Source organism: Hylobates moloch, unplaced genomic scaffold, assembly GCF_009828535.3.
Source record: "Hylobates moloch isolate HMO894 unplaced genomic scaffold, HMol_V3 SCAFFOLD_15, whole genome shotgun sequence".
Lineage (NCBI taxonomy): Eukaryota > Metazoa > Chordata > Mammalia > Primates > Hylobatidae > Hylobates > Hylobates moloch.
The window spans coordinates 29,214,165-29,335,555 of NW_026652290.1; the positions used below are offsets into that span (position 1 = coordinate 29,214,165).

The window sequence follows — 121,391 nt, forward strand, 5'->3', positions numbered from 1 at the left end:
GGGTGACAGAGTGAGATCTTGTCTCAAAAATAAAAAATAAATTAAAAGTAGGCCAGGCATGTGTGGCTCACACCTGTAATTCTAGCACTTTGGGAGGCCGAGGTGTTTGAATCACCTGAGGTCAAGAGTTCGAGACCAACCTGGCCAAACATGGTGAAATCCCGTCTCTACTAAAAATACAAAAATTAGCCATGTGTGGTGGCACATGCCTATAGTCCCAGCAGGCAGAGGCAGGAGAATCGCTTGAACCCAGGAGGCAGAGGTTGTAGTGAGCCGAGATCGAGTCCCTGCACTCCAGCCTGGGCGACAGAGTGAGACTCTGTCTCAAAAATATATAAATAAATAAATAAAAATAAATTTTTAAAAATCAAAGAAGCTTAAAAATGCTTTCCCTCACAAGGAAAGAACATCTGCCTGACATAAGTAACCCTCTCTAACCTCAGCATTTGGCGGCTCTTCTGAAATGGGTGGTCCATACTCATGGTGATCTGGTGCTAGGGATGCAGGAAGCAAAGATGTTCCCCAGTACTTGCCAAGCTCAATGGTTCCCTTAGGATTTGGGGCAAGTTTATTCAAGATGGATACATTTGGTTCCACAAGGTGGATTCTTTGGGGTTCACAAGGATGGGGGCCACAGCTCACCAGGGCAGAACTTGAGCCCCCTATGACTTGGGGGGTTGGTGGTGGCAGAGAAGTCTCTGCTGGGTGTGTGGGAGGATCCCTCTGTGGGAGGGAGGAATCTGGTAAAAGTGGTAAAGATCCACTCATTGGGACCTGTGCTTCTTGCCTATGATTTTCAGGATCCATGGGCCAATCAGCTTCTGTGAGGTTGTAGTATTGCTGTGGTATCCTGCAGGCATCGGGGGACAAGGATTCCTGATATACCTTCCCCTTGAGGTCTTGCAAAAAGAAAAACAAGAGAGTCTCAATACATGCATCAAGTCAAGGTGTTGGTTACTTATTAAGTAATGACTGATTTTTTCTGTGACTCAGTCGAGTCAGATGTTGTGTCAAATTCAACACAGAAAGAGCCAGGCATACAGCACTTGATAGGCCTAGGGTTACCACAGGATCCAACCACATTTGATTCAGGATCTCAAAGCCAGAAAACTCTGTTTCTGTTTCTTCTGATTTCTTCTCAGAAAGAGGAAACCACACACAGAGAATTACCTGCTCAGTTATTCCCCAAAGTTAATCTCATTTGGGAAAGCAGGGAAGGGTTTTATCCTTCCCTCTTGGGCATCACTGTCAATTTTATTGCCATGGTTAATCAAGGTGAATTTCAATAGTGTCTGACCTGCAAATTAGTTTTCTGCCATCTGGAATCAAGGATGTATGGGTCGATAGCTGCAGGAGACTTCAGAGACATCCCCATGCTTTAAAAATTTCTCTTAGGAGAGTGGTAAGGTAGGGTGGCTATTGTCATCACAGGTTGGAAGACAAGACGGTCACAAATGTTAGAGAATTTATTCTGATGGAAACTTCTCCTCTGGGGTACGTTATAATGGACATGAAGACTCAACTTCAGGAAGATGTCAGTTTTCCCCAGTTAATCTACAGATCCAGTGCATTCAAAATGCCAACTAGATTTTCCTCACAAGCTGATTATCAAATTCATATGGAAGTATAAAGGGCCAAAAATAGCTGAACAATTTTGCTGAAGGGTAAGAGGGGGACCCATTATTCCACATATCATGATTTATAAACTCTAGTAATTTAAACACGAATAGAACAATGAAAGAGAGTAGGGGGCCTAGAAAATACAGATGTGAACATGTTGGAGATGGCTGGGCACTCCCGTGGGTAAAGGATTCGATCACTGGTGCTGTGACATTGGCTTCTCGTGTGGGAAAAGCGTAAAACTTGAACTCTATCTCAAACCATTCACAAACACACAGTCCAGATAGAATAAATATGAAAAGCAAAGTTTCAAAACTTTTTTTAAAAATGTGTTTTTAAGACATGATAAGGAACAGAATTTCTTGGTCAAAATATAAAAGCACAAGCCATAAAAGTGTGATGTTACCATTCAAACATTTGTTTAAAGTATGCAGGGCAAAAACCAATACAAAGTTAAAGGATGAGTCTCAAATTAGTAGAAGATATTTGCAGTGCATAAAAGCAACAGAAGATCTTTATCCATAACATATCAGACTCTCACAAAGTAATAAGTTAAAGACAGCAGAATTAAAAATGGGCAAAGTACGTGACCAAGCCAATATCCAAATAAAAAGATGCCAAACCTTAATTGAATCAGTGAGATGCAAATGAAAACAACCGATATCATTTTATACTCAAATTAGCAAAATGAACAAGACCAATAACATCAAGCATGAGGGAGAATATGGCCAAATAACTGTTATGCAATGCTGATGGGGATGTAAATTGTTACAACTGCCGTGGAGATAATTTGGGATATCTAGTAAAAATATCTATTAAAAATGGAGATGCTCTGGCCCCAGAACTTCCACTTCCAGGTTCATTGCTCAGAGAAGCTTTGATGTACAAGAGTGTTCACAGAGGCACAAACAACAGAAATTGGAAAATTGTAATAATAATTACAAACTAATATCTAATAAAGGGGAATTAATAAAATTGTAATACATTAATAAAATATGACACAATAAATGAACTAGATCCACAGGCATCAACACAGGTAAATCTCAAAAATATGTTGAACGAAATAAGCAAATTTTAAAAGTGCATATACAGTCTGACATTATTTATAAAAAATAAAAGCACATGCCATATATTATTCATTATTATGTCATTGTTTATAGATACTTACATAATAGGAGAATCACAAGTATAAAAAAAGCCTGAAGGCAGAGCCCACAAATTTCAAGATAGGGTATGCAGTATGGAGGATGGAATGGGGGTGAAGAAGGGGTCTCAACACAAACATTTTATTGCCTAAAATAAAAGACTGAAGCAAATTTGGCAAAAGTTAAATTTGCTAAATCTGACAGATTTATTTAGCAAATCTGCTAATTTGCTAAATAAACTTGAAGCTAGTATATTACCTTCAGTAGTTTTCTTTATATTTGGTATAATTCATAATTCATGGGAGGAGGTAATTACATATTAAAAATATATATTCACTGGCTGGGTGCAGTGGCTCATGCCTGTAATCCCAGCACTTTGGGAGGCCAAGACGGGTAGATAATCTGAGTTCAGGAGTTCGAGACCAGCCTGGCCAACATGGTGAAACCCCGTTTCTACGAAAAATATAAAAATTAGCTGGGCGTGGTGGCAGGCACCTGTGGTCCCAGCTACTCAGGAGGCTGAGGCAGGAGAATTGCTTGTACCTGGGAGATGGAGGTTGCTGTGAGCTGAGACCGTACCATTGCACTTCAGTCTGGGTGACAGAGCCAGACTCCATCTCAAAATAAATAAAAAAATAAAAATAAATTTAAAAAGTATATATTCATAATTAACAGAATAACTGTATGTGATGAGTCTCTGCTGTGTTCCAGGCACTGTTTGAAGTATACGCATACCTCAGTTTATTGCACTTTATTTTTTATTGCGCTGCACAGATGTTGTATTTTTAGCAAATTGAAAGTTTATGGCAACCCTGCATGGAGCAAATCTATCAATGCCATTTTTCAATAGCATGTGTTGACTTTGTGCCTCTGTGTCACCTTTTAACAATTCTTGCAATACTTCAAACTTTTTCATTATTATTGTATCTGTTCTGGTGACTGTAATCAGTTATTTTTGATGTTACTATTTTAATTGTTTTAGGGCACCATGAACCATGCCCATGTAAGGCAGTGAACTTCATCCATAAATGTTGGATGTGTTCTGGCTGCTCCACAACCAGCCATTCTGTTTCTCTTTCTCCTTAGGCCTCCCTATGCCCTGAGCCACAAAAATATTAAAATTAGGCCAATTAATAACCCTACAATGGCTTCTAAGCGTTCAAGGGAAAGGAAGAATTGCACATCTCTCACTTTAAATCAAAAGCTAGAACTGATTAAATTTAGTGAGGAAGGGATGTTGAAAGTGGAGATAGGCTGAAAGCTAGGTCTCTTGTGTCAAATAATTAGTCAAGTTGAGAAGGTAGAGAAAAAGTTCTTGAAGGAAATTAAAAGTACTAATCCAGTGAGCACATGAATGATAAGAAAACGAAATAGCCCTATTGCTGATATGGAGAGAGTTTTAGTGATCTCGATAAATCGGAACAGCCACAAAATTCCCTTAAGCGAAAGCCTAATCCAGAGCAAAGTCCCAACTCTCTTAAATTTTATGAAAGCCGAAGTGGTGAGGAAGCTGCAGAGGAAAAGTTTGAAGCTAGGAGAGGTTGGTTGATTCAAGTGGTTTAAGGGAAGATACCATCTTAACATCAAAATGCAACGTGAAGAAGCAAGTGCTAATATAGAAACTAATAGGTGCTGCAGCACTGCAAGTTATCCAAAAGATCTTTCTGAGATTATTGACAAAGGTGGCTACGCTAAACAACAGATTTTCAATGTAGACAAAACAGCCTTATATTGGAAGAAGATGCTACTGGGTCTTTCATAGCTAGAGAGAAGTTAATGCCTGGCTTCAAAGGACAGCCTCCCTCTCTTGTTAGGGGCTAATGCAGCTGGTGACTTTAAGTTGAAGCCAATGCTCATTTACCATCCTAAAAACCCTAAGGCCCTTAAGAATTATGCTAAATCTGCTCTCCTTATACTCTATAAATGGAATAGCAAAGCCTGGATGACAGCACATCTGTTTAGAGCATGGTTTACTGAATATTTAAAGCCCACTGTTGAGACTTGCTCAGGAAAAAAGATTCCTTTCAAAATATTACTGCTCACTGAAAATGTACCTGGTCACCCAAGGGATCTGATGGAGATGTACAAGGAGATTAATATGGTTTTTCATGACTGGTAAAACAACATTGATTTTACATGGACCAAGGAGTAATTTTGACTTTCAATTCTTATTATTTAAGAAATACATTTTGTAAGGCTAGAGTTGCCACAGATGATGATTCCTCTGATAGATCTGGGCGAAACCTTCTGGAAAGGATTCACCATTCTAGATGCAACAAAGAACATTTGTGATTCATGGGAGGAGGTAAAAATACCAACATTAAGAGGAGTTTGGAAGCAGGTGATTCCAATTCTCCTGGATGAGTTGGAGGAGTTCAAGGCTTCAGTGGAGGAAGTTACTGCAAGTATGGTAGAAATAGCAAGAGAACTAGAATTAGAAGTGGAGTCTGAAGATGTGGCTGAATTGTCGCAATCCCGTGATCAAACTTGAACACATGAGGAGTTTATTCTCTCTGATGAGCAAAGATTCCATTTCAAGAGAAATGGAATCTACTCCTGGTGAAGATGGTGTGAACATTGTTGAAATGACAACAAAAGATGGAGAATGTTACATAAACTTAGTTGATAAAGAGGTGTCAGTATTTGAGAAGAGTGACTCCAATTTTGAATGCTGTTCTACTGTAGGTAAAATGCTATCAAACAGCATCACATACTACAGATAAATCTTTTGTGAAAGGAAGAGTCAATCAATGTGGCAAGATTTGTCGTTGTCTTATTTTATGAAATTGGCACAGCCACGCCAGCCTTTGGCAACCACCATTCTGATCAGTCAGCGCCCATTGACATCAAGGCAAGATGCCCTCCATCAGCAAAAAAATTATGACTCACTGAAAGCTCAGGTGATTTTAGCATGTATTTGGTAATAAATTACTTTTTGATTAAGACATGTACATTGGTTTTTTCAGACATAATGTCTTTGTACACTTAGTAGACTACCTTATAGGGTAAACATAACTTTTATGTACACTGGGAAACCAAAAAGTATATGTAACTGGCTTTATTGTGATATTTGCTTTATCGTGGTGATCTGGAACTGAACCTGAGATATCTCTGAGGTTTGCCTGTACTGGAATTTCCAAGGTTAGTGAAACATCCTTTCTGCAGCCTGAGTGGTGAGATTTAGGCTAGTCTCAAAAATATCAAAAATGACTAGAATATAATGTAATAACAGTGATCATTAAGATAACAACGCTAGCAGCTACCATTAACTGAGTACTATGTGCCATGCACTCTACAAGCACTATTTTATTAATGCTCGTGTGTGAGGTAGATATTATCATTATTCTTGTTTTATATTCAAGGTTCAGAGAGGTTAATTCACTTGCTCAGAGTCACACAGGTAGCCCAGATCTGCTATGTGCCAGCCCTAATTACTGAGCCATCCTGTCTGTCCGATCTTTTCTGACCCAACTCTCCGCTTCTCCTGAACCACGGGCCATGTAGCTGGCTTTGAATATAGGTGCTCCTTTTATATAGGTACTCTTGAAAGGATCAACTTTTTTTTTTTTTTCAAATAATCCAATAACTTTGACTTTTTATTAGGTTACACTGGCCTTCTCCCAAGTTTTTCATCAAACTCATGAAGCCTGCTGCTCCTTAAATTCTCAAGGCGTTGGAGTCAGGCCGCCCGCGGTGAATCCTAGCTTTCAGATTTATCAAATGCGGTGTGATTTCTAGGATGCCATTGAGCCCTGCTAAAGGAGTTGCTAATATCCACCTCGTTCTGCCGTTAAGAAAGCAACGAGAAAAAGAACACACAACTCCCAGCACAGTTCTGGCGCCTGTGAGGCACCCAGCAGATGGGAGCTTTGTTCTTAGTTGTATTGTGGTGGGGAAGCAACATGGGGCCTTGTCCTGCGGGCACACTTGAGTTAAGATCACACTGGGGCTCCTTCAGGCCCTGGGCCGAGTTGGGGCACAGGCCGAGTTCGGGTGTTGCTGCAGCCTCAGAACCACCCAGAGTTGACTGAAGACACTCGGGGGCCTCCATAACTGAGAGCAGGCAGAGGCATTGTTTTTAACCCAGTGTGGACCCCCAAATGGAACATTTTCCTTACTAGGTGAACGCCTTCAGAACCCTCCGAAAATCACAGTTTCACTTTTAGCAAAGCCCCGCTGCAGCAGGGGAAAGCCCCCACAAACCCTGTCCTCTCCAAAGGGAGTGTTCTGAGCCCCCTGCTTCCTCCACCCTTCTCTTCCCCCTGGTTAATTCCTTCGCTCCAGCTCGTTCTGCCTTCTTTCTTTCTTTTCCTTTTCGAGGCCCGCTCTTCTCTGATTTTGAAGGGCTGGCGCAGGCTTGGGCACTTCTTTCAGGTTCTGTATTGTCTGTCTGCCTTGTGGCTTCTCCTTCTGCAACTCCGAGCAACTCAGTGCTTGGATTGCAGCTCCCAATAGTCCTGCCCTGGCTTGCCCCAGACACAGGGCAGAGATGAACCAGGGACTGTACCCAGTGTTTTGAGTTCCTGCCATGTTTATAGCATCAACTCTCCTTTAGCTCTTGGGAAAAAGAGTTTTAAAGTGCTGCAGTCTTCTAACACAAAATTATATCCATGCTGAAAATATGTTTTCCACTTATACCCCAGCAGGAAAAAAAAAAAGATGTTATCTGTTTCAGTTGAGAGTCATGATGACCTCAGAAAGCAATATCAGAAGCTATCAAAATGTTTATACCTGTATGTTCAGTAATCCAATCTGGAACATTTCTCCAGTGGTTGTAATCTTAGTCTTGGCACAATAGAGTATGAACAGAGGTGTTAAATGTTAAAAGCAATGGAAATGTTCAGAAATAAAGCAATATTTAAGTAAACAATGATAATGCCTTCAATATAATTTTAGGCATTAACATGATGATGTTTTAGAATTACGAAAACTATGGAAAGGTTGACAAGGAAAACACAGACAGCATGCTTGATATAAACACACATTCAGCCTGATTATAACTATGCAAAATGTAACAAATGTTTTTAAAACATTAGAAGAAAATACACCAAGATGCGTTTCCCTTGCTGTTGTTTCTAGTGGCTAATTTTTGCCATGTGTATTACTGCAGTTATATCACCTTTACAAATGGAAAGCTTAAAAATAACTCACTTCCCTTCCCAGAGAGCAATGCTCAGTGCAAAGCCACACTCCACTCCAGAGATGGCCTTCAGCACTGGACTTTTTGGGGGCCAGAATCAAGCAGTATGTGCCACTTCTTGTCTCATGTTGTTGGTGCCACTTATTCATATGTTGTCTCATAATTCTGCAGTTGTTTAATGTGTTTATATTTCTCTACAACCATTTTTAAAAGCTATTTTTAAAATTGTGGCAAAACATATGCATAACATAAATTTACCATTTTAGTCATTTCTAAGTATACACTCCAGTGGCATTAAGTATATTTATATTTTTGTGCAATCATTACCACCATGCATCCACAGAACTTTTTCATTTTCCTAAACTAAAACTCTGTATCAATTAAGCACCAACTCCCCATTCCCCCTCCCCCAGTTCCAGGTAACCGCTATGCTATTTTCAGTTTCTCTGACAAATTCAGAGACACTACTCTTGGTACCTCCTACATGTAGAATCATACTGTATTTACCTTTTTGCACAATCATTTTTTAAAACTTAAAAAAAATTTAATTGATTTTTTTGAGACAGTCTCACTCTGTCATCCAGGCTGGTTGGTGTTTGCTGTGGCACGGTCATGGCTCACTGTAGCCTTGACCTCCTGGGCTCAAGTGATCCTCACATCTCAGACTCCTGAGTATTTGGGACTACAGGTACCCACCACGGTGCCCGGCTAATTTTTTAATTTTTTGTAGAGATGAAGTCTCACTATGTTGCCCAGGCTGGTCTCAAACTCCTAGGCTCAAGGAATCCTCCTACTTCAGTCTTTCAAAATGCAAAGATTACAGAGTGAGCCACCAGGCTCGGCCTGCACAATCATTTTAAAAAGCTCTCTGAGGATAAGGACCAAGGCCCTGATTTGTTTTCATTGTAAGCATAATGTTCATTTCCTCATTGATTTGATATTGACTGTGCACCTACACATGTGTGCCGGGCACTGTTCGAGGCAGGTTTAAGCAACGCTCAAGAAGCACATGTGATCTCTCAAGGGGACGGTGTAGTGGACAGAGATAACAAAGAAAAACACAGAGAAGAAAGAATGACGGAGAGTGAGAAGTGCTGGAAGTGCAGTGACAGAGACCGCCCCGGGGCTTCCTGGACAGGCTGCATGTTTGTAGGATGATGGGAAGTGGTCCTGGAGAAGACTGAGGAGGAGCCCTAGAGGGTCCAGGCAGAGAGAGGAGGGGGACAGAGCTAGAGGAGGAAAGGGGCTTTGTACAGTGTGCGTGTGTGTGTGTGTGTGTGTGTGTGTGTGTGTGTGCTGGGGGACATGCAGGGAGATGGCAGGCCTCAGCACTGGGGAGAGCTGGAGTGCATTCTAGATGCAGCGGGGAGCTGGAGCAGGGACCCTCTTCTCCCTGCCCGGCCTGAGAGCAGGGAAGGAGGCCCTGGGCTGTGGCTGATTGCAGTCAACACTGAGGAACAAGTGCCAATGCTTCGTGCAGGGCACAACCTCTGCCACACTTTTACCTATGTGACCTTCTGGGCCAGGTGCTGTGAGGTGCTCCATTTCTCAGATAGCAAGGCTGAGGCTCAGATCAATGCTGCCTTGCACACAGCTGGAAGTGGCCAAATCAGCCCGAAACCCCCACTTTGTTCTGTGTCTTTGTGCAGAGCCGGGTGGCTGTGTGTGCAGTGTCTGTTGTGCTGGACATACAACAGGAAAGCAATTGTTACCTCTAATTTTTAGGAGGCCAAAGTACAAGAAGCTACGTGCTCCAGGCCAAAGAGCAACTAAGGGAATGAAGAGTAAATCTGTGATTGAATGAATGAGCAGATGAAAAGAGAAAAAGCCTCCCCCTGCACAAACCCACAACCCATTCCCTTCCCGGGGTCCTGGGGGGAGGGGGCTTTTCATCACTGCCCCGGGTCAGGGAAGAGAGAGGGAGGCCTTGTGGTGGAGGGGAGGGGAGGAGAGCTAACCATCAGAGGTGTAAAGAAGGTTCTAGTCCCTCCAGAGCACACTCAGGGATGCTTTCTTGTGCTTCTGTCCCAAGGCCTTGTCTCGACCTTGCTTACTATAAACACAGTGCTACGTCCTGCTTTTCCTTTACTTCATTATATAAACCTTCCCTGAATCGCTAACAGAATCTTTGGAACCACTGTTTTTAAGGTTTGAATACTTGTGTACCAAGTAAATGACCACAGCTTATTGAAACTCCTCTTTATAGTCAGCCACTTAGGTTGTTCTGTTGTTAGTTCTAGAACACATAACTAATGCCAATAAATAATGATGATGGCACAGATTAGTATCTCCTGAGGATGGATCTCTTGCGTGGGTTCCAAAGCTCTAAGCAATTTATATGGGCCCTGGAGTTTCCTCCACAGCTCCTAAGGTGGCTCTGGCATATGAGGAGGCTGGGAAAAGAGCAGGGGTGATGGGCGCATCTGCCTTGGTAAGTGAACTTGTTGGTTCTGTCCCACGCAGCTTGGGTGTTGGTGTAGGGGGTGTGCTGCTGGGGTTGGAGAGGGGCCGCCCTACATAACGTCCCCACATAAAAGGGGCAGGTGTGCAGGTGGTCCCGGGGACGGCAGCAGCTCTGTCTGACTCCCCGCTACTAGGGGGCTATAGGGGCTGTGGGAGTGGAGGGTGCGGATCACCCTCCTCCACGGTCCCCCAACCCCTCCTTGGCTATTCCCTTTGACTTCCTTGGGAAAGAGTCCAGGCTTCAGAAGATTCTTTGCCCATTTCAATCTGACCCCATTTGAATCCCCAACGGTCGCAGTAAACCCCAGGCACACAAAGACAGAGGCTTGTGGCTGGCTTGCGGTTGCTGTGATCACGCTGGAATCAGACAACGGCTGCCCTGGCAGGCAGCACCCAGGCACCCCTCAGGTGAGAAAAGACTGAGCCAGGTGAATGTCCTGGAGCTGCAGCTGGCTCAGGCTCCTATGGGTGATAACTGCACTAGACACCTCTCGGAAGAAGTCGACAGAAAGCGTATGCAGCGGCAACATGAGCAAAGATAAGTGCTGGGACCCGTTCTTCGCTGCCACCTCCAAGTCTGAACAGCAGGCTCTAAGGGGGGCATGGGAGGCCCTCAGGAAGGGCCACTGCCCGTGCCTCACCTCCTGCCCGCCACTCCACTCTTTATTGTCCTACCTGACTGTAACAGGCTGCATGCTCAGCATGGTGTCATCTGCTCCAGAGAGCACCAGGAGGAGACAGGGGTGCCATTCGGACATGAACAGGAGCTCCTACCTGAATGTGTAGACCTCCGCCACTGGAGCTCTCAGGGGAAACATCCATGACAGCCTCCCTGAGCCTTGAAACATTTGCAGACCAAGCAGGCTCAGGTTGCCCGTGTTTGCAGGCGGTTTTTTAGAACGTGTCATTTGTCTTATATTGATGTACCCTTCAAAGCCCGGGAGGAAGTGTGGTCTTGTGGGGAGCTCTGTGCAGGCAACATGAGAGTCTGTATCGTCTTCCTAGCTCTGCCCCGGTTGTCAGAGGAGTCCATCTGGGCCACAGGGGTGAGGAGCCGTCACCCCTGCCTTTTGTTTAGCCAGCGACACCTCCCCAGTTGTGTGGTGGGTGATGCAGCAATAATGCCCACGAGCTCCTCTCAACGATCAAAACAAAACAGAGAGCCACTCTAAAACAGTGGCTTTCTTGCAAATGGAATATGTGAGAATCTGTGACATGTACAGGTCGGTAAGTGAGAAGGAAACAGGAACCACCAATTGATTCTGACAATGTGGAAAGAAGTGGAGGTTTGGGGCCAGGAGAACAAAAGACCTATGGGAGACGAGGTGACCCAGGAAGGGTGGCCACAGACTTGGGTGAATCACCTGAGCCCTGTCACTTGGAAAGAACCCTAACGACCATCTTAATCCTGCCTGCATAGATACCTTACTGTGCTGCTGCTGGGTGTGAAGCGTGGCTACTAAAAATGTTCACTTCATTTTTAAAAAGTAGAACAGGTTCAAGGTTATTCCTGTAGAAGACAGTGTCGCTCTCGCCCAAGTGCATTGTGGGAGGCTTCCTTAGCAGGATCGAAAGGGGTGGAATTACAGTGGGCACTGGAATTGGCTGTGGTTCACACATGTAGACGTGACTGTGAATTTCTTGTTTTTTTTTGTTTGTTTGTTTGTTTGTTTTTTGAGATGGGGTCTTACTCTGTCACCCAGGCTGGAGTGCAGTGGCACGATCTCGGCTCACTGCAACCTCTGCCTCTTGGGTTCAAGCGATCCTCCTGCTTCAGTCTCCTGAGTAGCTGGGATTATAGGCACCCGCCACCACACCCAGCAATTTTTGTATTTTTAGTAGAGACAGGGTTTCACCATGTTGGTCAGGCTGGTCTCCAACTCCTGACCTCAGGTGATCCACCCGCCTTGGCCTCCCAAAGTGTGAGGATTACAGGCATGAGCCACCGTGCCTGGCTGACTGTGGATTTTGTGGCAGCGAAGAGTTCATCTTGGTTCATCAGCTAAGACTGTGGTCAAGTGTAAGCCACTGAGTAGACTTGTTTTTGAGTGACTCTTGGAAGCTTGCAAGGACTTCTTTTGAGTAAAAAAAAAAAAACTTTCTGGTAGAGTTAAACATGAATTGGCTTGCCCTGAGAGTTCGGGTTTTATGTCACGAGAGGTAGTTAAATGTGGGTTGGGGGCCTGGCGTGGTGGCTAATGCCTGTAATCCCAACACATGGGTAGACTGAGGTGGGTGGATTGCTTGAGCCCAGATTGAGACCAGCCTGGCCAACATGGTGAAACCCCATCTCTACAAAAATTCAAAAAATTAGCCAGGCATGGTGGCATGTGCCTGTGGTCCCAGCTACTCAGAAGGCTAAGTGGGAAGATCACTGGAGCCCAGGAGGCAGAGGTTGCAGTGAGCCGAGAAGGCACCACTGCACTCCAGCCTGGGTCACAGAGCAAGATCCTACCTCGAAAAAAAAAAAAAAATGTGGCGTAGACAAATATGGGGCAGCGTTGCTGTAAAGGGTGTTCACGTTTTATTTTGGAAGCTGAATTAGCTAGACGTTAAATTCTTTTTGCAACATAGAGATCTACAGCTCTAGACTAATCATATTTTGCTAGTTGCAAAGATTTTTGCATTTTAATTGCAGTTTGTTGCTGTTTCACCCACCACAAAAGTAGAGGAAGAACTCATAGCTTATATGCAGTGATCATGAACTCCGGGGCTTTATAGATCAGACTAGGAAAACTTGTGCAGGACCTGAAGTTGAACTGCCTTGGCTCTTGTTCCCATGTGACGGGGGATGGGGCAAAGACATCTCACCAGGTGTCAGTGGGTGGTATACACTATTTGAGTAAAGTCCTATCCTTATAGTGTTGCTTTCCTGCCTGGTGACTTGACTGAGTTTAGGCTTAGTAACCTGCTTATAAAATGGCAAGAGTATGTACGTGCATAAGCAGTTAATTGACATAATGCAGGTAAATGGAACAGTACCAAACGCATAACAAATGCTTAATAAATGAAGATGGTGGCCGGCCAGTGGGGGTGAATGTCAATAAACAACATGTAAAGATATGGATCATCTGGTCACTTTAAACTTTTAGTGAGATCAACTGTGGGCAAAACTTTTCTAAAAATAACTAGAATTGTGTGTGTGTGTGTGTGCGTGTGTGTGTGTGTGTGTGTGTGTGTGTGTGTGTCTGGACCCATAGAGAAGTTTTTAACGTAGATATATAAAGTAGATAATCTCATTTATATTTTGGAAAATTTTAATTTTTGAAAATTTTTGTTATTTGATGATGATGATTTGTTTCCCGTTCAGAGGAGGTTTTTCAACTCTAGGAGATGCTGTTGACAATCTCACTTCTGAAGTTAAGGGGACTTTCGAGTGGCTCTGGCCACTGAGAAGTGAAACCCTGGAAGCAGCTAGAGACGGCCAGCCTGTGATATTCACAGCCAATGTGTTAAGTGTGAAGTTCTGTGCAAGTAGGTTTTAAATAGGTACAGCTTAAAATACATAATTTTCTTATTATCAAAATCATGTGCCTTTTTAAGGAAAAATCTAAGAAACACAGAAAAGCAAAGAGAAGAGGAAAATAAAGTATTCATATGGGCCTACTTCCAAAGATGCAACCCGTAACCTCTACTTTATTATCTTCTGGATTCCTTTACTCTCTTAAAAATGGGTTCCTACTCTAGTTGCTCTAATAACACTTCATCACCTTTTAAAAACAGTAATTTGTTTCTTGTCATTATATCTTCTCCATATATACATACACACGCTTTTTTTTTTCAAAACAGAGATTGCATTGTTGTTTTGCCTGGTGGTCAGTGTAATACACAGATGGAAGTACTGCACATGAATAAACAAGACGATAAAGATCACTTGTAATCTGCCCCGCACCAATCCCTGCCACAATCAGAGTTACCATTTTGGCATGTGCTCTTTCTTTACTTTTTTTTTTTTTTTTGAGATGGAGTCTTGCACTGTTGCCCAGGCTGGAGTGCGGTGGCACTATCTCGGCTCACTGCAACCTCCGCCTCCTGTGTTCAAGCAATTTCCCCCACCTCAGCCTCAGCCTCCTGAGTAGCTGGGACTACAGGTGAACGCCACCATGCCCGGCTAATTTTTGTATTTTAGTAGAGACAGGGTTTCACCATGTTGGCGAGGATGGTCTTGATCTCCTGACCTCGTAATCCACCTGCCTCAGCCTCCCAAAGTGTTGGAATTACAGGCGTGAGCCACTGCGCCCGGCTGGCATATGCTCTTTCTGAATATTTTGTTTACTGTGGATTCCTAATTAGGGAAAAAGGAGTCAGGCTGGTGGGAGTCAGGCGGGTGGGAGCAAGGGAAAGTAAAAAGAGAAAGCAGATAAGCAACAAGTCTGCCTTTCTTTATGGTCCAGGACACACAGCCCTCCCGAGTAAGTAACTCTCGCCAGACAGCTGCAAGTTAGCTCACTGAAACCTTGGTGTTATTAATACTACACAAAGCCCTCTTCAACAGATGGCATAAACACTACCCTGTAAAATCGCCAGCAAGCCTTTGTCTCCTTGCAGTCAGTTTCTCTCTGCTGCCTGCCCGTTGTCCCTCTGGCAACATATTTTCTAATAAATCTTCTGCCTTCCTTTACCTGCAACTATTTCAGTAAATCTTTTACCTCCACACCACCGGCTGTCATTCCCCCACGACATTTAACACATGTTTCTCACACACAGATAATTCCTCTTCTCTTCTGCCCAGGGCTGGGTTCATAGAATAACATTTGATAATCTGCTTTTTAAATTTAATAATGCATTGTGAATATCTTTCCACTTATTAAACATTCTTGCACAGCATTATTTTAATGTCATTTATTACCTTACATGGATGTATTCTCATTTATTTTACTGGTAGATACGTAGGTTTTTAGCATGTTTTTCTTTTTTTCGAGACAAGGTCTCGCTCTGTCACCTAGGCTGGAGTGCGGTGGTACGATCCTGGCACACTGCAGCCTCAGCCTCCTGGGCTCAAGTGATCCTCCCACCTCAGCCTCCTAAAGTGCTGAGATTATAGGCATGAGCCACAGCGCCCAGCCAGTTTTTAGCATATTTTCAATATGCTCACAATACTCTGATGCATGTCTTTGCCACTAATAATTCTTGTGGGGCCGGGCATGGTGGCTCACACCTGTAATCACAGCACTTTGGCGAGTCACTTGAGGCCAGCAGTTCGAGACCACCCTAGCTAACATGGCGAAACCCTATCTCTACTAAAAATACAAAATTTAGCCAGGTGTGGTATCATATGCCTGTAATCCCAGCTACTCGGGGGGCTGAGGCATGAGAATTGCTTGAACCTGGGAGGCGGAAGTTTCAGTGAGCCGAGATTGTGCCACTGCACTCCAGCCCAGGGGACAGAGTGAGACTCTGTCTCAAAAAAAAAAATATTATTATTATTATTGTGCATAACCAATAATATCATGAATATTTTCATGATATATTCATAGAAGTGAAATTGCTGGTTCAAAAAAAATACGCAAAGTTGAGGCTCTAGATATGTGTTGCCACATTGCCCCTAGAATGGTGGGACCAGCCTGGACTCCCAGCAGTGGATTATGAATGGGCCCATTTATCAGCACTCTCATCCATCTGAAATGTTATATTATGGTACAATCTGGTAAAATCCATTAAAAAATGCATTCCTTTTGTTTATTATTTTAATAATTCCAATTTATATTAGAAACCAGTTTGCATTAAATTTTATTAGATTTTATTATTAATTAAATTACTAAATTTCTGGTTTCTGTCCTTTTAAGAAACGTTATTTATTTAAATCATTTAGAATTTCCTTTGGTGTCAGATATGAAGGGCTAAAACTCCATTTTTTCCAAATAGTTAACCAATTGTCTCAGCACTTTTCGTTATAATCTATGATTTTTGTTTGTTTTTGAGACGGAGTCTTGCTCTGTTGTCTAGGCTGGAGTGCAGTGGTGCGATCTTGGCTCACTGCAACCTCCACCTCTTGGGTTCAAGAGATTCTCCTGCCTCAGACTTCATGCCCGGCTAATTTTTGTGTTTTTGTAGAGACGGGTTTCACCATGTTAGCCAGGCTGGTCTTGAACTCCTGATCTCAGGTTATCTGCCTGCCTCGACCTCCCGAAGTGCTAGGATTACAGGCATGAGCCACCATGCCCGGCTTCTATAATCTATTCTTTCCCCATGTATGTGAATGCTACATTTGTCATGTAATCCACATGTTCAAATGGAGTCTATTCATGCATCACTTCAATTATTGAAATCAGCAATTTAAAATTGATCAGCAAATATCTAGCAGCTGATAATCCCATGAGGAGAGAGAAACTTTTGCCTTTGAGAAAGAAAATGTTTTCCTTGTGATTCTAAAAGAATAGGTGAGTTGCATTCCTCTATCTCTGCAATTTTTCCCTCTGCTAGGGCCCACAGATGGGGAAAATGAGACATCTGATGAGGCAACAGAAACCCAGAAGCCAGAACACGGCTAACCAGTAACGAAGCTGTGGGATCACTGAAGCTCCCCTGCCCCAGGGAGACACGGGTGGTCAAAGTAGAAACTGAAGATCAGCCTCAGAGACTCCCAGACTGAGGAGTCAGCCTAGTTTTCTGATAAGAAATTAAAGACTAGGGGCTGGGGGAGTGAGAGAAGTATTATTCTCAAACTTTTAGGAAAAAAACCAAAATGAAAACAGTGAAAAGAATGATCAGGAAGTCAGTAACTTCATTGTGCCTGTGCTTGCAATGCCATCTTTTTAACTGTAGGAATTAGCCATTATAATAACAAATTCCACTGCTGTAAGGAAGGTATAAGTGAGTGGGAAAGGGTCTTAATTGTGCTGTCTCATCTCACAAGCTTGAGTGTTCACACCATACAGCCACAGCCAGAGCAGCACACTCTATCTGGGGTGGTGAATTGTAATTTTAGGCAAATATCAGAGGAGAAAATAAATTACCATGAGTGATTATAAAACTAAAAATAGTAAGAAAAGGACAGGTGCAGTGGCTCACGCCTATAATTCCAGCACTTTGGGAGGCTGAGGAGGGTGGATCACCTGAGGTTGGGAGTTCAAGACCAGCCTGGCCAACATGGTGAAACCCCATCTCTACTAAAAATACAAAATTAGCCAGACATGGTGGTGTGTGCCTGTAATCCCAGCTACTCAGGAGGCTGAGGTGGGAGAATTGCATGAACCCGGGAAGCAGAGGCTTCAGTGAGCCAAGATCATGCCACTGCACTCCAGCCTGGGCGACAGAGACTCGATCTCAAAAAAATTAAAAAAAAAAAAAGAGATATCATATCAAATAAGAGGAAGGGCACCGTCACATGAGGTTTTTATGCAGCACCAAATAACCTGCTTGAGTGGGGAATAAATGCTGACACTTCAGGTTGTGAGCCACTATGATGCCCACTTTTCCTGCCCCCACTCTCCCTTCTGTTGTTGGTTTGCCGCCTAATTTAATGCTCCCTGTGTGTGTTGAGCTTTGTAAGCTGCCCCAAATCCTTTTTGGGAATTAGGCAATGCAAGGATAAATAAAAACATTGATTCTTAGGAGCTTTTCAATGTATTATAAAATTGAATTTTAATAGACAGGTTAATAAAAATAAAAAGAGGAATACTTTTGTTTTGATCTCTTGTTATTTAAATGAAAGGAATCCCTTTTCCAGGGGAAAGTTTTTGTTTTAACACTCATGGTCAGCGCTGGCCTCCTCTCCTCTCCTCTCCTCCCCTCTCCTCCCCTCCCCTCCCCTTCCCTTCCCTTCCCTCTTCTCCCCTCCCCTCCCCTCCCCTTCCCTTCCCTTCCCTCTTCTCTCCTCTCCTCTTCTCTCTCTCCCTCCTTCTCTCTCTCACCCTTTCCCCTCCACTCTTCCTCTTGCTGCAGCCTCCTCACAGGGTCATAGGCACAGGCACACAGCTACAGACATGAAGATGCTTTCCTGCGTTACAAAAAAGGATAGTTTAAATACTTCCCTGCATCCTGCTTTTCCTCCTTAATAGTACACTCTGGCAGTGTTGTCAAGTTAATCTACTTTTTTTTTTTTTTGAGATGGAGCCTCACTCTGTTGCCCAGGCTGGAGTGCAGTGGCATGATCTTGGCTCACTGCAACCTCTGCCTCCCAGGTTCAAGTGATTCTCTGCCTCAGCCTCCCGAGTAGCTGGGATTACATGCCTGGCTAATTTTTGTATTTTTAGTAGAGGCAGAATTTTGCCATGTTGGCCAGGCTGATCTCAAGCTCATGACCTCAGGTGATGGCCCACCTCGGCCTCCCAAAGTGCTGAAATTACAGGTGTGAGGCACCACACCCGGCCCTCTCCTCTCCCCTCCCCTCCCCTCCCCTCCTCTAGTCTCCTCTCCCCTCCTCACCCTCCCTTCCCCTCCCCTCTCTCTCCCTCCCTTTCTGTCTCACCTTTTCCCCTCCGCCCATTTCTCCCTCTTTTTCCCTCCCTCCCTCCCTTCCTTCCTTCCATCCTTCCTTCCTTCCTTCTTTCCTTCCTTTTCTTGGGGAGCAATGGGGACAGAGCCTTGCTCTGTTGCCCTGGCTAGAGTGCAGTGGCTTGCTGTAACCTCAAACTTCTGGACTAAAGTGACCCTCTTGCCTCAGCCTTCCAAGTAACTGGGACTATAGGCATGCACCACCATGCCTGGCTAATTTTTGTATTTTTAATAGAGATGGGGTTTCACCATCTTGGCCAGGCTGGTCTTAAACTCCTGACCTCGTGATCCGCCCCCTCAGCCTCCCAAAGTGCTGGGGTTACAGGTGTGAGCCACCGTGCCCGGCCAAATCATTCTTTTTAAGTCATTGTTTTGATGGCTACAAGATATTTTTGGGTATAGATAGACAGCAACTTACTAAATGATTCCCTATTGATTAACTTGGGGTTGTTTCCCATTTTTATTTTGTCCAAACAATATTGATAGAATCATCTTTGTATATTTATTCTGATGCAATGATGCTTCTACTTTCCCGGGGACCTATTCCCAGGAGTGCTGAGTGACAGTCCCTGATTCATATTAAACACTACTAGATGGTACCCACCTGTTTTCCACAAGGCTGTAGCGCTCGCTTATCACAGTATCAGCAACACCTGTGTGCACTTGGCCACAAGCTTTCCAGCAGTGAGCAGCATCACTGTTTTACATTTTTACTCACTCAGTGACATTTGTATGCAAATGACAGATTATTATTTTTCTGGAAAATGTATGCTTAACCATGCCAGGGTCATAACTCATGCTGTGAAAAAGATTTTGGTGTAGAGGTCATGGCAGAAGAAATGAGAACGTGTGAATCAGCCTTCTTCTCTTAGACGCAGACACGGACAAAGGTCTTAACTGAGCTTGGATATTAAAGGCAGTGCGGGGGAGAGGGTTGGGAGGTTTGGAGTTACCATCAGGAGCATCTGACCAGGCTCAAACGTGGGATAGCTGTCCATTGAACAGCCCTGTATGTCACAATGACTAGGAAAAATGTATAAGACAAATGTTCCAGGCTGGGCACAGTGGCTCACACCTGAAATCTCAGCACTTTGGGAGGCCGAGGCAGGAGGATCATGAGGTCAGGAGTTCGAGACCAGCCTGACCAACATGGTGAAACCCCGTCTCTACTAAAAAATACAAAAATTAGCTGGGCATGATGGTGCGTGCCTGTAATCCCAGCTACTAGGGACGCTGAGGCAGGAGAATCGCTTGAACCCTGGAGGCGGAGGTTGCAGTGAGCCGAGATCATGCCACTGCACTCCAGCCTGAGCAACAGAGCGAGACTGTCTCAAAAAAAAAAAAAAAGAAAGAAAGACAAACGTTCCCCTGCACCCGCCCCACCAAATCGCCTGCCACACACAGAAGCACACACAGGCGCACTCTGAAATTACAGAGATAAAAGGCCGACAGTATTACTCCTTCTCCCATTGATAAGCTCCTTTCTGTGCTGGGTGGGGCTGGTGGACTTCCTGACGGAGGAAGCTGGAACTGCCAGAGTGAGCACTGGCTCTGGTCTGAGCCACTGTGAGCCTTTCTTCTCTCCTCCCTCATCCCCTACACCACAAGATAGACCACCCAACATGGCTTTCTGAGTTTCTAGGGAGCTGGGCTTTGAGCAGGGCCCAAAAAAGGACTTCAACCAAAGCCTGCTTGTCTTGTGGAAGCCGCCCTACCTCCCTGTTTCCAAACCAGCAGCATCAGTGTGGCTGCAGGATAGGTACTCGGATAGAAGGGGGGATGACCCAAACTTCATCTTCTGCCCTGGCCCAGCTAGAGCCTTCGTGATCTGAAGGCAGGCCTACCTTTTGTGCTGATCACATCTACTGTTGCTCTCCCCTCCCCATGTCCCCCAAACTTGGCTGAGGCTGAGGTGAGGGTGGAGGGGTGGGAGTCATGGCCTCCCTTTTGCCTGGCCTGGTCTTGCCCAGACAGCAGGCCTAGCCCAGCAGGCAGCTTCACACTCGCAGGATGCTGAAGGGGTGCTGGGGGGCGGGGGTGTGTGGGGAAGAGGGGCCTCCACCCCTCCGCCAACACCACCTCACATCTTCCCCTCATAACTTTGCCCTCACCCAACCGCAGAGACCTCCACAAAATCTGTGAGAGGCTGTGAACTCCACTCCCAGCAAAATACAACTTTTTTGAGAAGGCAATCCATGCCCTCTGCTTGTGTTGGCATCACCCAGGTCTTTCTCTTGTCTGTCTGGGGCTGGCACGAGGCTGCAGCCAGTGAGGCACTGAGGCCACTCACTCTTGGAGCCATGCAAGTGCCAGCCTTGGGCCTGTGTCCCCCCAGCCGTGAGAATGAAAGCCATGGGGTTAGGGACATCTTCTGAGCCAAATCTTTAGTGCCTGAAACACATGCCTGATTGAGATCTGAGTTGTTGAACTCGGTTCTCTAAGGGGATTGTCCATTGTACTTGGCAAAGTAAACATCCCAAGTGGTCCTCACAGCCTTGAGGAGCACAGAAAGGTGGGTGGGTGGGCGGGGGAGCCAGCAGGGGAGGTGCTGGGAGGGGCAGCAGAGAGGGAGGGCTGTGCTCCCAGCTTGTGGGGGCCTAAGGACCTTCTATCAGAGCCTTTTGCTTTGTTCATTCATTCATTTCAATTCTGGCCTCAGGCTTAGGAGTGATTTGTACAGGTGGCAGGAAAGAGCCAGAGGACCCCCACAGGCCTTGGCCCTGGGCTAGTAGAGAGGGAACTGAGGCCGAGAGGCTGTGAGCAAGAGCCCTGGGGGCCCAACTATGTCTATCCTGGCCATGCCACACCCCTAGTCCCAGCACAGGGCTGTCTGGGCACACAGAAGTTTCCCCAAATAGACACATTTGAACTGGCATCAAGAAACTTAAGGGATTGGGCATGGTGGCTCATGCCTGTAATCCCAACACTTCGGGAGGCTAAGGTGGGAGGATCACTTGAGCTCAGGAGTTTGAGACCAGCATGGGCAACAAACATAGTGAGACCTCATCTCTACTAAAAATAAAAAAAATTAGCTGGGCATGCTGGTGCACGCCTGTAGTCCCAGCTACTCGCTTGAGTCAGGGAGGTCAAGGCTGCAGTGAGCCCTGATGGCACCACTGCACACTAGCCTGGGCAACAGAGCACTGTACACACACACACACACCCCCCACAAGGAAGAGGAGAATTGAGTGCAGAGTTGTGGGTATTAGTTCAGTCATAAATGGGGACAGGAGTGGAAATGGTCTACAATTAAAAATGCATGAAAAGGCCAGGTGCTGTGGCTCATTCCTGTAATCTCATTGGGAGGCCGAGGCGGATGGATTGCTTGAGCCCAGGAGTTCAAGACCAGCCTGGGTGACATGGGGAAACACCATCTCTATGAGAAATATAAAAAAATGAGCGAGGTGTGGTAGTGCATGCCTATAGTCCCAGATACTCAGGAGACTGAGGTGGGAGGATCGCTTGAGCCCAGGAGACAGAGGTTGCAGTGAGCCATGAGTGCGCCGCTGCACTCCACCCTGGGTGACAGAGCAACGCCCTGTCTCAAACAACAACAAAATTACATAAAGGAATGGACATGGTTTCCTTTCAAATTTAGAAGTCTAAGCAAAGCTCTTAAAAAGGTACTCGCATGTGAAAGGCAGTAAACTAATGGGAAAAGCAGGATCCAGGAGAGCCAACAGTACTGTGCAGGATATAAGTGCCTTTTTCAGCACCTCTGCTTTCAGCTTTACAGGAATCACACGTGTCGTGCATATTTCTGTGAATCTCAAACCGATGCAGGGCTGGGGAATATGGTTTCCTTCTGTTTGAATTATGTAACTGGGAGGACTCCAGGAACCAGTGACTCACGGTTCCTCGGGAGTGTCAGTGACGCATTGAAGGAGGTTTCCCAAGAAGCGACAGAGGAAATATCTTTTGCCCTCCACAACCTTGGAAGGCCTCTGAAGACAGGGCTCTTTCTATCTTTCCCTTTGACTAGGTGGTAGATTCGGATCAGCTTTGCAGCCCACGCGGGGTCGGGGATCACTTTCTGAAAACAAGTTGCCCACTTCCTACAGGTAGAGACACAAGCTGCGGGGCGGGGGCGGGGATGAGTAAGGATGAAAGGGAGGGGGTGGTGTAGGACCCCCCTTCTTCTTTTGAACAGGCCCGGGTGGGCTCCACACCTGCAGGCTACTTCCCACTGAGAGGAAGGGGGCTGGGGGAGAGGGGAATACCAGTGCTGCTCCTAGACCCATTAAGGTCCACAGAAAAACACAGAAAGGGAAGTACTATAGATGTTCTCCTTCAGGGCAGAGAACCCAGGCTCACCTAAGGTTGCTGGAGTGCAGACCACCCCTGCCGCTAGCCCAGCCCCATGTGAACTTCCAGACAAGTAAATGCAATTGCAAATGTAGCTCACCCAAAGTCTACAGCTGGTAAAGACCCAGGCTGTGCTGTCTGGCCACCTCAGACCTGTCTCACCATGGTTTCCATGGTTCAGATTTTTTTAACTTATGAATGAATCTTTCATTTGTGGATATTTTTATTGATTCCAATTTCTTATTATAACAATGGTCAGAGGTTCTTTTTTTCCAAACTTTTAATTGCTTTTTCCCCAACTACAAAATTAATACATGATGTAAAAATTCACACAAGGAACTGTACAAAGCAGAAGTGGAAATTCCCCAGAGTAACTGCCATTAACAGCTAAAAGTAAATCCTTACAGACCTTTTCCTGTACATATACAAACAAATATACCCAGAGGCCTTGATTTATTATTAGAGAAAAAAGATCAAATTTGCAGAACAATATTAGAAGATTTAATTTTCTATATTCTCTATTTTATGTATTATATTCTCGAGATTTCAATTTTATGTTTTAAAAAATATGGGAAGAAAAAAACCAAGAAAGTTTTTTTGGAAAAAATTTATTTTTGAGACAAGGTCTCGCTCTGTTGCCCAGGCTGGAGTGCAGTGGCGTGATCACAGCTCACTGCAGTCTCAAACTCCTGGGCTCAGGAGATCCTCCCACCTCATCCTCCCTAATAGCTGGGACTACAGGCAAGCACCACCGTGCCCAGAAAAAATTTAAAAACTTTTTGTAGAGTCGAGGTCTTCCTATGTTGCCTAGGCTGCTCTCAAACTCCTGAGCTCAAGTGATCATTCTGTGTGGGCCTCCCAAAGTACTGAGATTACAGGCGTGATCTGTGATCCCACGTGCTGGCTGAAGAAACTTCTAAATACCAATTTTACACATTTCTACAATATTCTGTACTTGGATTTTAAAAAATCTCTTTCTTGAAGTATAATTTACATCTATATCCATAGCTATAAAGTCAGTATATCTGAGTGTACAGCTTGATGACTTTTACTAATGAAACACACTCATATAAGTGATTCCCAGATTGAGAAGCAGAAACGCTCACATTCAAACCTCACGCTCCCTCCTAATGACCACCACTGGACCAAGGGTAACTGTATCCTAACTTCTAACAACATATATTTGTTTTGCTTGTTTTCTTCTGTGCTTGAATTTTAACAGTGACCACGTATTGCGCCATATATTGTATTAAGAATAATCTATACAGATGTTTTAAAAATACATGCATTTATAACCATCATTTGATATCAGCATATATGGATCTAGCTCATTCCTTAGCAGCCGCCTAAACCCCCTATTAGACTGTATCTGAATTTATCTGACCAGTCCCTTTTGATGGACATTTTGATTATTTCCCATTTTTAGCTAGTAAGCAGCACTAGGAGGAACAATCTGATGCGTATTTCTTTGTGCATGCCACTTTTTGGTGTGTTTCTTTCAGATAAATGCCAACAAGTAGAATTGCTAGTCAAAAGATAGCTGGATGGAGTTTGGGGGGCATATTTCATCATAACAGCCCTATAGAATGTAGTAGCAGCTCAGTTCCTTCTTCAAACAAAAGTCAGGTGCTGGGTGCAGACCTTCTCACCGCAGCCCCCACCATTGGCAGCCCAGCCTGCTCCAGCTCCCTGGGCGGCCGGAGCTGAGCCTGCCTCGGCAGGTGCCTGCTGCACAGAAAACTGACGGAGGAGAGCAAACCACCCCTGCCCCCAGCCCAACCCCATGAGAACTTGCAAACAAGTACATGCAATTGCAAAGACAGCAGCAGGGAGACGGTCAAATTTCAAAGCCTGCAGTGGGACAAGGGGCCTTGCGGCCTATTCTTACTTCCGCTGCGCACTGGGTGTGAGCCTTCAAGGAGGGCAGACTGTGTGCACTGCAGGCCTTAATCTCTTATTTGTTTGTGATGGCCCAGGTGAGGGGCCCACCTGAAACATGAACCCTAGAGGAGTCTGGTCCAGCTGACCCCAATTCTTTCACCCCTCCCCTCAGCCTTGGAAGGCAGCCTGTCCCTTGTCCTCAGAGCTGATGGGCAGAGCTTTTCTTTCTTTAGAACACCTCTTGCTGAGGCAGGAGACTAGAGTCTAGGGGCAGGGAATCTAAGGCCAATTCGTGCTGAATCAAGGAGAAACACCTAGGTCTGGGGGCAGGGAATCTGAGGCCAATTTGTGCTGACTTCTCAAAGCTGGATCAAACAGAAAACACCTGGGTCTGGGGGCAGGCCATCTAAGGCCAATTAACGTAAACCAAAAGGAAAAACCCCATCTCCCCAAACTGAGTAACCAAGGATCAAAGGCTACTCTCCCTACAACCCTCCCCCTTCCACTTCGTCTCAGATGGAAAGGGAGACTGCCCTGGATTGACCACAGGCCAAGCACGGGCCATCCCTTCATCCACATAGGGCGTCAATTCACCTCAGCCTTTCATTAGCCACGGACCAAATCCTTCACCCAGATGAGGGGTAGCCAACAGGGACCTCAAAAGGGGTACTTAAAACCCAGAAAACTTTGCAATTGGGCCCATGGGCTGTCGGCTTAGGGTCCACTCCCCGCATGTGGAGTGCTTTCTCACTTCAACAAATTCCTCCTTTTGCTGCTTTTATTCCTTTATTACTTTGTGTGTTTTGTTCAATTCTTTGTTCAAAATGCCAAGGACCTGGACAACTTACACTCAAGGCCCTCCTTCCAGTAACACTGCATCTATGCCTTACTAACTCCACCCACCACACCTCATTCTGCTGCGGCCACACCCCAGATGCCAGGAGAAGGTTGCACTGCCCCTTCCCCAGAGTTGTCTTTCCTTTCCTGTTTTTTTGTAACATTTCTTACATTCTGTGGTTGTCACAGGTAACTGAACATAACCTGATTTGTCAATGTCCTTCTTTGAGCTGGCCAGGAAAACCAGGTGAGGCTGGATTCTCCTTGGACCTGGACATGGTGCTTCTGTTAATGCAGCCTCAGGTTGCAGTGTTTTATGGTGCGATAGCTCCTAGGCTGCTAAAGCTCAGGTAGGGGGCGGCTAAGATGGGACTCAGGCACATTTTCAAACCCAGGCACGAGGTCCTGCTCTTCACTCTCCACTCTTGCTTAGCACTTTCTCCCTGCTTTTTCCTTCTCCAACTGTCAAGGCTAAGAATCGACAAGAATATGAAGGGACACGTGACAGAACCCCTCATGCCTCCTACCTTCTCTTTGGTGCATGCCTGACTTGAAGCCAGGGATTCCTACCAGGGTTCAACCCATGGTAGAAATGAACACGTGCTAGTTCAGCTTGGGAGTGGGCTGGGAGATGGGCTTGAGGCACCTGCAGCCTGGCTCTGGGTGCCCTGGGCGCTTCCTAGCCTCCCTAGGACTGTCCACACCTACAACGTCGGGCAAATGAGGATCTCAGGTGCAAAAGGAGGATGTACAAATTTTATCCTTATGGTTTCTGTTCCACTGAGCATTGATATCTTTGCTGTAGATGGGCTTTCGCACGTTTATGTCACAGGAGCCGTTTGTTATCGTTAACCTGGGACTTTATTTGTACAACTAAGACATTTGTATAAAAAGAACAGAAAATGAAAGAAGAATTAAGCCATGGGAGAGTAGAAATGGGAGCTGAGAAACTTACGAGTGGAAGATGAAGCGAACTCCTATCCTCAAACCCGCAATTTCCCGGCCCCAAAGGAAGCCCTCAGAGACTGACATGGCTTCTGGGAACTGGACAGCCCCTCTCAGCAAGCCTCATTCCCGACCTGCACCTGGCCTCTTTGCGAGGAAGGTCAGCCCTAGCCTGGGAAGACCAAGAGGGAGCCAGCCCAGCATCACCCCATGAAAGACCCAGGACCCAATGTTACCCAAAGCAACTTGCAAAGATGGTGGCTAAACGGCCACCACTAAAGGTCCCAGCTCAGGGAAAGCACAGGAGCCAGAAGCGGTGGCATGGGTGGCATTTCTTACTCAGTCCTCCAGCACACTCTGTGAAGTGCCCTGGGGGCAATGAAGCCTTCTCCCTAGTATTCCCGATGACCCACGAACAAGTTGCTCCCATGCACGTCACACACAGAAAGGCCTTGCAGCAGGGAAAAGCACACAGCTTCAGCAGCCATTGAACTCTCCAGGGTCGAATGTGTCCCTTCTCTCATTTTTCCACATCTTGCTCGTTACTGACCGATGTCTTTTTGTAGCAGGACACCAAAACCGTATTCTCTGCTCATTTGTAAAATCTGAAAACAACAGCAAGTTGTGAAACCACTTATTTTCAGGCAAACGATATTGAATTTCCTGTAACAGAGACAAATGGCAAATGAGAAGGCAGAGTTCTACTCCAAGTAGCCTGGGGCCGAGAGTTTTTTGTTAGTATGTTTTTAGGGCCCATCTTAGTCATTAAAAAGATTGTTAAGGCTAAAAAACAAAACAAAACTGCAGCTCAGAGAACTGTAGCTTTGAATTGTGTTACTTCCTGTAGTACCTCTAAGATAATCTAAGAGAATCACAAATTTATATCAAGGGGCCAGAAGAAATTAGCCTGCGGATGGGATGATTTTCTAAGGACAGTTAGAGGCTGGGGAACAACTACCTCAAATCGCAACTCAGATCTGTGAGCACCAAGGGCTATTTCCTCCACGCCTGGAACATGAGAGCAAAACCAGAGGTGGTTTTCAGGCTCTTTTAAAGCCACAAACCCTTTTGTTTAAATGACATGTTACAGGTAAGTGTAAAGCCAGACAATAGAAGAGAGTACATCTGTTCGAAATGAAGAGAGCGTGGAGGGCTCAGGGTCCCCCCATGACCACCCAGAGCCCCTTCCCTGCCTCAAGCTGATCCTGGGCTTGCAAAAGCGTGAGGTCCTGCATCCAGCCTTCCCAAAACTGGCATCAGATCACTGGGGAGCAAGTTAAAATGAAGGGGTGGGGACAGACCTAGACCACAGTTAGTACCAGAGAGGGACTTACTTTCCATGAAAGGTCATCATGGGAGAGATTTTGAATGGAAATTTCTTTTTTTTTTTTGAGATAGAGTTTCACTCTTGTTGCCCAGGCTGCAGCGGAATGGTGTGATCTCTGCTCATTGCAACCTCTGCCTCCTGGGTTCAAGTGATTCTCTTACCTCAGCCTCTCGAGTAGCTGGGATTACATAGGCGCCTGCCACCACGCCCAGTTAATTTTTTGTATTTTTAGTAGAGACAGGGTTTCACCATGTTGGCCAGGCTGGTCTCAAACTCCTGACCTCAGGCGATCTACCTGCCTTGGGCCTCCCAAAATGCTGGGATGACAGGTGTGAACCACTGCACCCGGCCTTGAATGGAACTTTCTAGAGGTCTGGCCTGAGACAGCTACACTCAAGTTATTATCTCTTGGGTAGGGGGAAGCTTCTAAATCCAACACACAAGGTGAAAACTGTACACAATTAAAATATCATTGAAAATTGCCCATAAAATCCAGCAGGCATGTTTAAGCCACTCTCGATATAAATATAATGTGTGCAACAATGCAGAGCATATAATAATATGAATTTATATGGCTATTTACAATTTTAGAGTATTCAAAAATACATTTTGTTTGTCCATTGTTGCACTTACAGAGTTGAATTTACTGAAGTGACTTGAGCTTGTGCTCTGACTTCAGGGGCCTGGGGCCACATGCTTTAAGGATAATACCCCAGTGAGTCCTCACACTGACTGTGAGATTGGCACTGTTAGCTCATTTTACAGACAAGAAATTCGAGGCTTGGAGACCTGAAGTGACTTGCTGGCTGTCACATGGTGATTGGCAGACGGGATTCAAACTCAGCTCTGTCTCCACCTAAAGCTGGAGCTTTTGAGCAAGAGACCCTGTTGCCCTCTTCAATTTAGAGGTGTGTACTTTTGCTCCCCCAAACATTTCTGTATAGAGGGGGTTGTTCTGAGGATCAAATGTAATTAACTGGATAGGCAGATGTGAAACAGTCTCTGTTTTGAGGAACAAAAGTCAAATGCAGGAATGCTGCCCTGGCCCAGGATGGCTTCCAACAGCCTCATGAAAGACCCAGGACCTAATGTCACTGCCCTACCAGGGCAAAGCAACTTGCAAAGGTGGTGACTAAATGGCCACCACTAAAGGTCCCAGCCCAGCCCAGGGAAAGTACAGGCGCTTTCTCAGCTCAGTGGGCCCCAAGAGTGCTATGTGACTCGGCCAACTCCTAGGACCCAGATGGGGTCAAGGGCGGCAGGTGGGACAAAGGCAGCTCCTAGGGAAGGAAAGCAATGGCTGGTGGAAGACACTGGTCTTCAAATACGATTCCAGTAGTCTCTCCACTGATCTGTAAAATGAGGGTGATAACCCCTTATCTCACACAGAACCAAGGGGATGAAATAATAGGTGGGATGAAATAACGGATGGGATGAGTTTGGGATTCCCTGCGGTATTCTGTGCATGCAAAGCCTGATTGCTCTCCTCAGGAGAGCTAAGAATGTTCTTGAAATACATTTAAGTTATTGGTCAGGTTTTTGTTTGTTTGTTTAGGTTATCTCTTAGGTTCCTGAAATCTAAACCCGATCTATTTATACACTCTGTAATTTTTTTTTTAGATAAGGTCTCACTCTGTTGCCCAGGCTGGAGTGCAGTGGTACCGTCATAGCTCACTGCAGCCTTGAACTCCTGGGCTCAAGCGATCCTCCTGCTTCAGCCTCCTGAGTAGCTGGGACTACAGGTGTGCACTACCATGCCCGGCCGAGTCTGTGATCTTTGGAAGATGAGGTCTGACTTTGGCTCCTCGTTGCAGTTAGAGGCTGCAAGCTGCAGCAGGGGCCGAGGAACCCGGGGCCACACCCAGGTTATACACTTACTGTTTCATGAAACGAAGCCGGGCTCTCCTCCGCCGGCCTGGAAGAGGAAAGCAAGGACGCCAGTCAGTGTGGGCTGTGGGTCACCGCGCTGAGCCCCAGAGGCCAAGGAGGATTGTCACAGGGGCAGCTGACACCTCAGCCCACCTCCCTGGTCCCAGACCCTGGCCCAAACACTTTACACATTTTAATCCCCTTAATGCTCACTGAAAACCTGAGTTGGATACTACTTTTAAGATCTCCATTTTATATGTGGGAAACTGAGACACAGAGTGAGTGAGTTACTGGATAACATGCCCAAAGTCATGCAGCTAGTAAATGGGAAAGCCAGAATTCAAACTCAATTAATCAGCTGCAGAGTCTGCGTCCTTAAACACACCTGCTTGCCCTTCACAGCAGGTCAGACATGAAAGGTCCCACAGACAGGCAGTCTCAGGCTAGGGCAATTGCATTCGGAGGGTGAGCGAGATTTCCCACTGGGAGTTAGGAAGAAAATAAAAGCATGTCTATTGGCATTTGTATTTCAGCCTTTATTACTTTTGATTTTCATTTATTTTTTTAGGAATGGGGTCTTACTATGTTGTCTAGGCTAGACTTGAACTCCTGGGCTCAAGTGATCCTCCCTCCTCAGCCTCTCGAGTATGGGCACTTGCCACTACACCCAACTTACTTTTTATTTTGAAGCACATTTAATAACATACATAAAATATTAAATAAGTAAATACAGCCAACTGCTGCATTGACTTTATAATATTCAATTAGCTGTATTTGCTTATTTAATATTTTATGCATGTTATTAAATGTGTTTCAAAATATTTTACCAATGAGGTCCTTCCTTGATTGAGAGAGTTTGCAAACCACTGAAATTTATGGGTTTCTTAGAATGGGGTACATGGACCCCTCTGTGGGTAACAATTATAGGCAAAAGTATGCTCCTGGGTGCATTTCTGTGGGGAGAGGTCCATTATTTTCATCGTATGTTCAAAGGGGCCTGGGACCTACAAAAGTTAAGAGCCACTGATCTAGTTCATGCCCTTGCTGTCCCGCCTGCCCATTTTATAGAAGCGCAGAGAGGGGAAGGGGCTTGCTTGAGGTGGCACAGGTGAGCAGAAGAACCGGGGTAGAGTCTGGGCTCTGGGTTCTAGGGCAGCCATACAGGCCTCCCCTCCGGCTCCCCATCTTTCTTGTGAACCCAGTGCTGTGCAGAGCTTGGGGTGGGGGCCATAGAAGGAGACAGTCCCATCTCTGGGGTGGCTGGGAGCAGCAGTAATTTCTGAGTTTCCCACAGCCTCATCAGTATCGGTGGTGTGGAGAAGATTTCTAGCTTCTAGGAACAACAACACAAACCCCATAGGCAAACTTTTCTGGGCACTGGGCTTTGGTCTCAACTGCTCACGTGAGTTCCCACTTACTGACATGTGCCGGGTGCCAGGCACTTGGGGCAGGAATTTACAAACAGCAACTCTGGGAGGTAGGTAATGTCCTATCCCCATCTCAGGCAGCCGAGGCTCAGAGAGACGAGGGCACTGGATCAGGAAACAGCCACGTTGCACTCAAACCCAGGTTTGCCTGACTCCAGAGACAGGGTGGTCTTTGGTTCTGGCTGTGTAGCCCCAGGCCAAGAACTACCTCCGGAAATACCATAGGTTCTCTGAGGCAAATTCCCACCAGGCTGCCATCTGCTCTACTCCCCTAGAGAAGAAAGTATCCCAGGGACACTTCAAACAGCAAACAGGGACACCCAATGACCCAAGAGGAGACAACTCACAGTACAGGTGGATGGCCACTCCCAGGGAAACCAGCAGAACCAGGACGCCAGCCACCATCAGGCCAAGGGTGATGGGGCTACAAAGTGGGCCTGGAAAACACACATGTGACATGTGTTCAACACTGAACATTTTTCTGCATGAGACACGCAGAAAAATACAAGGAGGGAAAAATTCAACTGGAAGCCCCATCTCCCAGAGAATACCACCATATACCCCTTCCTTTTATTTTTTTATGTATTTTTTTCCCCCTCTTCTCTTTTTTTTTTTTTTTTTTTTGAGACAGAGTCTTGCTCTGTCACCCAGGCTGGAGTGCAGTGGCGCGTTCTCAGCTCACTGCAACATCCGCCTCCTGGGTTCAAGGGATTCTCGTTCTTAGCCTCCCGAGTAGCTGGGATTACAGGCATGTGCCACCATGCCCGGCTAATTTTTGTATCTTTAGTAGAGAAAGGGTTTTATCATGTTGGCCAGGCTGGTCTCAAACTCTTGGCCTCAAGCAATCCGCCCACCTTGGCCTCCCAAAGTGCTGGAATTACAGGCCTGAGCCACCATCTCCGGCCATCGTCTAGCCTTTGCAAGCACTTTAAACATCACTGAAATCATTTTATATATAAAATTTCATGTTCCACATCCAAATTTTTAAGAAGTAGACAATTTTCATGCCTGGTAATGAGTCTTTTACTATTTATTTTTAAAACTTTTAATTTCACAAGAAATAGCTGAATATATTTTCATTGTAAGATATTTAAATATAGGATTAGAGTGCTCCCTGACATCTTTGCTCCTTCACAGAATTAATCGCCATTGATAATTTAGTAACTTTCTCTTTCCATGCCTACGCAATTTTTATAGATACATATAGGGCTTGTTTGTTTGTTTTGACACAGAGTCTCGCTCTGTCGCCCAGGCTAGAGTGCAGTGGTGCAATCTTGGCTCACTGCAACCTCCGCCTTTTGGGTTCGAGCGATTCTCCTGCCTCAGCCTCCTAAGTAGCTGGGATTACAGGCATCCGCCATCATGCCCGGCTAATTTTTGTATTTTTAGTAGAGACTGGGTTTCACCATGTTGGTCAGGATGGTCTCAATCTCCTGGCCTCAAGTGATCCACCCGCCTCGGCCTCCCAAAGTGCTGGGATTACAGGTGTGAGCTACCGTGCCCGGCCTTAAATACATATAGTTTTAAAAAATATATAGAGTGGATTATACTGTACAAATTATTCTTTTGTACCTTTACTTTTTCAATGTGCCTTTTTTCCTTCACTTAGTCAATGTGTTCTTTCTTCCAGCAGAGTAACGTCTGACGGTATGGATGTACCATGAGTTACTTGTCATCAGTGGGCCTTTTGATTGTTTCCTGTGTTTTACTTTTACAAATAACTCTGCAGAAAACAACCTGTATATTTCCTTACTAAGGTGCCTTCCTGAGGTAAATATTGAGAACGGGAACTACTAAACCACAGACTTTGCCCATTTTAAATTGTGACAGATGCTGTCAAATGCCTCCCTAAAAGGCGGCACTGACTTCCGTCCCCACCCGCCAATAGTGCACCCTGCTGACCCTTGATATCATCAAAATGTTTTAGTTTTTGCCAGTCAAGTGGGGGAAAATGTTATTTCACTTAAATTCCCTAATTACTTATAAGCTTTGGCCTATTTTCATATATTGGGAACTTGTATGATTTTTCTTTTATGAGTTGACTATCTGTTCCTTTGTCCATTTTGTGTGCTATTTAAACAGCAGACTTTACACTATCAATGTCCCAAATCCTTCTCTGACACCCTTCAGGCCCCTGTGGCTGGTCCCTTGAGGGGCAGAGCAGGGCCCATGGGTGAAAGGGCAAGGCTGCAGATTTGGGCTTGAGGTTCGGAAAATTGGAAAGCATTGTGGATGTCAAAGAAGAGAGAGAATTTTTACTGAATACATATGTGCTAAGTACATACTAAATGCCAACTCCCATCTTGTGAGGAGGAAAGGTATTGGTATTTTTTAAATTTTTATTTATTTATTTATTTTTGAGATGGAGTTTTGTTGTTGCTGCCCAGGCTGAAGTGCAATGGCGAGATCTGGGCTCACCGCAACCTCCGCCTCCTGGGTTCAAGCGATTCTCCTTTCTCAGCCTCCTTAGTAGCTGGGATTACAGGCGTCTGTCACCACGCCTGGCTGATTTTTGTATTTTTAGTAGAGACGGGTTTTCACCATGTTGGCCAGGCTGGTCTCGAGCTCCTGACCTTACATGATCCGCCTGCCTTGGCCTCCCAAAGTGCTGGGATTACAGGTGTGAGCCACCGTGCCCGGCTTGCCATTATTTTTACCTCTCATTTCACGGTTCAAAAAACAAAAACAACAAGATTCAAAGAGGTTAAATTATATACCCAAGGTCACCCAGCTACTAAAAGGCAGGAACAGGGTGTGGACACAGATCCTCCAAGTTCCAAGACCCTGGGGGTCCCACCTCAGCTGCATGTGGGCATGAGAGGTACGGAAGGGAAGGGAGCAGGCTGCTACATGGGAGGGAGCCCACTGTCACTGGAGGGGAACAAGCCAAGGCTGGATGGCTGGGCTGTGGAGAGGAGATTTACACACTGGGGAGGGAGGCTGGATGAGGGGCCTCTCTGAGATACTGAGGGCATCTGCTGGGCTCCCTCTCACCTCCTATTTGTTCTCCCAACCTGGATGAACCTCAAAACATGGTGCTAAGTGAAAGAAGCCAAGCATGAAAGACCCCATGGTGTGTGATTCCACTTCTATGAAATGCCCCGGAGAGGCAAATCTGCAGAGGCAGACTGTAGATTAGTGGCTGCCAGGGGCTGGGAACAGAGATGAGCTGTGAACAAGCACAAGGAATCTTACTGGGGTGATGGAAACCTTCTAAAACTAGATTACGGTAATGATGGCACAACTTGGTAAATTTACCCAAAATCACTGAATTTGTATGCTTAAAATGGGTGAACTTTGCGGTATGCAAATTATATCTCAACTAAGGTTTTTTGTTTTGTTTTGTTTTGTTTTTTTTTGAGACAGGGTCTTGCTCTGTCGCCCAGGCTGGAGTGCAATGGCGTGATCTCGGCTCACTGCAACCTCTGCCTCCCAGGTTCAAATGATTCTCCTGCCTCAGCCTCCTAAGTCGTTGGGATTACAGGTGCCCACCACAATGCCCAGCTCATTTTTGTATTTTTAGTGGAGACAGGGTTTCACCATGCTTTTTTTTTTTTTTTTTTTTTTTGAGATGGAGTCTCGCTCTGTCGCCCAGGCTGGAGTGCAGTGGCGCAATGTCGGCTCACTGCAAGCTCCGCCTCCCGGGTTCACACCATTCTCCTGCCTCAGCCTCTCCGAGTAGCTGGGACTACAGGCGCCCTCCACCACGCCCGGCTAGTTTTTTGTATTTTTAGTAGAGACAGGGTTTCATCATGGTCTCGATCTCCTGCCCTCGTGATCCACCTGCCTTGGCCTCCCAAAGTGCTGGGATTACAAGCGTGAGCCATCGTGCCCGGCCTAAGTTTTCACCATGTTGATCAGGCTGGTCTCGAACTCCTGACCTCAGGTGATCCGCCAGCTTTGGCCTCCCAAAGTGCTGGGACTATAGGCGTGAGCCACCACGCCCGGCTCAACTAAGTTTTTAAAAACTGTAATGGAGGTGGGTGCAAGTCACAGGGATGTACAGGGCCGCAGGGCTCCTTCCTGAGGAGAGGTTAGGGTTAAGACCACTGTGGAGGCCAGCGATGTAGTTACAGGTCTCCTCTGAAGCACCGTCTCCCATCCAAAATGTGACTCTCCGGGAAAAGCTGCTGCTGCAAATAATGTGCTTGGGTAAGGGGCCATTTGCCAGAGCCACACCAACGACACCCCCGGCCCAGCCTTCCTCATCTTACTGGGGCCTCAGGGTCTCCCGAGCTCTGGATCCGCACTCTGCTCCAGAGTCTGTGGTTTAGAAATGGTCCCCCAGCACCTAAGGGTGTTGTCTTAGGAAGAGCCCTAAGCCTCAGGGGCAGCCCCTTCTCAGTGACCCCATGGGTTTCATTCATGATAACAGGCTTTGAGGTCTGTGTGGATGCCCCACAAGCTCTGAGTGCCTGGTGTATAATAGCATCTCATTTAATCCTGCATCCCCATTTTACAGACAAGGAAACTGAGGTTCATAGAGGCTGAATCACCTATTCAGTGTCTCATAGTACAGGCAGTAGTAGACAGAGATTCAAACCTAGGCCTGACTGACTTGCCACTAGGCTACACTGACCCAGGGCCACTCTCCTCAGTGTAACCTCCACCTACTTTCCTCACACCCATCCCCAGCCTCACTCCACTTGGTCACCTTCATACACATCTGGGTTATTCTTAATAACCTATTAATGTTTGGTTTGCATTTTGCCCTGGGATTTTACTGAGGGTTAGTACAAGAAATGATGCAAGAGGGCAGGCGTAGTGGCTCATGCCTGTAATCCCAGCACTTGGGGAGGCCAAGGCAGGTGGATCACCTGAAGCCAGGAGTTCAAGACCAGCTTGGCCAACATGGTGAAACCCTGCCTCTACTAAAAATACAAAAATTAGCCAAGTGTGGTGGTGGGCACCTGTAGTCCCAGCTACTCTGGAGGCTGAGGCAGGAGAATCACTTGAACCTGGGAGGTGGAGGTTGCAATGAGCTGAGATCACACCACTGCACTCCAGCCTGGGCAACAGAGTGAGACTCTATTTCAAAAAAAAAAAAGAAAGAAAGAAAGAAAAGAAAAGAAATTATGCAAGAAATCTGAAGACCTTTGTTTTTGCCATCATTTATAAAGTATGACTGAGTTCACCGTCATTCAGCTGTCCTTACATGAAGATGAATGGGGCAGATGGCTCCTATAATTTAGCGCTAGGATGAAGGTTTCTTCTTTTGGTGGCAGGTTGTTTCTTTCTATCACTGGGGTTGGGATGCCATACAACTTGGGGTCTTCCCTTTGTTTAAACTGATGTTGCTGTGTTCTCCACAGCCGTAGCACACAACCAGTTCTTGCACCCTCATCTTAGTGGCTCTATTGTGTTTGCATTTTATATCCTTTTTATTGTAGTCTGCCTGAAATCTTTTAGGTGAAGGGGTCAGGGCATGGAACTTTATAAAATAAGGTCACTCTTAAGCTCCTTAATACTTTACTTTTCTGTACATTGGTTCTGATTTTCTTTTTACTGTGACCTCACGTGACGGCAGCTTCCCACCCCAGTCTCCCAGATCCTATTCAGTGCCCTCCTCGATAATTTCTGGTACTTAAAATATTTAAGACAAAGCAAACTGAGCAGTGCGAGGCAGTGCTCCTAGGGCTGCTTGTGGTTTGTTCTTTGGGTAGCAGCAGATGGCACTTTCTGTTTGTCACCAGTGACTTTTGCTGGGCTGAGGTCAGTATTTTTCCAGAAACACGTTTGGGCTGATGGGTTTAAGGAAAGCGTGTGCATGGGCATGTGTGTCTGTGTGTGTGTGTGTGTATGTGCGCACACTCCAGCTGAGGTGTCTGGTGTAGCATACAGAAGCAAATGTGTTCATTTGTAAACAAACATGTATTCATGAACTAGCACATACTGTGTATTAGGTCCTCTGTTAGGTATTAAAACTGGAAACTTTTTTGAGACAGGGTCTGGCTCTATCACCCAGGCTGGAGTGCAGTGGCAGGATCTCAGCTCACTTCAATCTCCACCTCCCAGGCTCAAGGCATCCACCTCAGCCTCCTGAGTAGCTGGGACTACAGGCATGTGCCACCACGCCCAGCTAATTTTTTAATATTTTTGTAGAGACAGAGTTTCACCATGTTGCCCAGGCTGGTCTCTAACTCCTGAGCTCAAGGCGATCCGCCCATCTTGGCCTCCCAAAGTGCTGGGATTACAGATATGAGCCACCACGTCTGGCCAAAACTGGAAAAGTTTAAAGTGCTGGTCCTTTGAGTGGATTTTTTGTTTGTTAACAGCTTTATTGAGTTATAATTTATGTATAAAGTCCCCTTGTTTAAAATGTACAATGTCATGGTTTTTAGTGTATTCATGGAGTTGTGCAACCATTATCATAATGTAATTTTAGAACATTTAAATTCCCTTAAAAAGAAACTTTATACCCATTAGGAATCACTCCCCATTTCTTTCCCAAGCCCCCAGCCTTAGGCAGCCACAAATCTACATTCTGTCTCTGCAGAGGATCATATGCTGGATATTCCATAATCATGGAATCATATATAGGATTTTTGTGACTGGCTCCTTTCATTTTATTCTTTATTATGGCCAAACAATATTCCACGATAATAAATGAACCACATTTTGTTAATCAACTCATTAGTTGGTGGATGTTTGGGTAGTTTCTACTTTTGGCTGGTATGAATAATGAAGCTGTGGACATTTGTGTGCAGGTGTGTGGGTGGAGAGCTCCTCCATTAAGCTTTGTCCAGTAACAATTTATGAGTCTGTCTCCTACGAGACTGTGAGTTGCTGTCACACTCAGCATCCTTTCTGACCCTAGCTTGGGCCAGGAAGATAGGCTCTAGAGTTAACACTTGGAAAGTGCCTGGGGAAGGAAGGAGGGGAGGGAGAGAGGGCAAGGGGATGTCTGCCTTGTTTCTGAGGGTGCAGAGGGATAGGGAACTCACCCTTCTGGGTCTCCGGCCTGGGTAACCGGCACACTCTCTTCTTGGGAGTGGACTTCTTGGTGGGCTGGGCAGTGGTGGGAAGGAAATCAACTACAGAAAGAAAGCAAGACACATATCTTAGCCAGGTGAGCACCAGGTGGACTCAAAGACAAAACTTTGTCTTATGGCCGGGCACGGTGGCTCATGCCTGGAATCCCAACACTTCCGGAGGCCAAGGCAGGAGATCATTTGAGCCCGGGAGGTTGAGACCACCTTGGGCAACATGGTGAAACCCCCTCTCTACAAAAAATAAAAAGTTTAGCCAGGCATGGTGGCACATGCCTATAGTCCCAGCTACCCAGGAGGCTGAGGTGAGAGGATCACCTGAGCTTGGGAAGTCAAGGCTGAAGTGAGCTGTGATCACGCAACTGCACTCCGGCCTGGGCGACAGAGCAAGACTCTGTCTCAAGAACAAATAAATGAACAAATGAACAAAATTTGTCTTACATCCAAGTACTAAAGTCCTTATGACTGTTCCCCAGGCTGCTACAGGGCTTGAAGGTCACAGAGCAATAGAATGTTTGATCTGCTTTCTCAATTCTCAGATGTTGGGAAAGGGGTTGGGGCCTAGGGATGGGGTTCAGCTTGGTGTCCTGGAGAGAGGAAGGCTCTGGAGCCACACGGACCTGAACAGAGCCTACACCCCTGATTTATTTATTTTTATTTATTTTTTTTTTTGAGACGAAGTCTCGCTCTGTAGCCCAGGCTGGAGGGCAGTGGCACGATCTCAGCTCACTGCAACCTTCACCTCCCAGGTTCAAGCAATCCTCCTGCCTCAGCCTCCAGAGTAGCTGGGATTACAGGCACATACCACTGCATTCGTCGTGCCACTGCATTCGTCTAATTTTTGTATTTTTAGTAGAGACGGGGTTTCACCATGTTGGCCAGGCTGGTCTTGAACTCCTGATCTCAGGTAATCCACCCACCTCGGCCTCCAGAAGTGCTAGTATTACAGGCGTGAGCCACCGCGCCCGGCCGACCTACACCCCTGATTAACCACTGTGTGACTTGGGACAAGTCATAGCATTTTTCTGTGCCTTGATTTCCTTATCTGCTGAAATAATGATAACTGCCACCTCCTTCTTGGGATTATTGAGAATTAAAGGGACAGTGTGTCCAAAAAAAGTTTCAGTAGATGTGGCTCCACCTGGCTGAAGACCTTGAGCCCCAGGGCTGGATCGCCCAGCCTTTGGCACAACCAGCCCCTCCGGCCAATTCGGCAATCCCTAAGCACATGGAGGAAGCTCATGGGAGGAGGGGGTGCCCTTTTCTGCATGTACAGTACCACACAGATGTCATATTTGGGGATTTGTTTGCCTTCTCAGATGGCCCTAAAATATATATATAATATCAGAGCTAAGGGAACTTCAGTCTCAAACTTTAATTTCAAAGGTGAACGCCAGAGACTAGGGGAGCTGGCCCCTGCAGCCCCAAGTGGTGAGTGCTGTGTTGGGACCCCAAGCCCCTGTCCTGACTCCTGGATGGGTCACCCCTCTCCTTCATTCTAACCCAGTGACCCCTGCTGAAGTGTTAGGAGAGGCCAGTGGGCCGGCACCTAGAGCAAAGGAAGACAGCTGTGGCTCTGATGCCTACTGGAGATGAAGGGGGCACTGCCGGCCACAGAGTCCGACCCTTGCCTTTGTGGGTTAAGGAAACAGGTCTCTCTGCACTGATTTTCTCCAAAATGGTAGGAGAGGGAGTAAGGAGACACCATGAACCTAAACTCTAGAGTCAGGGGAAAAAAAAGAAAAGAAATATTAAGGCCGGGCTTGGTGACTCACACCTGTAATCCCAGCACTTTGGGAGGCCGAGGCAGGCGGGTCACCTGAGGTCAGGAGTCCAAGACCAGCCTGGCCAACATGGCGAAACCCCGTCTCTACTAAAAATACAAAAATTAGCCAGGCATGGTGGCATGTGCGTATAATCCCAGCTACTCAGGAGGCTGAGGCAGCGGAGTCGTTTGAACCCGCGAGGCAGAAGTTGCAGTCAGCTGAGATCATGCCACTGCACTCCAGCTTGGGTGACAGTGACTCCGTCTCAAAACAAAAAAAGGTGTTGGGGGGTTGGAAGGGGGGACAGGCAGGGAAAGCCCACAGATCAGTCATTTTTGGGCTGGCATCTTCTATATAAAAGTAGACATTTTAGCCCCTCACCTCTCTGAGCCTCCTCTGGAAAGTGGAGAGAACACGATCTATTTGTCTGCTTCAAGACATTGATGGGAGGCCGGGCGCGGTGGCTCACGCTTGTAATCCCAGCACTTTGGGAGGCCGAGGCGGGCGGATCACGAGGTCAGGAGATCGAGACCACGGTGAAACCCCGTCTCTACTAAAAATACAAAAAAAAATTAGCTGGGCGTGGTGGCGGGCGCCTGTAGTCCCAGCTACTCAGAGAGGCTGAGGCAGGAGAATGGCGTGAACCCGGGAGGCGGAGCTTGCAGTGAGCCGAGATTGCGCCACTGCACTCCAGCCTGGACGACAGAGCGAGACTCCGTCTCAAAAAAAAAAAAAAAGACATTGATGGGAAGAAGCACCTAGGATGAATGTGCACTAAGCTCCAACCATGTGCGGGGAGCAGTGCTGAGGCTTTCAGCATAAAAACTGAACACAACAAGTTTTGGGGCAGGCACTGTTGCCCCCATTTTATCCAGGAGGAAGCCTAGGCTCATAGAGCTGAAATAATGTGCCCAAAGTTAGACAGCCACTGGCTGCAGAGCCAGTATCTGCACCAAAAGACCTTGATTCTAGAAGCTGTGCTTCTCGTTCTGCCACACTACCTCATGTGCAAAGGTTTTCTGACAAAAAGTTGAACACTTTAGGTCCACCCAAGGCCCTGGGTCATCAGAGTGCCGAGGGCAACTATTGTAAGAGGAAACTGTCATGAGCAGGGTCTTGGAGAGCATGCAAGGAGCCTGGCCCTCTGCTGGGAGTGTTGCCTCCTTCAGTCCTCATGGCCCTAGAGGTAGTTCTGTTTGACTTATTTTCTACTCAAGGAAGCAGGGACGTCTCTCAGATGGTCAGTGGTGAGCCCAGAGGGGAGCCAACTCTTGGGGCCCTCACTGCCTTGGCTGGGCACCACAGCCTGGGTCTAGTGGGAGACTCAGGTTGGGGGACTGTTCTGTTTTAAATTCTTCTTGCCTAAAGCCAGGTCCCCCTGGACTCCTCCTGAGCCCCCAGTTTAATCTCTCCCTCTCTGTCCTTAAAAGGTATAAAACTTTGAGCCCATGATATACTTAAGGGCCTGAAAAAGGCCCGAAAAAGGCCCTGTCTTTCCCCAAACACTTTCTCAACCATCCCAGCTTTGTCCTCTGAAAGGCCTTTCTTGGGTGAGAAGGTGGGTTTTGGTTCGGAAGAAGGTCTGGTTGCAAGCCCTGGGGAGAAGCAGGTTTGGCTGCAAGCCAGCACTGGAGAGAGGCGTTGACATTCCTGCGGTGCCGGGAGGGGTTTGGTGTTTGGAAACAGAAGTCAGGAGTGAGTGTGGTTGGGGTGGAGGCAGTGGGAAGCTCTGGAAACTAGCTGTGTTTATTCCACCCTCCACCTTCTCAGACTCTGAAATCTCATGAGTGGAAAGGTGTGGGGCTTACAGAGACAAAAACAATAAGCCAAAGCCAAACCCCAAACTCCCAAAGCCCATTTTTCAATACGAAAATCAGTGGACCCCCACGTGAAGGGATGCCTCAGCTTCTTGCCTGCAATATTCCCTCCCAGGCTAGCAAGAGGTGGCGGGGCATCACTTTGGTTTGTGTCTTCCTAATCGTGCTGCGGTCCCCAGCTGCCCCTGTACTTCCTCACGCTGAGTGGTCTACTTTCTGGGTCCCCTTGTGGCTTTCAGTGCCCTCAGGTGAGCAGGAAGCAGGGCAGTGGGAGCCCTGGAAGGGGTTGGCTCCAGCCTTGGGCCAAGCTGGAGGTGGGGCTAGAGCCAGAACCAGGCTGTGAGAGTTACCACCCATAGCTAAATGCCTTCTGTCCAATATGCCACAGGTGCTGCTGAGCATGTGAAATGTGGCCAGTCTGAATCGAGGTGAGCCGTACGTTTTAGGTAAAATGCTCATCGAACATTTACTATGAAAAATGAATGTAAAATATTTCAGCAATACTTTTTATATTGATTATATGTTGAGATGAAAATATAGTTAATAAATTGAGTTAAATATAACATTATTTAAATTAATTTTACTTGCTTCTTTTTGCTTTTTTAAACATGACTTTAAAAATTTAGAATTTCATCTGTGGCTTGAAATGTGCGTCTGCTGGACTTGCTGACTTAAGTCAGAGGTCTGCAGCTTCTCTGGGATTAAGTGGGTCATGGAGGCCATCAGCAGCCCCATGACACAGAAGAGAACACTGAGGCCCAGGGGAGAAAGCACGGCAAGTTTGCAAGCAGAGCTGGGCCTGGCTCAGTCTCCTTATTACCTTCGACTCAGGTATGAATTTGAGCCGTAGGCCCTCACAGAGAACATAAGGGCACCTGTCCCTCTACTGCCCCTAGAAATGCCCTCACTGGGTATGTCAGGGCAGTGAGGGCCTCCTTTCCCTGTGTGCACACTCTGTGGGGATTTCTAACACCACTATAAGGCCAAGGGACTCAGCCCAATCCAGCCGTAGCTTCGAATGTCCCTGATGTGGCCTGAAGGACAGCACTGCTCTGACACCATAAGAAGAATAATGCCTGGCCAGGCACGGTGGCTCATGCCTGTAATCCTAGCGCTTTGGGAGGCTAAGGTGGGTGGATCACTTGAGGTCAGGAGTTTGAGACCCGCCTGGCCGACATGGTGAAATCTTGTCTCCACTAAAAATCCAAAAAATTAGCCAGGCGTGGTGGCTCATGCCTGTAATCCCAGCTACTCAGGAAGCTGAGGCAGGAGAATCACTTGAACCCGGGAAGCAGAGGCCACAATGAGCCAAGATCGCACAACTGCACCCCAGCCTGGGCAATAGACTGAGGCTCTGTCTCAAAAAATAATAATAATAAATAAAAAAGAGAAGCCCAATGCTCGTCTCTGACTCTGACCCGTCTCTTCCAGTTTCACCTTATTCCCATCTAAAGTGGTTAGGTAATAGAACTACCTTCCAGGGTGGTTGGCAGCATTAAGTGAGCTAACTCTGTAAACACTTGGAGGGGCTTGGCCTGGGTAAGTCTCCACATGTACTTTCTGTTACTATTAGCAGCAGTGCCATTAGTCACGGCTGCAGAGTGGGGCACACTGAAGCCTGGTGGTCCCAGTGCCTAGCAAGTGCCTGGCACACAATCGGTGCGCATTGATAGCATTGAGCCTGCTTCTTACCCACACTCAGCTGAGTTCCCTTCCCGAAGGTCAGCTCGGGGCTCCCGATGATCATGCAGAAGTAGATGCCACTGTCTTCCGGCTTCACGCTCGTGAAATTGAGAATGAACCGGCTTCCATCCCGAAATACAGCTATCTTCTCCTGTTCCACCTCTTCACCGTGGATAGTCCCTTTTGCAGAATCCCAGAGGGCCAGGAACTCGTGGTGACTGTCACTGCTCGGGGCCTGGCGCTGTCTCAGCCAGTAGATGCGCATGTTACTGAGGGAGATCTTAACCTCGCAGGACAGCACCACCACCTTGTTGGTTTGTACCTTTATGTACGCAGGGGTCTGCTGGAGGACTGAGTTGCCACGGAGAACTAGGAAAAGCCAAGAACAGCGACATCACACATTTTCCTAGCCACTGTTGTGGGACCTCGCAGTCACACTGAGTCAAGTGTCAAAGGAAAAGCCATGGAAGAACCTGCCCAGTTACTGGGTCCAGGGACTGTGTTGAGCACAGCTGTTGGCTCCTGGACTCAGAGCTCACATACCCCACCTCCCGGGAGATCACCTGGAAGGCAGGTGTTTGCTAAGTTCAGCTTTACAAAGGTACAGGGGAGAGAGCTGCCATTTGTTTATCGTGTACTTATATGCCTGGCCCTTGCATAGAGGAACTCAGTCAAGCCTCAAACTGGCTTTGGAATTTTTTAAAAGACATGGGGTCTTGTTATGTTGCCCAGGTTGGAGTGGAGTGGCTACTCACAGGCACTAACATAGTACACTTCAGCCTTGACCTCCTGGGCTCAATCTATCCTCCCACCTCAGCCTCCCAAGTAGCTGAGACTATAGGCATGTACTACCACACAAGGATGGATTCAGGATTTTTAATCCTCATTAGACAGATGGGGAAACTGAGGCATGAGGTTACTTGTTCAAAGTCCCCCTTACAGTATGTAAGTGGCCTAGGAGTCAAACTCAAGGATTTGAAGTCTGAAGCCAAAGCTGGTTGCCTTTCACCTCCCCTGGCTGCCACTGGTTGTACAGCCCTTTGGTAGGCTCCAAACTGCCGAAGGAGACTCAGGACAGGCTAGGAGAGGAGCCCAGAATCACAGCAGAGCATGTGGCTGGTCTGTCCATTGCTGGACAGTGAGGACAGACAGCACAAAGAGCTTGCTATCCCCTGGTGGGTACGATTACAGCCCATGACCCCGGAGCCCAGCAACTGATGGGTCACTGGATCCCTATTCCCCAGTGAAAGGACAGACACCACAGAAGCAGGGCTGGGAGTTCACCTTAGACTCTGATGAGAAGCACCTGGCAAGCAGGGGCTTATTCATGAGGAGCTAGAGCAGGACTCACAGACCCGGCCCTGAACCCAGACTCTGGCTGTGCCAACTATGAGACCTCAGGCCAGTCACAGAGCCTCTGTCTTCTTATGAAAGGAGGGCAGCTTGGTGCTGTTGTCCTGCCTGCCTCTGAGGGTTGGAAAGAAATGAAATGCTGTCCAAAAAAGCACACTGCAAACTGTATGGCCATGTACACAGGTAAATACTGTCCCTGTGTCTCATATCACAGGGTTGTTACTGGAAGTAAATTAAATCTCAAGGAGAAGGATCAGAACAGGTTCCATTCACACCAAGGCTGCACAGCTTCCAACAAACACAATCTGACCTGGGAGCCCTTTATTTTGGCTGTGGAGCAAAGGGAGACATTGCAGGCCAGGGCAGAGACGCAGGAGTTGGGAGGCACAGAGAGGACACAGACCTGGGTAGGCAGAGGGGGACAGAGGGCATGTGTGTGTGCCCAAGAGGAGCCGGCTTACTGAGCACCTCATGTTTAAAATCCTGCCTGCACTCGTGGCTCAGGCTCCGTGGCCCCATAATGGCCTTCTCCAACACTGATGAAATGAACTTCAACTTTTTGACTTCGCTCCTGGACCACTCTTAGCTTTCGCTTGCATCAAGAATGAAATGATGGGGCCGGGTGTGGTGGCTCATGTTTGTAATCCCAGCACTTTGGGAGATCGAGGCAGGAGGATCACTTGGGCTCAGGATATCGAGACCAGCCTGGGCAACATAGCCAGACCCTGTCTCTACTAAGAATACAAAAATTATCCCAGCATGGTGGCACATGCCTCTAATCCCAGCTACTCGGGAGGCTGAGGCAGGAGAATTGCTTGAACCTGGGAGGCAGAGGTTGCAGTGAGCCAAGATCCCACCACTGCACTCCAGCCTGGGCAACAGAGCAAGACTCCATCTTGGAAAAAAAAATTATTAAAAAATAAAAATACTTGGCCGGGTGCGGTGGCTCACGCCTGTAATCCCAGCACTTTGGGAGGCCGAGGCGGGCGGCTCACGAGGTCAGGAGATCAAGACCATCCTGGCTAACACGGTGAAACTCCGTCTCTACTAAAAATACAAAAAAAAAAAAAAAATTAGCCGGGCGAGATGGCGGGCGCCTGTAGTCCCAGCTATGCAGGAGAATGGCGTGAACCCCGGGGGGACAGAGCCTGCAGTGAGCCGAGATCACGCCATTGCACTCCAGCCTGGGTGAAAGAGCGAGACTCCGTCTCAAAAAAAAATAAAAATAAAAATAAAAAAAATAAAAAATAAAAATAAAAACAAGAAGGAAATGATGCCTGGGGCACAAGTGGCTGCTGGGCTTCCTCTTGTCTCCCCAAACACCACACTGCCATTCCAGCAGAGCAGAGGTTTTTCCTTGCTTCGGGTCACTTACTTCTTGGGGGAGTTAATAAGAATCAATAATGCCAGTTTATTGAGCTGTCCCTGGCATGGCACATACATTGTCTCATTTGATCCTCACCAAATCCTGTGGGGGAGATACTGTTTTACACCCACTTTACCCATGGGGAAAGAGAGGCTCAGGAAGATTAAAGACGTGCTCAAGGTCACACAGTGATCCAGATTAAAACCCAGCTTGTGGGACCCCAGAACCTGACTTTGAATCACTGAATTGAAGAAACCTGCAATCCTCTCCCCGATGGTGGTTCTGTGCTCATGAGCACACAGTGGGGCTGCAAGTACACAGGTGCCCAAAGCCCTTCAGGGAAAACCCAGAAGCGACTCCTCTAAGAGCAAGGCCTGGGCTGTGAGTGTGCATTTCCTCTCCTGGCTGAGACATACCCCGGCTGTTCCCGGGGCCCACTTGCTTTTTGTCCCCTAGGAACTGAATACTCGGGGCTGTGGCCAAGTCCCTGCTGTGTGCTGGACACAGAGTCAGGCCTCACTGCATGTTCCCCTGGGTAACCCAGGGATTCCATTCTCAGAGGGACCTTGATGTTTCTAGATCCATCAGTAACGACTTTAGTGCTCTGAACGGCCTGGGCTCTTTCTATTTATGATGTTGCACTCACTGGGCCAGAGCCCAGGGCAGACAGGCCTTGTCACCCCCTGGCAGGATTTCCAGCTTTGGGCTTTTTGGGCACGAGAGCAAATCGACCAGTTTGGGCGTTTTTCCGGGTGTGCGGAGGCTTCTTCCAAAGGGCAGTCTGGCTGGGCTTATTCAGAAGGACAATCTAGATGCCCCATCCAACTCCAACAACCCAACCTCCAGGCTGCTTCCTAGGGAGCCACGCTACCCATGACACCCGACACCGGGGACATCAGGGAGAACGGGAGCCAGAGGGATCACCCTGCCCTAGCCCTCCGAGAACTGGGAACGCCAGTTTGTCTGATTGTACTACAAACACTTCCGCGGAAGTAATAAAGATGTGTCCACAGGACCCTTGGCCTGGCCAACCTTCATCGGAGCACACCCTGCAGGGACCCTGGGCAGGGACCTGTTTCCTTCCCCTCGTGACCTCCGGCGACCCTCTCTTTCCTTCCCTCACTCGCTCCTCTTTTCACTGCCTCCCCCTCTCCTGCGTCCAGGCTTTTGCGGGGAGGTGGCCTCAGTCCGGGGGCTCTCCGGTCCCCCGGAGTAATGCGATCTGGGGGTATTTTATTTCCACCCTTAGGGACCGTGCCTGCCAAGCTGCCTCCCGGGCGCCCCGCCGCTGCGGCCTCGACGCTGCACCCTGCCAGGACCAGGGCCAGGACAGCCACTTCTCACCTCCCCGCTCAGGCCCCGGGAGCGCAGACCCTTGGGCAGCCCGCGCGCCGCCCGCCTTACCTGCCAGCTGCGCGGCCAGGAGGAGCCACAGCCGCGGCCGCATCGTGGCGCGCCCGGGACACCTGGCCCCGGGGGCTCGGCGGAGACAATCGCCTCTGGGGTGGGTGAGGAGCCGGCCGGGCGGGGAGCCCGGGTCGGGGAGCTGGGGGGGGGGCAGTGGGGAGGGCGGGACCGGGCGCGGTGGGGGCGGGAGTCTGGTGTTGGGGACCGCGAGGTCCCCGCCCTCATCCTCCTCGCATTGCAAAGGTCTGGGCTGCGTTTCCAGAGCCCACCAGGACCCTCCGCTTTCCAGAAAGAAGGTGACACCGCAGGCCTCCCCCAGGCAGCTGCATGTGTGTCATCGCCCCCTGCCCCGGGAGGTGCTCAGGAAACGGTTGTGACCCCGAGTGACAGTCGAGGCTCAGAGAGGTCAGGATGTGTAGTGCATGGTGGAGCTGGCCACTAACTCGGGCCGCTTCTTGTCTGTTTGAGTAGTAATTGAGGGGCTCCTGGGTGCCCCGGGCTGGGCTGGGCCTGGAGTCAGCAAGCCCCAAGCCTTGCCCTCCCTTGCCAGGGAGGAAGGAAAGGTAACGGGCTGTGACACTGAGGGAGGTGAGCTGGGAACTGGAGGTACAGAGAAGGCCCCGAACCTGTTTGTAGGTTGTGGGGGTGCAGCAAGACCTAGATCTTAAGAATTTCGAAGGACTGTGACGATCACCGGCTGCGCCCTGCCGGCGAGTGCCCTGGGGCCGGCTCTACTTGTTGCACGATCCAGCCCTGGTGGGGAGATTTGTGAGGGGAGACCTGGCTCAGGCTGTGTCTTCCTGTTCAAACGGGGATTAGCAGAGAGGGGATTGGGGAGGTCCAGGGAGAACTGGGCATGCAGCCTGCAGGGGAGAGGGACCCCCTGGAGGGCTGCAGGAGAGGCCCCTTGTAAATGTCAACAAAGACCCAGCCAGGCAGGCCCATGGGTTACCCTAAGAGCTTAGAGTTTATCGGAGAGGAAATGGCGTGTCCCCTGAGATCTAAAGCAGGCAGCGGGGCCAGGACACTGTCACATTTGGTCTCCACATCCAGTATTCTTTCCATCCCACTCTTGCCCCAGCCCCTCTGCCCATTGCTGGTGACAGCATTGCTCATCGCTGAGTTGGGTGCAGAGAGTTCAAAGGCACTGGGGGAAAAGAAGTCACTCAGCCCAGCCAGAGGCCAGAGTCTCCCTGGATACTGCCTTTGCTCCCAGGCGCCACTGTTGAGGTCTGGATGGACACAGACCTGGGGAAACCACACACTAGTGTGAGCTTTTTAAAAAAATTGATGTGAATTTCATATAACACAAAATTAACCCTTCAAAAGCATAGAATCCAGTGGTATTTAGTACATTCACAATGTTGTACAAGCACTACATCTATCTAGTTCTGAAATATTTTTATTTCCCCAAAAGAAATCCCTACACCCATTAAGCAGTCACTCCCTATTGCCACCTCTCTCCAGATCCCGGCAACAACTAATCTTCATTCTGTTCTTGGATTTACCTGTTCTAGATATTTCATGTAATGGACCCATACAATGTGTGGTCCTTAGCGAATGGCTTCTTTGACTCAGCACAATGTTTTTCAGGTTCATCCCTATTGTAGCACCATTTCTTCTTATTGTTGAGTAATATTTTGTGTATGTACCTGTATATACCACATTTTCTTTATCTGTTCATCTAATGATGGACATTTGAGTGGGCTACTATATCTACTTTTTGACTTTTGTGAGTAATGCTACTGTGAACATTCTTGTACAAATATATGTTTGGGTGCCTGTTTTCAATTCTTTCAGGTATGTACTCAGGCAGTGCAATTGCTGGGTCATACAATAATTCTATGTTTAACTTTTTGAGGGACTACCCAACTGTTTTCCATAGCAGCTGTGACCATTTACATTTCTGCCAACAATGAAAGGGTTCCAATTTCCCCACATCATCACCAACACTTGTTATTTTCTGTTTTTGTTTTGTTCCATCCTAGTGGGTGTGAAGTGATCTCTCATTGTGGGTTGGATTTGTACTTCCTGAATGAGAAATGATGTTAAGCATCTATTCATGTGCTTGTTGGCCATTTGTATTTCTTCTTTGTATGTGTATTCAAAGTATTTGTTGTTTAGAAAACACAAGCTACCTCTTTCTATCCACTCTCTCATGGGTGCCACAGCATTGCAAAAGGAACAACTTTCTCAGTAAATGATTAAAATCAATCACTGCTTTGTCAGGTATTGTCTAAAATCATAGACAGGGAACTCCGGGATGCATTAGTTATGGAAACTCTTGCGTTTGTGATAAATTAACCTCTAAATATTAGTGGTTTAACTCAATACAAATCCCCTGCATTGTTCTGTGACATTCAAGTGCAGTTGTGTCAGGGAGTAAGGAGTCTTTGCTCCACTCGGTCCTGCAGGGGACCAGGGTCTTTTCCCCATCTTCAACTCATGGCTCCAGGGATCACTGTGCAAAGGGAAAAGAGAATGACTGCCTTCACCAGGGCGGTGTAGGGGGTGCTGGGGCTGGGTACCAGGCCTGGAAGCATCAACATCACTCTGTCTACTTTCCACTGGCCAGACCTCAGTCACATGGACTCAATCATACTGTGAGGGGCTGGAAAATGGAGTGTACTTGAGTGCCCAGGAGGAAAGGGGAAATGGAATCAGTAAATACATAACCAGCATGGACCGCACTGGTATAGCAGAAAGAGCACCGGTCAGCATCGCTTCTCTACTACTTACGCAGTCTCAGGCCTCTGTTTCTACATGGATAAATGAGGAAAATAATACCAACCATGCCATCTCACTGGGTTATCTTCAGGGCTAAATAAAATCCGGGATCTGCTTGCCCATTGAACTTGGAGGAGGTAACTCAGCAGGTCTCAGATGAAGCTATCACCTTCTTGTGGGAGTGGCTTGGAAAAACATTGAGGGCATGGAGGTGGTCATATCGATTGAGGTGGGCTGTGGGCGTTTAGTGGGTGGGGTCAGGGAAGCCAGGTGCACAGAAGGACCTTTCCTTTGATGTTCATGTGTGCCATTGGACATTCATTCAGGTGAATAACCTGTTTGTAATTAACTGTCTGCACCTGGAACAAAACTCAGTTTTGCCTGTCAACATAAAGTACCTTTCCCTCTCAGGTTTTGCCTTCTCTGAATGTAGCAGTTTTTAGCCCACCATTCACTTGTGCCTTTGCTCTTCCATTTTCCTGGTCTTGGCTACAGATCAACTCATGCTCTGACTTCTCTTCGGTTGATGTTTGCTCAGTACAGGTTGGTATAAGTATTTGGGGACCTCACTATATTGTCTCCTGCAGTTGTGCCTGAGTGTTGGCTGGTTAAAATACTCGTCCATTTATTATAAAGCAATCTCCTCTTTTATATAGTTCAGGATTTTTGTTGACTTGTTTTGAAATTACGTGGGTAGGTAGAGCCTATTATCTGTGAAATTCATTTCAGGACAGTAAAAGTATCATTACAAAGAGTCATTCTGGTGAAGGAGGGCTGGTCTGATGGGTTGAGAACTGCTAGATTGGGTCATCGCAGTGTGACCCACTGCCACTGTGGTGCCTGGCCAGAACTCAGTCACATGGACTCAACCAAACTGTAAGGGGGCTGAAAAATGGAGTTTAGTTGGGTGCCCAAGAGAAAAGGGAAATGGAATCAGAGAATACATAACCTGCCTGGACCGCACTGGTATAGCAGAAAGAGTGCCCGTTAGCATCGCTTCTCTGCTACTTACCCACTCTCAGGCCTCAGTTCCTATATTCATAAATGAGGGGTGCTCTTTAAATAGCTGTGGAAGGATGAACAGGTAAAAGGACTAGTGTAAAAATTAAGATAGTACAGCCAGGCACCGTGGCTCAGGCCTGTAATCCTAACACTTTGGGAGGCGGAGGTAGGTGGATCACCTCAGGTCAGGAGTTCAAGACCAGCCTGGCCAATATGGCAAAACCCCATCTCTACTACAAATACAAAAATTAGCCGGGTGTGGTAGGGCACCTGTAATCCAGCTATTCAGGAGGCTGAGGCAGGAGAATCGCTTGAACCCAGGGGGCAGAGGTTGCAGTGAGCCAAGATCGTGCCATTGCACTCCAGCCTGGGCGACAGAGCAAGACTCCATCTCAAAAAAAAAAAAAAATTAAGATAGTGCAATAAGAAAATTCCAGAATACAAGCAGATTTTTAGATCAGTTTTACAAAGAACATTTTGAACCATGTAGAATAAAAGCTTATTAGGTTGATGTTGACTTTCCACTTGGAAATCTCACACTTAGTTCTAACCCAAATCAAAGAGAAGAATTCTAGATTGCTTTTTATAGTCTCCTTAGGAAAAAGTCGCAAATATCAAACTAACCACCATCAAAGGGAGCCCAAATCAAACAAAAATATATTGAATAAGCCTCTTTTAGTAGGGAGTTAATGATTCCACTGTTACCATTAAAAGAAATGAAAGCAGAATCCCTCCTACTCAGAGAAGTCACATGAGGTGCAAAGCAAAGAAAATAATGTCTTTAGAGAGTTTATTTCCAAGTTGGAGACCAGGCCTGTGGAATGCTCCCCTATTGGAGGTCAAAGTGCAGCTCCATATCCCAAAATCAAGTTCGTACAAACACTTTATCAGTACTACCTCCCCAAGGACATGTTCCACTTTTTTTTTTTTTTTTTTTTTTTTGTAGAGACGGAGTCTTGCTCTGTTGCCCAGGCTGGAGTGCAGTGGCGCTATCTCGGCTCACTGCAACCTCCGCCTCTCAGGTTCAAACAATTCTCTTGCCTCGGCTTCCCGAGTAGCTGGTATTACAGGCACGTGCCACCACGCTCAGCTAATTTATTTTGTATTTTAGTAGAGACAGGGTTTCACTGTGTTGCCCAAGCTGGTCTCAAACTCCTGAGCTTAGGCAATCCACCCGCCTCGGCCTCTCAAAATGCTAGGATTACAGACATGAGCCACCGCACCTGGCCTCCCGCGTTTTTATTTTTCACATTAATTTTCTTATTTTAGTGATTTTATTTTAAAATGTTGAAACACTATGTTCATATTGTACTGTCAATCAAAAATAAAAATAAAAAATGTTAAAAACATAATAAAGAATATCCAGGATTTTTAAAATCATGTAAAGAAATGGAAGTCTCTTTTTCTGCTCCTACCAATTCCAGACTCTAGGGTGAGCCTTTTAACAAAAAGAAATTATTCAAATAAGAGAAAGAGGGCCAGGTGCAATAGCTTGCACTTGTAATCCCAGCTACTCAGAAGGCTGAGGTGGGAGGATTGATTGAGCTCAGGAGTTGGAGACCAGCTCAGGCAATATGGTGAAACCCCGTCTTTACCAAAATAAAAATAAAAATAAAAAATTACCCAGAGGTGGTGGCGTGTGCCTATAGTCCCAGCTACTTGGGAAGCTGAGGTGGGAGAATCACCTGAACCCAGGAGGTTGAGGCTGCAGTGAGCCATGATTGTGCCACCATACTCCGGCCTGAGCAATAGAATGGAAACCTTGTCTCAAAATAAAAAGGGATTTTTTTTTTTCAGGAGATCAAAAATGTTGATCCAGTAGAAAAGTTAATCTCTAGCCAAGCAGAGTGGCTCATGCCTGTAACTTTGGGAGGCTGAGTTGTGAGGATCACTTGAGGCCAGAAGTTCAAGATCAGCCTGGACAACATAGCAAGACCCCCATCTCTATTAAAAAAGAAAAAGAAAAAAGAAAAGCTAATTTAAAAGTTATGACTGCCCAGAGGACATCAACCATTTCTGTATCTAAATTAGCAAACTTATTGCAACATAAATCTCTGTTTCTTAAATACTTTTCAGACTAAGTGTGCCATGCTTCTTGGTCTTTTACTTCTTTGTGCACAAATGCAGAAGTAGAAGGAAGAAAATGAGACAGGCTGGGGTACTGAGTGTCCGTTAAGGGATCTGGCTTTGCTCAGGACCTTAGCCAAAGAGAGATCTATCGGTTTTAACTATATCTATAGCTATATACACATGTGCATATGCATTTATATTATTTTACATAGTTCAATACATTCTCTGATAGATTGATCTAAAATCAGCTTGTGTTTGGGAAATTTTCTTATTGTTTGGCAGTCTTAGCTCTTAGTTCAAACCTGGTGAGCAGAGTGGTCTAGATTCTAGCGCCCACTCACCTCCTTGGCTGAGCATCTGTATCTTGTGGCCCTGGGCCTATCAGCAAGACAGAAATTGGAACCTGGGCTGGACACTAACTGGTGCCCTACCTTGGGGGAATGGCTTTCCTATCTGGGTCCCACAGTTCTCATATGAATCACACCTACTTCACAGGACATTTTGTGTGATCAGAGTCAGCGTGTAATGCAGTGTGTTCTATGCCCACCACCCCACACATGCTTACTGAGCACATGCTCTGCTATTCCAGGCCCTGTGCATTCCAGGCATGGTGCATATATTGATAAACTAAACAGATAAGATTTTTGTCCACAGGGAGCATACAGTCTTGTGAGATAGACAAATAATAGGCCAGGCGTGGTGGCTCACACCTGTAATCCCAGCACTTTGGGAGGCTGAGATGGGAGGATCACTTGAGGCCAGGAGTTCGAGACCAGCCTGGTTAATGTAGTGAAACTTCATATCTATTTTTTAAAAAAAGCAAATAATGAATAAATGCTATAAAAAATGTGCAATTAATGAGCCTGGTAAACAAATAGAGGCCCAGATGAGACTTGGAAAATAAATTTTTTTTTGAGGCAGAGTCTGGCTCTGTCACGAGGCTGGAGTGCAGTGGCGCAATCTCGGCTCACTGCAAGCTCCACCTCCCAGGTTCACGAAATTCTCCTGCCTTAGCCTCCTGAGTAGCTGGAATTACAGGCACCCGCCATCATGCTCGGCTAATTTTCTGTATTTTTAGTAGAGATGGGTTTCACCGTGTTAGCCAGGATGGTCTTGATCTCCTGACCTTGTGATCCACCCGCCTCAGCCTCCCAAAGTGCTGGGATTACAGGCGTGAGCCATCACGCCCAGCCGGAAAATAAATAATTTAAATAAGTTGTTGCAACCTTATTCTGTGGCTTGAAGAAAATGTGATTGTGGAAACTGAGCTACATAGCTAACAGCTGCAACTTTTGCTTATCTGATTATAGATTCATCCTTTTTAAAGTTTTTTTCTTTGTAAAATGTTGTGAAAGACTGAATGGCACCAAGATAAGACCCCTTCCCTTCTTAGTCACTGATCTTTTGTTATAGATTAACTTCTTTTCTTGTACCAGATGGCACAAAATACTCCATGACTATTAAATTACTCAAGAGGCAGCTGTGCACGGAAGCTCATGCCTGTAATCCCAGCACTTTGGGAGGCTGAGGTGAGGATCTCTTGAGTTCAGGAGTTTGAGATTAGCCTGGGCAACATAGTGAAACCCCATCTCTTTAAAAAAGTGAGGATATCTTTGGGAGGAGTCATTTTTACCACAGATAACAATCAAGTTTCCTCAAAATAATTTCAAAATTAACAACAAAGCAGAGAAAGAATGGAGAAGAAACTATAGATTAAAAGGGATTTAAGAGCCAGTCATGGTGACTGTTGCCTGTAATCCAATTATTTTGGGAGGCTGAGGTGGTAGGATCGCTTGAGGCCAGGAGTTCAAGGTTACAGTGAGCTATGATCATGTCACTACACTCCAGACTGGGCAACAGAGTGAGACCTGTCTCTATAAATAAATAAATAAACAAAAGATAAAATATTAAGTATATCTTTCCTAAAAAGGAACAAGCTAAACCAATCAACTTGCTGTAATCATGAACCAGCTCTGTATGGAAAATGTAATCCCGCTAAGCTTCTTTGTTTCTGTCTAGATAGTGAGACCTTAACTTCTTCACTTCGCAGGACTGACCCCCTTCCTTTGGAGTCTGTACTTCCCAGGTAGATATCCTCAAACTTCGTGCTTAAATAAGCCCTTCAAAGTTCTATTCTAATCCCTTTGATGATTTCAGGTTGATGGACTAGAGGTTGCTGTGTGTATGTATATCACTATGTTGTCACCTGACAAATGACGAGGTTCATAAGTTTAGAAAGGAGAGCTTTATTTCTCATAAAGGGTTGCAGCCCGCAGGTGGCCATTCTGACAGGTCAGGAAGCATGGACTCCAGCCAGCAGTACTTCAAGGGAGGGGTTAAGGAAACAGCAATTTACACTGAGTGGGTTGGCCACGTATATATATTCAACAGGTTATAAGAGGAGCTATGAATATTCATGAAAAGGAAGCACAGGCATAGTAGGCTAATGAACACAACATGCATCCTATGTTCAACTTTAGATGTTGTATTAGTCAGGGCTCTCCAAAGGGACAGAACTAATAGGATATATGTATATATGAAAGGGAGTTTATCAGGGGGAACTGGCTCACATGATCACAAGGTGAAGTCCCATGATAGGCCATCTGCAAGCTAAGGAAGAAGGAAGCCAGTAGTGGCTCAGTCCGAGTTCAAAAGTCTCAAAAGCAGGGCAGCCAACAGTGCAGTTTTCAGTCTATGGCCAAAGGCCCAAGAGCCCACGGCAAACCACTCGTTTAAGCCCAAGGGTCCAAAGGCCGAGGAACCTGCAGTCTGATGTCCAAGGGCAGGAGGAGTGGAAGGAAGCATCCAGCCTGGGAGGAAGGTGAAAGCCAGAAGGTGCAGCAAGCCAGCTTAGCCCACCTTCTTCCACCTGCTTCCTTCTAGCCGAGCTGGCAGCCGATTGAATGGTACCCACCCACACTGAGGGTTGGTCTTCCTCTCCCAGTCCACTGTCGCAAATGTCAATCTCCTCTGGCAACATAGACACAGCGAGAAACAAGACTTTACCAGCCATCTAGGCATCCTTCAATCCAATCAAGTTGACACCTAATATTAACTGTCACAGATGGTTAACCTAATGTATTACAATTAGGCCCTATACATCAAAAGGTGAAGCAGAGGACATGAAGGCCTTCTGTGTGCAGCCTCTGTAGACTGGCCAGAACCACTCCTGTGGGCAGTGGTTTCTTATCAGGGAGGAATGCTGGTCAGTGTTGAAATTGCAAAATGGAGAGCCAGTCACATAGTTGGCTGAAGTTAGCAGTGGAGCAAATCTTTTTTTTTATTTCTCGGGGAGGGGAGGCGGCGGGCAGTACAGAGTCCCTTTTTGTTGCCCAGGCTGGAGTACAGTGGTGCAATGACAGCTCTGCAGCCTCAGCCTCTCCCTCCCCAGCTCAAGCAATCCTCCCACCTCGACCTCTCGAGTAGCTGAGACTACAGGCATGTACCACCATGCCTGGCTAATTTTTTTTTTGAGATGGAGTTTCGCTCTTGTTGCCCAGGCTGGAGTGCAATGGCGTGATCTTGGCTCACTGCAACCTCTGACTCCCGGGTTCAAGTGATTCTCCTGTCTCAGCCTCCTGAGTAGCTGGGATTACAGGCACATGCCACCATGCCTGGCTAATTTTTGTGTTTTGAGTAGAGATGGGGTTTCATAATATTGGTCAGGCTGGTCTCAAACTCCTGACCTCAGGTGATCCACCCGCCTCAGCCTCCCAAAGTGCTGGGATTACAGGCATGAGCCACTGCGTCTGGCCTTGCCCAGCTAATTAAAAAATTTTTTTTTTGTAGAGATGGGGTCTTACTATGTTGCCCAGGCTGGTTTCAAACTCCTCGACTCAAGCAATGCTTCCCTGTCTCAGCCTCTCCAAGTGCTGGGATTACAGGCATGAGCCACTGAGCCTAGCCAGATAATCTTTTTTCTGGTTTCTGGTTTTTGTTTAACCCTTAGGGAAGAAAGCCTAGTGGCAGTTAGAGAGGTGGGGTGGGGTGGTACAATGAGGTGTGTCCAAAGTCGCATCCTGTCATGGCTAGAAACTTAGTTTTTATGCTTTCTCTGGGGTCCCCTTGGCCAAGATGGGATCTGTTCAGTTGGTTGAGGGGCTTAGTAATTTATTTTTATTTCCCAGTGTTCATGTCTGTGATTGTGAATGGGAGCTGCACGTCAATGTGTTTGCACACACATTGTTGCATGTTTGCATGACACACAAGTTTGCATGTCTATTTAATGTTCTACACATTCACACCCTAATTAATACTCATGGCTCAGCATTCACAGTGCAGAAGGAGCTTTCCCAACACTGGGGAAAGTAAAATTACAAGTTTGTTTACCCTGATAACAAAACCACTCTGAGTTTTTGCTTGAACCATGAATAAAACTGCACCAGGGTGAAATTTTGCACGTGGCTACTCCTTCTAGTCTCTTTTCCTTAGGACCCTGCAACCTAGAGTGTTGATTCTTCAGAGGGACCTTCAGTTCTAGAATGATCCACAAGTATTAGTAAACCTTTGAATGGCCTGGACTAGCTTCCACTTAGGATGTTACAAAGCTCATTGGGTCAGAGCCCTAGGGCTGGCAGGCCTGGTCACCTACTGGGGAAATGACCAGTTCTGAGCTTTTCAGGTTCGAGGGCGAATCAGCCACTTGGTGGTGGGAAGTTAAGGGGTAAGAAGGGGTATGATTTGTGAAATATATATTTGGTCTTCATCCTGTTTCCTGAGATATAGCTTCAAAAATCTTTGGAATCTCCAAAGTGATGTCTTTTTGTATGCTACTAAGTTGACTGATGGCTGGGGGTTCCTGGATAGCTTCTGAATGGTGCTGGTCACAGAAAGACCAAGACAGGATGAGAGGGTTGGGACTAAAAATTTAAGCCCCACCCTGCAACCTCTAGGGAGGGAGAGGGGCAGAAGGTTGAGTTGATCACCAAATGGCCAATGATCTAATCAATCACACCTAAGTAGTGAAGCCTCCATAAAAACCCAAAAGCAGGCGTGGTGGCTTATGCCTGTAATCCCAGCACTTTGGGAGGCTGAAGCAGGCAGATCACGAGGTCAGGAGCTTGAGAACAGCCTGGCCAACATAGTGAAACCCCATCTCTACTAAAAACACAAAAATTAGCCTGGCATGGTGGCATGTGCCTGTAGTCCCAGCTACTAGGGAGGCTGAGGCATGAGAATCGCTTGAACCTGAGAGGCAGTGGTTGCGGTGAGCCAAGAAGGCAACAGAGCGAGACTCCAAACAAAACAAAACAAAACAAAAAAAACCCTTACCGGGCGCGGTGGCTCACGCTTGTAATCCCAGCACTTTGGGAGGCCGAGGTGGGCGGATCACGAGGTCAGGAGATCGAGACCACGGTGAAACCCCGTCTCTAATAAAAATACAAAAAAAAAATTAGCCGGGCGTGGTGGCGGGCACCTGTAGTCCCAGCTACTCTGAGAGGCTGAGGCAGGAGAATGGCGTGAACCCGGGAGGCGGAGCTTGCAGTGAGCCGAGATTGTGCCACTGCACTCCAGCCTGGGCGACAGAGCGAGACTCTGTCTCAAAACAAACAAACAAACAAAAAAACCCAAAAGGACAGGGCTTGGAGAACTTCTGGACAGCTGAACACGTGGAGGTTCCTGGAAGCTGGCACACCAGGGAGGATGTGGAAGCTCCAAGCCTCTTCCCCCAAACCTCACCCCATGCATCTCTTCATCTATATCCTTTGTAATCTCCTTTATAATAAAGCAGTAAACGTAAGGAAGTTTTTCCCTGAGTTCTGTGAGCCACTCTAGCAAATTAATTAAACTCAAGGAGGTGGGCTTAAGAACCCCAATTTCTAGCCACTTGTTCGGAAGCACAGGTAAAACAACATGGGGCTTGTGATTGGCATCAGAAATGGGAGACAGTCTTGTGGGACTGAGCCCTCAACCTATGAGATCTGACACTTTCTCAGGTAAGTAGTGTCAGAATTGAATTTAAGGCTGGGCGTGATAGCTCATGCCTGTAATCCCAGCACTCTGGGAGGCCAAGGTGGCTGGATCACTTGAGGTCAGGAGTTCAAGACCAGCCTGGCCAACATGGTGAAACCCCGTCTCTACTAAAAATACAAAAATTCGCCAGGCATGGTGGCAGGCACCTGTAATCCCAGCTACTCGGGAGACTGAGGCATGAGAATCACTTGAACCCAGGAGGTGGAGGTTGCAGTGAGCTGAGATGGTGCCACTGCACTCCAGCCTGGGTGATAGAGCGAGACTCTGTATCAAAAATGAACAAAAACAAAAACAAAAAACCCCAAAGAATTGAATTTAATTAGTGAACACCCAGCTGGTGTCACCTCCTGGAGGACTGACATGTGGGGAAAAGCTCCCACACATCTGAGGTCACAGAAATATTTCATGCTGTTAGAGTACAGGAAAAACAGAATTTGTTTTCCTTTATGTTCTCAGAGGCTACTTCCAAAAGGCAGGCAGAGCATCTCCCTACCCCCACCCCCTTATTCCAGCTCCAGGGTTGCTTCTCACTATTCCTGCCTTAAGGACAACCCAAGCAGAGGCATCCTGCCACCGTTTAGTAACCTTATACCCAATGTACACAGACACTTGTATCTGTATCCTGTGAATCAGGGGACCCAGGAGGTGGGTCCCGCTCTACCTGAATCAGAACTAGCAGCAACACTGGCCAATTCTGCTCTAGACACCTACCTGGGAGGAAGAGAACTCTGTCCAGCAGGTCAGGCAGCTTGAGCCACCTGTGGGACAAGGAAGCCAGAACTCAGCCCAGACACATGCCTGCCCAACTCCCTGGACAAGGGCAGGAGCCATCCCTCCCTCCAGACCCTCCTTTTTCCACTGCACTTTAGCTTGGGCAACAGAGCGAGGCTCCACCCCCCACCCTCAAAAAAAAAGAATTATGAATGTTGTTGGGTGTGGAGCCTCATGCCTGTAATCCCAGCACTTTGGGAGGCCAAGGCAGGAGGATTGCTTGAGGCCAGGAGCTCAGCACCAGCCTGGGCAACATGATGACACTCCCAACTTTATAAAAAATGTTTAAAAATTAGTTGGGGGTGATGGTGTATACCTGTAGTCCTAGCTACCTGGGAGGCTGAGGTGGGAGGATGACTTGAGGCCAGGAGCTGGAGGCTGCAGTGAACTATGATTTCAACACTGCACTCCAGCCTGGGTGACAGAGGGAGACCCTGTCTCAAACAAACAGAAAAGAATTCTTTTTTTTTTTTTTTTTTTGAGTTAGATTCTTGCTCTGTCACCCAGGCTGGAGTGCAGTGGAGCGATCTCAGCTCACTGCAACCTCTGCTTCCCTGGTTCAAGCGATTCTCGTGCCTCAGCCTCTCGAATAGCTGGGATTACAGGCGTGTGCCACCATGCCTGGCTGATTTTTGTATTTTTAGTAGAGACAGGGTTTCACCATGTTGGCCAGGCTGGTCTTGAACTCCTGACCTCAAGTGATCTGCCTGCCTTGGCCTCCCAAAGTAGTGGGATTACAGGCATGAGCCACAGTGCCCAGCCTGGAAAAGAATTTTTTTTTTTTTTGAGATGGAGTCTCACTGTGTCACCCAGCCTGAAGTGCAATGGCGTGATCTTGGCTCGCTGCAACCTCTGCCTCCCAGGTTCAAGCCATTCTCCTGCCTCAGCCTCCTGAGAAGGTGGGATTACAGGCACCCGCCACCACACTTGTCTAATTTTTTTTTTTTTTTTCAGTAGAGACGGAATTTCACCATGTTGGCCAGGCTGGTCTCTAACTCCCGACCTCAGGTGATCTGCCTGCCTCGGCCTCCCAAAATGTTGGGATTACAGGTGTGAGCCACCGCGCCAGGCCAAGAATTCTTGGCTGATAAAAGACGGTTAACTATCGTAAGTGGTTCAAGAGGACTATAAGGCAGGGGCTGACAAACTTTTTCTATAAAGGGCCAGATAGGCAATATTTTAGGCTTTGTAGGCAAGAGGCACAATCAAAGACATTAGGTAGGTCCTCATATAACAACACAGAAGCAAATGTCCACTTTTTTTATAGATGAAATTCAAAATAAAATAATGAGTACACGTTTTGGAATAAGGTCCTATTAATGAAAAGAATGGGATCCATTTTGCTGGGATAACATTTTGCCTAGTTGAGGTTCCAGTGTAAAATCTTCTCAGATTGAGGGCAGTAAAAAAGCTGGATTTGATCTGCAGGTGGTAGTGTGCCGGCGCTCTAAGCCCTATCTATGGGGTGGAGGGATGGTGAACAAGGAACTGAGAAACTTGGAAGAGGGTCTGTCCCCCACTACTGAGATTCAGACCTCTGCAGAGAAAACCAGGTCACACAGCCCACCGGGGACAAAGAAATTTGTTAGAGGACATAGGACACGGACACGGATGAGGACGGATGGACACACACACACCGCCCCCCCCACCACAGAAAAGTGCCAATTTAGGCAAAGTATTTTTTCCACCTGCCACTTCACAATGACCCTCCAGCGCCCTCTACTGGCAGAGACTAGCATCAAGCCAGCTGGCAAACCAGAGGCGTCCTTTAAGGTCCTGATTTGCAGAGCAAAAAGACTGCTTGGAGCTCAGAGGCAATAATTTCATAACTTGCACAGGGATATTCACAGTGAGGCAAATAAAAATTTCCCCAACTTGTTGCTTGTCTTTAAAAGTATTTATTAGAAGGCCGGGCGCAGTGGCTCACACCTGTAATCCCAGCACTCTGGGAGGCCAAGGCAGGCGGATCCCGAGGTCAGGAGTTTGAGACCATCCTGATCAACATGGTGAAACCCCGTCTCTACTAAAAATACAAAAATTAGCCGGTCATGGTGGCATGCACCTGTAATCCCAGCTACTCAGGAGACTGAGGCAGGAGAATCACTTGAACCCAGGAGGCGGGCGTTGCAGTGAGCTGAGATCGTACCATTGCACTCCAGCCTGGGCGACAGAGCAAAACGCCATCTCAACAACAACAACAACAACAACAACAACAACAACAACAACAACAACAACAACAACAACAAAAAGGTTAGTCAACTGCAACCCGTTCCCTACCCACTCAGTTCTCTGATCCCAGAACCCACAGTTATCAGTGTATTGTGTATCTTTCAGAGCTGTTCGATGCACACATACAATGCTTTATTTTTAAAATTGCCATTTTACAAATTTTACAACAAAATATTCTACTTTACACAAATTTAAAATATCTCGGCAGTTACATCTATTAATTTTTCTTTGATGGTTTCTGGCTTGTGTCTTATTTAGGAAGGCCATCCACACTTCAAGATTAAAAATACTTTTCCCATATTTTCTTTGAATATTTTTATATTTTAGTTTTTACACATATATCTGTAAACCATCTGGGTTTTAATATTTGAATAGAGTGTGAGGTGACGATTAGATTTTATTTTCTTCCAAGTGGGTGGCCATTTAACTGCTTCAGTGTTATCTAATCCATCCTTTCCAGTGGATTCAAATGATTTAATACTGGGGCCCCCAGTCCCCAGTCATCAGTAACAACTGCCGAGGATGGCTTCATCCCACAGGTCCCTCTCCTCTGGGCCTTCCCTGCCTGGCCCCTTCTTCTCTCTCCCGGACCTTCTCGCCTCTTTTGCGGCATCCCCACCCTGGTGATTCTTCTTGCTGCGTCTGGGCCTCTCTGCACTGCCTGGCGCCCCCTCGGCCTTTCTCCTGCCCCTGTTCCCTTTGTGTGAGTCTCCCTTCGAGCGGTGCTTCCTCTTGGGCTCTGCTTGCTCCTCCCCGGCCGCTCTCCATCCTCCCACGTCCCCGTGCCTCCTCCTCAGGCCTCCGTCCCCACGGCCCGCCTGCTGGGCGCTGCCTCGGGGCTCCCAGAAGAGGCAACAGGAACTTTCCCTGCTGTGCGCTCCGTGGACGCCTGTGTTCTCTCCCTGCCCAGATGGGCTTGGAAGCCAGCGGTGTTTGAAGAAATGGTCCTGATTATTTTGAGTGTGGCTTACAGATTCCAGTCTTCGTGGGGCACGAGAAACTTTAGGCCAGGGACGTACCCGGCTTTCCACGGACCTCAGTCTTTCCAAGGAAGCGGGGAACACGTGGGGCCTCCAGAAAGGGAGTCCCTGCTGCTCTGGCCCCCGAGGCTCAGTGGGGCCCCTTTCTTGGCACGCGGAGTCCTCCCTCACCTTTGTAAAGCAAAGCGTTGGTTGCAATCCTCTGGCTTTTTGCTTTCTAATATAATCCTCCAGTTCATGTTGAAAAGAGTCAGAAGTCTTAGAATTTTCCATTATATTGATTACAGACGAATCTGTTAGGGAAAATGGAGGGAAGCTTTCTGTTAAATGTATTATTTTGCTGTGATTTTCTTGTGTGTCCTAAAAAAAAGTTCAGACTCCAATTTCTAGGGGAGATTATGTTATGTAATATACTGTAAGTACTACATAGTCACTGATGTTGAAAATATTTTTGACATAGACTGAGAATCATGAAATATAATGGACTAAGAAAATGAGCCTTAAAACACTGTGTACATTTGAGGATCTATATATAATATATATAACACATATAGATAGGCATGTGATTTATCAGTGGTTACCCCAGGTTTAGGGGGAATTTAGATAATTTTAGTCTTACTTAACTGTTCTGAATTTTTGCCAAAAATACAATCACTTGTGTGATAAAAAAAAAGAAAAACAAGTTGTTTCAAGAAAATAGACAAGCAACTAAATTAATATAAAATCATTCATAAATTCTACAAAAACAGAACAAGCTAATCCTGTGCTTATGCTATGCCAAGAAAGAAATAATAGAGAGATAATTAAACATATTCCCAGGTCACTCACATTCCATCTATTTTAAATCTAATAGCTGAGGTGAAAAAACAGAGGAAGATGCTATTTATTGTGTTAAAATCCCAAACTATGATTATTCCTTTTTTTTTTTTAACAAATGAAGAAACTGAGTCACAGAGAATTTGGGTTGCTTACTTAAGGTCACACACAGCCAAAGAGTACAGGCAGGATTTAAACCCAGGGAGAGAGGGTTCAGAGCCTGCTTGCTCAGTCATACTCTGTAGCTCAGAATGCTTTTCATCTCTGAGATTGGTATCAACCTTATAGGTGTTGTGGGGACTAAGACAGTGATTACAACTGAAGCGCTGGGGATGCAGCAAGTGGCCAGTGACTTGTAGCTATTAATGTTCTCATTAAGATGCAGGAATGAGGACGAGTAGCATTAAATATTTTACTAGCAGTCTTATTCTGAGAACTCGCCTCCATTTTATTTTACTAATTTCTTTCTTTTCTTTTCTTTTTTTTTTTTGAGTCAGGGTCACTCAGGCTGGAGTGCAATGGCATGATCACGGCTCACTGAAGCCTCAGACTCCTGGGAGACACCCACTACTCCACACCTCACAGCCAGCACCATCAGCAGGTCATGCCAACTGCTCTATTTTCAAAACTCGTCCAGAATCTGACCAATTCTACTTAAACTTCTCTTGTCTGGGCCAGGGTGCCACATGTCCCCTGGATCAGGGCAGTCACCCTTCACTGGTCTTCCAGCACCTGCTCAATGACCCTATTTCCAAACCAGCTGCCAGGATAACCATTTTAATGTGATGTCATCCTGGCTATCTCAAAACCAGTAGAGAGCTCAAAATCCTCTGCTCAAAACCATCAGAGGGCCGGGGGCGGTGGCTCATGCCTTTTTATCCCAGCATTTTGGGAGGCCAAGGTGGGCGGATCACCTGAGGTCAGGAGTTGAAGACTGGCCAACATGGTGAAACCCCGTCTCTACTAAAAATACTGGGCTGAAGTAATCTATTACTCAATTACTCCCACCTCAGCCGGGCGTGGTGGCAGGCGCCTGTAATCCCAGCTACTCAGAAGGCTGAGGCGGGAGAATCGCTTGAACCCAGGAGGTGGAGGCGACAGAGCGAGACTCCATCCCAAAACAAACAACAAAGAAACCATTAGAAAGCTCCTCCATCCCTCCCTCAGAAGGAAGCCCAGATTCCCACGGTGCCTACAAGGCCTGACACTGTGGGTCACTCCCTGTCCTGAGGCCTCCAGTTTCTCTGACTACCGTCCTCTCCAGCCACACTCGTTTCCCAGCTGGAAGGCAGCAGAGAGGCACACCCTGGCCTCAGGTCCTCCCCGTCCCTAACCCTGCAAAGCTCTTTACCTCTGCACCCACACCGGAAGCCCCCTTGCCTCCCTGGTCTTAGCTGGAAAGGTCACCTTCTCAGAGTTTTGACTACCCTCCCCATGGGACACCCTCTGCCCCTTCCCTGTTTGATTTTCCTCCAGGACATCACCATTCCCTAATAGAGCGCTTTACGATACTGAGATATCTTGGGGGTTCTGAGACAGGGTCTTGCGCTGTTGCTCAGGCCGGAGTGCAGTGGCACAATCACGGCTCACTGCAGCCTTGACCTCCTGGGCTGAAGTAATCTATTACTCAATTACTCCCACCTCAGCCACCTGAGTATCTGGGACCACAGGCGCACGTGACCACGCCCGGTTCATTTTTTGTATTTTTAGTAGAGATGGGGTTTTGCCATGTTGCCCAGGCTGGTCTGGATCTGCTGGACTCAAACAATCCACTCATCTTGGCTTCCCAAAGCGCTGGGATTACAGACGTGAGCCACTGGGCCCACCTGAGATGTTAAGATGCTGCTTCTCTTGGCTGGGTGTGGTGGCTCACGCCTGAAATCCCAGCACTTTGGGAGGCCGAGGTGGGCGGATCACTGGAGGTCGAAGTTTAAGACCAGCCTGGCCAACATGGTGAAACCTCATCTCTACTAAAAATACAAAAATTAGCTGGGCATGGTGGTGTGCCTGTAGTCCTAGCTACTTGGGAGGCTCAGGCAGGAAAATCGCTTGAACCTGGGAGGCGGAGGTTGCAGTGAGCCAAAATGGCGACACTGCACTCCAGCCTGGGCAACAGAGGAGACTCCACCTCAAAGAAAAAAAAGACCCTGGTTCTCATTCTGCATTTCTACCGAGCTCCCTAGCAATGTTGACACTGCTCATACCCAGACTACGCTTTGAGTAGCAACAACCTCACAATTTAATGTTTACATTTGGTCTGATTTTTTTTTTTTTTTTTTTTTGAGACGGAGCCTCGCTCTGTCGCCCAGGCTGGAGCGTAGTGGCGCGATCTTGGCTCACTGCAATCTCTGCCTCCCGGGTTCAAGCGATTCTCCTGCCTCAGCCTCCCGAGTAGCTGGGACTACAGGCGTATGCCGACACACCGGCTAATTTTTTGTATTTTTAGTAGAGACGGGGTTTCACCGTGTTAGCCAGGATGATCTCAATCTCCTGACCTCGCGATCCGCCCGCCTCGGCCTCCCAAAGTGCTGGGATTATAGGCGTGAGCCACCGCTCCCGGCCATTTTACATTTGGTCTGTTTTCTATCTTACCACACTTGGATGTAAGCTCCTCATGGGTTACATGAGGATTCCTTGACTGCTGTTTCTCAACATGTCAAATTGTGCTTGACGTAGATGCTTAATAAATACTCGATGAATGAATACATGAGTGAAGAAAGGCCCTGACCTATCCCAACATGTTTAGTTCCACTAAGAACCCCAGATCTAAAGAGTCCTACCCACTTCAGCTGTGCTTCCCACACAGCCTCCTCTCATTTGCCCCTCAGCCATCTTCCTTAACAACTAGCCATCCAAACGCCGCCAAACGTCTGGTTCACCTCTTACCTGGAATCACTGCCATGCATTAGTTTACTGAGAGAAATTTCCACAAAACAGATGGAACCCTCACCTCCTTTAGACTACAGTCGTTGGGGCCTCACAGAGTGCAAGAGGCCCACCTGCTTAGATAGAACTCAGAAGCAAGTTAGGAGCCCTAGCACGGCGCGGGGAGCTTTACTCTGAGCTCCAGGAGCAGAATTCCAGCTTCCTCGCTGCTTACCTGTCCCAGGAAGCAGGAAGCCACACCCCCTCCTTCGGCCCCGCCTCTTTGGTTTCAGGCCTCCTCATCGCACAGCTCCACTCTCAGGAGAAACAAATTCAATTACAGACACTAAAGTGATTTAGGAACGCCCAAGTTTATCGCCTTGGAACGCAATCAGCCTATAACCTAATCAGTATTATTAAATCCTGTCTGAAGAGTTTATCTTGAAAAAAATTTAATAAAACACTAATTCTTAATTTGTGAAATATAGCATACATGCAGAAATGCACGAAACAAAAATCTACAGCACAATGGTTTATCACTAAGACAAAGTCCATCCAACCACCATTCAGGTCAGCAAACAGAACCGAGCCACATGCCAGATGCGTCTCCTTTCCCTCCTAATCTTAACTGTCCCTTTGTCCCCCACTAGCCTGTGTTTTTTGGGGGAATCTCATCGTTGCTTTTCTGGATAGTTTATTACTTACATGCAAGACTCGAAATACTATAGTTTTGCCTGTTTTTTGGAATGTACTTTATGTAAATGGAATTGTGCACTGCACTTTTTTGTACAGTGTATTTCTGAATTTTACCACATGTTCATTTTCATAGCTGTATGGTATTCTATTCTTGAAAAAAAGTACATATATTTCATATATTCATACATATATATGTGTGCATTATGTATATATGTGTGTGTATATAGATAGAGGGATATTAACAGATTATTGATCTGTTCAAGGGCATTGTGACGGTCCCAAGTCCAGGCCATTTTAAACAACACTGTCATGAATATTCTTGTATATACTTCCTGATATACATAAACTTGCATTACTACAGAGTGTTTACCTAGAAGTGGGATTTCTGTGCTACACAGCATGGTATATTCAGCTTTACCAGACATAGTAATACCAAAGGTTTTTCGAAAGAGGTTAATACCAAATTTTTTTTTTTTTTGAGACGGAATTTCACTCTTTTTTTTTTTTTTTTTTTTTTTGAGACGGAGTCTCGCTCTGTCGCCCAGGCTGGAGTGCAGTGGCGCAATCTCTGCTCACTGCAAGCTCCGCCTCCCGGGTTCACGCCATTCTCCTGCCTCAGCCTCTCTGAGTAGCTGGGACTACAGGCGCCCGCCACCACGCCCGGCTAAGTTTTTTGTATTTTTAGTAGAGACGGGGTTTCACCGTGGTCTCGATCTCCTGACCTCGTGATCCGCCCGCCTCGGCCTCCCAAAGTGTTGGGATTACAAGCGTGAGCCACCGCGCCCGGCCCGGAATTTCACTCTTGTTGCCCAGGCTGGAGTGCAGTGGCATGATCTCAGCTCACTGCAACCTCTGCTTCCCAGCTTCAAGCAATTCTCCTGCCTCAGCCTCCTGAGTAGCTGGGACTACAGGCGCACGCCACCATACCTGGCTAATTTTTGTATTTTTGGTAGAGATGGGGTTTCACCATATTGGCCAGGCTGGTCTCGAACTCCTGACCTCGTGATCCGCCCGCCTCAGCCTCACAAAGTGCCGGGATTACAGGCGTGAGCCACCGCGCCTGGCCAGTTAATACCAATTCACATCCTTCCCCCAGCAGTGTTTGGGGGCTTCACATTCTTTCCAACACTTGGAATTGTCAAACCTTGAATTCTGTATCTAATTGTGATTTTAATCAACATTTCCTGTTTACAATGGTACTGAGTACCTTTTTTATGTCTATTGGCCAGTGTTTTTCTCTTTTGTGCCACAGGGGTCCAGGTCTCTAGAACATTCTTCTGTTGGGTCGTTTGCATTTTTCCTTATCTATCTTCTAAGAATGAGCCCTCTGCTGGCTCTGTGTGTTGTGGAGATCTCCCACTGTTTTTTTTTTTTTTTTTTTTTTTGAGACGGAGTCTCGCTCTGTCACCCAGGCTGGAGTGCAGTGACGCAATCTCGGAACACTGCAAGCTCCGCCTCCCGGGTTCACGCCATTCTCCTGCCTCAGCCTCTCCGAGTAGCTGGGACTACAGGCGCCCGCCACCACGCCCGGCTAATTTTTTTGTATTTTTAGTAGAGACGGGGTTTCACCGTGGTCTCGATCTCCTGACCTCGTGATCCGCCCGCCTCGGCCTCCCAAAGTGCTGGGATTACAAGCGTGAGCCACCGCGCCCGGCCGAGATCTCCCACTGTTTGCCTTGTGTTTTCATTCCCTGGGTGGTGGTATCTTTTGGTGGACACTTAATTTTAATGTTGTCCAACATAGGAATCAAACTCAACAGGCACAGTCCTTTTTTGTTTTTGAGATGGAGTCTCCCTCTGTCACCCAGGCTGGAGTGCAGTGGCGCTATCTCGGCTCACTGCAACCTCTGCCTCCCGAGAGGGATAGTGCTTTTTAATGTCATGTTTAAGATTTATTTTTCTAATCCTAGACCAGGGTTTCTCCACCTAGCACTGATGACATTTTGGGTCAGATGATTCTTTGTTGAGAGGGGCTGTCCTGTGCATTATAGGATGTTTAGCAGCATCCCTGGCCTCTACCCACCAGATAACAGTAGCAACTCCCTTCCAACCTAGTTGTGACAACCAAAAATGTCTTCAGACATTGCCAGAAGTCCCCATGTTTCAGAAACATTGCCATAGATCATAAACATATTCTCATATGATGCCTTATAAAAGCTTCATAGTGGGCCAGTGTGGTGGCTTACGCCTGTAATCTCAGCACTTTGGGAGGCCGAGGTGGGCGGATCACTTGAGGTCAGGAATTCAAGACCAGCCTGGCCAGCATGGCTAAGCCCCGTCTCTACTAAAAATAAAAAAAATTAGCTGGGCATGGTGGTGCATGCCTGTAGTCCCAGCTACTCAGAAGGCTGAGGCAGGAGAATCGCTTGAACCCAGGAGACGGAGGTTGCAGTGAGCCAAGATCACGCCACTGCACGCGAGCCTGGATGACAGAGCAAGACTCCGTCTCAAAAAAAAAAAAGAAAAAAAAAAAAAGCTTCATGGTGGCTGGGTGAGGTGGCTCACACCTGTAATCCCAACACTTTGGGAGGCCAAGGAGGGTGGACTGCTTGAGGCCAGGAGTTCCAGACCAGCCTTGCCAACATGGCAAAACCCCATCATCTCTACTAAAAATATAAAAATTAGCTGCACATGATAGTGCGCACCTGTGATTCCAGTTACATGGGAGGCTGAGGCAGGAGAATTGCTTGAACCCAGGAGGTGGAGGTTGCAGTGAGCTGAGATTGTACCACTGCACTCCAGCCTGGGTGACAGAGCAAGACTCTGTCTCAAAAAAATAAAATAAATAAATAAAAAAATAAAACCTTCATAGATATATAATTCAACTGGAATTGATTTTTGTGCAAGCCATGAGACAGGCATCCTACTTCAGTTGTTTGAAGATATGGTGGGGAGAACCCAAAGGGTTTCTGTTTTTTCTGTTCTCTCACTCAACAATCAACACAGAAGACTTCTGTGACCAAATGTATGGAGCTTTCCCCCACACACCAAGCAAACAGTCTATTCTGCAGCTGACACCAGTGGGTGCACTCTAATCTAATTCACTTCTCACACTTTCAACCTGGAGTTGGTGTCAGGTCCCACAGGTTGAGGACTCAGTCCCCAAAACTGCCCCTGCCCCCGACTTTGGAGGCCAGTTGCAAGCCCCAGGCTGTTTTACTTGTGCTGCTGATCAACCAGCTATGAATTAGGGTTCCCAGGACCTCCTACTTAGGTTCAGTTAATTTGCTAGAGTGGCTCACAGAACTCAGGGAAACACTTACTTATGGTTGCTAGTTTATTATAAAGTATATTAGAAAGGATACCAATGAACACTAGATGAAGAGCTGCAGAGGGTGAGATATGAGGGAAGGGGGCGGAACTTCCAGGTCCTCCCCAAGCTCCTCCCCAGTGTTCCACCCTCCAGGAACCTCCATTCAGCTGTCCACAAGGTCATCTGAACCCTGTCCTTTTGGGTTTTTATGGAGGCTTCACTACATAGGCATGATTGATTAAACCACTGGCCATTGGTGATCAACTTAGCCTTCAGCCCCTGTCCCCTCCCTGGAGGTTGGCGGGGGGGAGCCGAAAATCCCACCCCTCTAATCCTGCCTTGGTCTTTCTGGTGACTAGCTCCCTTCTGAAGCTACCTAGGAGCTGCCAGCCATCAGTCAACTCATTAGCACACAAAAATATATCACTTGGGAGAGTCTAAGGATTTTAGGAGTTGTATGCCAGGAAATGGGAAGACCAAATATGTATCTCACAATATCACATACCATACTTTTCCAACACCATTTATTGAAGTTTGTCTCCCTCACTGCTCTGAAGTTCTTTGTCATTTTATTTTATTTTTTTCTTATGTCGGACTGGTAACAGGCAGACCTTACCAGGTTTGAGAAAGGCTCATCCCACACATGAGTGTGAAAACCCAATCATCACGCTTATGAACTGCAAACAGATCTGCCTTTGTTATTCAACAAATGTCCATTTGTTCATAGTTCTGAGTCTGGTTTCTGTATTCTGTCATATCTGTGCACCAGTACTCCTCTGTCTTCATTACTATAGTTTCATAAGAAGTCTTTATATTTGCTAGATCAAGTCATCTCCCTATTCCTGTCTTTCCGTATTCAAGTATGTGTTGATTTCTCTTGGCATTTTGTTTATATATAAACTTTAAATCTGGCTCATCAATTTCTGTAAACACTTGCAGTTTTGCTTGGGGCTACACTGAATCTGTAGGTTAATTTGAGGAGAACTGACATCTTTCCAGCATTACAACTTTCAGTATATGAACATGGCTTATGGCTCCATTTATATAAGCATTCTTTATTCTTTTATGTTCCCAGAAGATGGACTTTGTTCACCAAACTTCTCCTAGAATCCTGAAAGGCCACACGTTTTAAGCCCTAGGCCCAATGTCACATATAATACCTGTGCAATTTGTGGGTTTGCTTATTTATGTCAGATGTAATTTCATTTTTAAATTATTTATTTATTTATTTATTTGAGACAGGGTCTCACTCTCACCCAGGCTGGAGTGCAGTAGCGCGATCACAAGTCTCTGAAGCCTTGACTTCCCGGGCTCCACTGATCCCTCCACCTTAGCCTCCTCAGTAGCTGGGACCACAGGCGTGTGCCACAGGCATGCACACATGCACAGGTGTATGCAGTAGAGACAGGCTTTCACCATGTTGCCCAGGCTGGTCTCAGAACTCCTGAGCTCAAGTGATCCTCCTGCCTTGGCTTCCCAAAGTACTGGGATTACAGGTATGAGCCACAGCACCCAGCCAGGTGTGATTTCAAGTACTGAAGAAGCTTACAAAGATAAGGACTTTATTAAAAGAATATTTGCAGGTTGGGTGTAGTGGCTCACTCCTGTAATCCCAGCACTTTGGGAAGCCCAAGGTGGGCGGATCACCTGAGATCAGGAGTTCGAGACTAGCCTGGAAACATGGCGAAACCCCATCTCAACTAAAAATACAAAAATTAGCCAGGCGTGGTGGCATGCGCCTGTAATCCCAGCTACTTGAGAGACTGAGGCAAGTGATTCGCTTGCATCCAGGAGGTAGAGGTTGCAGTGAGCTGAGATCGCGCCACTGCACTCCAGCCTGGGCGACAGAGTGAGACTGTCTCAAAAAAAGAAAAAAAAAAAAGGCCAGGCATGGTGGCTCATGCCTGTAATCCCAGCACTTTGGGAGGCCAAGGCGGGCAGATCACGAGGTCAGGAGATCGAGACCATCCTGACTGACACGGTGAAACCCCGTCTCTACTAAAAATACAAAAAAATTAGCTGGGCGTGGTGGCGGGCACCTGTAGTCCCAGCTACTAGGGAGGCTGAGGCAGGAGAATGGCGTGAACCCGGGAGGCAGAGCTTGCAGTGAGACAAGATTGCGCCACTGCACTCCAGCCTGGGCGACAGAGCAAGACTTCTTCTCAAAAAAAAAAATTGCAATGTGAAGAAATTTGGGAGAAAGGAAGACAAAGTGGGAGAAGAAACAAAGTGGAGGCCCCTGCAAGTCCAGGCTGTGTAGCTGCCCAGTCTTGGTGAGATTATTGTCACCATTCAGCAGGTAGGCACAGATTTCACCTTTGGGCAGCCCTGAATGTCAGGCTCAGTACCATGAAATTTCACACTTTATTGTGGGCTCCCTAATGTTGCGCTCTGATTATTTGATTCAACTAACATATATGGGCATGGTACTGGCACATTTCGTCTTCAAATAACCCTTGCTGAGGCAAATGGGTTTTTTTTTTAAATTCCATTTTAAGACGAAAAGTAAAGTTTAAAGAGGTTAAGTGACCTGCCCTTAGCCACCTATAGAAAATAGCATGTTCAAGCCCATCTTCTGATTCCAAGGCCAATGCCTGCCCTCTTTCCATTCTACCTCCCTACAGTGTGTGGGATTTCTGCTCTTGCTGTTTTATAAGCTCTAGAGACTTGGAAGATATCTAATATACAGAAGGCAGATGCTAGTTATTATCCGACAAGCTGAAGTGAAAGCAGGAAAGAGCTCACTTCTTTTCTTTCTTTCTTTCTTTTTCTTTTTTTGAGATGGAGTCTCACTCTGTAGCCCAGGCTGGAGTGCAGTGGTGCAATCTCGGCTCACTGCAACCTCTGCCTCCAGGGTTCAAGTGATTCTCCTGCCTCAGCCTCTCGAGTAGCTGGGACTACAGGCATGCACCACTATGCTGCGCTAATTTTTGTATTTTCAGTAGAGACATGATTCTACCATGTTGGCCAGGCTGGTCTTGAACTCCTGACCTCAGGTGATCCACCCGCCTCTGCCTCCCAAAGTGCTGGCATTACAGGCCTGAGCCACTGAGCTGGGCCAGGAATCACTTAATGATGGCATTGCCAAGGGCTGTAGATGCTGAAATTTATCAGAAAGGGATATTCTTGTTGCTGTGATAGACAAGCGCTGCCCCACCCAGACTCCTTAAGGCTCTTCCAGCCCTGAAATAAACCGTGGTGTGGAGCATTTATATGCTAAAGAGATCACTTTCTTGCTTACTTTATCCATTATTTCCATGGCTCTCTCTTGTCCCTAAGCTGCTCCTGTGTCTACGGTTTCACCCTGGAGGGCCAAAAGTTCCAATAACCAAGTAAAGCCCATGCTTGCTTAGCCCACAAAGGGGAACAAGTACTGCATACATCCCATTTCAACATGTCTTTTGTAGGTACCAGGGTATAAAACTACCTTGTCCTGGTTTTATTTTTTATTTATTTATTTTTGAGACAAGGTCTGCCTCTGTCACCCAGGCTGGAGTTCAGTGGAGCTATAATGGCTCACTGCAGCCTCAACCTCCCTAGACTCAAGTGATCCTCCTACCTCAGCCTCCCAAGTAGCTGGGACTACAGGCGTACACCACCATACCTGGCTAAGGTTTTGTATTTCTTTCTAGAGACAGGGTTTTGCCATGTTGTCCAGGCTGGTTTCGAACTCCTGGGCTCAAGTGATCTGTCCACCTCAGCCTCCCAAAATGCTAGGATTACAGGCTTGAGCCACCATGCCTGTCCTGTCCTGGTTTATAACAGATGAGGTGAGGCTGCTATGCAAGTTTTATTTTGAAAAAGAACTATGAAGTTAGATTTCCCTGACTGTTCTTTCCTCAATGAGCAACTCATTTCCCCATCTTCCTTTAATCTTGTCATAACGTACCCAAGGATGATATAAACCCACCTCCACCAACAGTAGAAGACTCAAAAACGGCCGGGCGCGGTGGCTCACGCTTGTAATCCCAGCACTTTGGGAGGCCGAGGCGGGCGGATCACAAGGTCAGGAGATCGAGACCACGGTGAAACCCCGTCTCTACTAAAAAAAATACAAAAACTTAGCCGGGCGTGGTGGCGGGCGCCTGTAGTCCCAGCTACTCGGAGAGGCTGAGGCAGGAGAATGGCGTGAACCCGGGAGGCGGAGCTTGCAGTGAGCCGAGATTGCGCCACTGCACTCCAGCCTGGGCGAAAGAGCAAGACTCCGTCTCAAAAAAAAAAAAAAAAAAAAAAAGCCTCAAAAACACCACACCTTTACCAATCAATGGCTGTGTCCTCAAGCTCTTAGGACCAAATACGTTTTGCAAATGAAATTTTATTTTACCTATAGAAAGACTAAAGATTTGTAATCAAAAATGCAATTTATTGCTTCTACCCAAGATCAAGGGTAGTATCTGTGTTTATTATGTAATATCTGACACATCTACTTCCTGAGAACAAAATAATAAGTGGGTTTTAGGAGCAGAAGATAGTGTAATCTTGCTTCATCCACTAGGTGTGCGGGTCCAACAATGCAGTCACAACCAGAACAATGCTGCTCCAGATAACTGATGACTCCAATATGGCTCTGTCCCTCATGCTCTCCGTTTTAATATGAAACCTGCCTTTTCCCCTTTTATTTATTTATTTATTTTTTTTTTACTTTTATTTTTTGAGGCGGACTCTCCCTTTGTCGCTCTGGCTGGAGTGCAGTGGTGGATCTCTGCTCACTGCAACCTCTGCCTCCAGGGCTCAAGTGTTTCTCCCGCCTCAGCCTCCGGTATAACTGGGATTACAGGCGTGCACCACCACGCCCCAGCTAATTGTATTTTCAGTAGAGACTGGGTTTCAACATGTTGGCCAGGCTGGTCTCGAATTCTTGACCTCAGGGTATCTGCCCATCTCTGCCTCCCAAAGTGCTGGCATTACAGGCGTGAGCCACCGCACCTGGCCTTTCCTTATTTATTTTATTTTTTTGAGACAAGGTCTCTCTTTCGCCCAGGCTGGAGTGCAGTGGCTCAATTTCAGCTCACTGCAACCTCCACCTCCCAGGTTCAAGCAATTCTTCTGCCTCAGCCTCCCGAGTAGCTGGGATTACAGGCACCCGCCACTATGCCCGGCTAATTTTTGTATTTTTAGTAGAGATGGGATTTCACCATGTTGACCAGGTTGGTATTTTATTTTTTTATTGAGACAGAGTCGTTCTGTTGCCCAGGCTGGAGTGCAGTCGCAGGATCTTGGATCACTGCAACCTCCACCTCCCAGGTTCAAGCGATTCTTTTTTGCTGGGATTACAGGCACCCACCATCACGCCCAGCTAATTTTTGTATTTTTAGTAGAGACAGGGTTTCACCATGTTGGCCAGGCTGGTCTCAAACGCCTGACCTCAGGCGATCCACCCGACTCGGCCTCCCAAAGTGCTGGGATTACAGGCGTGAGCCACCACGCCCGGCCTCCTTTTTATCTTTATTTGTTATTTTTTGAGACAGGGTCTTGCTCTGTCATCCAGGCTGGAGTGCAGTAGCACAATCACGGCTCCTTGACCTCCTGGGTTCATGCGATCCTCCCACCTCAGCTTCTTAGGTAGCTGGGACTACAGGCATGAGCCACCACGCCCAGCTAATTAAAAGGTTTTTTTTTTTTTTTTTCCGTAGAGTGCCAAGTGCAGTGGCTCATACCTGTAATCCCAGCACTTTGGGGTTGGGGGTGAGGATCGCTTGATCCCAGAGCCCAGATCCCAGGAGTTTGAAACCAGTCTGGGTAACGCGGGGGAAACACCCCTCTCTACAAAACAAAAACAAAAGCCGAAACCATATATACATATGAAAACAAAAAAATACACACTAGCCCATTGTTGTGGTGCGTGCCTGCTACTCGAGAGGCTGACGTGGATGAACCCAGGAGTCCAAGAGTGCAGTGAATGAGCCAGGATCGCGTTATCTCAAAATACTGAGTCTCGCCGTATTTGCTCAGGCTGATCTTGAACTCCTGAGCTCAAGCAATCTTCTTTCAGAAAAAGCTGGGATTGCGTGCGTCAGCCACCTTACCTTAGAAAATTTAATCAAAATGGCAGTAAGTAGCTAACATGTCTGTTTCCTTCTCCCTAGCCATATTGTTATGAAAGTAGCTACAACCGCAAAACTCTGACGATTCAGTAAGTCTGTTTCATGTTACTGACGGCGGTTAAATGCACCATTTCTAGAAACACTACAATAGCAGATCGAGAAGTAGAACGGTTGTAGGAAACTCCCATCTCCTTTCCAGACAAAAAAAAAACATGACAGACAGTAAACTAATAAGAAAAAACACCACACTTAGACATTAGCCAACATACCAAAAAGTTTTACTAATAATATAGCCCTGCCCAGGTTCTCCCTTCTTACATTCACCTTAAGATCACGGTGAGAAACCTCACCGGTAAACATCTCACCTGCTTTCTGATGTAAATATTATTTGAAAACATAGCCTCTTTGAGACATTTTGTCTGCTTCTTGACTTTTAGTGACTTTCGATCTTTGTCGCCCCTTTCCTTGGTCGTGAGTGCCATTCATTTGCATGTCCCACCCGCCCTGCGCCCGGGAGGCGTGGCCACCAAGGGGCCCGGCCCTGCACAGCGCCCTGGGGAAGCTGGTTTGAAAGCACTGGAGCGACCCCAATGCCGGGTAAAGGACAAGATTTGCCCAGACGTAAGGGAATTTGGGGTGAAGTGGCCGTAAGAGTGTGGGACGAAACTGTTTCGTTCGGGCAGAGCGGTCGGAACGCACCTGAGGAAAGCATGGGGGAGGAGTCACTAATAAGAATGAGTGGCAGGGACAGGGCGGCCTTGCAGCGCCCTGGGTGTTGGAAGGGAAGACAGTACAGCGCGATGGGGACCAGGGCGGCAGGCCGCAGCCAGGGTGGGGGTGGGCGCCGGTCAAGGTGCCTTGAAGCGAATTCTGCCCTCGGGAGCTGCGGTTCTTCCTCCTCCGCCCTCACCGGCGGGCGACCTTAGGCAGGGAGTGAAATGCAACGGGAGCCCTGGAGGGAGGGTGAAGCCGCGCGTGCAGGAGGAACCTCCTATTGGCGAGTTCAGGCCCCGCAGCTGCGGAGGTGGGGGACCCTGTGTGGCAGCCTGCTGAGCGGCTGCGTGCTCCGCGCGGTTGGAGGGGGGAACCTCCAGCCCACCTCCTCTTTTTCAGCTGAGAAACCGCTAGTTACCCCCTTTCTTATGCGACCAAGACTGTAATAACCCTGTCACCTTTCACGGCCCTCCAGGTCTGTGCCCATCCTCCTCTGAGGATTTGCTCATCCACCCCGAGGCCTGTTTTCCTCACCTGTTGTCCCTCTGGCAGACCCTAGGCCCCTTGGAGTCCAGCCACCATCTATCTGCCCGCTGTTTCCACCCACCACACTCCCTCCCTAGTTCTATCCCAGCTCCTTAAACGGTTGGAGTTCAAACCGCAGACCATAACAGCACACGGGCCTGGACTCCGGTACGGCCCTGGACAAGTTCCTTAATCTCTCTGAGCCTCAGCTTTCTTACGTGTGAAGCAGCGGTAACATTGTTATTAGGAGCCTCCCGACCCCAGCACACCGACATACATATGAGTGGATATCCATCCTGCCTGTGAGGGTTCGTCTTTTCTTTGGGTTGTTTCTTGTCCACAGAGGTCCATACTTATGTTCCTGGAGGCACCAGCGGAGTCACTGATGCACCCCTGCATCCAGCATGTTTAAGGGAGACAGTCTGGGGAGGGCAGGGAACAGCCTAGAGGGTCCCCTAATAATTAGGGCTGTGATGGGGATGTTACTGGAAAAGGGTCCCTATCCAGACCCCAAGAGAGGGTTCTTGAACCTCCTGCAAGAAGGAATTTCGGGCAAGTCCATAAAGTGAAAGCAAGCTTATTAAGAAAGTAAAGGAATAAAAGAATGGTTACTCCATAGGCAGAGCAGCGGCATGAGCTGCTCGACTGACTATACTTAGTTATTTCTTGATCATCTGCTAAACAAAGAGTGGATTATTCATGAGTTTTCTGGGAAAGGCAATTCCTGCAACTGAGAGTTCCTACCCTTTTTAGACCCTATAGGGTAACTTCCTGATGTTGCCATGGCATTTGTAGACTGTCATGGCACTGGCAGGAGTGTCATTTAGCATGGAAATGCATTATAATTAGCATATAATGAGCAGTGAGGATGACCAGAGGTCACTTTCGTCACCATCTTGGTTTTGGCCGGCTCCTTTACTGCATCCTGTTTTATCAGCAAGGTCTTTGTGACCTATATCTTGTGTGGACTTTCTATCTCATGCTGACTTAGAATGCCTAAGCTAGTGGGAATGCAGCCTCGCAGGTCTCAGCCTTATTTTACCCAGCCCCTATTCAAGATGAAATCACTCTGGTTTGATCGCCTCTGACAGGGGCAGTGCACTTTCACATCTTGGCCTTCGCTGCCTCATCCTTCCAGATCTTTCAGATGCTTGCCCTCTGGCATTCTAGGATAGGAAGACTGCTTCCAAAGTGACACAGGATTTTTCTGGGACACTTTTCCAACTGCAGACTTCTGGCCGGCGATGCCCCTGCCCATGCCTAGCTCTGCCCCAGGTAGGAGGTGCCCTGCCCACTTGGGCTTGCACTCTGGTGGGGATCCTGCAGCCACAGAGACTGCGTGCTCAGCCCCAGTAGGAGGGGGTGTGTGATCAAGTAAGTGCCTCATCTTGCCAGCCACTCCAAGTGCTGGCACAGGAGCGGGCTCCCTTTGGGGCCTGCAGCTGGATCAGTCAGAAGCGACTCCCGGGGTGAACTCTGGCATCCAGACGAAGGGAACTTGGTGGCACCCAAACAGGAAAGCGCTCGACTCTGAAGCCCCAGAGGGGGTGTTACAGCCATGCTAACAGCTCTTTTAGTCCCACCGTCAGCTGCCTGACAAACAGGGGCATGTTAACAATGAACTGGGGGTGTGTTAACAACTCTTGTCAGTCCTGTTGCCTGCTTCTGCTGGAGGCCCCCTGGCTGGCCTGGCCCTGCACTGCTTCTCATGGCAAGGGGCTGCCACTGGGCACAGAAGGTGGGGGATGTGTGGAGGGCTATGGTGTTACTGCCTTCTTTGTACGCTTTGCTGACAATGGAAGGGTGAAAAGGGCAGAGAAGAGTTTTATGAAGCAATGAAACAGTTCTCAGTAGAGAGGAGATGCGAGGGTGGTCCCTGACCTGAAGTTGGGTGGTCTCTCTCCCAGTGTGGCTGGGTCCGGGGCTTTTATGGGCTCAGAATTGGCACTGCATGCTGATTGGTTTACGAGTATGCAAAAAAGGCTAAAACAAAGGCACCATTCAAAGGTGGCATGACAGTGTAGAAAACCAATTAGGGAAGGGTAGATATATGTAAAGCAAGTGAAGGGTGGGGATCAGTCAGAGGAAAATGCACCAACAGGAAGAGAGGTTCTCAGTTCGGTCCATGGATTTATCCAAGACTTGTAGCTTAGCTTTCAGGCTTTAAACTGCCTTTGGTTTCAAAGTTGGGTTTCACTGGGGACACGCTGCTATCTGCCTAGGGGTTTGTCTGCCTCCTGCCACTATTAAAAGTATTAAATCAGTGCATCTAGCCTGAGGGCTGCCCCTAGTCCAGCCAGCAGAGGTTTTTGTTTTTTCTTTTGTTTTAATTAAAATTTTAATTAAAAGGGACTAATATAGAGGGGTTTTTAAAAAATTACCATATGTGTTGAGTATTTATGCTATGCCAAGCACTTCCCATATATTTTCTCATTTAATCCTCAAAATAGCAAGGGTGATTGCCTTATCACCATCCTATAGATGAGAAAGCTGAGACTCAGAGAAATTAAGAAACTCACATGAGGTCATGTTGTATGTAAGTTAGTTTTTGCTGCATCATAAGCCACCCAACTGTTTATGATTTCAAACAGGTAATACTTGTTTCTCAACAACTGGATGGGGGCTGGATGGCCAAGGGGCCTCATATTTTAGGGACAGGAGGAGCTCATCGTCAGCTGGGTGATGGGGATGCGACCACAAGTCTCATTATCCAGGAGAGCTTGAACATAGGGGTTAAGTTTCAAAAGCAGCATAAGGGCAGCAACACGAGAACTTTCCATGTCTCACTTATGTCATATTTGCTATTCTCCCATTGGCCAAAACAGGTCACAAGGGCATGGCCAGCCGGTATGGAAGGGGACAACCAAAGGTGGACACAGGGAGTGAGAATTGCTGCCATTTTCCCCAACAAAGAATCTACCATCCATAGCTTCTAAGTGTACAACTGGAAATCAAAACTAAGTTTGTCTTACTTGAAAGTTCAAAACTGTCTTGGAGCTACTGCCTGGGGTCTAGGAATCCAGAACATTCCACACATTGACTAAGTCAACAACCTGTTGCACACACACACCTGCAACTGTTTTGCAAAAGTATGTGGATCTGGTTGTCACCATTGATAAAATGCAAATTAATTTAGATGTATTATTCAATTCATAGTATAATTTTGTTGTATTTTCAAATCAACAGATATTTACGTAATTTCGAAGCAGCTCTTTACAAAATATTCATTAGTTACAAAAGGAAGTCACTTCACAGTGGAAAAATCTGGCAGGTGCCACCTTAATCAAGTAACCAAAATGAACATCATCAGTAATAGGACAAATTGCAATCGTGTGCCTCCTGATAGTCTAGCAAGAAGAACACAGCATCACTTCTATGATGCTCCTGCCAATAATACATAATTGGAATCTAATCCTAAAGCAACAAATTCAAATTAAGGAAAATTCTACAAAATAATTGGCTTGTAATAGAAGTGTAAAGGTCATGAAAGTTAAGGAAAGACTGAAGAACTGTTCCAGACTGAAGATGAAAGAGATGTGAGAAATAAGTGCAGTGGTGATTCTGAACTGGATCCTGACTTGGCAAAACTTGAATAGGTCTGTTGGTTGGATGGTAGAAATATATTAATGTTGATTTCCTGATTTTGCTAGCTATATTACAGTTTTATTGGATTCAGTCCTTGTTTATAGAAGACACACAGTATGCAGGGGTTATAAGGAGTCAGGTCAGGAACTTGCAGATCATTTTAGCAAAACAAAAGTTCTTTGTACTTTAATTCCAAGACTTCTATAAATTTGAGATTATTTTAAAAATACTTAAAAAAACTCCTTTAAAGTCTCTCAACATGCTGTCCTATTAATAATAGATTTCTAAATTTGTTTTTATTTTTATCAAGGTTTTGTGTGCCCATAGTTTGAAGTATTAAATCGTTTTTATTTATGTATTAAAACATTTTTTAATGCCACTCCATTCAGAGGTAATGAAGTGTCAGGTTTTTTTTTTTTTTTTTTTTTTGAGACAGTCTTGCTCTGTCACCCAGGCTGGAGTGGAATGGTGCAATCTCAGCTCACTGCATCCTCTGTCTCCCTGGTTCAAACAATTCTCCTGCCTCAGCCTCCCTTGTAGCTGGGATTACAGGCGCCCGCCACCATGCCCAGCTAATTTTTGTATTTTTAGTAGAGACAGGGTTTCACCATGTTAGTCAGGCTGGTCTCGAACCCCTGACCTCAGGTGATCCACCCGCTTTGGCCTCCCAAAGTGCTAGGATTACAGGCGTGAGCCACTTCGCCTGGCCTGAAGTGTTAGTTTTATGTCTTTTTTTTTTTTTTTTTTTTTTTTTTTAAAGAAAAGTAGTTCCCTTATCTCCATTTTCCCCCTTTCCTGCATCTCAGAGGCAACTGCTTTCAGTTGATTACTTTGACAGGTATGACCTTATTTCCGCATAATTGCTTATGTCATGATTTTTTTCTTTTTGAGATAGGGTCTTGCTCTGTTGCCCAGGAGGGAGTGCAGTGGCGCTCTTGTAGCTCACTACAACCTTGAACTCCTGGGCTCAAATGATCCTCTGGCCTCAGTCTCCTGAGTAGCTGGGACTACAGGTACATGCCACCATGCCTGGCTAATTTATTTTCACAGAGACAAGGTCTCACTATGTTGCTTGGGCTGATCTCTAACTTCTAGGCTCAAGTGATCCTCCCGCCTCGGCCTCCCAAAGTGTTGGAATACAGATATTGAAATCAAGTTTAGCCTAAAGCTGCCTCCTTATATATTTAAGTTTGGCCAAAAGGTTTGTCTGTATATTGTGACAAGTGGAGGTGTAAACAGACTACACTTGTGCCAATCACTGAGTTTTGGCCAATCAAATGTAGCCAACTGTTCATACCACGTTCAGATAAGGCAAATGCCAAGCTGTAGCCAAACCCAGCTGTTTCTGTACCTCACTTCCATTTTCTGTCCATAAACCTTCCACCGCATGACTGCACTGGAGTGTCCGAGCCTACTCTGGCTGGAAAGGCTGCCCGATTCTTGAACTGTTTGTTGCTCAATTAAACTCCTTTAAATTTAATTTGGCTGAAGTTTTTATTTTATCACAGGTGTGAACCATCATACCTGGCTGTCCTAAATTTTTAAAAACTATCATGCAAGTCATAGTTGCTTCCTCAAGACTGTCATTATCACGTACTTGTTGTATGCCCTTGCTCAATTTTTGTGGTTTTAATTTAAAAACTGGAAAAAGGATCTGCCTGCTCTACTCAGTGTAGTTCAGTTGTGTGCTGCTAACTACTGAACTGTGGCATCTGTTTTGAAACCATTTGGAAGAAATCACAGTACTTTGGTATCTTACTGAATATTCTTAGGTAGTTGGCTCCTGAACAACGTGGGGGTTAGAGGCTGTGAACCCTGTGCAGTAGAAAATCCGAGTATAACTTTTGACTCTCCCAAAACTCTACTAATGGCCTGCTGTTGACTGGAAGACTTACCATATCATAAACAGTTGATTAACACCTATTTTGCATGTTACATCTAGTACATGCTATATTCTTACAATACAGTAAGCTAGAGAACAAAATGTTACTAAAAATCGTAAGGAAGAGACCACAGATTTACTATTAAGTAGAAGTGGATCATCATAAAAATCTTCATCCTCAACATTAGTTGAGTAGGCTCAGGAGGAGAAGAGGAGGGGTTGGTCTTGCTGTCTTTTTTTTTTGAGATGGAGTTTCACACTAGTTGCCTAGACTGGAGTGCAATGGTGTGATCTCAGCTCACTGCAACCTCCATCTCCTGGGTTCAAGCGAATCTCTTGCCTCAGCCTCCCGAGTAGCTGGGATTACATGCGCCACCATGCCTGGCTAATTTTGTATTTTTAGTAGAGACGGGGTTTCTCCATGTTGGTCAGGGTGGTCTCGAACTCCCGACCTCAGGTGATCCGTCCGCCTCGAACTCCTGAAGTGCTGAGATTACAGGCGTGAGCCATATGCCCGGCCTTGGTCTTGCTGTCTTAAGTGTGGCAGAGGCAGAAGAAAATCTGCGTATAAGTGGACCTGTGCAATTCAAGGCCATGTTGTTTAAGGGTCAGTGGTAGTTTTGAACTTCCCCCAAGCATTAGACTCAAAATAACCTGTGAAAAAGAATTTTGTCAACTCTAAAAATGCTGATAATTCCGCTGACCTTGTTTGTAATACCTGTCAATAAAGACTGTACTATCTTGGGGTTTTCAGAGAAGGAATCTTTTAGGACTGATAATTCACAGCCTACTTGTGCTCTACTTCAGTTTTCTTTTGACCAGTAGACCAGACATGTTAAAAACAGAGGGAGTAAAATCACTGCACAAAATCATCTTATTCTGTCAGTGCCATGGAAGAACAGTTGATTTGGGGATCTACTCAGTCACTTTGAGACTAGTCACACAGTCAATTATAAATCTACCTAATCATATAGTTTTTTAGCCTGTGTTATCATTTTGTCCAAATCTTAAAAAAAAGTTATATTCCCTACCTATAGGCAAATATATCACTAGGTTTATTTCCTTATTGATAGGATTAAGTAATCAAGGAACGGGAATAGTCTAATTTTTCTGTTCTTGGTGATTCTGATACAGCTCCGATGACTGGAGGAACACCAGGGTCCTTGGTCTCGTGCTGACAGGATTGACATGGACACACATGGATTGGTTTTAAGAAGCAAAAAGTTTAATGGGCTGTAAAGAAGAAAAGAAGAAGAAAACAGCTCCCCTGTACAGAGATAAAGGGAGGGGGGGATTCAAACAAAGAGAAAAACCTGTGTGCCACGGAAAAGTGGCTGCTTATATTGAGATGCTGGAGGAGGCGGTGTCTGGTTTCCATAGGGCCCAGGGGATTGGTTTGACAGGTATGTCATTCATGTAGTCCGTGAAAAAACTGACCCTCCCATTCTAGCCTTTTAACATGCAAATGCAGGGTGCCATGCCATTCTACACACATGGGGATGTGTTGGGGCACGGGAGAAGACTGAGGGAATCGCCATGTTTGGGTGGACCCGGTTTCTAATGGCCAGGATTTGCATAGCAAAGCTTGCCAGCCCAGCTCTAAGAGCAGGGGCTTTACTGCTAGATAAACGTTTCTGGAGCTGCTTTAAAAGAAACAAAAACTTCCCAAGGACCCCCTTTTCCTCTCTAGCTGCCTAAAATAATTTCTTAATAACTCCTATAACAATTCCATGTTGGGTTCTAATGGTCACCTCTTCCCCCTCTAGGCCACAATCTAAGATGATTTTTTTTTTTTTTTTTTTTTGAGATGGAGTTTCACTCTTTTTGCCCAGGCTGGAATGCAATGGCATGATCTTAGCTCACTGCAACCTCCGCCTCCCGGGTTCAAGCGACTCTCCTGCCTCAGCCTCCCGAGTAGCTGGGATTACAGGCACGTGCCACCACACCTGGCTAATTTTGTATTTTTAGTAGAGACAAGGTTTCGCCATGTTGGCCAGGCTGGTCTCAAACTCCTGACCTCTGGTGGCCTCCCAAAGTGCTGGGATTACAGGCATGAGCCACCGTGCCTGGCCTGTGTGTTTGAGATTTAGTATGGGAACTGGCTCATGTGAAATGATTATGGAGGCTGAGAAGACCCACAATCTGCCATCTGTAAGCTGGATAACTAGGAAAGCCTGTGGTTTAATTCAGAGTGTGAAGGCCTGGGAACTTGGGGGTTAGGGTGGGGCTGATGGTGTAAGTTCTAGCTCAATGTGAAGCCCTGAGAACCAGGAGCACCAATGTCCAAGGAAAGAAGATGGATGTCTCAGCAAAAAAAGAGTAGGCAAATTTGCCTTTCTTCCTCCTTTTTGTTCTGTTTGGGGCCTCAACAGATCGGATGATCACAATGGGAAGGCCATCTGCTTTACTAATTCACCAATTCAAATGTTATTAATCTCTTCTGGAAACACCTTCACAGACACACCCAGAAACAATGTTTACCAGCTACTCAGACATCCTTTAGCCCAGTCAAGGTGACACACACAATTAAAAATCACAGATGGTTAAAAAAATCACAGATGGTTAAAAAAATCACAGATGGGAAGAGTTAGAGTATAAGCATGCTAATAAAAGCTTAAGTAATAATGATTTTATCCAGTGTTTATCTTTTCAGACTAAAAGTTGTATTTTAGAATACAAAATGGGAAGAGAAGATAACTTTTGTTTGTGAATTTCCATCTCCCTACCATGGTAAAAATAATTTTAAAAACAATTTTAATGTTAATATTATAATAGACATGTAAGCACAACATTGTAGAACACAAAGATAATTTTTTTTTCTTTTTTTAAGTGGGGCTTGGGAATTTTCATTTCACAGAGTCTTCTTGTTATCCAAGGCAGTTTTAGACGCCAGTCTTTCTAGTCATATTTGATAATGAGGAAGATGAAGTAATTGACTTCCCCAAAGTCACATAACAACTTCATGGCATAGCTGAGACTAGACTCCTGTGATTCAGATTCTCAGGCCATCAGTCTTTCTACAACAAAATAGTGATGCTTAAATACTTGAGATGCATATCACAAAAAAGGGGATTATTAGAATGAAAACACTGATTAGGACAGAATAATTTAATGGCATTTTATTTCTGATAAACTCTTCTCTCTTCAGTTTTTTTTTTTTTTTTTTGAGACGGAGTCTTTCTCTGTCCCCCAGGCTGGAGTGCAGTGGCGCAATCTCGGCTCACTGCAAGCTCCACCTCCCGGGTTCACGCCATTCTCCTGCCTCAGCCTCCTGAGTAGTTGGGACTACAGGCGCCTGCCAACGCGCCCGGCTAATTTTTTGTATTTTTAGTAGAGACGGGGTTTCACCGTGTTAGCCAGGATGGTTTCGATCTCCTGACCTCGTGATCCGCCCGCCTCGGCCTCCCAAAGTGCTGGGATTACAGGCTTGAGCCACCGCGCCCGGCCCAGTTTTAACTATTTGAAAAAACTGTGGGCATGTCAGAGGCACATGAACCAGAGCAACTCCGTCTTGAATAGGAGCTGGGTAAAATGAGGCTGAAACCTATTGGGCTGTATTCCCAGATGGTTAAGGCACTGTAAGCCACAGGATGAGATAAGAGGTCAGCACAAAATACAGATCATAAAAATCTTGCTGATAAAACAGTTTGCAGAAAAGAAGCCGGACAAAACCCATCAAAACCAAGATGGCCACCGAGAGTGACCACTGGTCGTCCTCACTGCTACACTCCCACAAGCGCCATGACAGTTTACAAATGCCATGGCAACCTCAGGAAGTTACCCTATATGGCCTAAAAGGGGGATGCATATCATCAAGAAATAACCATAAAAATGGGCAACCAGCAGCCCTCTGGGCTGCTCTGTCTGTGGAGTAGCCATTCTTCTATTCCTTTACTTTCCTAATAAACTTGCTTTCACTTTATTCTATGGACTTGCCTTGAATTCTTTCTTGCGTGAGATCCAAGAACCCTCTCTTGGGGTCTGGATTCGGACCCCTTTCCTACAACATCATTCTGGCGACCAGTGAAGGGACTATAGTGAGGAAACCCATGACCCAAAGGCTAACTTTGGTTAAGTGGTGGGGTCCTGTAACAGTCAGTCATAGATTTCTACCTTAAAAACCAGGTTCAAATGTGAGTAAGCAAGGTATAATAGATAAGGAATTTTTACAACTTTAAAGTGTGACCTACCCAAAAGATCTTGCCTCTTAAGTATGAACTGCCAAGTTATTCTCTCCTCCTCCCAAGAGAAAAATCATTGTTAAATAGGAACAGATTGACACACAACAACATGTAGAAATTAGAATACTTTATTATAAATATTTTCAGAATATAAACTGATTTTGTATCAAGATTCTTTTAAACTTTAGAAACTTTATGTAACCTAAGATTATAATGTATTTCATTTTCCACTTTCCAGCCTAGAAAGTACACTGCAAGTTAGATCTAATAAAGGAGAAAAAAATTGCTTCATAGAGAAAAACCAATGAACATAAAATACCCAACTCAAAACTATAACAAACCCAATCAAGAAACAGATTGTGCAAAGGTCATTAATCCTCCAATTCAAAATAAATAACCTCCCAAGAGAAAATAATTCCACCATCAAAGCAATTTGATGAATAAAAGCAGAGTCACTTTCATTAAAGGAAATTACACTATATGTCAAAAAAATGTAATAATGCTTTTAGAAAATGAGGAAAAGTAATTTCTGTGTTGGAGAGCAAGCATGCTAAACACTTTCTGTTCACTAGGCCTTTATTAGAAGTTAAAGAACCTATTCACATAAGAAAAGTGGTATGAACATGGACATCATAAAACCAAGCTCTCACCTATTTTTTCAATTTAACTTTGAGAGAACCAACTTTGAAAGCTTCAAAATCCAAGAATAGACTGGTCCCAAAGCATTTCCTCCTCTGTCCTTTCTTGGCCTTGTTCCTTTTTCTTTTTTGTACGCTTCCGTTCCTCTTTCTTAGAGACTACACCTCGGCTTTTTTTCTCCTTTCTATTCTTAAGCTTTTCTGTACTGACATGCACAGTTTCTATTTCCACCTCTGTTTTCTTTCTTTGGATGCTCTTGTGTTTGTCTAAATCAATTTCCTCACAGATTTTTTTTCTCTTATGCTTAGACCGCTCCTCCTCTGATTTTTCTCTGTCTTCCTCTGGGTGCCTTTTCCTCTTCTGCTGTATCTGTTTGTGACTGGCTTGATGAGTACTGGTACTGTTACCTGAGGAGAAGTGCTTGTAAACTCTAGATTCTACACCATGTGAGCCACAAATATATTCCTGTTGATTAAAGTTCAGGGGTACTGGTTTTTCTGAGAAACAGTCCCTGGTGAACTGACAGTAGCTCAGAGAGTCTAGTCTCAATCTGCTGTCATGGGCTGGTAATGACTGAGGCAACCGATTTTCCACTGTTTGTGAAATATTGCATGATCTTGGGTAGGTCTGGATGGTTTCAGATGGGAGTCTCTGGTCAAACATTCTATACGTGGGTCTGGAATTAACCTCTCCTTTGTACCCACAGGTTTCCAAATAGTCCCCTCTCATCTTTCTGAAACAAGTCTTTGGCTCTAAGCCTCTGGCTTTCTGTACTTTAATATAATCTTCAAGTTCATCTTGAAAAGAGTCATATGTCTTCTTTGAATGCTTCATTAGGTTGACAAAACGGGATTTTCTGCAAAGAAGGGAGAAAATTCTTACCAGATTATCTTGTCCTGAGCATTTCCATTTTTTTTCTCGAGATGGAGTCTCGCTCTGTCACCCAGACTAGAGTGCAGTGGGGGTGCTCTTGGGTCACTGCAACCTCCGCCTCCTGGGTTCAAGTGATTCTCCTGCCTCAGCCTCCCGAGCAGCTGGGATTACAGGTGTGTGCCACCACGCCCAGCTAATTTTTGTATTTTTAGTAGAGACAGGGTTTCACCATGTTGACCAGGCTGGTCCCAAACTCCTGGCCTCAAGTGATCCATCCATCTCAGCCTCCCAAAGTGACAGGATTACAGGCATGAGCTACTGCACCTGGCCTCCTTTGCTCTTGAAAAGAGCTTTGAAAAACAAAGCAGCTCAAACAAATTACAACCTATTTCAGCATAAAAGTTGAGTATCTTGACATTATATGCCAAAGGGTAGCATCAGGATGGTCAGATACCTCCCAGGTCACGTACCAGTAACTTTACTCTTCTCAGAAGTGAGACGAAGAGGGCAGAAAGGAACTGATACACATGTTGCTGTCATAGGGCTAAAATGTGAGGTAAGCAGGGATGTGTGGATAGGAACCACACAACCACGGTGGGTGGCTTGATACTAATGTTCAAATAATTTCTGAAGTTCTCATGAATTGGTTTCCTGTATATTAGTTTCTAAGAGAAGTAAAAGAACCACAGATATAGAATTTGATTTTTAAAATCTTCAGTTTACTCAAGATAAAATAAACATACTCACCTGATGAAAGTACTATAAGACTTAACAATAAAAGGATGTTTATAAAATTGATTGGGAATGCTGAAAATTAGAAATTCAGTTATAAGATGAAAACTACTTTTAGGTATCAGGTATGAGGGAAGATGAAGGAACAGAGTTCTGTATTTTCTGTGTAGGCTTGGATTTTATTCCACTACTTCTGATTGGTGAAAAAAGCATTCTAGAATGTCTTCTGGTTTGTTTTCTCTTAAAATACTGGTGAGAGGAATAAGGGAAGAAACAGGGGTGAAAACTGAAAGGGGATAGGACTGATTTGGAGAAAAGTTTCAGAAGAATCTTACAGTAGATGTTTTTGTTTGCTTGATTCTTTTTTTGGGGGAAGGGCAAGACTGTTCCTGATTCTTTTCCTCACCTCAAATCCTGAATAAATACAAATATAGCAGAAAATGTACTTACTATGAAATTATAATATTATATGTATATATATATATATATATATATATATTTTTTTTTTTTCTTTTTGAGACAGAGTCTTGCCCTATCACCCAGGCTGGAGTTCAATGGCACGATCTCGTCTCACTGCAACCTCTGCCTCTGGGGTTCAAGTGATTCTCCTGCCTCAGCCTCCCGAGTAGCTGGGACTACAGGCTGTGTCACCACACCCGGCTAATTTTTTGTATTTTTAGTAGAGACGGGGTTTCACCATGTTGGCCAGGCTGGTCTCCAACTCCTGACCTCAGGTGATCTGCCTGCCTCGGCCTCCCAAAGTGCTGGGATTACAGGTGTGAGCCACTGTGTCCCACCTGCCCTATATATTTTTGGTGATACAGTTTATCTCAAAAAATTAGGAGGGTGTATATCCTATGTAGAACTGAACATTTCTTCAGCTCTCAGAAACAAGGCTTGTTTCTGCTAAAAGGAAGAAATGTTCAGTTCTACATGGGATATACTCCCTCCTAATTTTTTGAGACTAATGATCAGCCAGTTTTTCAAATTTGGAAATTTGAGGTTAAAAAGAAAACCTAAATGAAGCCTAATTTGGCAAGTTAGAAAATATAGTTCTTGTTCAACTTAAATAGTATAAAAATTCTGACTAGAAAAATAATAAAAAATAATGTAACAAATACTTGCTTAAATATGGGCAAACTATTTTAACCTATACTTCAGAAAAGAATATATGCAAATGGCCAATAAGCACATGAAAAGATGTTTAAAAGCACTGATCAGCAAGTAAATGTGAATTAAAACCACAGTGAGACACCACTATGCACTTACTAGAATGACTAAAATGAAAAAGATTGACAATACCAGCGCTGATAAGGATCTGGAACTCTGAAACATTGTTGATAGAAATGTAAAATGGTACAACCACTTGAAAAACAGTTTGGCAGTTTCTTAAGAAGTTAAACATATATTTACCATATGATGCAGTTATTCTACTTCTAGGTATTTACTTAAAGGAGAAGGAGAAACAGTCATGCACTGCATAATAATCTTTTGGTCAACAATGGACTGAATATATGATGGTGGTCCCATAAAATTATAGTGAAGCTGAAAAATTCATAGTGATGTGAATAATGCACAATTCATTATTCATGTGTTTGTAGTGATGCTGGTATAAACAAATCTACTATACTGCCATATAAAAGTACGGCATATATTATGTACAGTACATAAGATTTGATAACTGTATACTAGTTTATGGTTTATTTACTATATTTTAAATTATTTTAGAGTATATTCTTTCTCCTTATTAAAAAAAAGTTAACTGTAAAACAGCCTCAGGTAGGTCCTTCAGAAGGTATTCCAGAAGATGGCACCATAGGTGATGACAGCTCCATGCATGTTACTGCCCCTGAAGACCCGCCAGTGGGACAAGATGTGGAGGTAGAAGACAGTGATGATGATCCTAACGCCTGTGTAGGCTTAGGCTAATGTGTGTGTTTGTGTCTTAGCTTTTCATAAAAAAGTTTAACAAGTGAAAAAAAAAAAAAATAAGGCCAGGTGTGGTGGCCCACGCCTGTAATCCCAGAACTTTGGGAGGCCAGGTGGGTGGATCACTTCAGGTCAGGAGTTCGAGACCAGCCTGGCCAATATCGTGAAACCCCGACCCTACTAAAAATACAAAAATTAGCTGGGCATGGTGGCGCATGCCTGTAATCCCAGCTGCTTGGGAGGCTGAGGCTGGAGAATCGCCTGAACCTAGGAGGCGGAGGTTGCAGTGAGCCGAGATCGTGCCACTGCACTCCAGCCTGGGCAACAGAGTGAGACTCCATCTCAAAAAAATAAAAAATAAAAATAAAAAATAAAAAAGTTAAGAATAAAATAGGAAAAGGCTAGGATAAAGATATAAAGAAATAAAATATTTTTGTGCAGCTGGACAATGTGTTTTAACCTAAGTGTGATTACAAAATAGTCAAAAAGTTAAAAAAATTTAAAAGTTTATAAAGTGAAAAAATTACAGTAAGCTAGGGTTAATTTATTACTAAAACAATAAAAATATTTTAAAAATAAATTTAATGGGCTGGGTGTGCTGCCTCATGCCTGCAATCCCAGCACTTTGGGAGGCTGAAGTAGGTGGATCACCTGAGGTCAGGAGTTGGAGACCAGCCTGGCCAACATGGTGAAACCCCATCTCTAGTAATAATACAAAAATTAGCTGGGTGTGGTGTGGGCACCGGTAATCCCAGCTACTAGGGAGTCTGAGGCAGGAGAACTGCTTGAACCTGGGAGGCGGAGGGTGCAATGAGCCGAGATCGCGCCACTGCACCGAAGCCTGGGTGACAGAGCGAGACTCTGTCTCAAAATAAATAAATAAATTAATTAATTTAATGTAGACTAAGTTTACAGTATTTATAGTCTACAGCAGTGTACAGTAGTATCTTAGGCCTTCCCATTAACTCACCACTCACTGACTCAGAGCAACTTGCAGTCCTGCAAGCTCCTCCATTCATGGTAAATGCCCCATACAGGTGTACTATTTTTTTTTTTATCTTTCATACCATATTTTTACTGTTTCTTTTTGTTTAGATAGGTTTAGATACACAAACACTTACTGTTGTGTTACAACTGTCTACAGTACTCAGTAGAGTAACATGCTGTACAGATCTGTAGCCTAGGAGCAATGGGATATTTCATATAGCCTAGGTGTGTAGTAAGTTATACCATCACTCTATGATGTTTGCACAATGAGAAAATCATGACACATTTCTCAGAATGTATCCCGGTTGTTAACGGACACATGACTGTGTGTCTATACAAAGACCTGCACGTGAATGTTCATATAGTTTTATTTGTGATAGCCCCAGAAAGAAAAGAAACTCAAATGTCAATCAACAGGTGAATGGATTAAATCAAACAGTGGTATAATGATACAATGAAATACTATCAGTGATAAAAAGGAATAAACTATATTGATACACATGACGTGAGTGAATCTCAAAATAATGAAAGTAATTATAATTCTTTTTTACTATTTAAAATAGTGATACACTAGGCATAGTGGCTCATGCCTGTAATCCCAGCACTTTGGGAGGCTGGAGTGGCAGAACTGCTTGAGCTCAGAAGTTCAAGACCAACCTGGCCAACACGGCAAGAACCCATTTCTAAAAATAAATAAATAAAAAGTAATAGAAGCCTGACAAAAGAGTACACACGATATGATTCCATTTATATAAAACTCTAGAAAATGGAAACTATAGTAACAGTGGTTGCTTGGGGAGAGGTGGGAGGAAAAGATTCTAAAGGGGCATTTTTTGGGGGGTAATGGGTATGTCCATTATCTTGATTGTGGTGATCATTTCAGGGCTATATACATCTGCCAAAACTTACCAAATTGTATACCTTAAATACATATAGTTTATTATATGCTAACTATACCTCAATAATGCTGTTTCTAAAAAGTCACTAATGGCTGGGCGCAGTGGCTCAGGCCTGTAATCCCACCACTTTGGGAGGCTGAGGCAGGCAGATCACCTGAGGTCAGGAGTTCGAGACCAGCCTGGCCAACATGGTGAAACCCCCGTCTCTACTAAAAATACAAAAAATTAGCCGGGTGTGGTGACACAGCCTGTAGTCCCAGCTACTCGGGAGCCTGAGGCAGGAGAATTGCCTGAACCCGGGAGGTGGAGGTTGCAGTGGGCCGAGATCGCACCATTGCACTCCAGCCTGGGTGACAAAGAGACTCCATCTCAAAAAAAAAAGTCACTAATAAGATTTAAAAGATGTTGATAATTGTTGAAACTGGATGATGGATACATGAGGGTTCATTATACAATTTTCTCTGTTTTTGAGTATGTTTGAAATTTTTTGGTTAATAAAAAGATTTTACTTTACATCTACTAGGAGGGCTATAGTCAAAAAAAGATACTAGTAAGTGTTAGCAAGAATGTGGAAAAATTGGAAACTTCATTCATTGTTTGTGGGAATGTAAAATGGTGCACCTACTTTGGAAAATAACTTAACAGCAGTCTCATCAATTCCACTTAGCAATTCCACCCATATATAGCCAAAAGAATGAAAACCTATGTCCATGCAAGAAGTTGTAAACAAATGTTCACAGCAGCACTATTCATTACAACTAAAAAGTAGAAATAACCAACCTAATGCCCATCAACTGATAAATGGATAAACAAAATATGGTATATTCATATAAGATTATTCAGCAGTAAAAAGGAATGAAGTACTGATATATGGTGCAACATGAATGAAGCTTGAAGACATTATGCTATGTGAAAGAAGCCAGTTCCAAAGGACCACAGATGGCACAGAGATGAATAAAGAGGTGAATGGAACCTTACTTACCCTTATCAGGCTGTGAATTTGGTGGAGAAATCTGATCATATTCACTCAGTTTTTCAGCATGAACTTTCAAATAGTGAGACTATACAATAACTGGTGAGCTAAAAACCACAATTCGGAAATTAAAAATCAATTTTTGTCCAATTCTCCACTCTCATTCATCTGAAACCAAACACAATCTTGTTACAAAGATTAAATAATTCAAAGTTTATAATCACATCAACATAGACCAATCATCTGAAAATTCACAAAATTCACCTTCATTTTATTAATTTGCTTCTTATAAATCTGAAAATAAAGCCTAACTTTTAAAAATGTTTAAACATACTTTATTTTTATAACAATATATTTTATATAGTTTTATTTTTAACTGACAAGTAATAATTGTATATATTTATGAAATACAGTGTGATAGTTCAGTACATGTATATAGTGTGGAATAATCAAATTTGGTGAATTAGCATAGCCATTACTTCAAATGTTGATCATTTCTTTGCAATGTGAACACTTAAAATAATCTTTTACAGCTACTTTAAAAAATATTGAAATAATAAATACATTTTGAATATACATGAACTATAGTCACCTTCTTGTGCAATAGAACACCAGAACTTATTCCTCCTATCTACCTGTAACTTTGTACCTGTTGGCAAATGTCTTTCCTTTCTCTGTCCCCACTCCCTCACCCTACCACCCAGCCTCTGGTAACCACCATTCTACTCTCTACTTCCTTAAGGTTTTAGATTCCATGTATAAGTGAGATCATATGGTATTTGTCTCTCTGTGCTTGTAAAGCCTTAACTTTTTGAGCATTTTTTTTTTACTCTGGAATAATAAATAACATTTGTTTATTTAAGAAGAAATTACTCCAAATTTATTCTACCCTAGGTATATACCCCAAAGAACTATAAATTGAACAACAGCACTTATGAGTTTTAATATATTTGGTCTGAACTAAAAGTTTACGAATAGAGTTTCACTTGCTTTCAAATCAAAGTGTCAGCTTCAGTAGATAATCCTATGATTAGAATTACTGCTAACAAAGTTTTATGTTTCTGTTTGTGACAGAGACTACCAGTTGCCTTCCAATATATTTTTTTCTTCTTCCTTATTAACAAACCTTAGGAAATGTGTCTAGCTTTTAGTCTTTTAGACTACATTTTCTGGCCATTCTTAAAGCAAGATGTAGCCATGTGAATAAATTCTGGTCAATAAGAAGAAAGCTGAAGTGTTGTGTAGGATTCTAGGAGGGATCCTCCCTTCTGCTGCTGAAATGAGGATGCCATGGTTAGAAATGAAACAGTCATCAGAGAACATGAGGAAGTAAGTCAGGGCCTTAGAATAAAAAGAAAATGTCTGGATCCTCTCTGATGATCATGGAATTGTCCTAACAGCCTTGTACTGCCTAACTCCACACTTTTAAATGAGACAAGGAGTAAACTGTTATGGGTTCAAGCCATAACAGAAAATAATCTCTGAATATATTTAAAGCCAACCATGTAAGAGTAACTAAAATGTAAATGTAGGGAAAAGGACACTAACATTTGCAGAACACAATTATGAATGATGTATATTTTCTGTATTTTTCTACATTGAATATTACTTTATAATCCCATCAAAGTTATTTTAAAATTTCAATGAAACTCAAGTTATCACAGAGCCCTTTGACTATTTCTTAGACCTCTGGGCTCTGAAGACTGAGCCCAAAATATACTAGACTAGAATACAGTAGATTAAGAATTAGGACAAGACAGAGATTGCCACTTCCATTTTTCAGGTTGAATAAACATACTTACAGAGGTCAAAGTGATTTGCTCAGCAATTAATGGTGGAGTCAAGGCTTGAATCCAAGTTCTCTCAATCCAAGGCTAAGACATGACTGTAATTATGGTACTTTAATCTCAACCACCACATATGAAATAAAATGCAGTTTCTGACATGGTTATCAACGGGGAAAACTAGATAAGTTCTCTAAAAAAGCACAGCAGGCCTTATGTTTCATTTAAGTAAATGTATCTACTACTTTTGGTATCCCAGATACCACAGATTAAAGAGATCCAGTAGCTCATCCAGGTCTCAGAGCGTGAGAAGAGCAGAATGGGAAAAGACTATTGTAATGTAGTATACAAAAGACTATTCTTTCTCCAAGATACTATTATACAGCAAAGATGATACAAGTGAGGAGCTATACCATATAAAAGGAAGTAACACTGGATAGGGAATCAGATCTCATTTATTGGCTTAGTCACGCCCATGACTATCTAAAAATAATCACTACTCTGGATCTCAGTTTCTTCATCTATAAACTAAGGAAGTATGATCATTAGACATTTTACCTTCCAATGCTAGCATTCTATAATCCTGTGCCTTGAAAACTTGGCAAAGTCAAGGGTAAGACTGCCGCATATTGTTTTGTAACCTTTGATTAATTTGATTACTGTAAAGGAAGACTCTGGGGATCTACAATATCTCTTGACTTATATTAATATTTTCCTGCTCAAGCTTCATATCTTCCTTATATTTACCACAAGAACTGATACAGTGGCTTTCTGGATAAGGTAGAAGACAGAATGGAGAGAGGAAAAGAAAATGAGCTTCAGAATTAGAAAGATCTGAGTTTAAATCCTACTTCCCCAAATGTAAGTCAGGAAGTTATTTCCCTTCTCTGAGTCAATCATCAAAAGGACAATACTTTTCTTGTACGGATTAAATAAGATGACATATATGAAGTTTACCCACTACATTTAAAAAGTGACATTAGGACATATTCCTTCTATTTTCAACCTACCTCATAATGCAAAATCCTTTGTTATTTGAACTGTAACACTACTCCACAGACATCTTTTATAAAAGGTATCTGTAAACAAAGTTCAGTCTTTGTTCATTCAATGTGGTATCTATCAATAAAAGAGAGGTAAGACAGAAGATTATATTAAATAGTTAAGGTAATATTTTTAATCTTCAACTACTATATTTAATATACCATCTCAAATCTTAATTTTCTGAGTGCTTGCAAGGCTACAGTAATAAATTTTTGCTCATTAGAATAAAAATTTTAATATGAAAATAGTAAGACTGTAATATTTAATATACTAACATATTTTTTAGTCTACAAAATACCATTCTGAAGGTAAAGTTACTGGGGCACCGGTATTGAAAGCCTGGGCTAAGAAATCCAGTCTTGGCATTTTATGTTTTAAAGCTAACAATCTCAAGAAATGCAGTCGATTTTAAGATAGCTAATGATTCTAGATACATCACCAATGTCATCTGAGAATCACATGGGGGAACCACAAACCATCTTTTTTTTTTTTTTTTTTTGAAACAGGGTCTGGCTCTGTCACCCAGGCCGGAGCGTGATTCTCCAGCCTCAGCTTCCTGAGTAGCTGGGAGTACAGGTGCATGCCACTGTGCACAGCTAATTTTTGTAATTTTTGTAGAGATGGGGTTTCGCCATGTTGCTCAGGCTGGTCTCGAACTCCTGCGCCTTGGCCTCCCAAAGTTCTGGGATTACAGGCATGAGCCACTGAGCCCAGCCCACAAACTATCTTAACCTGTGGTAGGCAACCTTCTTCCACGGCTAGTACAAATACAACCACACAAATTTCACTAAATAGAGCTCAGACAAGCCCTTCAAAGCTACAGTCATATTCACATATTAGCTTCTACAACTTTTGCTGAAAGTGTTTCTCACTTAATGAATAATCTATGCCAAAATTACTACATTTACATTTGGGGTCTATACTTCAATCTAAAGTTCCTAACAGTTAAAATTTATTTTATAGAAGTTTACCAGTTTATACATAGGGTGCCAATCATATAGCATCAAAATTGTACTTTCTACATAGCAGTTTAAATGGATGAGTTAGAATCATATGTAATGTCATAGAGAAATGCCCACGATATATTAACGGGAAAAACAATATGTAGAACTCAATCAATTGTTCAATCATAAAATCCAATTTTAGTATAAACAACCCAACATATACAACCCCAACTTAAATATATACATATGTCTTTACTGTAAGGAAGGAATTCATGCATTTGGCCTCCAATCCATTCACTTCCTTTCCTGGAGAAGAGGGAAAAAGAGAAGGATGGTGACATCCAGACCTCAAGTAAAGAGCCTAATGATATTTGCTGGGAGGAAGAGACCTTACCACTAAAATGCTCTCAGCAAGATGTCCCTGGCTAAAGATTACCTGTAGTAAATAAACCCAGAATCTATAACACATCTCTCTCTGAAGAATGCCACATAAGCTATACAATTCTCTAGGGTATAACATGGAGATGAGTCACAATTTAAACATTCCCACTGTGTGAGGTGATCTTGTGAATCTTACTTAGAAACCTTAACTATTTATTCTGGGCCAGAGATACATGTCCAAAGGGGAAAACATGGTGTATTGGTCTGTTCTTACACTGTTACAAAGACATACCAAAGACTGGGTAATTTATAAAGGAAAAAGGTTTAATTGACTCAACAGTTTTGCACGGCTGGGGAGGCCTTAGGAAACTTACAGTCATGGTGGAAGGTGAAGGGGAAGCAAGGCACTTTCCTTTCAAGGTGGTAGGAAGGAGAAGTGCTGAGTGAAGTGGGAAAAGCCCCTTATAAAACCATCAGATCTTGGGAGAACTCACTATCATAAGAACAACATGGGGGAAACTGCCCCCGATTCAATTACCTCCACCTGGTCTCTCCTTGACATGTGGGGATTATGGGGATTACAATTCATTATGAGATTTGGGTGGGGACACAAAGCCTAACCATATTACATGGTCTGAGGAGCCATCTTTCATGTATTAGACACTCTGCTTCAGTTGAGTCTCTTGACTGCCTGTATCCTTGAAATAATTAGTAAACCTGATGAGTCTGATTTGACAGTCTGATCTTGTGTGTTAGCTCAGTATCCACAGAAAAAAATCTGAAAAGATATATGCTAAACTTAATGGGGTTTGGGAAATGGGAAATTGGGTCAGAAAATGAGTAGGGGCAAACATTTAACATATTGCTCTTTGTACATCTCTATATTAATTTTTGCAAAAAAATACATGACTTTGTACTTTTAAAAACTCCATAAATATTTAAGTTATACTGGGTATCTTCAAACTAATCTTAATACTAATGCCAGTGTATGGATTAAAAAGATTTGCTTAAAAATATTATGTGCTCAAGATAATTATAAATCAGAAACATTTTAGAAAGGACTTGAAAAGTATTAAAAATATATCTCAGGCTGGGTGTGATGGCTCATGCCTGTAATCCCAGCACTTTGGGAGGCAGAGGCAGGTAGATCACTTGAGCCCAGGAGTTTGAGACCAGCCTGGCCAACATGGCAAAATCCTGTCTCTACTAAAAATACAAAAAATTAGCCAGGCATGTTGGCACATGCCTGTAATCCCAGCTATTCGGGAGGCTGAAGTACGAGAATCTCTTGAACCCAGGAGGTGGAAGTTGCAGTGAGCCAAGATTGCACCACTGCATTCCAGCCTGGGTGACAAAGTGAGACTGTCTCAAAAAATATATATATATTATATATAATATCTCAATTATTTTTTAGTTGTTTTAAAATAAAGGACTTAATTACATTTGACTCTAAGGTCAGCAAGGTAAAAAGGTTAATACAGAGGTTTTCAGAACTTCTCTTGACTCAGAATTAATGTGCAAAAACTGACATGGTGATGTGATGATGACTTTTCCATTAAAAATCTTGGTCTGGCGTAGTGCTTCGTGCCTGTAGTACCAACACTTTGGGAGGCTGAGCTGGGAGGATTGCTTGAGGCCAGGAGTTTGAGACCAGCCTGGGCAACATATTGAGACATCCGTCTCTACAAAAATAAATCTTTAATAAGAAGAGGTAAATACTGTCTTTTGGTGACAAATCAGTATACATGGAAAGTTTACTGAGGACTAGTTATTTAGAAGCTCAAGATATCTTAAAATAGAACAATAATTTCCTTCCTGGTTCAACCCTTAATACCAACCAGGCATTTCTAAAAGGCAATGTTGTAAGCTGAGGTAAGAAACTTGGGGTTACCTTTAACTCCTTTGCCAACTAAGCTCTCATTTTTTATGTTAAATAGCAAAATATTCTCAAGCTCAAAATCTCAGCCATTTTCCTCCTGAGTCATGTCTGTTCTAGCTTTATAATATTTTCAAAGCTATTCTTTCATGTTTCAATTCCTATAACATTGTTTAGTTCAAGTTCTTCATGCTTTTGGACTTTATTAAACTTTATCACTACTTATTGAGTTTGTCTTCAAGGTACTCTGGTGAGTACTGTGCGAAAGGATAGGAAAAAAGAGATGAAACTTATCGAATGCCTACTGTATGCCAAACAATAGATTATTATTTCAGTTTTTTACTTTTGCAAGAATTTCTCATGAAGATTAGGATATTGGGATTTAAAGAAATTAAAATATGTTGCCACATGTGCTATTTGGTAAAGGCAGATATTAAACCTTGGTTTATCTCAACCCTTTCCCTTACATTACACATAGCTGTTCCACACATTGGGAATAAGTGAACAAAACAATTGTTAATATTGAGGAATTCATAATTTTGTAAAAAAAGATATGCAAAGAACTATGATGCAAGACAAAAATGTGTAAAGTGCTGTAAGACGTAAGAAGGTATAATGTGTTCTTGGTGACGTGTTTGTGGAGAAGAATAGATTCTGAATGGACCCTTAAGGAGATGGGTAAAATTTAAGAGAAAAAAACTGAGTAAACAAAGGGTATTCTGGAGGACAGAAGGGCATTAGAAAAGGCATTTCTGCTTTAGATAAAACAAGACATGCGTAAAGGTAGTGAAAGACAGTGCTAAAGGTGGAATGATGCTAAATCATAATATGCCTTATTTGGACATTTGAATTTAATTCTGCAGTCAATAGGGGAAGAAAAAGAGACTCAAAATGGGGATATTGTTAGGAAGCTGTTGCAGGCAAGAGATTATTGGGTTGCACCAAAAAAGTAGCAGAGCCAACAGAAAGGAAGGGAAGAATATGAGAGATATTCTAAAGGTGGAATCAAAGGAATTTGTGATAGCTGGGAAGAGCAGATAGACGGGAGAGTGGGGGCAGAGACAATTCTAAAGCCTTGATCCTGGGTAAAGTTATCTTTGACAGAGAAAGTAAGGAAGAGGAAGAAGAGTTGTTGCTGTTGTTGTTATCCCCCAGAAGGAGGCAAGTAGGGAGTGGAATGAATAAGCATTAAGCGTTCAAAAAGCAGTGAATTTGATTTTGGAACAAACCCAGATTCTATCAAATGTATAGTATCTTTCACATCTCTCCTTTCCTGTTCCATTCTTCTATGTGTTTAATACCTCTATGTGAAGTTGGGTTTAAACAACTTACAGATGTTTTATGTACCTTGAAATTCCTTACAAATTAAAACAGTTGGGCCCCTGAACTAATTGTATATGTATCAAACTTCAGTACATGTGATGGGTAACAGGAACCACTAGAGCAAAGAAAGCTCGGTAGTGAAATCTAGGCATTTGTAGAAATCTTTCCTCAGAAAATTTTGACATCACCTCTCTTTCACTTGCATAGTGATTACTATATATTTACTCATTACAAAGGTTGCAGCATTATATAGTTTGAAGAACATAGACTGTGATTTTTTTTTTTTTTTTTTTTTTTTGAGACGGAGTCTCGCTCTGTCGCCCAGGCTGGAGTGCAGTAGCGCAATCTCGGCTCACTGCAAGCTCCGCCTCCCGGGTTCCCGCCATTCTCCTGCCTCAGCCTCTCCGAGTAGCTGGGACTACAGGCGCCCGCCACCACGCCCGGCTAATTTTTTGTATTTTTAGTAGAGACGGGGTTTCACCGTGGTCTCGATCTCCTGACCTTGTGATCCGCCTGCCTCGGCCTCCCAAAGTGCTGGGATTACAAGCGTGAGCCACCGCGCCCGGCCGACTGTGATTGTTGTGGAGTAAAGTGAAATTATCTCTTCTTCTAACCTGGACATCATTTTCATCCTTACCATTTTATTTTAGCATTAGTTATTTTTTAAGTAGTCATCATATTATTGGTTTCCACAATTGTTAAAATCCTGGAGGTAGCATCTCTCTCCTCCAATATTGGCTATCTTCTCCCATGTGAAATGGATGTTGACTGAATTATTTTTCTAAATGCAGGAATTAATACCACATCTTGTTACGGGTTTAGACCATTATCCTTTTTTTTTTTTTCCCAGACGTCGTCTCACTCTGTCCCCCAGGCTGGAGTGCAGTGGCACAATCTCGGCTCACTGCAAGCTCCGCCTCCCAGGTTCACGCCATTCTCCTGACTCAGCCTCCTGAGTAGCTGGGACTACAGGCGCCCGCCACCACGCCTGGCTAATTTTTTGTATTTTTAGTAGAGACGGTGTTTCACTGTGTTAGCCAGGATGGTCTCAATCTCCTGACCTCGTGATCCACCCCCCTTGGAATCTCAAAGTCCTGGGATTACAGGCGTGAGCCACTGCACCCGGCCTAGACCACTATTCCTAAATGAGGTTTCTCTTTGTTTCTTTTCTTTCACTCCCCACCCCCACCCCACCTCTCTCTTTCTTTAAAAAAGCAGAGTCCCTGAGGCTGGAGTGCAGAGGCATGATCATAGCTCGCTACAGCCTTAACTCCCGGGTTCAAGTGATCCTTTTGCCTCAGCCACCAGAATAGCTAGGACTATACGCATGTGCTAGCATGCCCAGCTAATTTTAAATAATATTTTGTAGAAATGGGAATCTCATTTTGTTGCCCAGGCTGGTCTTGATCTCCTGGCCTCAAGCGATCCTCCTCCCTTGGTCTCCCCAAGTGCTGAGATTACAGTTGTGAGCCACCGCAGCCACCTGAGAATTTTTAAAAATTCAAACGATCTTAATCTTGGTATTTGCTATGGCTCCCACACATACTTTCTATATGCATTCAGTCTACGATTTCATTCATATTACTGGTGAAAACTTTAAGCAGGATAAGGGCAAGATAATACCTATGGCATGCTACAAAGAATCTACTCTCTTCTTGCATCTAGGATTTATCTATTAGCAATCTACCTTTTAGAAACAGCAAAACCTGAATTTAACTTTTTAAACATCTTTCTCACAAAACGCAACTTGATGCTGAATTATTTATTTATTTATTTAAAGAACAGGGCCTTGATATGTTGCCTAGGCTGGTCTCAAACTCCTGGGCTCAAGCGATCCTCCTGCCTCGGCCTCCCAAGTGCTGGGATTACAGGCATGAGCCACTGTGCCCTGCCTAATTTAACTCTTGCACCATATGAAATGTTTTTCAGATATCTCATGTTTGATGAATAAATCAACTGAATTTGAATAAAAAATGTAATAAAAATTTTCATGCCTCACAGCATGACCTGTTGTGATATGGCATTTAATCATAACAGCATAATAGGTTTGTATTTTTTTGAGACAGGGTCTCACTGTCTCCCAGGCTAGAGTGTGGTGGTGTGATCTCAGCTCACTGCAGCCTCCGCCTCCCAGGCTCAAGTGATTCTCCCACCTCAGCCTCCCGAGTAGCTAGGACTACAGGCACACACCACCACGCCTGGTTAATTGTTTGTATTTTTAGTAGAACCGGGGTTTCACCATGTTGCCCAGGCTGGTATCAAACTCATGAGCTCAAGTGATCTGCCGCCTCGGCCTCCCAAAGTGCTGGGATTACAGGCATGAGCCACCATGTCTGGCTAGCATAATAGGTTTTTAAATGGTTACTAAATATCTTTAATCTTTGAGGAAAACATTTTATGAGCAAAATTAGGGTGCTAATTTGGTTATATTTTAGGTGTCAGTAGCTTACTTCTTCTTCCTCTCTAATAAATACACCAAATTACTGACATGGTCCTATACTTTTCAATCTAACTCACTAACATATATTAGGAGACATTTTGTATCTCTCCATTATTTGCACCTTTTTTTCTGTCAGCAATGTTATGTCATTTTCAGTGTATTTTACTTTTTTTTTGAGATGGAGTTTCACTCTTGTTGCGCAGGCTGGGGTGCAGTGGTGGGATCTCGGCTTACTGCAACCTCCACCTCCTGGGTTCAAGCGATTCTCCTGCCTCAGCCTCCCGAGTAGCTGGGATTACAGGCGTGCGCTACCATGGCTGGCTAATTTTGTATTTTTAGTAGAGACAGGGTTTCACCATGTTGGTCAAGCTGGTCTCTAACTCCTGACCTCAAGTGATCCACCTGCCTTGGCCTCCCAAAGTGCTGGGATTACAGGTGTATTGGGCCTGGCCTCAATGTATTTTATTAAAGTTATCTAAAAGTATCTTATGTTTTATGAGAAGGCCTATGAATGCAGTTTTGTTTTTTGATATAACAGTAAATAGTATTTTTTTAAATGTTTCTAATAGCTTTTTGTTAGCATTTAGAAATACTATTGATTATATATATGGAACCTGTATTTTACTCCCCTGCTGAACTCACTATTCTAGTTGCCTTTTCCTAGATTCTATGGGGCTTTTTACATAGATGATCATATACTCTGCAAATAAAGACAGTATTGTTTCTTGCCAATCTGTAAACCTTTTATTTTTCTTGCCTGAATGTACTGGCTAGGCGCTATAGTACAATAATGAATAGAAGTGGTGAGAATGGACATCCTTGTTTTATGCCTGCTCTTAGGGAGTTCTGTAATCCAATACTATTTTAATCTTAGTAAAGACTAGGCAGAGCACAGCACTAAATTTTGGGAGACTAGGCAACTGATTCTGTTATCTTTGCCAAAACATGTTGTTTGATTCCTTTTTTCCCCAGAGGTCAAATCCTATTTAAAGTGTTTTCAGAGAACATAATTGGGGTAACAATGCAGCCCAATACCTGTCAACAGCATGAATACTCTTCGCTATAATATAATGCTAGTTGTTAATCTTGCTTTTTCAGGAAATAAGACTAGTGTCTGATCTACAGTTTGCCATGTTCTAGCTACTTTACATTAATACAACAATTACAAAAATAACTAAGGGTTTATTATGGCATATTCCCAATGACAAAATACAAATGAAGTAACAAAATCATTAATTGGGAGTACATGTTTAGTATCAAATTTATCTTATTTAAAGTAAGTCTTTAAATGCCAATAATCATAAGTACTCTATGGCTAGCTAGCTCAGGGATCATGCTTGTGAAGTTAGTTTTACTTGGATCCAAGGCAGATATCCTACATCAAAGAACATCAAACATGCACCATTCCTTCTAATGGGTTAGTTAATGTGAATGGGTTTGTAAGAAGGGGGAAGTGTATCAATGCTCACGTCCTTGGGAAGCTGAAGTAGGTGGATCGTTTGAGTCCAGAGTTCCAGACCAGCCTAGGCAACGTGGTGAAACCCCGTCTCTACTAAAAATACAAAAAAAACTAGCTGGGCATGGTGGCATGTGCCCGTAGTCCCACCTACTTAGGAGGCTGAGGTGGGAGAATCACCTGAGCCTGGGGAAGTTGAGGCTGCAGTGAGCTGAAATTGTGCCTCTGCACTCCAGCCTGGGCAATCGGAGTGAGACCCTGTCTCAAAAGAAAAACAAAAACAAACAAAAAGTGAGATGAACACTTATGTCCTAACATATGTGGTGAATATAATAGGGGCAATTCTTAGTCATTTTAACATGCTTAGTTAATATTTTCACTTACTGACACCTAATAAAGGCAGCAAGTCTGAAGCTAACAAATAATCATTAATGTTTCTCCAGACACACTCTCTAATCATTCTTCCAGGCTGCCAACTTCAGATTTATATTAACATAATGTGCTCTGGTGTGCCTGTAACAAACATGTCATGTGCAGAGCACATATTTATGCAAAACAATGAACTACTCCTGATATCTCAGGAGTCTAATTCATATTTAAAACTGCATTTTCTCCAACTGCTTTTTATCTTTCTCCCTAATTTCATTAATAAATATTACTATTGAGCCCTTTAAAAGGGCTGGCCTAATTCATCTGTATACCATTAGTACCAAGTATAGTATCTGGCATGTAACAGGAACTCAAAAATGTTTTCTGAATTAACTTAAGAAGGGTTATTAGCTAGATTTTCTTTATGTCGTTTAACTTGAGTCTCCGCTTAATATCATGGAAACAAAGGAAAATATTTTTAGGCAATTACTATGTAAATGAGTTAATTACTCAATAAGTAGCCAGAAATGTCCTTCACTCCAAAACCAATTTTTTTTTTTTTTCCTTAAAAACAGGTAGAGCTTGGTGTGGTGGTTCACACCTGTAATCCCAGCACTTTGGGAGGCTGAGGTAGGCAGATCACTTGAGGTCAGGAGTCCAAAACCAGCCCAGCCAACACAGTGAAACCCTGTCTCTACTAATAAACACAAAAATTAGCTGGGCATGGTGGTGCATGCCTGTAATCCCAGCTACTTGGGAGGCTGAGGCAAGAGAATCACTTGAACCAGAGAGGGAGAGGTTGCAGTGAGCTGAGATTGTACCACTGCACTCTAGCCTGGATGACAGAGACTCCGTCTCAAAAAATAAATAAAAAATAAAAACAGGTAGATAACCAAGAATTTTTGTTGTAGTTTTGTTTTTACTATGATTACTCAAGAATATCATTATTTAGTGAAACTTTTTTTAACTGTCAAAAGTATTTGAGAAACTTCACCAAACAAATTACAAAGTCCTGGAAAATCTGGACACCACAATAATAAATTCTAAGTACGTATATTTCTTTTAACTATGGAAACATAGTGTTTCTTTGGGTTTTTGTGATTAATTTTTCCATTTCCTATTTGTAACCTTATGCCTTTTATATCTTCCTTGCTTTTTTTTTTTTTGAGACAGGGTCTTGCTCTGTCACCCAGGCAGAAGTGTAGAGGTGTGATCACAGCTCACCGCAGCCTCGACCTCCTGGGCTCAAGCAGTCCTCCTACCTCAGCCTCCCAAGTAGCTGGGACTACAAGCATGTGGGGCCATGTCTGGCTAATTTTTACTTTTTTTTTTTTTTTTGTAGACAGGGTCTCACTATTTTGCCCTGGGCTCAAGCAATCCTCTGGCCTTGACCTCTCAAAGTGTTGGGATCACAGGCATAAACCACCATGCCCCAACCTTTGCCAATTTTTAATCCTTACTGATATTTGCTCTTTACCAAGACCAATACAGAGGAGTTCCTCATAACGGTGCTATAGGTACAAGTGAAAATGGATTAGCAGATGCTCTTCAAATCAGTTTTAATGGTCCTATCATAATTTTGAAAGTGAGAGTAGAATTTTAATAACTGGAAACATGACAATTCTTTGATACCTTTGGAGGAATCTGCTAACAAAGTCTTAAAATTCTAGCTAAGTGCAAGCAAACTTTTTCCCATCTTGGCAATTATTTAACTCTTATAAATACCTAAAGTAAAAATATATTGAGTCCTAGCCATGTTTTAGATAGTGTGACATATCAAATATTTGCCAATTGTCAAGTGGCAGTAACTGAAATTTTAATGAAGGATATTTACCGGAAGTAAAGTGACAATAGGTAATTTTTTAGGTAACAATTACATTCTGTTTTTGAAATTCTAGTGAATAGTCTCAACCTTAACAGAGATTACTCTGAATGTCATCTGAGATTACTTTTTGAATGTCAGCCATTATAGGTCAAAGTTTCATATGCTTTATGAATTACAATTTTAGTACCCAGCCATGTCAAGCCATGGAAAGAATACCAACACAGATGTGTTAAATCAGTTCACAATTTTAAAGCTGTAAAAGAACTGAGTTTGGTTGGTGCAGGGTTCTTCAACCTTGACACTTCTGGCATTACGAGTAGGACAACCCATTGTTGTGTGAATGTGGGAACTGCCTTGTGTATTTTAGGTTATCTGTGGCATCTCTGGCCTATGCCAAGTAGATGCTGGTAGCACGTGCACTTGCTCACCATGTTCCTCGTGGGTTTAGAAGATAATCCCAAATGTTGAAATCCCAAAAGGCCAAAATCCCAATTGCAGGATAATTGCATGTTAGGGCAGCTTTCATGGACTATCTCTGTGCAACTGCCCATAATCTATTCCTGTAATACATTTTCTCATTTGCCAAATTCTTTTCTCTTCACTATCTTAAACTGTCAGACTTTTTAAAAAAAAAAAAATTCACCATGCTATGTATTTCATCTTTGCAATGTATTTCATCTTTGCATCATGTCCAACACTGGAAGTGTAAACTGCAGAGACTTTGAGAGTTCTAATTTATCTTATGCATTTTTTGCAAATTTGACTTCATGAAAGTACATTAAAACACTGACTTTGTGTGTAAGCACTGTGCATGTACCTAAAAACGTTGAAACTTCCTCAATAAATGAAGAGATAAGAAATGTCTTTTGCATATTTGTGAAAGATAAAAATTTCTTGAGGTTTCAGCCCTTTGGGCAACTGCATAAGCGAAGAGTTTGAGTGACCCATTACAGTTTTTGATCTATCTCATCAAAAGACTTGTCACAGTATTTCAGATGACCAGTTATAAAGCTAGGTGCACACGACTACCAACCATTGTGACATGCTTTTATACATTTCCCTTTTTGACCTACTTCTTTATGAATACAGTTCATCTGCTCATAACTGTTATATGCATGTTGTGACTGTCAGTATACTTGTGTCTGCAAAATGTTACTATTGCCTTTCATTGCGTGAAATGACCTATGGAGTGTTCTGTCATGTTTTTCTTAAATAAATCCCCCTTTAAAAATGTAAACAAACATATTTTAAAGAACTAAAAAAAGTACTTTTCTCAGATTTATTATTTTCAATATTTTGGTCTTTCGTGACTGTGATTTTGGGGATTTTAGACTTTAGGGATTTTCATCTTTCAGGATTTCAAAATTCAGGATTGTGTCTCTTGGAATTAGGATTGGCTCTTCTCCCTCTCTGCTCAATGATGACAACCTAACTGTCTCCGCATTATCAGAGGTCTTCTCCGGGGTACGATCATCCCTAGATGAGAGTCACTGGGCTAGTCCAATTCCCCCACCGACAGATGACCAAACTTAAATCCAGAAAGTGTGGGACTTACTCAGGGTCATTTAGCTGTAGGAGAAACTAGCTCTAGAACCTATAACTAGTCAGACTCCTATTCCAGAATTCTCATTTTACCACCCTGAAGTGGAATAGAAAGGTTACTGCTAGTACTGTGTGAACTGACATCTTTTAAAGTCTTTTGCACATATTTAAAGTCATTGCAAAATCAAAAACAAAAACACATGCTGAGTCTGGCAAAAAGCTTTTTCCACAAGAAGCTGTTTCTAAATCTTCCTGTGGTGTGGCCATGTGAGCCAAACTGAATTGTAGTCTTTAAACTGCTCAGGCTTATTTATTAGTGAGAGGCAGGAAATGTGTTATAAAAGCAAAATAATCCAGGCTGACTGAAGACACTAAATCTAGACTTCCAAAACTGCCTTCGCTAAGAGAACTTAATAGTCTCATCATTTGTTTACAATGACTAATCCCCATTTTTAGTGAACAGAAAAAGTGCTTACAAAAATGTTTTAAGAAATTTGCAGTATTTTACTCCTCTGCCAGTTCTCCAAAGTCAATAGACAAAGTCAATTGTGTAACATATTATGGAATAACACACAAAATACAATATCTCATCATGAAAAAGGATAAAGAAGAAATCAGTATTTTTATAGGGTTATATTTACAGGTGTCTTTCCTGGAAAAAGGAATCTAAATTATTCTACAATATTCTGGCTCCCATCATCTTTCACTCTGAAGACAAAAAGCAACATAAGGCAACACAGCAAATACTAAAAAATTTGATACTGAACATGGCTGAATGTTTTACTTAGGTCTTCTGCAGTGGGATCAAGCACTATCAACTAAAATCATTCCCAAAACTGCTTTAAGCTTTATCTCATGGTTTGCAACCAGCAGGCTGTTTGCAGACATATAGAACTATTATAGTAAGAACTCAAACGTCTCTTAGATTAAGATGGATAAGAAATAGCCTTTTGTGTTAGGGGCATGCGTTGGAGAACTGCAAAAACTCTCCCCATCCTTGGAGAGTTGACCAAAATTTAACATGGCCTCTAGAAGCCTAAGCCCACGTCCATGAGGGCAATCCAGCCCTCTTTTGAGTTCCTGTTGGAAAAGCCAGGCTGTCAAAAAAATTTTACTGTTTGTTCTAGCCAACACCTAATAACAGCTCTCTGACTTCCCTTTTAAAAGGCATTTACTAAAAAGGGCTCACAACTACAAATCGTCCTCTGTTCCTTTGAGATGTTTGTACCTCTTACAACTCAGGAGTGTCTTTCTCAAGGACGTGGAAGCCATCGCTCTGAAATGTAACCAGGAAGGACTGGGCCTGACTTCCAGTCTCTGTGGGAGGATAGTATTTTATCTTAGATAATTCCCAGATAGGAGATACAGCTGGCCTACTTGCGTTTACACAATGACCAGCCCTTTGTAATTTTTCACCTCCCTGACTCTACTTGAGCCCTCTCTTCCCACTCCCTCCTTCCTTATCTCCTTTTAAAACTCGCAGTCATCTCGGTGAAAATAGGAATGGAGCTCAGCCTTTCCCCTCTGTCAGTAGTTGCGGAATAAAATCCTTTTTCAACGCTTTAATGTCCAGCTTCGTGTATCTCTGACATTGGTAGGTACATATTAAAACTCAGGTGGGCGCGGGAGCTCGCGCCCGTAATCCCAGCTACTCCGGAGGCTGGGGCAGAAAGATCGCTCGAGCCCAGGAGTTGGAGGCTGCAGCGAGCTATGATCGCGCCACTGCACTCCAGCCTAGGCACAGCGAGACCTCTGTCTCTAGAGGATTAAAAGCACACACACATAAACCCCCAGATCACTATCAAGACAGGCCTACAAATCTTAGAAGCTTGTCTTACAGGGCCATATCCTTAAAAGCCTAGTGTAACTCCAAAGTGATCCCCCCCAAACCTCATCCCCTCTTCTCTTCCCCCAAGAGCCCCGCTACTTCCTGCTTTCCCCGATTCCTAAATCCACCTCTCCCTAAGCGTCCTACGTCAAAGTCTCTACTTTCCAGGATGCTGAACTTCACCAAACGGAAGCTTACTCTCTTCCACGTTTGGGCTTTTTTCTATTTATCCCTGTCCCCTCAATTTTCGAGTTTCCTCATCAACCCCACTTCCCTTTCCCTGACGCTCAGGGTCTAGATTTCTTCTTGGCCCCTAGTTTCCCACTCCGACCTCGGCTTCCTCCGCAAGCCGAGCGCCCCTTCCCTCCGCACTCCACTCGGAAGCCCTGGAGCCTCTTTCCGGGGGCGGCGGCCGGTGAGGGGTGCGCGGGACTCGGGCCACGCCCTGGTCGGCCATTTCGCACACTCGGGGCGCGCCCGGCGGGCTGGGCGCGCGAGGCCTGTCCTGGAGCGCGGGAGTTGAGGGGCTGAAGACCGGGCCGCCCCCGCCGCCGGGGCGGGAACTCACCTTCTCTGAGGCAGGGGCGGGCGTCTACAACTACTGTCCCCCGCCCCGCCAACGCCGCCAGCCAGGGGATAAGCCGCGGTGGAGGTGGCGGAGAGGCAGGAACAACCGCTGCCGCCGCCGCCGCCTCCGCCGCCGAGCAGGCGGGATGGGAGGAGGAGGCGGAGACCCGGCTTCCTGAGGGGAAGTCGCCGCCACTACCGGCTTATGACTGGACAGCGCAGACGCCATGGCGGCGAGGCGCGCTACTGCGCTTGCGCGGCGAGCCCAGCGCCCGGGAAGCCCCTTGAGCCCCGCCTTGCTGCTTACTTCGCCCACTTGGCCTGGCAGTTCCCGGCGAGGCTCTAACGTCTTGCTGGCGCGACTGGTTTTGATCCTGTCCGTCTGCCCTCCTTTTGGGGGCAAGGAAAAGTTCGTGGGGTCGCTCGCCTTGGGAGAATGAATATAAAGCCAACTGAGTTAAAAAAAAAAAATCTGGAAATTTACAGTTCCACCCTCAAAGTATCTCAAAAATACATGATCTGTTGCATTATCTACCCCCAAATATAGGTTCGTGTAACAAATGCGCAGTAAGCCAAACACCGACACATTCAGTGCTTAGGAGCCGGGGAAGGTTTATTCCATTTGGCCAAAGCGAGAGAGCGGGAGAAGAAGTCTCTCAAATACTGACATGCCTTTGAACGTAACTGGGGGGCTTTTATGAGTAAGGTAAGAATACAGAGGGTGTGATCCCCCATGATCAAAGCTGTTTCCTCCCTGGGACTCTAGGTCTCATCTGCCCCATTAGATGATGCCCCGTCTGGACCATCAAGGAGGTCTGCGGGACCTAAGGGTCATGGTTGTTTTATTTGTGATAGGGTCTCGCGTTGTCGCCCAGGCTGGAGTGCAGTGGTGCGATCACCACTCACTGCAGCCTCGACCTCCCACGCTCAAGCGATCCTCTCACTTCAGCCTCCCAAGTAGCTGGGACCGCAGGCATGCACCCATGCCCGGATGATTTTTGTTCATTTTTTATAGAGATTGGGCAGGGGGTGGGGATGTACCACTATGTTGCCCAGGCTGGTCTTGAACTTCTGGGCTCAAGTGATCCACTATCTTCGGCCTCCCAAAGTGCTGGGATTACAGGCGTAAGCCACCGTGCCAGGTCTATTGTTCTTTAAAAGAAAAACAAGTTCATCAATCTTGCCTGCACTCTGGGGTTAGGATATGAAGTTAATCAATTACTAGTGACTACCCTCTACTGAAATGACTACGTGCAAGCAAGCATGCATGGAGGAAGAAAAGGACAAAGGAAAGGAAAATAAGTAAAACAAAACATTTTATGATCTTTACAATAAAGCCTCAGTTATAATCTTTTTTTCCTTTATTATACCCTAAATACACAGAATAAATTAAGCACCATCCTTCGTCATCATACGTTGTCATCACTGGTCCATAAATGACCTTTTTCTCTCTCTCCCTGTTGCTCTTTCAGTATGTACATCTATAATATACATTATACACACAAATATATATGTATGTATATATCTTATTATCTCATCCCCTGTTTCCCAAAGAAATCACTAACCTGGTTTGTATTCATCATTTCCTTTCTCTGTTGTCACACATAGGCATGGCTAAAACACATTTAGATTGTTTTTAAACTTGATAAGATTTACACTTTTATGCAGTATGCTGGGACTTGTTCGTTTCACTTAATATTTTGATTTCTTCTAAGCTGTTGAAGACAGCTGTAATTTGTTCATTTCACTGCTGGACATGACTCCACTGATTTTCCTGTTGATGGGCACGTCTCCTGGTATACTGTGGAAGAGTTTATTTTGGGTATTCTCTACTTTCCTGTCACATTGCCATTGCCTTATTTCAGATGCTCATCATCTCTTGCTAGAAACGTGCTAAGATCTCCCTCTGACTTCAACTGCTCCAGTCTACTCTCCATATTGCTGCCAAAGGGTTCTATCTAAAAGTCATTACTGGCTCCCCAGTGTCTGTTGGAAAAGGTCAAACTGAGTACTATGAGGTTTCTGTGCACCTCCCTGATCTCATTATCTTTCCACTGCCCTTACTTCCCCACCCTGCTATTACTTGTGATTCAGCAACATTAAACCTATACTGATTCCTATAAATACCACACTATGGCAAAACTCAGCTCACAGTACTGTATACGCTTCTCCCTCTTTCTGGAATGCCCTCTTCTCCACTTCCTCATGAATTCCTCTTTCCCTCAGAAATAAATACTATTCTAAATTCAGCATTTTTCATTTCCATGTATTTCTTTATAATTTTACTACATATGTATGTATCCCTAAGTAACATGAAATATTGCATTGCATGGTTTAAAACTTTACGTAAGTGTTATTATACATACTGTTTATTCATCTGCAATGTTTTTTACATGCCCTTTTTTATATTAACTCATGCCGATATGTGAGGGTCTCATTCACTTTCACAGTTCAATAATATTCCATTGTATGAATGCACCACTACTTACCCTTTCTCCTACACGTTTGCGATAGACACTGAGTTTGTTTCCTATTTTTGCTCCTCCAGTTGGTGCTGCTTTAACGTTCTTGTGCAGTCTCTTTGTGCACGTGGATCAGAGTTTCTCCAGGTGTTATACTTTGGAGATGTTTTTCACAAGGAGGCCTCAGACATATTTCTTACTTCTCTGAACCTCCATTTTTTTCATCTTCAAAATGGCCACAATATCCACCTCAAAGGGTGCCCTGAAACTTGTGGTAACGTAAGCAAAGAACGATGTCACACATTCGAAGAGATGTTGCTGTTAGAATAGCTTTCAAATGTATATGAAACACTGAGACATAAAACGCAGTAGTCTGGTGCCAGAATGGTAAAGAGAAGTATACTACTTATGCATCTGTAGCTCCCGCAATAGCGTCCCAATTGTAGTTGTTGCACCTGTCACGCTGTTTCTTGGCCTTCATGTCTCTGCACATGCTGCCATGTCCTTTGGTCTGAAGTGATCTCCTCTGGTTCTGAGGTTCTGGTCACCCTCCCTACTTCTCTTGTCTGTCTCTTCTCCGAAGCTTTCCCTGGTTCCTCAGAGCCCTGGATACCCTTCCCCTTAGCCTCCTATCTCTCACCACCAAGAGAGGGATTATGCTCTTCCATAATCCCCTTTAAAGGTCAATGTCTTAAAGACAGGGCCTACATTTTACACATCTTTATTTTATTTTATTTTATTTATTTTATCTTATTTTATTTTATTTTATTATTTTTTGAGACAGAGTGTCTCTCTGTTGCCACGCTGGAGTTCAGTGGCGTGATCTCGGCTCACTGCAACCTCTGACTTCCTGGTTCAAGTGATTATCCTGCCTCAGCCTCCTGAGTAGCTGGGATTACAGGCACGTGCCACCATGCCCAGTTAATTTTTGTATTTTTAGTAGAGACAGGGTTTCACCATGTTGGCCAGGATCGTCTCGATCTCCTGACCTTGTGATCCGCCCGCCTCGGCCTCCCAAAGTCCTGGGATTACAGACGTGAGCCACCGCGCCTATTTTACTTTATTTTTTGAGAGAGGGTCTTGCTCTGTCACCCAGGCTGGAGTGCAGGGGTATGATCATGGCTAACTGCAGCCTCCTCCTGGGCTCAAGTCATCCCCCCACCTCAGCCTCCTGAGTAGCTGGGACTACAGGTGTGCTCCACCACATGCAGCTAATTTTTGTATTTTTTGTAGAGACGGGGCTCTCACCTAGTGATCAAGGCTGGTCTCGAACTCCTGGACTAAAATGATCCTCCTGCCTTGGCATCTCAAAATGGTAGGATTACAGGTGTGAGCCACCGTGCCCAGCCTTACTCATCTTTATATCTGGGGCAGTGGGCACAGTGCCTGATACACGGGCTGTTAAATGCATGCAGGATGAATGAATTTAGGAATTCTTGGGAGGAAAGGATTGCACAACTAAGGATTTCTTGGAGCCAGAGGGAGAAAGAGGGAAGAAAGCATGCAGTTTTAGTAAGAACACATGGACTAGAGAGTGTGAAGTTTTGTCAAGGATGTAATTATGCAGGATATCATGGATAATCAAGGAGGGCACCTGTTCCTGTCACCCTGGAATGTGAGTGGTAGGTGTGCACAAGAACTTCTTCCTTGATCAGGTCCCTCACACAGTGTATGAAATGAATGAATCAATCAGTCAGTGAATGTACTTGAAAGCAGTGAGCTTCTCCCCAACTCCGAGCCTATTTAGCATTGCCAGGTATTAAGCTATTATTAATCTAAGCATGGGTTGGCAAACATTTGGTATAAAAGGTCAGATAGTAAATATGTTCAGCTTTGTGGGCCATATGTTCTCTGTTGCAAATATCCAACTCTGCTGTTGCAGTGTGAAAGGAGCCATAGAAAATATGCAAAAAAAAATGAGTGCAGCTGTTTTCTAATACATTTTTATTTACGGTCATTGAAATCTGAATTTCATGTAATTTTCATGTGTCGCAAAATAGTTTTCTTTCTTTTTTTTTTTTTTTTTTGAGGTAGGGTCTCACTCTGTCACCCAGGCTGAGTGCAGTGGCACAATTTTGGCTCACTGCAGCGTTGACCTCTGGGGCTCAAGTGATCTTTCTACATCAGCCTCCCGAGTAGCTGAGACCACAGTCGTGCATCAACATGCCTGGATAATTTTGTTTATTTTTTATAGAGATGAGGTCTCACTATGCTGCCCAGGCTGGTCTCAAACTCCGGGGCTCAAGCTATCCTTTTGCTTTGTCCTCCCGAAGTGTTGCTATTATAGGCGTGAGCCACGGCACCTGGCCAAAATAGTCTTTTGATTTTTTTTCCAACCAATAAAGAAGGTACAAACCATTCTTAGTTTGGAGGTAAAGGAACCTTGACCTTGGTCTAATCGAACCTTAGCTCTGGGTACAAAGGAGGTCAAATCCAGGGATAAGGGCTGTCCTTTAACTAAAGTAGTCTTCAGATGTAAAATCTTGCAGCTCCTTTGATCTGTCACTAGATGGTGATCATTGCAGGCGTGTGGCTCAGCCAGTGGGTCTTTAAGGATATGACTGGAGCTCTTCCAGGTATGATAGATTAACAGCTACAGTATTAATACAGACGCACAAGCTGTCCCAGTGATTAAAGACATATCACAAACCACATGGATTTGACTGCTGTCTACACTCTTTCACACTTATTTGTACATATTCCCTGAATTGCAACATACAGGGGAAATGTACTCACTCTCTCAAGGCCTCTGAGGTTATTAGCTCAAAGGCTCAGAGCAATAATACAAACACAGACTACAGTTAAAGATTTGGGGGCTGCAAAGTGGCATCTGGGAACAGATCCTACCCACGATGCAATTTAACAAGTAGAGCCCCTTCTTACATTAAGAGGGTACTTGAAGCCATGCTTAGCCTTTTGATGATACACTGATAACTCTCCCAAAACAGCCCCCACTCCTGGTCTCATCATGTCCCTTTCTTCTACCTTTGAGCTGTGCAATTAGGGACCCAGCATGACCCTTGCTTCATAAATCCTGCACCAATTGCCTCTCACATTCTTTAGGGTGAGGGAGTGCTGGGTATCCATAGGAATGTTCTTGGCTTGTGTGTGTATGTGTGTGTTGGGGAGGGGGGAGTTCAGCTGAAATAGAGACAGAGCGATGGCCTGGACATCCTGTTCCATAGTGGTAATTTTTGTCATCCGCTTGTCTGAAATTTCCCAGCTCAGCCTCTTTCCTGGACCAGGAGCTCTTTGGCTTGAGCTATTTCATTCTTCTCCCTTTCTCACTACTCTTCTTTATTCAGACACAAAAAAAGAAGGGGCCTGGATGCTTACTAAAATCACTAACAATGGATAAATTGCCATCTTCCTGGAGTGGAAAAGGGCTTATCTACAGAAACATGACTGTGAAGGTCTGTGAAGCTCAAGTCTACAATCCTAACCACTATACCACATGGTCACACAGTTACGTCCATCCTGGCCCCTAGATTGATCTCTTAGGAGATGTAGAATGAATCTACTTTTTCTGTGTTTCAAGATGTAAGACATCAACAACAGCTGTCATGTGTTTCCTGAATCTTTTTTTTTTTCTCCAAGATGGAGTTTCGCTCTTTTGCCCAGGCTGGAGCGAAGTGGTGTGATCTCGGCTCACGGCAACCTCTGTCCCCTACCCCGGGTTCAAGCGATTCTCCTGCCTCAGTCTCCCTAGTAGCTGGCATTATAGGTGCCCACCACCATGCCTAGCTAATTTTTGTGTTTTTAGTAGAGACAGGGTTTCGCCATGTTGGCCAGGCTGGTCTGGAACTTCTGACCTCCGGTGATCCACCTGCTTTGGCCTCCCAAAGTGCTAGGATTACAGGCATGAGAGTCACCGTGCCCGGCCTGCTTCCTGAATCTTTTCTTCTCTGCCCAATCATCTCCAGTAGGGCAATAATGAAGCAGCCTCATTGTCTGGGGTGACATCTGAGGTTTGTTGTCTCACAGCCATGGAGATTAAGAATGCGGACACACAAAGAGTGAGGTTAAGAGCAGAAATTCTACAGGCAAAATAAAGAGAATAGCTCTCTGCTACAGAAAGGGGTCCCAGAAAAATGGGTTGCTCATCCACGCTGAAATGAAGAGGGTTTTATAGACAAGCTAGTGGGGAGGTGATGTCTGATCTACATAGGATGTGAAAAATGGGTTAGGACCAGGTGTGTCATCTGCACAGGGCTCGAATCTCTGACAGCCCCCGCCCCAACCTTTTATTATGCAGGTGAGCTCTGCCTGAGCTTCTCTTTGTGGCCCATTTCTTTTTTACTGTACACATGCTAAAAAAAAGGGAAGATAGAGCCCCATGTTGGACATGGCTGGCCCCCAGGTAGCCCTTTTCTATTGGTGCAGCTGCCGGCATCCCCTGTGCAAGCTTCCAGCTTCCTTGTCTATGTTTGCAGTTCGGTCTTCCAGGCTGTTCTTTGTTAGAAGGAAATGATTTCTAGGGCTGCTTTTTGTTAGAAGGGAAGTTCTGCTGAGCACTCTTTTGCCCTCACTCTCTGCCTAAATAATTTTTTTTTTTTTTTGAGACGGTCTTGCTGTGTCGCCCAGGCTGGAGTGCAGTGGCATGATCTTGGCTCACTGCAACCTCCACCTCCCAGGTTCAAGTGATTCTCATGCCTCAGCTTCCCAAGTAGCTGGGATTACAAGCATGCACCACCACGCCTGGCTAATCTTTGTATTTTTAGTAAAGATGGGGTTTTACCATGTTGGCCAGGCTGGTCTCGAACTCCTGACTTCAAGTGATCCACCCACCTCGGCCTCCCAAAGTGCTGGGTTTACAGGTGTGAGCCACTGTGCCCGGCCTAAATAATTTTTCTATCTCCTGTATCAATAAGAAATCTTTTCAAAACTATAGATATGCTTTCTCTCAAGACAAAGACCAGTAGTTCTCAATGGAGGCAAATCTACTACATAGGAAGCATTTTAGAAATGTGGGAAGAACTTTTGTTTGTCACAGTGATTGTGGGATGCTACAGGCATATTCCTGGCAGCACCAAAGTCATCAAAAAAGGGTTGGATCTCAGTGGGGGGAAAAAAACAAACCAGGAAGGGCTGTAGCAAAGGCAGATGGGCAAAAAACTTTTACACAGGATTTATGTTGATATGTGACATACGAGGGCCTTATGCCCCCTTCCCCACCAACAGTCTGGGAACTACTGTCAACATCCTCTGTGTCCTTAATCCTGGCCAGAGATGCTAGATCCTCTGAGAAGCAGGGGACAGCCTGGTACAATGAAGACTCTCTGCCCGCCCTGCACAACCTCAAATATCTGTATATGCTTTTCAGGTAGGCAAAAAGCCGGTTTATGATTGTCTGAGTCTGGAAATCCATTTTGTAAGTAATCATAAAGTAGTTTTTGTAAAGTTTTAATATACGCTGAATTTTCCAGCAATGCAACTTCTCGTTAACCAAAGAAAGATCATACTTTATTTTGTTTAGAACTCCCCTAAGAGTCGTTCACCATTTCAGAAAATTATGGTCACAGGCAACAATATGGTATTTGTGTCCTCAAAATCAATCTGCATTTTTGTTCTCACTATCATAGTGGTTCCACTTAGAGGTACAAACATCTAGCCATTTTAGCTCATCTTCTAATATAGTTGTACCCAAGCATATGCATAGTGAGCACATTTACACATTTAATTTACAATAAATAGATATTACTACAAATTAACTTTGATTTTCTTTCACCTTTGTTAGGTTAAACTAGTCATTTTTTTTTTTTTAGGTATGAGAACGAATAAATTATATTATGTATTAATTTCACTTTAACAAAAGGCATGTTACATAATATTTACTATAATGAGACTAATATAGTAAATATTTACTATATTTACTATCGCTCCTGTGACAAAATAAAATTTAGTGACTTTAAAGAACATAAATTTATTATCTTACAGTTCTGGTGGTCAGAAGCCAGAAATGGACTTAACATGGCTGAAATCAAGGTCCGCAGGGCTGTGTTCCCTCTGGAGGTTCTAGGGTGAGAATCTGTTCCCTTGCCTTTTCCAGTTTCTTGGCTCATGGCTGCTTCTTCCATCTTTAAAGTCAGCAACATAGCCCCTTCAAACATCTCTCTGACTCTGACCCTCTTGGTTGCATTGTCGCATCTCCTCTGACCCTGCCCCTCCTGCCTTCCTCCTATAAGGATCCTCATGATTACATTGGTCCTACCAGGATAATCTAGGATAATCTTCTCATCTCAAGATCCTTAACTTGATCACATTCACAAAGTCCCTTTTGCCATATAAGGTAACATATTTACAGGTCTAAGCATTAGAATCTGCACATCTCTGGGGCCTGTTATTCCGTCTACCACCCTTTAATAATATAATAACCATTGTTCTGATAAGATTGAGGCCCACAGGTATAATTAAAGCCCTGGGCTTCCT

The 121,391-nt window shown here is 44.8% G+C and overlaps 2 protein-coding genes, 1 long non-coding RNA gene and 1 other non-coding gene across 8 annotated transcripts; all 4 read right to left on the reverse strand.

Moving 5' to 3' along the window:
• Positions 1 to 550: 550 nt before the first annotated feature.
• Positions 551 to 47,879, reverse strand: CD8B (CD8 subunit beta). Of its 3 annotated transcripts, none has more exons than XM_032177120.2 (6): positions 47,774 to 47,840; positions 43,660 to 44,019; positions 38,340 to 38,429; positions 31,743 to 31,832; positions 29,978 to 30,014; positions 551 to 899 (listed from the first exon to the last, which is right to left on the reverse strand). In XM_032177120.2, exons 1-6 carry the CDS (start codon positions 47,814 to 47,816, stop codon positions 815 to 817), a joined length of 705 nt encoding a protein of 234 aa, XP_032033011.1. In that variant the 5' UTR covers positions 47,817 to 47,840; the 3' UTR covers positions 551 to 814. The 3 variants fall into 3 exon arrangements, with proteins under 3 accessions (XP_032033011.1, XP_032033015.1, XP_032033010.1); XM_032177119.2 differs by lacking the exon at positions 551 to 899 and adding an exon at positions 27,315 to 27,435 and having other exon boundaries at positions 47,774 to 47,879; XM_032177124.2 differs by lacking the exon at positions 31,743 to 31,832.
• A 14,127-nt stretch (positions 47,880 to 62,006) lies between these two features.
• On the reverse strand, positions 62,007 to 63,120 carry LOC131381294 (uncharacterized). Its single transcript, XR_009209933.1, has 2 exons — positions 62,537 to 63,120; positions 62,007 to 62,503 (listed from the first exon to the last, which is right to left on the reverse strand). It is a non-coding gene; the product is annotated as an uncharacterized LOC131381294 (long non-coding RNA).
• Positions 63,121 to 71,746: 8,626 nt separating this feature from the next.
• On the reverse strand, positions 71,747 to 71,847 carry LOC116484405 (small nucleolar RNA U13). Its single transcript, XR_004252573.1, has one exon. It is a non-coding gene; the product is annotated as a small nucleolar RNA U13 (small nucleolar RNA).
• Positions 71,848 to 85,693: 13,846 nt separating this feature from the next.
• KRCC1 (lysine rich coiled-coil 1) lies at positions 85,694 to 112,663 on the reverse strand. 3 transcript variants are annotated; one of them, XM_032176998.3, is made up of 4 exons: positions 112,502 to 112,663; positions 97,916 to 98,024; positions 95,131 to 95,228; positions 85,694 to 89,584 (listed from the first exon to the last, which is right to left on the reverse strand). In XM_032176998.3, exon 4 carries the CDS (start codon positions 89,560 to 89,562, stop codon positions 88,783 to 88,785), a length of 780 nt encoding a protein of 259 aa, XP_032032889.1. In that variant the 5' UTR covers positions 89,563 to 89,584; positions 95,131 to 95,228; positions 97,916 to 98,024; positions 112,502 to 112,663; the 3' UTR covers positions 85,694 to 88,782. The 3 variants fall into 3 exon arrangements, with proteins under 3 accessions (XP_032032889.1, XP_032032888.1, XP_058284278.1); XM_032176997.2 differs by having other exon boundaries at positions 95,131 to 95,289; XM_058428295.1 differs by lacking the exon at positions 112,502 to 112,663 and adding an exon at positions 111,334 to 112,440 and having other exon boundaries at positions 95,131 to 95,289.
• Positions 112,664 to 121,391: the final 8,728 nt, after the last annotated feature.

Excerpts from the sequence above, each read along its gene's own strand:
- CD8B (XM_032177119.2), bottom strand. The coding sequence starts at position 47,816 with ATGCGGCCGCGGCTGTGGCTCCTCCTGGCCGCGCAGCTGGCAG. Across the intron at positions 44,020-47,773 it reads CCTGGCCGCGCAGCTGGCAG|TTCTCCGTGGCAACTCAGTC; the intron begins GTAAGGCGGGCG and ends GGCTTTTCCTAG. Across the intron at positions 31,833-38,339 it reads CAGGCCGGAGACCCAGAAGG|GCCCACTTTGTAGCCCCATC; the intron begins GTGAGTTCCCTA and ends TGTGTTTTCCAG.
- KRCC1 (XM_032176998.3), bottom strand. The coding sequence starts at position 89,562 with ATGAAGCATTCAAAGAAGACATATGACTCTTTTCAAGATGAACTTGAA.